At 35.9% G+C, this 144,179-nt stretch overlaps 2 protein-coding genes and 2 long non-coding RNA genes across 8 annotated transcripts; 2 read left to right on the top strand and 2 right to left on the bottom strand.

Moving 5' to 3' along the window:
- Nucleotides 1-6,366: 6,366 nt before the first annotated feature.
- On the top strand, nt 6,367-66,553 carry LOC123552004 (uncharacterized). 3 transcript variants are annotated; one of them, XR_008370654.1, is made up of 8 exons: nt 6,367-6,458; nt 10,662-10,831; nt 33,395-33,499; nt 47,401-47,589; nt 48,818-48,913; nt 54,701-54,844; nt 64,552-64,654; nt 66,340-66,553. It is a non-coding gene; the product is annotated as an uncharacterized LOC123552004 (long non-coding RNA). The 3 variants fall into 3 exon arrangements; XR_008370652.1 differs by lacking the exon at nt 66,340-66,553 and having other exon boundaries at nt 64,552-65,637; XR_008370653.1 differs by lacking the exons at nt 48,818-48,913; nt 66,340-66,553 and having other exon boundaries at nt 64,552-65,637.
- Nucleotides 14,552-15,482, bottom strand: LOC128556428 (uncharacterized). The gene is made up of 2 exons (XR_008370655.1): nt 14,955-15,482; nt 14,552-14,684 (listed from the first exon to the last, which is right to left on the bottom strand). It is a non-coding gene; the product is annotated as an uncharacterized LOC128556428 (long non-coding RNA).
- Nucleotides 66,554-83,227: 16,674 nt separating the features above from the next.
- On the bottom strand, nt 83,228-98,897 carry LOC123552003 (nucleoporin Nup43-like). Its single transcript, XM_045341352.2, has 8 exons — nt 98,739-98,897; nt 95,580-95,720; nt 94,238-94,315; nt 90,561-90,729; nt 88,231-88,366; nt 85,917-86,068; nt 85,519-85,632; nt 83,228-83,968 (listed from the first exon to the last, which is right to left on the bottom strand). Exons 1-8 carry the CDS (start codon nt 98,862-98,864, stop codon nt 83,733-83,735), a joined length of 1,152 nt encoding a protein of 383 aa, XP_045197287.2. The 5' UTR covers nt 98,865-98,897; the 3' UTR covers nt 83,228-83,732.
- Nucleotides 93,195-143,049, top strand: LOC123552001 (synaptic vesicle glycoprotein 2C-like). 3 transcript variants are annotated; one of them, XM_045341347.2, is made up of 13 exons: nt 103,546-103,595; nt 109,585-109,879; nt 113,370-113,417; nt 114,743-114,904; nt 118,119-118,281; nt 118,835-118,956; nt 124,198-124,358; nt 125,958-126,032; nt 127,284-127,376; nt 129,020-129,108; nt 129,821-130,056; nt 134,454-134,613; nt 139,355-143,049. In XM_045341347.2, the coding sequence occupies exons 2-13, from the start codon at nt 109,792-109,794 to the stop codon at nt 139,536-139,538; spliced, it is 1,581 nt and encodes a 526-aa protein (XP_045197282.2). In that variant the 5' UTR covers nt 103,546-103,595; nt 109,585-109,791; the 3' UTR covers nt 139,539-143,049. The 3 variants fall into 3 exon arrangements, with proteins under 3 accessions (XP_045197285.2, XP_045197282.2, XP_045197284.2); XM_045341350.2 differs by lacking the exons at nt 103,546-103,595; nt 109,585-109,879 and adding an exon at nt 93,195-93,931; XM_045341349.2 differs by lacking the exons at nt 103,546-103,595; nt 109,585-109,879 and adding an exon at nt 111,490-111,663.
- Nucleotides 143,050-144,179: the final 1,130 nt, after the last annotated feature.

Below are 144,179 nucleotides of genomic sequence, written 5' to 3'. Positions count from 1 at the left end.
GAGTATTTTTTGTAAAGGTAGACTAGCTTCTAGGGTCTTATTGATAGAATTTCAGACTCCTGTGCTCTATGAAAACGATTATATCGCAGATACACGTAAAGAGATAACAATACAATACAATACAATACAATACAATACAATAAGTTTTATTTCAAGTCGGCAAGACACAAACATATGAAACATAAGCTCTGATGAGCTTTTTAACCGGACCATTAACAAATATATATGGGGTCAACAAGAATATAAATAGATCCCCGGAAAAGGAACTCTTTTCTCCGCTAATCGACCCTCAGATCATCATAAGCTTATTCCTTTTTTATGACGCTTTTAGATCTATGTAAGATCACAGTTCACACAGTATTAATTTTTGCTTTTATGTTGCTGAGTTCTTATGCTCTTAGAAAATAGTTCTTTCATTAGACAGATAGGCTAATTGTGATATAGTAATATGTTTTAGTGTGTGTATACTGATATTATTACAGTAACTATTAACTCTTCATATTCTAGTATTGTCTAACCTTTTAAAATTGTCATACATGCCACGTAATCTGTTGATGCAAGCTTTTTATGTTTATTTCATTTGCAAGTCGGCTTTAAAAGCTCTTCAGAGATTGTGTTTTCTGTGTACTATGTACCAGTGTTATTTATCCCCGACTTTTATAAATAAATATTACTTGACTTGACTTGACTTGAACGCACAGCCCACATAATCCTATGTTGTGCCTGATATTGAAATTTCAACACAAGGTATCCACGAACTTCTCAACAACCTTAACCCCCATAAAGCTGCAGGGCCCGGCCAAATAAGAAGGGTCGTACTTAAGAATATTAGCCGAGAGATCTCCCCCATCCTTACAAAACTCTTTCAAAAATCCATGCAGTCCAGCACTCTGCCAGATATGTGGAAAATGGCAAATATTGCTCCCATCTTTAAGAAAGGCTCTAGGTCATACCCAGCCAACTATCGCCCGATCTCTCTTACCAGTAGGTTATTTTGTGTCAAACCCTGAAACATATTGTATACTCTAGCATAACAAAACACTTCACAAAGAACGATATGTTCTATGAATTACAGCATGGTTTCCGAGAAGAGAGGTCTTGTCAAACTCAGTTACTAATGTTAGTAGAAGATATCCTTCTTCGTACACTTAGTACAATAAGAAGGGCATGTACACATTAATAATAAAAATACTAAAAACAGAATGTTAGATCTAAGTGCAAAAAAATATCTATGTTCAACATTTGATTCATCAAATGCTAATTTTAAGCCATCATTTCATCATTTTCTCCCTTCTATTTTGTATAATTATGCGCAGTGTCGTTCATGAGTTTATGTAAAGCAACCAACGTTTTGTGAGGTAAATCAATGACTGCAAGTGATTTCTTCCTCTCAGTGAATGTATCTTTGAATGATAGATCTATATATTGTATTATCGCAAAACAAAAATTTGATGAACACAAATACCGTCATGTTTATACGATATATAATGCCGCGCGACCAACTGTCCATGCAGTATGTGACCAAAAAGTTTGAGTCATACTTACGCTATGATGCAAACGTAATCACACTTACGCTATGATGCAAACGTAATCTACGGTGTTCCGTTTGGACAATCGTGACATTTTATTGAATCCTAAACCGCGATGTACGATGGTACGATGACGAAAACGCGATGGTGCGATGGCACGATGATGAAACAACGATGGTACGATAGTGAAAACGCGACGACACGATGGTGAAATCGCGATGGTACGATGGTGAAATGTCGATGTAATGCACCTGTCAATATATTTTGCCCGCCCAGGGGGGCGGCGGGCTGACCCAGGGGATTTTGACACTTCAAAAAAATTGTTGTCTAAATCTCCACCCTAGAGACAACCTTTTTTGTCTAAATCCCACCCTAGAGCCTTGTTGGTACATCAAATGTTTGTCTAATTCCCGCCTGTCGGGAATAGCCTTCTGTCTAAAGTCCCGTGTATGCCCGCTGCTCCCCCGGGCGGGCAAAATATTGACAGGTGCATAATATCGCGTTTTCATCATCGTACCATCGCGTTTTCACCATCGTATCACCGTACCATCGCGTTTTCATCATCGTGCCATCGCGTTTTCATCATCGTACCATCGCATTATCACCATCGTACCATCGCGTTTTCATCATCGTACCATCGCGTTATCACCATCGTACCATCGCGTTATCACCATCGTACCATCGCCTTCCTGTGGTCATGCGCAGTGGTACAGTATATGTGTCAGTAATACAGGCTTGATAAATCTCATTTTCACATTACACTATGTACCTTCTACATGTACATCCTAACAAGAATAACTATAACACCCAGCTTTTTATTTACTTTCATGCATACATAAAATACAAAGGACGTGGCCTGGAAGATTTTACACAGTTTTAATGAGTTGAGTACTGAACATTTTGAAAAACATTTTGCAAAAGAGCAGAATCTAAATGGTAAATTTCTTCTCACAAAATAAATTGAGATATATTCATCTATTGTTGACAAAAATTCAAGTGCACGGAACTGCCCATTTCTAACCGGAAGGTGAAACCGCGATGGTACGATGGTGATAACGCGATGGCACGATGGTGAAAACGCGAAGGTACGATGGTGATAACGCGATGGTACGATGGTGATAACGCAATGGCACGATGGTGAAAACACGATGGTACGATGATGAAAACGCGATGGCACGATGGTACGATGATGAAAACGCGATGGCACGATGGTGCGATGGTGAAAACGCGATGTTACATCGACATTTCACCATCTTACCATCGCGATTTCATCATCGTGCCATCGCGTTTTCACCATCGTACCATCGTTGTTTCATCATCGTGCCATCGCGTTTTCGTCATCGTACCATCGTGCATCGCGGTTTAGTATTAAATAAAAAGTCACGATTGTCCAAACGGAACACCGTAGTAATCAGTGGCCTTTTTACACAAAAATGTTACCATTTTTATCAAAATTCTACAAAATCAGAAGTCTCTCATCAAATTGTACAGAAGTGTTTACATTATTGACAAGGAATAGCACTAAACAAGTGTTTGTGGCTGGAAGAGAACATAAGTGGGCTCCTGTCTCAGTGAGTCACTTTTTGTTTCCAGCCAAAAGTGACAAAAATAAGATAAACCCTTCAGAAAACTAACCGATGACCACGGAAATACACTCACCTGGCCATATTAATCCACGTTTCTGGAACAACCGCTTCTGCGAAAGCTATGGCCACTGTGCCTTTGGTTACTTGAATGTTTTATTCGACAGAATGATTTAAGGTTTTAATGTAATTGTTATCGCAAGCAATTTTATAAAATTTTATTAATTATTGCAATACGATGATGATACTTTTGATGCTAAAAATGAGGTGCGCGTTTTCTTCTCACCTTCGGTCAATTATATTGATAGAATACTGTTTTATTGTTTACCGTAGTTTTCATATTCATTTGTATTTTCCATCATATATAATCAATTGACCAGATTCACATGTTTCATTTTTCTTCGTATTTTTGTTTCTTAAAAAAGTAAATAATAAGTTGTAAATGCTTACATTGTCTGAAAAAAATAATCAAAGATTGACAGACTCCAGTAGTCACGTTGCTTTGGCGGGATCCGGACAAACTCCCCTTGACACAGGAAGCACGTTTTTCCTTTGCTTGTTTTGTTTTATTGGGTTTAACGTCGTATATACCGACACATTTATAGGTCATAAGGCGACTTGCAAGCTTTGATGGTGGAGGAAGACCTCAGGAGCCCCTCCGTGCATTATTTCATCAACGGACACATTGGTTCCGTAAGCCAGCTGGATGGCTTCCTCACATGGAGAATTCAACATCCCAAGTGAGGCTCAAACCCACATCTGTGAGTGGAAAGTGACTCGAAGTCAGTGACCTTAACCACTCGGCCGCAGAGCCCCAGTGTGTTTCCTTTGTGAAGGACTTTTGATGATCCGTGCAGGAATATACATTACTTGACACTTAAATTTGAAACTTGTACATGTCTTTTAATTATTGAAAGCACAATGCCAAAATTGTACATTCTTTAAGAACTCATGGAAATCGAAGTTTCACTGTTTGAACTTTCTGTAAAATCGAATTTCATTATTTGGAAACTACAATCTGACTTAAGTACTTGATATACTTTAGTCAGATTGTGGAAACTATAATATACAACGAACCATGCATATACGTAAGAATCTTACACCAAATTAGTGAGTTACTGTATTGTAAAAATTCGGCGATATAATATGACCTTTTTGTGTCGGTTCGCCGTAAAACCCAACTCATTCATTCATTATCGTAAAAATGAAATATTTATGTCACTATTTTCTCATAAATGGTCTTCAATGTATTTAGAAAAGATCACTGTGGTAAAAAAAATGACCGCATTATTAGATTTAATTGTAATTTTATTAAATCTAATTGACAAGAATATTCATGTAGTTCTTTTTAAAAGTATTCCAAACAAGTTTGATAATATTCCCTACGGCACTCGTTCACTGCGTGGTGTGTTTCTACAATAGAAGGATTAACGGCTATATTGCGTTCAACAAACCTGATCTACATGTGTAGAGAAAATCACCTTTAAAATCATCCACATACTATTATCTGCTACGTGTGTTACTGTATGATCCGTATGTCTACACTCAATGTAAATACAAATTTAGAAATACAAATTACCACCCCCCCCCCCCTCTCTCTCTCTCCTCCCCCCCCCCCCCCCACACACTCTCTCTCTCTCTCTCTCTCTCTCTCTCTCTCTCTCATCTCTCTCTCTCTCACTCACCGTCTGTTTCAGTCATTATCGCTCGATTGTAAAATAGTAACACGTTTGACTGTCAATTCATAGGTCCGGGATTCGAAAGGTCCGGGGTTTTGAATCCCGGTACAGAAACTGGAAATTTCCGAGATGCTCTTGAGCGTCTCCCACCTAACTAAGAGGCAAGTACTGGTTCTTCTAGGAAGGACGACTTTGCGTGTATCGGTGCTTCACATCGGACACGTTAACGAACCATCCGGGCAGGCCTGTATCTAAAAGGAATTGTCTCTCTCTTTCGATTCTGGGGGCTTTGTCTCATTCTGCCCCTCTGGTCAGATCTTTTCTGTATTTGTACTAGTAGAGGATGAATTCGGCACCCCGAGTGACTGTCTTTGCGCTATATAAAGCGCCTTTGTTTTGAACGTGTTTATCATGCATGAAAAGGAAAGCCATATTATAAATTCGGTGTAATAAAATATATGTAACCCGTCTTTTTTTCTTTCGATACACCTGTCTTTTTATCATTATACATGTATATCTTTTGATCGAACATATCCCGTCAGTGTTTCCTGGATTCTATACCAGATATCAACTTGTTTTCCACAAGTAACTGTCAATTTTCTACATGAGTCGGACGTAGAGGACGAATGGTTTCAGAAACATTGTCTTTTATCAAACCATCACGGTGAGTGTACAAACTCCTCACCATGAATCGAACTCACGACCCAGCTAATAAAATGGACCGGGGGTCGTGAGTTCAATTATGTTGATAAATGACATCATGTCTGGAACCATCGTCTTCCACACCTGTTTCTTCATCATAACCAGTAATAATCAATAACTCGTGTCCCTTTTTTATTAATTATAATCGTTTGTTCCATCATTATATCTGCCGCAGGAGTTCCATCATTTCACCCATATATATGAGAGCGTTCTTTTGACGAGCAGAAATGTTCTGTTTGTTGTAGATCAATAATGTAGTTTATGCCAAGACCCGCGGTCGAAAAATGGTCAGTAACTGGGTGAAGTCCGTACATATAAGAATTTAAAATCCAGTTGTAAGCTATGTCGCGCTTCTTAATAACAGTTGAGAATTTTTGTTCCATTTTCTTTATCATCTATCTTCCGTAGACGTCAAACCCCTTGCGGGAACGTAGACGTTTTGCGCGTCAAAATCATATAGTGAAAAAATTAGAGTGGAAGAAACTAAAAAAATAATTTTGGTGATAAAACAAATTTTTAAAACTTGAGTTTGAAGGATAACTAGGGCGAGGCGTCGGACTAGAGTCTGGTAAGCAATGGTCGGTTTGACCTTGAAGAAAGAGGGCCAAGACTAACCTAGGAAGTTTGATTTTTTAGTCATGGAATTCCATATCGGACAATGTTGTAATACTCTTTCAAAACTAGTCATAGCAAAAATCTGAGTTGTGGTGCAGAAAAAAATTATCAGTGTTCAAGAAAATATTCTATTCCATAGAACTGCATGTATCACTGTAAAACACTGCACGTTCGGTCGAATTGTTATCCTAGTGTACGTAGCAGGTAACGGCTAGTGAAAGTGTAGTTTATTCTAAGAGCGAATCACGTGACATATGTTGGGCGTGAACTCGTGTTCATTCAGTAGGCTGTCAGTAAAGCACGAGGAAGGACGCATATCGAAGCAGCGAGGAAGGACACAAAGCAGAAAGGTAAATATATTAAAAAGAATGTTTATTACATTTCGCTTGTTAGATTTTATTTGATATTCAGATTGTTTTTTTTTTTTGTGTTGTTTTAAAAATAGCATCACTTTTCAGATTTTCTCGAGAGTGATTTGGCGGGAAGAATTTTTTTCTGATGATATGTTGATTTACATATGATATGTATAAATAAAGGTCAGTTGTAACTTTCAGTCATTTCTGTTGACTTTGATTTTTCTTAAGGTGATGTCACTTTTTGAATTTCCGGTGAATAACAAAAAACCAAAGAATAGTTCCTTCCAAAAACCGTTATATTGTGATTCAACCAAATAGTTTCCTTTGTCTACCAGAAAGGAACAATTCTTATATCTTAATATTGAGATTTGGTACCTTTATAACAGACAATAGACTAAAACAATAGACATTCATATGTGACGTTGGTGAGCTCAACAAAGCAATTTCAAGCACAAATATTAATGTGGAAAGTAAAGTAAGTTACACACTACAATATCCGTCCAAGATACTTTCAAAAACGATGCATTTGCAGAATAGAGAGATAAAAATAATTTTGACAGCTGGTGAAAACTAATGGCAAATTTTGACAGGTATATGATGACTCATGACCTATTTTTTTTTTTCTGTTATTTCTAACTTCCAGTTTGATTTTCAAAAAATGGGTATTCTTTATTGTAGCTTGACTCATGACCTATTTTTTTTTTCTGTTATTTCTAACTTCCAGTTTGATTTTCAAAAAATGGGTATTCTTTATTGTAGCTTACAACTCGTACATTAAAACAATAAAAGAATATATTGTTACCTCACTGTCGTTTTGTCTATCCATCTCTCGTACGAATTCCTATTGTTTCAGTCATTTGTCAGTAATTAGAGCAACTCAGTGTTGCAATCATACAAAAAACATTCCTTATTTTTACATAGATATTGAGGATTTATCTAATGAGCACATGTATTGGAAACACAATTTCAATACCGACTGTATATTGTAATAATGCTAAACTATCGCAGCCGTGACGTGTCCTTAAAATGCTAAAAACTCAGTCAACAAAAATGGTTGAAACCCACAAATGACCTTAATTTATGCATGCTGTCAATAAACCAATTAATTCCAAGCTGGGATTTGAGAATAAATGTAATTTCATCAGTTTTCATACACACAATCTGTAAATTTAGAGATTGAAAAATCCGTAAATTTATAGATTGTCTGTAAATTTAGATAATCTGTAAATATTCCACTTTCTTAGACCTGATATTGTCCACCAGCTTGCAGATACTAGTCAATTTTCCTTATTCTGCTTATATCCATGTGTTTGGTACTCCTGAACCGAATTAGCTGCACCTAAATATGTATATGCTAGCATATGTGTGCATCGTGTGTAAGTCGATCATTGGTTAGCAAGTGGTAAAACATTGTCTAGTGTCTCAGTACCTCAATGTAAGTGCAAAAGTCCTCGGTGTACTTGTGAATTTAGTTCCTTCTTACTTCCATAAAATCCGTATTCTGTAAATGTTTCAGTACTTCGTATTACCCTGATATGCCTAGTGCAAATGCATAGTGTTTGTTCTTATAGTGTTCTAGCGAATTTAGTAATTTATTTTCACAATTTTTGTAGTTTGAAAATACATATACATATAGCAACAAGCTGGTAACATTGCCCGATCGGGCTTTCGCCATAAAAACTAATATTTCTTGAAAATAATGAAGATATTTCTTTCAAACTTGGTCCATTTAACATAAGATACAAATTAAATGTCATACTTTGGGGATCAGAGGGACTACAGCATGTCCAAACTGTAACATTGACATACATGGAGCAGTCTTCATATTATTTCTCATAAATACTTACTGAAAGTCAAGGTCATATTTAGGAGTCAAAAGTAATTGTAAAATATTGTCAGGGCCATAACTTATAGTATGGAGCATTTTTTAGCTTGACCTTTCAAAGAAAAAGTAGAGCTGCACTCGCTCCGGTGTCAACGTCTGTGCCAGAGGCATTGCCGTTGGTTAAAGTGTTGATAAAGTCAAATATCTCTGTTACTATCCCAAAAATATTGACTTGAAACTTAAAATAGTTATTTACTATCAAAGTCTACACCAGGAGAAACAATTTCCATAACTCTGATTTGAATTTTGATGGGAGTTCTGCCCCTTTTTAACTTAGAATTTTCGGTTTTAAAAGGTTTTTGATAGTCAGATATCTGTAAATATCAAAGCTATTGACTTGAAACTTTGAAATAGTTTAACTACTATCAAAGGCTAGACCAGGTGAAACAATCTACATAACTCTGATTTGAATTTTGATGGAGTTATGCCCCTTTTGGACTTAGATTCTTTTGTTAAAATTCAGATAAGAATCAAAAATCTCTGTTACTATCAAAAGTATACTGAAATGAAACTTAAAATAATTATTAACTATCAACAGTGTACACTTGGAGAAACAGTCCCCATAACTTTGTTTGAAAGTTGTCAGAGTTATGCCACTTTTTAACTTAGAATGTTTGTTTAAAGTTTTTACTGGCAAAGCTCTAATTTTGAGTCAAGCACTGAGAAAAGTTTAGCACGCTGACTTTTGGACAGCTCTTGTTAGCTTAACTGCTCAAAGAAGAGTCTTAGTTTATCTACTCGCCGCCTCGGTAGCCTAGTGGTAGAGCGTCCACTTTGAGTGTGGGAGGTCGTGGGTTCTATCCCCGGCTGCGTCATACCAAAGACGTAAAAAAATGGTACTAGCAGCTTCCACGCTTTGCGCTCAGCATTAAGGGGATAGTGCTAAGACTGGTCAGCCCAGTGTCAGTATAATGTGACTGGGTGGGGTATCATGCCACGTGTCTACGGCGTGATATTTCAGTGAGGCAGCACTATAATGTTTTTGGCATTGTGCTCATTGCTACAAGTAGACATGTCGTTTATATGACTGGAAAATTGTTGAAAAGGATGTTAAACCTGAACACACATATTCTACTCACCCTGGCATTGGTGTAAGTGTCTTACCTTGGTTAACTGCATGTAAGTACATATGGCTATCATTTAAAGGCATATTTTTGTACTTTTTTTACTTATTTTTTCCTTTCTATGTCAATTACCAACCTCCGTATATAAGGTCATGGTCTCATAAAACTGATGTTATTTGGCCAAATTATGCCCCCTTTTGGACTTAAAAAAATCCTGGTTAAAGGTTTACATGCATGTTACTATCTCCAAAACTAATTGAAACTCTACAGGTGTCTTCTGGGTTATAAAACTTAGTGATAGCATCAAGTCCAATAACTCTGACCTGCATTTTGATCAAATTATGCCCCCTTTAATACTCCTGATTAAAGTTGAAGAATATCTAACTATCAACAATAATAGCATACAAAGCTTTGAAACTTTTTTTTTACTTTTTCTAGTTCAGTTTCCAACCATACTGGGTCAAGTCACATACCTCTATTGTATTTTGGGCAAATTTTGTCCACATTTGGAGATAGAAAGTCCTGCAAATTTAACTGTCTCCAAACTGATGCAGACATTGAATTGAAATTTCACATGTCTTAAAGGGTTTAAAAGTAGGTGACAGCATCAAGTCCTGTTAAGTCTGACTTGCATTTTGGCCAAATTATGCACACTTACTATCCACAACTATAATGCAGATATTGGTTTAAAAGTCTAGATATCTCAGCTTTTCAGGATAATATTCCTGCTTCTGGGACAACAATCAAATAGTCGAGCATTGGCTGTCTTACGTACATGTGCTCTTGTTTAAGATTTTCTTAAGTTCCATGTATTTGGTGCTGCAGATAGTTCTACCAATCAAGTCAAATTGATAGATATTTAATCCCCAGTTATAACTTGCTTATTACTGGAGGAACATAATTATGTCAATGCAAAAAAGTTGTCAAATACATGCATATTGTATGATGTAAGAAAATGTTTTGATTGTAATAAAATAAATTAGATTCTCTTTTTAAGCTGAAATTAAGATACATGTATAATGTTATTTGTACCATATCGCACATTGTATATAAAACCAAGAAAAAAACTCTTTAGTATTTACTTTGAAAATATACAATAGAATGAAATGACTTAACACTAACTAAACTAACTAAAAAGGTATTTCATTGTTCCTCGTACAGGTGTGTACATATTTGCCAAGTAGGATTATTTGTGTTAGCTAGTACTATATCTAAGCAATGTCAAGAACAATAAACAATTTATTTCAGGCTGATGAGTCTGTGATTGGTGATCTGCACCTTCTTTGCAACCCAAGTTTGTTCTGATGTCTGCCATCATTCCAGCTGACTCTCACAGTGGTGAACTTTAAAACAGCTGTCAGAATGGGAACCAGAACTATTACCTGATCAGTGAAAGCCAAGACATTTTCCTTGTTCAAGTGAGTACATGTAGAGAAGTTTATACAGAATCTGTATGCTTTTCTAGAGATGGTTTGTAAACAAGTTAAATGAATGTCTTTACATTTTTTCAGTCTAAAATGATGCTAAGTTTAAACAACCTAAATGCACCAATTTCCTAGATATATTTTGTTCTGCTGCTATTTGATATTTAAAAAATGAGCTAAGAATCTACAAAAATGGCAGCTCCTGTATTTGTACAATAGTACTAAATAGGTAATCAAGCAGCAGTTTCATGCAGGTTGGAAAATGGCGGAAAGAGAATCCAAATTTTATAGCTCAACTATACAGAGTATAAGGAGAACTATCCTACTCGCCCGTTGTTGATGTCAGCATCTTTCCAAGTCCCCACCTTGGTTAAAGTTTTTTACACTTTCTATTTTTTTCACCTTAACTCTCTTATTACTGGATGGATTTGCTTTAAATTTAAAATAGATATGCCTCACCATCACCCACATCATCTGACATATGGGCCGTAACACTCACACCAATATTTTATGATTTATTCCCCCTTTTTACTTAGAATTTCAGGTGAAAGTTTTGGTGCACTTTCACACTCTCCGAGTTATTACTCTACAGATTTGATTCAAAATTAAAATAGTTGTTCCACATCATCATCCACGTCATATGACACAAGGTGCAAAAGTCTGGCATCAGTTTTTAGAATTATGCCCCCTTTTTAAATGAAATGTCTGGTTAAAAGTTTTGGTGCACTTTCACTCTATCTCAGTTATGACTGCATAGATTTGATTCAGACTTAAAATATTTCTTCCACATCATCAACCACGTCATATGACTCAAGGTTCATAACTTTGGCACAAATTGTTCATGAATTATGCCCCTTTTTTCATAGAATTTCAGGTGAAAGTTTTGGTGCACTTTTACTCTATCTTTATTACTGTATGTATTTGATTCAAACTTGAAACATTTGTTCAACATCATCACCCAATCATATGGCACAAAGGCCATAACTCCTGCACCAATTTTTCATGAATTATTCCCCCTTTTGACTTAGAGTTTCAGATTAAAGTTTTGATGCACTTTCACTCTAGCTCAGTTGTTATTAAATGGATTTGATTCAGTCTTAAAATAGTTGTTCCACCTTATCACCCACATCATATGACACAAGGTCCATAACTCCTGCACCAATTTTTAGCTCAACTATTCAAAGAATAGTAGAGCTATTGGACTCACCTGTGTGCGGCATCTGCATCCCAATTTGGTCAAGTTTTTGTATGTAAGCTGGTATCGCAGTAATGCTTGTGGGAATGGATTGAAACTTCACACACTTATTTACTGTGATAAACTGACTTACATTGCACAGGTTCCATAATGCTATTTTGCTTCTTTACAAAATTATGCCCCTTTTTAGCTCGACTATTCGAAGAATAAGTAGAGCTATCCTACTCACCACGGCGTCGGCGTCACACCTTGGTTAAGTTTTTCGTACCAGTCCACATTTTGACAAAGTCTTTTGAGATAAAGCTTTGAAACTTTCAACACTTGTTTACCATCACCATGGCCAGTTATAGGCAAGAGTACATAACTCCATCAAGGATTTTGACTGAATTATGGCTCCTTTTGACTTAGAAATCATGGTTAAGTTTTTCGTACCAGTTCATATTTTGACAAAGTCTTTAAAGATAAAGCTTTGAAACTTTCAACACTTGTTTACCATCATCATGGCCAGTTATAGGCAAGAGCACATAACTCCATCAAGGATTTTGGCTGAATTATGGCCCCTTTTGACTTAGAAATCATGGTTAAGTTTTTCATACCAGTTCATATTTTGACAAAGTCTTTTAAGATAAAGCTTTGAAACTTTCAATACTTGTTTACCATCACCATGGCCAGTTATAGGCAAGAGTACATAACTCCATCAGGGATTTTGGCTGAATTATGGCCCCTTTCGACTTAGAAATCTTGGTTAAGTTTTTCGTACCAGTTCATATTTTTAGCTCGACTATTCGAAGAATAAGTAGAGCTATCCTACTCACCATGGCGTCGGCGTCACACCTTGGTTAAGTTTTTTGTACCAGTCCACATTTTGACAAAGTCTTTTGAGATAAAGCTTTGAAACTTTCAACACTTGTTTACCATCATCATGGCCAGTTATAGGCAAGAGCACATAACTCCATCAAGGATTTTGGCTGAATTATGGCCCCTTTCGACTTAGAAATCATGGTTAAGTTTTTCGTACCAGTTCATATTTTGACAAAGTCTTTTAAGATAAAGCTTTGAAACTTTCAACACTTGTTTACCATCATCATGCCCAGTTATAGGCAAGAGCACATAACTCCATCAAGGATTTTGGCTGAATTATGGCCCCTTTGACTTAGAAATCATGGTTAAGTTTTTCGTACCAGTTCATATTTTGACAAAGTCTTTTAAGATAAAGCTTTGAAACTTTCAACACTTGTTTACCATCATCATGCCCAGTTATAGGCAAGAGCACATAACTCCATCAAGGATTTTGGCTGAATTATGGCCCCTTTTGACTTAGAAATCATGGTTAAGTTTTTCGTACCAGTTCATATTTTGACAAAGTCTTTTAAGATAAAGCTTTGAAACTTTCAACACCTGTTTACCATCACCATGTCCAGTTATAGGCAAGAGTACATAACTCCATCAAGGATTTTGGCTGAAATATGGCCCCTTTTGACTTAGAAATCTTGGTTTAGTTTTTCGTACCAGTTTATATTTTTTGTAAAGTGTTTGACATATGGCTTTGAAACTTTTATCACTTGTTTAGTATAATAGTCTCTATCTGTAGGAAAGAGAAAATAACTCTGTCATCTATTTTGGCTGAATTATGGCCCTTTTTGGACTTTGAAATTGGTTCTGTTTTCATACAAGTCCATGTTTTGTCAAAACTATTTGACATATGGCTTTTAAACTTTGAACACTTGTTTATCATTGTGATTTCCATCTGTAGGCAAGAGTACATAACTATTTTGACTGAATTATGGCCCTTATTGGACTTTGAAATTGCCTCATATATTGCCATTTAGTGCAAGACTTATCGAAATCATTGTAATACAGGAACATTTGTCTAATCTATTTATTTCTTTTGTCTGAATATCCGTAGAAATATTTTGACCCCATTCTTCAATCAATTCTTCGAATAGTCGAGCGCGCTGTCATCAGACAGCTCTTGTTTGTAAAGTGTTTGATGTATGGCTTTGAAACTTTTTATCACTTGTTTAGTATAATAGTCTCTATCTGTAGGAAAGAGAAAATAACTCTGTCTTCTATTTTTGGCTGAATTATGGCCCGTTGTGGACTTTGAAATTGGTTCTGTTTTTATACAAGTCCATGTTTTGTTAAAACTATTTGACATATGGCTTTTAAACTTCGAACACTTGTTTATCATTATGATTTCCATCTGTAGGCAAGAGTACATAACTATTTTGACTGAATTATGGCCCTTTTTGGACTTTGAAATTGCCTCATATATTGCCATTTAGTGAAAGACTTATCCCAGTAGGCATTTGACGTCGGTTAGACGTCGTATAGACGTCGGACCCCGACGTCGGATTAACGTTGGATTGTGGTTGGATTTGCAAACCGTTTAGACGTCGGATCCTGACGTTGGCTAGACGTCGCAATCCGACCATTTTCCAACCTAAATCTAACCACTTTTCAACCAAAATCTGACCAAATTTTCAACGTAATTTGCAATTAAACAAGTAATCAACACATGTATTTTATCATCTTTATTTCATATTATGGCGACGTAAGTCTAATACAGTAAGTCCAAAAAGTAATGCAGTAATTGAAACTTTCAAGTTTCGTCATTTTTGTATGATTCTTCAACTCCGCCAACATTTCCACCTGAAATGTATAAAATTTGACAGTTTCATTATTTAACATATACAAATATACTAGTGCTATTACTAAGAGCATAATTAATACGTGCCAAACAAATATGTAATATTTGAAATTCAATGAAAAAATTATTCTATAACTTCGTAAAATGTAATTAAAATGAAATTGCTGTTTAAAGTAACAAACAAAAATAAGTAAATTTTTTTTAAAAAAATACGGAATATAAATCAGTATAACTTTTAAAATAAGTATAATTTTTAAAAATCTGTTACTCACGTTGCGGATCCTTCCCTTTGTGTAAAGTATTTATAAACTTGCTCTATCTTATCCCAATAAATATCAAATTACAGGAAGATTGTGTAAACCGATGCAGGCTTATCTCGCGAATGTGTAACTAATAGACAACATGTGTAGAAGAGAAGATCTATGTGAATTTAGAATAATTTATACATGTGTATAGAATGCATTTTTATATTGAACAGTTTAAAGTTCGTGAAAAAATCCGTCTCCGAAAATAGGCAATCTCATGCGATATTGTAACATAATTATTATAATGTTTGTTGTGAGAATGAACTATTATTAATAAGCGCATGTTCAGGCCTTTATGAAAACAAGTAAATATCTTTAAACTATACTAGCAAAATTATACCAGTTAGTTTTATAACTAAAAACATTTATCAGACTTTCTATCTAACCTAATTCCAACGTCTTCTAGACGTCTAAGTCTGACGTCTATTAGACGTCATGGATATGACGTTGGTTAGACGTTGGATTCAGGTCGCCGACGTCGCGACCAAAATCCAACGTCTAACCAACGTCGGTACAACGTCAGGTGTTTACTGGGATCGAAATCAAAGTAAAACAGGAACATTGCTTGTCTAATCTATTTATTTCTTTTGTCTGAATATCCGTAGAAATATTTTGACCCCATTCTTCAATCAATTCTTCGAATTTCATGATTTTTGCCTGTCATTTTTTTTTTAATTGGTCAGTTTTCCTTAGAGTTGTTGCCCTTTAAATGTTTAAAGATCTGCAGATGTGTACATAACAAACCAACCAATTGGTAGAATTTCATTGAACTTCTTTCATTCTTTTCTATGAACATTTATTAGAAACATGTGAATTTAAGTTACAGTGAAACACCGCTCGCTGGAGGTCGCAAGGGGATGAGCAAAATGCTCGAGTTATCCATGGTTTCGAGCGACCCAAACATTGACCAACATACGAAGAAAATTGAAGTTTGGTTTACCAATTGTCATCGAGACCATTTGCAGAGGAAACGGTGATTCGTAATAATAACACACTCGTGACATTTAAAAAAAAACATATTACAAACGTTATTTATGATAGATCGTAAATTGCACATGTGAAGAAACAGCTAAGACATTTTTTTTACTTGAAATACTGTAATCGAATTCGAAATTTTCTTCTCCAAATTAAGATCTCATAATTATCGTCTCAATTTTATGAAAAGGCTTTATTTGCATGCAAACAACTGTTGATTAAAATATTAAGATCTCATAATTATCTTCTCGATCCCGCAGACAAAAGTAATAATTAATAACAATTTTGATCAATAAAATTTTTCTTCCACCTTCATCAATAATTAATCTCATTATCAGATAAAATATACCGACAAACAAACATTTAAGACAGTGGGGGAATAGACCATGCAATTCTAACGGCGTGTGAAAATTTTAAATTAACCGATACATTCTGACCGCCGAAGGTGTGAAAATTTTGACACCTCTGCTCGAGTTTGCCATAACCAACAAAGAGTAAATTAATACACAGGGACCAGGTGTCATGCTCGAGCGATCGAGTTATCGACGCTCGACCCAGCCATGGTAATTTCACATAGAAAATAGAAGGAAATCGGCCGGGACCACATGAATTGCTCGAGTGAGCCCGGGTGCTCGAGTCATCGATGCTCGAGCGAGCGGTGTTTCACTGTATGTACCCACACCTGGTCACCACTTTGCCTTGGTCACACACCCTCCCCCTCTCCCCTCACAAAAAATCTTATTCTTTTTAAGTATTTCTTTTCAAACCTTTCAATGAAAACTTATCAACATGCAAAGTTGTACCATTCCCCCACCTTAATCCTCCACCCAGTCATGCCCACCACCCCAATCATGCATCACCCTGCCCCCTCCACCCCCCACAACCCCAACCCCACCACCAGTTTTTTTAATTTTTAATTTTCCGTCAGTATTTATAATCAACATGTGATATTTTGTACCCTGCCACCCCAACCAAAAAATAGCATTCATTTTGTGTTTAATTGATTTTGACTAATGAAATTATTTGCTTCTTAGTAACATCCTTAACCTTTTGTCGGATATATTTTTAGCTCACCAGAGCACAAAGTGCTCAAGTTGAGCTATTGTGACCAGTCATAGTCTGTCCGGCGTGCGTCTTGCGGCGTCCGTCGTGCGTCAGCATTTGCCATTTTGCCTTGTGAACATTCTGGAGGCCACATTTGTGACCCAATCTTTATGAAACTTGGTCAGAATGTTAGTCTTGATGATCTTTAGGCCAAGTTCGAAACATGTTGGGTTAAAAACTAGGTCAGTAGGCCAGATCAAAGGGAAAGCTTGTGAACACTCTATAGGCCACATTTGTGACCCAATCTTTATGAAACTTGGTCAGAATGCTTGTCTTGATGATTTCTAGGAAAAGTTGGAATCTTGGTCATGTGGGGTCAAAAACTAGGTCACCCAGTCCAATCAAAGGAAACCCTTGTGAATACTTTAGAGGCCACAGTTTTGACTCGATCTTTTTGAATCTAGGTCAGAATGTTTGTCTTAATGATTTCTATAGCATTTGAAACTGGGTCATGTGGGGTCAAAATCTAGGTCACTAGGCCAGATAAAAGGAAAATCTTGTCAATACTCTAGAGACCACAGTTGTGACCCTATCTTTATGAAATATGGGCAGGTTGTTTGTCTTGATGATCTCTAGGTCAAGTTTTAATCTGGGTCATTAAGGGTCAAAAACTAGGTCACATGGTCGAATCAAAGGCAAAGTTTGTGAACACTCTAAAGGCGACAATTATGACTCAATCTTTATGAAACTTGGTCAGAATGTTTGTCTTAATGATTTCTAGGTTAAATTCGAAGCTGGCTCCTTTGGGGTAAAACACAAGGTCAGTAGGCCAGATTAACTCTTGTGAGCAATATATAGGGCCATCATGGCCTTCTTGTTTGCCATTCCTCACCACAAACCCTTTTGGCGGGGGGTACCAATTCAGCGAATTTGCTTGTTCACTGTCTTGATATGGCATGCAGTGTAAAGGTTCAATAACTCTACTTTGCATTTTTACAAAATTGTGCTTTTCTTAGCTCACCTGTCACATACAGGGTGAGCTTTTGTGATCGCCTGTCATCCGTCAGTCTGTTCACAATTACTTGTGAACACAATAGAGACTACGTTTTGCAAGCAATTTTGATCAAACTTGTACAAAACGTATTGGCATGATATCTCAGTTCCTTAAGAAAACTGGCCAGATCCCATCATGGGTTCTTGAGTTATTGCCTCTTAAAGGATGAGAATTTACGTGCTTGCGTCAACAATTTCTTGTCTGCACGATATTGGTTTCATTTATGATTTTATTTTAACCAAACATGCTCACTAGAAATATATCACTAGAAAGGTTCCAGAGTTATGGCCCCTGAAAGGCCAAAAATTAGCTATTTTGACCATGTCTGCACAATAGCAGTTTCATTTATGATTTGATTTTAACCAAACTTGCACACAAATTGTATCACTATAAGATCTTGGTTCTTTCCTTGAACTGGCCAGATTCCAATATGGGTTGAAGAGTTATGGCCCCTGATAGGGCCAGAATGAGCTATTTTGACCTTGTCTGCACAGTAGCAGCTTCATTTGTGATTTGACTTTAACCAAACTTGCACACAAGTTGTATCACTATAAGATCTGTATACTTTTTTATACGCCCAAAGGGATGTACTATGTTATGGCCACAGTGTCCGTCTGTCTGTCAGTCTGTTGGTCAGCAATTTCCCTTCCGCTCTTTAACTCTTGAACCCCTTGAAGAATTTCAAAGAAACCTGACACAAATGTTCACCTCATTGAAAAGAGGTACAGAGTGGATGTTTCGGATGGCTCACTTCAAGGTTGAGGTCACACTTTGTGGTCAAAGATCAAATGACTTTGTTTTGTGTGTATATTGCTCTGCATTTGCATTGTATTGCAGTGCTCTTGTTTTTAGCTCGACTATTCGAAGAATAGTCTAGCTATTCTACTCACCCTGGCGTCGGCGTCGGCGTCACACCTTGGTTAAGTTTTTGCATGCAAGTAATACAGCCATCAATTAAAGGCAATAGCTTGAAAATTTACTTTTTCTTTTTCTAGGTCAATTACCAACCTCTGGGTCAAGTCCCATAACTCTGACATGTATTTTGAGCAAATTAGCCCCCTTTTGGACTTAAAAATTTTTGGGTTTTTAAAGTTTTACAGCAAGTTACATGAAAGGGTTACTATCTCCAAAACTAATGCAGATATTGATTTGAAACTTCACATGTGTCTTCGGGGTTATAAAACTAGTTGATAGCAGCAAGTCCCATAACTTGACTTTCATTTTGGCCAAAATTATGCCCCCTTTGAATTAGAAATTCTGGTTAAAGTTTTGCGTGCAAGTACATACAGCTATTTCTAAAAGGCATATAGATTTAAAAACTTATTTTTTCTTTTTCTAGATCAATTACCAACCTCACTGGGTCAAGCCCCATAACTTGACATGTATTTTGAGCAAATTATGCACCCTTTTAGACTTAAAAAATTTTGTTTAAATTTTTTACATGCAAGTTACTATCTCCAAAATAATGCAGAAAATTGATTTGAAACTTCACATGTGTCTTCGGGGTTTAAATCTAGTTGATAGCAGCAAGTCCATAACTCTGACTTTCATTTTGGCCAAATTTACCCCCTTTTGGACTTAGCAAATTCTGGTTAAAGTTTTGCGTGCAAGTACATACAGCTTTTTCTAAAAGGCATATAGATTTGAAACTTATTTTTTCTTTTTCTAGATCAATTACCAACCTCACTGGGTCAAGTCCCATAACTTGACAGGTTTTTTGAGCAAATTATGCCCCCTTTTAGATTAGAAAATTTGGTTTTTAAAGTTTTTACATGCAAGTTATTATCCCCCAAAACTAATGCAGATATGATTTGAAACTTCACATGTGTCTTCGGGGTTATAAAACTAGTTGATAGCACAAGTCCAATAACTCGACCTCATTTTGGCGAAATTATGCCCCCTTTTGGAACTTAGCAAATTTGGTTAAAGTTTTGCGTTGCAAGTAAATAAAGCTATTTCTAAAAGGCATATAGATTTGAAACTTATTTTTTTTTTTCTAGACCCAATTACCAACCTCACTGGGTCAATCCCATAACTCTGGCATGTATTTGGGCAAATTATGCCCCCTTTGGGCTTTGAAAATTCTGGTTAAATTTTTACATGCAAGTTTCTATCTTCAAAACTAATGCAGATATTGAATTGAAACTTCACATGTGCCTTCGGGGTTATAAAACTAGTTGATAGCAAGTCCCTTAACTGATAATTATGCATTTTGGTCAAATTATTCCCCCTTTTTAACTTAAAACTCTTTTGATATTTAACCTTTTTGGGTAATATTTTCCTGCTTCTGGGACAATATTTCGAATAGTCGTGCTTGTCTGTCTTACGGACAGCTCTTGTTATTTGGAAGATCCTTTTTTTGTTCATTTACAGTAATTTTTTTTTAATGACTTCCCTTTTATGTTGCTATAAATAGCTTTTTAGCTAACCTGTCACTTCATGACAAGGTGAGCTATTGTGACCGCTTGATGTCCGTCGTCCGTCGTCTTAGTCTATCGTTCGTCAGCAATTTCTAAAAAATCCTTCTTCTTGAAAACCACTGGGCAGAATTACACCAAACTTTACAGGAATAATCCTTAGGTGGCCTTCTATCAAAATTGTTTAAAGAATTGAATTCCTTGCCAGAACTCTGGTTGCCGTGGCAACGAATGGAAAAAAAAAATTTAAAATCTTCTCGTCCAAAACCACAGGGCCTAGGGGTTTGATATTGGTGTGTAGCATATCTAGTGGTCCTCTGCCAAAAAATTTTTTAAAATTTTTAAATTATCCCCCTAGGGTCAAATATGGCCCTTGCCCCAGGGGTCACATGGTTAAATAGACTTATAGGGAAAACTTTGAAAATCTTCTTGTACAAAACCACATGGCCTAGGCTTGATATTTGGGATGTAGCATCATCTAATGGTCCTCTACCAAGATTGTTCAAGTTATCCCCCTAGGATCAAATATGGCCCCGCCCCAGGGGTCCCAACCTTTACATAGACTTATATAGGAAAAAAAGTTTAAAAATCTTCTTGTCTGAAACCACAACTCTTAGACCGTTGATATTTGGTTTGTAAACATGTCTTATGGTCCTCAGCCAAAAAAGTTCAAATTGTACCCTTTGGTGAAAAGAGGCCCTGCCCTGGGGGGCCAAGTTTTATATAGAAATTATTAGGAAAAGCTTTAAAAATCTTCTTGTCTGAAACCCTACAATCAGTAGGTCAGATAATGGAAAAGCTTGTGAACACTCTAGAGACCACATTTTTGGCCCAATCTTTATGAAACATAGTTAGAAAGTTAATCTTGATGATCTCTAGGTCAAGTTCGAAAACTGGGTCATTGGGGTCAAAACTAGGTCAGTAGGTCAGATCAATGGAAAAGCTTTTGAACACTCTTTTTAAAACCTACTTTTGACCCAATCTTTATGAAACATGGTCAGAACTTAGTCTTGGTGATCTCTAGGTCAAGTTTGAAACTAGGTCATATGGGGTCAAAAATTAGGTCACCTGATCAAATCAAAGGAAAAAACTTTATGAAAACTTTAGAGGCCACAATTGTAAAATCAGTCTTGAAGCAACTGGATCAGAATGTTTGTCTTCATTATGCATTTCTAGGTCAAGTATGAATCTGGGTCATATGGGGTCAAAAACTAGGTCACCTGATCAAATCAAAGGAAAAGCTTGTGAACACTTTAGAGGCCACAGTTGTAACTCAATCTTTATGCAGATGGATCAGAATATTTGTCTTCATCATTTCTAGGTCAAGTATGAATCTGGGTCATGTGGGATCAAAACCTAGGTCACAAGGTTAGATCAAAGGAAATACTTTTCAACACTCTAGAGACCACAATTTAAGTTTGAAATCATGAGAATTAGTCAGAATGTTTGTTTGGATAATCTATAGGTCAAGTTCAAATCGCGGTCATATGGGGTCAAAAACTAGGTCACCGGCCAAATCAAAGGAAAAACTTGTGAACACTTTAGAGGCCACAGTTGTAACCAAATCTTTATGAAATTTAGACAGAATGCAGAGTTACAGGTAAGCTGCGTATTTGCATAAATACTCAATTAAAATTTGCAAAATACCCAATAGGTTTATTTTTAATGATTATCAGAACTCAAACAAAAACCCAAAATACCCAATTCCCATCCAGATGCGTGTGTATCTTTGAAATACTAAATTATTCGTCCGCATATGTCTACTGTTCGAATGTTACTTTTGTCAACTGTATCTGTCTCGGGCACTCTATAACAACAATGCAGCTAAATAAAATGGAGTTGGAAAAAAATCCAGAGGAATTAAAGCAGTCTAGTGTGATAACCAACTTTTTAATCCCCCGCCGTGGCGGAGGGATTATAGGAATGGTCTGCGTCCGTCCTTCCGTCCGTCTGTCCGTCCTTCCGTCCGTAACAAAATCGTGTCCAGTCCATATCTCCTAAACCCCTTGAAGGATTTTCATGAAACTTGGGTCAAATGATCACCTCATCAAGACGATGTGCAGAACCCATGAGTTAGCATTGTTGGTTCAAGGCCAAGGTCACAACTCAAGGTCAAAGGTTTGAGCCTGCCATTTTGTGTCCGCTCTATATCTCCTAAACCCCTTGAAGGAATTTTATAAAACTTGGGTCAAATGATCACCTGATCAAGACGATGTGCAGAACCCATGAGTCAGCCATGCCGGCTCAAGGTCAAGGTCACAACTCCAGGTCAAAGGTTTGAGCCTTCCATTTTGTGTCCGCTCTATATCTCTTAAACCCCTTGAAGGAATTTTATAAAACTTGGGTCAAATGATCACCTCATCAAGACGATGTGCAGAACCCATGAGTCAGTCATGCCGGCTCAAGGTCAAGGTCACAACTTAGGGTCAAAGGTTTGAGCCTTCCATTTTGTGTCCGCTCTATATCTCCTAAACCCCTTGAAGGATTTTCATCAAACTTGGGTCAAACGATCACCTCATCAAGTCGATGTGCAGAACTTATGAGTCAGCCATGTTGGCTCAAGGTCAAGGTCACAACTGAAGGTCAAATGTTTGAGCCTTCCATTTCGTGTCCGCTCTATATCTCCTAAACCCCTAGAAGGAATTTTATAAAACTTGGGTCAAATGATTACCTCATCAGAACGATGTGCAGAAATTATGAGTCAACCATGCCAGCTCAAGGTCAAGGTCACAACTAAGGGTCGAAGGTTTAAGCCTTCCATTTGGTGTCCACTCTGTATCTCCTTAACCCCTTAAAGGATTTTCATCAAACTTGGGTCAAATGATCACCTCATCAAGAACTCATGAGTCAGCCATGTCAACTTAAGGTCAAGGTCACAACTGAAGGTCAAAGGTTTCAGCTCTGTATCTCCTAAACCCCTTGAAGGATTTTCATGAAACTTTGGTCAAATGATCACCTCATCAAGACGTTGTGCAGAATTCATGAGTCAGCGATGTCAGTTCAAGGTCAAGGTCACAGCTAAAATCAAAGGTTTACCCTTTCACTATCCATAGCAGTGGCGGGGGATTTAGCTGTCTTTCAGACTGCCTTGTCCTGTTGGAATCAGATAGGGAGAAGTTTGTTTTACGTATATTAAATGATAATATTTGTAGTTGTATAAGTTAATTACCTGTAAATAAAATAGTGAGTGATCTACTGGGCCAACTACTGTGTTAAGCGCAGTAAACAATAATTCTTATAAAAAAATTACACATTCTGGCAATCGTGTAAAAAAACAAAAAAAAACTTGGAGTGAATGGAAAACCAAGCATAATGGCTGCTGATTAAAGGCGAGTTAAACGAAATGACCCAATAGAAGTGAACATTGCGGGGTAATATGTGTTAGAATACCCTATTGACTTTAGGCAATACCCAATTAAAACCAGAATGATGGGGTATTCCCAATTCATTCTGAAAGCTTATCTGTTGCTATGAGAATGTTTGCCTTGATGATGTTTAGATCAAGTTCAACTCTTGGTCATGCGGGGCTAAAAATTTGGTCAGTAGGCCAGATCAACTCTGGTAAGCGATGTATAGGGCCATCATGGCCCTCTTGTTTAGATGTACGATGGTATCTTAGTACCAAATAAAGGAAATGGATTATAACTTTACACACTTGTCCAGTCATAAGCTGATAAGCACTGTGCAGGTTCGATAACCCTGTCTTGCATTTTTACAACAAATGCCCTTTTTAAGCTCAACTTTTCGTCGAAGAAAAAATAGAACTATTGCACTCGTCCTGGCATCTGTATTGGCGTTGGCGTCTCCGTTGCCGTTGGTTAAAGTTTTTGATAAAGTCAAATATCCCTGTTACTATCAAAGCTATTGACTTGGAACTTGAAATATACTCAGCATCACTGAAAGTTACCGCCTTAATGGCCCTTATATTTTAAAAATCACACTGGACTGTGTTAAAAGCATAACACGGCTACAGTTTTGATGCAACTGAGACATCACTGGTGTAAAGATTTGTCAACTTCAATTAATCCACTTGAGGCACGGGCTGCACATGCAAAATGACTTTTTTAAGCAATGTCGACATGACTGTACGAAATGTCTATTGCAAATCATTCATCGCACTTGAAAGTTAGTTGACAGACTAAAAGGAATATGTAAAAAAATCCAGAATATCCTTGCTAAGAATGCTCGTTTAAGGCACAATCAACACCATAAGGCCATTGACATGGTTGACGCCAAACTTTCATGTTGTGGAATTGCACGTTGTATGAGCTGTTCTCACATAACAGTCATGAATGGGTTAGGAGACATGATCAGACAGGGTCTATGAGTAATAGACCGCACACAGGCCATGAAAAAGTGACATAGATATTGTATAAACAAGTAAAGAGGTATATATTAAGTGGTAACTTTTCAATGACGCCAAGTATACTTGTTATGTCTCCCCCCCCACCCTGCCACCCACCTCCCTCTGGGGGAGACATATTGTTTTTGCCCTGTCCATCCATATGTACGTCACATTTCATTTCCGAGCAGTAACTGGAGAACTGTTTGCCCTAGAATCTTCAAACTTCATATGGTTGCAGGGCTGCTAGAGTAGACGACCCCTATAGATTTTGGGGTCACTCCGTTAAAGGTCAAGGTCACAGGGGCCTGAACATTGAAAACCATTTCCGATCAATAACTTGAGTACCACTTGACCCAGGATGTTGAAACTTCATAGGATGATTTTACATGCAAAGTAGAGGACCCCTATTGATTTTGGGGTCAGTCTATTATAGGTTAAGGTCACAGGGGCCTAAACACTGAAAACCACTTCCGGTCAGTAACTTGAGAATCACTTGACCCAGAATGTTGAAACTTAATAGGATGATTGGTCATGCAGAGTAGGTGACCCCTAACGATTTTGGGGTCACTCTGTTAAAGGTCAAGGTCACGGGCCTGAACATGGAAAACCGTTTCCCATCAATAATTTGAGAACTTCTGGACCCAGAATGTTGAAACTTCATGGGATAATTGTTCATGCAGAGTAAATGACCCCTATTGTTTTTGGGGTCACTCCGTTAAAGGTCAAGGTCACAGGGGCCCTGAACATTGATAATAATTTCCGATCAATAACTGAGAACCTCTTGATCCAGACATGTTGAAAAACTTCATAGGATGAATGGACATGCAGAGTAGATGACCCTATCGATTTGGGGTCACTCTGTTAAGAGTCAAGGTCACAGGAGCCTGACATGGAAAACAATTTCCGATCAGTAACTTGAGAACCACTTGACCCAGAATGTTGAAACTTCACTGGATTATTGAACATGCAGAGTAGATGACCCCTAACGATTTTGGGGTCAGTGTATTAAAAATCAAGGTCACAGGGCCCTGGTCATCTAATATCATTTCCGGAAAATAACCATTTAGGGCTGCTAGAGTACACGACCCCTATTGTTTTTGGGGTCACTCCGTCAAAGGTCAAGGTCACAGGGGCCTGAACATTGAAAACCATACCAAAGTAGATGACCCCTATTGATTTTGGGGTCAGTCTATTATAGGTCAAGGTCACAGGGGCCTAAACATTGAAAACCATTTCCGATCAATAACTAGAGAACCACTTGACCTAGAATGTTGAAACTTAATAGGATGATTGGACATGCAGAGTAGATGAACCTATTTTATTTTGAGGTCACTTGATGAAAGGTCAAGATCACAGGAGCCTGAACAGTGACTTGAGAACCACTAGGCCAAGAGTGTTGAAATTTAGCGGGATGACTGGACATGCCAAGTAGATGATCCCTATTGCAGCCAACCATCAGTGTCTCTTTGACTGTCACTCATGACCCCTATTGGCTTCTTGCCTATAGGACTTTGCATTGGTGGAGACATGCACTTTTTACAAAAGCAATTTCTAGTTAACCTTCAAAGTCTGTACCAGTAGAAACAATCCCCATAACTCTGATTGAATTTTGACAGAATTATGCCCTGTTTTAGCTCCACTACTCAGAGAATAGCGGGGATATACTACTCGCCCCGGCATCAGCGTGACACTTCTTGGTTAAAGTTTTTCGGCAACTTTTGTTTTTCTGTCATATCTTTGTTGCTATTGCTTATATCTTACTGTAACTTCATATAAACATTGTCCAGTATACAAACAAAGTATGTGTATGGGCTGAGCCCATTATGCCCAAGGTCAAGTTCACCAAGGTGTTATACTTCGGTTATTTTTAAGGTTAAAGTTTTTTGGCAACCTTTGTTAGCTCACCTGTCACAAAGTGACAAGGTGAGCTTTTGTGATCGCGCGGTGTCCGTCGTCCGTCCGTGCGTCCGTAAACTTTTGCTTGTGACCACTCTAGAGGTCACATTTTTCATGGGATCTTTATGAAAGTTGGTCAGAATGTTCATCTTGATGATATCTAGGTCAAGTTCGAAACTGGGTCACGTGCCGTCAAAAACTAGGTCAGTAGGTCTAAAAATAGAAAAACCTTGTGACCTCTCTAGAGGACATATATTTCACGAGATCTTCATGAAAATTGGTCAGAATGTTCACCTTGATGATATCTAAGTCAAGTTCGAAACTGGGTCACGTGGGGTCAAAAACTAGGTCAGTAGGTCTAAAAATAGAAAATCCTTGTGACCTCTCTAGAGGCCATATTTTTCATGAGATCTTCATGAATATTGGTCAGAATGTTTACCTAGATGATATCTAGGTCAAGTTTGAAACTGGGTCACGTAGGGTCAAAAACTAGGTCATTAGGTCTAAAAATAGAAAAACCTTGTGACCTGTCTAGAGGCCATATTTCCCAATGGATCTTCATGAAAATTGGTCAGAATGTTCACCTTGATGATATCTAGGTCAAGTTCGAAACTGGGTCACGTGGGATTAAAAACTAGGTCAGTAGATCTAAAAATAGAAAAACCTTGTGACCTCTGTAGAGGCCATATTTTTGATGAGATCTTCATGAATATTGGTCAGAATGTTCACCTTGATGATATCTAGGTCAAGGTCGAAACTGGGTCACGTGGGATTAAAAACTAGGTCAGTAGATCTAAAAATAGAAAAACCTTGTGACCTCTGTAGAGGCCATATTTTTGATGAGATCTTCATGAATATTGGTCAGAATGTTCACCTTGATGATATCTAGGTCAAGTTCGAAACTGGGTCATGTGGGGTCAAAAACTAGGTCAGTAGGTCTTAAAATAGAAAAACCTTGTGACCTCTCTAGAGGCCATATTTCTCAATGGATCTTCATGAAAGTTGGTCAGAATGTTCACCTTGATGATATCTAGGTCAATTTCGAAACTGGGTCACGTGCCATCAAAAACTAGGTCAGTAGGTCTAAAAATAAGAAAACCTTGTGACCTCTCTAGAGGCGATATTTTTCAATGGATCTTCATGAAAATTGGTCAGAATGTTTACCTTGAAGATATCTAGGTCAAGTTCGAAACTGGGTCACGTGGGGTTAAAAACTAGGTCAGTAGATCTAAAAATAGAAAAACCTTGTGACCTCTCTAGAGGCCATATTTTTCACGAGATCTTCATGAATATTGGTCAGAATGTTCATCTTGATGATATCTAAGTCAAATTCGAAACTGGGTCACGTGGGGTCAAAAACTAGGTCAGTAGGTCTAAAAATAGAAAAAACCTTGTGACCTCTCTAGAGGCCATATTTCTCAATGGATCTTCATGAAAATTGGTGAGAATGTTCAGCTTGATGATATCTAGGTCAGGTTCGTAACTGGGTCATGTGCGGTCAAAAACTAGGTCAGTAGGTCGAAAAATAGAAAAACCTTGTGACCTCTCTAGAGGCCATATTTTTCACGAGATCTTCATGAAAATTGGTCAGAATGTTCACCTTGATGATATCTAGGTCAAGTTTAAAAGTGGGTCACGTGCCTTCAAAAACTAGGTCATTAGGTCAAATAATAGAAAAACCTTGTGACCTCTCTAGAGGCCATATTTTTCAATGGATCTTCATGAAAATTGGTCAGAATTTTTTATCTTGATGATATCTAGGTCACATGTGCTCAAAAACTAGGTCACTATGTCAAATAATAGAAATAACGACGTCATACTCAGTTGAACACTGGGTCATGTGGGGATAGGTGAGCGATTCAGGACCATCATGGTCCTCTTGTTTTTCTGTCATCTCTTTGTTACTTTTGCTTATATCTTACTGTTACTTCACATAAACACTGTCCAGTATACAAACAAAGTATGTGTAGGGGCTGAGCCCATTATGCTCAAGGTCAAGGTCACCAAGGTGTTATACTTTGGTTATTTTTAAGGTTAAAGTTTTTCGGCAACCTTTGTTTTTCTATCATATCTTTGTTACTTTTGCTTATATCATACTGTAAGTTCACATAAACATTGTCCAGCATACAAACAAAGTATGTGTAGGGGCTTGGCCCATTATACACAAGGTTAAGGTCACCAAGGAGTTACACTTGAATTATTTTCATGTTAAATTTTTTTGAAAGCTTGGTTTATAAGACATATCTTTGGTACTTTAAAAGATAATGGCTTGAAATTAAAAGTATTTGTTTATAATCATCTGCATGTGTGGCTACATACCCCATGACTCTAATTGTGTCTTTGATAGAATTATGCCCCTTTTGTACTTAAACTTTTTTGCAAATCTTCGCTTTCTGGATACTACTTTAATGCAATATAAGATAAAGACTTGAAACTTAAAATGTATCTTTATCATCATCATCTGCATATGTGGTAACAATCCCCATAACTCTGATTTGTATTTTTGACCAAATTATGCCCCTTCTATACTTACATTTTTTACAAACATCATTTTCTGGACATAACTTTGGTACTATATAAGATAATGACTTGAAATTCTTGATATCTTTATCGTCATCATCTGCATGTGTTGTAACAATCCTAATAACTCAAATTTGTGTATTTGATGGAATTATGCCCCTTGATGTATCTTCCTTTTAAAGTAAAGGTCTCTTATTCAGACATATATTCATTTTACTGTCAAATCCTAGAATAGTGGAGCTCGCTGTCTTACGGACAGCTCTTGTTAACTTAGAATTTTTGGTTAAAATTTTTGATAAAGTCAAATATCTCTGTTACTATTAAAGCTTTTGACTTGAAACTTAAAATAGTTATTTACCTACACCAGGAAAAACAGTTTCCATTACTTTGATTTGAATTTTGACAGAATTATGTCCCTTTTTAACTTGGATTTTTTTTACTGGCAAAGCTCTATTCAGAGTCAAGCACTGAGAAAAGTTGAGTGCGCTGTCAAGATGGCTCTTGTTGACTTTTGTATTCATTCAATTGACAAGGCTGTGGAATAGTGGAGCATTGCTGTCCTCCAGTAGCTCTTGTTAATGAATTATGTCCCCTTTTACTTTGAATTAAGGGTAATTTTGATGCATTTTCACTATATTATAGTTATTACTAAATGGATTTAATTAATCCCCCACAACAAGTGGTGGGGGGGTTATAAGAATGGTCTCTGTCCTTCCGTCCGTCTGTCGTAACACTTTCCCGTCCGCTCCATATCTCCTAAACCCCTTGAAGGATTTTCATGAAACTTGGGTCAAATGATCACCTCATCAAGATAATGTGCAGAATCCACGAGTCAGCCATGCCAGCTCAAGATGAGGGCCACAACTGAAGGTCAAAGGTTTGAGCCTTCCATTTTGTGTCCCCTCTATATCTCCTAAACCCCTTGAAGAAATTTTATAAAACTTGGGTCAAATGATCACCTCATCAAGACAATGTGCAGAACCCATGAGTCAGCCATGCCAGCTCAAGGTCAAGGTCACAACTGAAGGTCAAAGGTTTGAGCCTTCCATTCTGTGTCTGCTCTATATCTCCTAAACCCATTGAAGGATTTTCATCAAACTTGGGTCAAATGATCACCTCATCAAGGTGATGTGCAAAACTCATGACTCAGCCATGCCGGCTCAAGGTCACAACTCAAGATCAAAGGTTTTAGTCTTCCATTTCGTGACTGCTCTATATCTCCTAAACCCATTTCAAGGAATTTTATAAAACTTGGGTGAAATGATCACTTTATCAAATTGGTGTGCAGAACTTACGAGTCAGCCATGCTGGCTCAAGCTCAAGGTCACAGCTTAGGGTCAAAGGTTTGAGCCTTCCATTTTGTGTCCACTCTGCATCTCCTAAACCCCTTGAAGGATTTTCATCAAACTTGGGTCAATTGATCATCTCAAGAGCTCATGAGTCAACCATGTCAACTGAAGGTCAAGGTCACAACTCAAGGTCAAAGGTTTGAGCTCTGTATTTCCTAAACCCCTTGAAGGATTTTCATAAAACTTGGGTCAAATGATCACCTTATCAAGATGTTGTGCAGAATTCATGAGTCAGCCATATCAGTTCAAGTTCAAGGTCACAGCTAAAGGTCAAAGGTTTGCCCTTTCACTATCCATAACAGTGGCGGGGGATTTAGCTGTCTTTCATACTGCCTTGTTCAGACTTGTTTCACATCATCACCCACACTATATGGCACAAGGTGCATAACTCTTGCCTCAATATTTTATGAATTAACGACTGTTACAGCTCTCAGGCTTCTAATTTTGTATAGCACATACTCACGGGTACTAAACAGTGCCTGCGGCACTGCCTGTGCCGACGAGGATTGAAGGCACCTTGCTTCCTGTACCGCAGGTACTTCGTCAATGTTTACAAAACGAGCGAGATCTGTGAGTGATTTTTGTCATTTTTATCATTTTGTAACTGCATGAAGCATTTTTTCAAAAATCGGGGAATGTAGCGGGGTGTAAATGTATCTTATCTACATATCCATGCTTAAATTTGTGGCAAAAGATCAATTTCCTAGAAACGTAAGGACAAATAAGTTTGGAATGAAACGTGATTTTTTTCACATCAGTGACTGTTTAGACTCATTTCTTTTCGCTGACCAATACGATGCCGTCTCTGCCGTCGTAAGTCATATTTATAAATGACATGTGATCTGCTAAAACATAAAACGTGTCCAGAAAATTCCGAATTTGAACGTTATGCCAATTTTGAAAAAGTGCCGCAGGCATTTCGACGATGCCGCAGCCCCTTCGAGGTGCCGCAGGCACTTCGAAAAGTTTCATAAATTTGGTCCATAACTAACCAAATCTCAAATAACTCGCATTCGTACGATTTATATTTTATATTCACAAATATAAAAAGTATAGCAATCGGTTTATCTTTGCGGGTAATCTTAAACTCTAGTACGCGATTGTTCCGGTCAGTTTATTTCCCAAATATTATGCTTTTTGAAAATTGCCTTCTCTGTCCATCCTATGCTGCCCGATATGTTATTCTTTTTTTTTTAAAGTTTTGTTTGCAGGAAACGAATAGGTTTTTACGTACATGTAAAAATTCTCCCGTTTGATCGTTTATGAGCTATACTTATTAAGTTCTCCATTTTTCTGAAAACATTTTTACAATATAGGGCTATATTTTTTTTTTTGTAGATATACTTAATATTTCCAGGAAACGTTAGGCTATTAAAATAACTACAGAAAATTTCAACATCAATATAGTTTCTGATTTTATACCGAAATACAATGTAACTGTCTAGCTAGTAAATGTTAGCTGTCCACAATGGGCTCTTACACAAATGGTATCGAGATTGTAATGTGAATCATCGCAATAATATTTACAGGAAACTTCTGACTATTGAGACTCTTATTAGAAAACTTCGCTTTATCACGATAATTTCTTGAAGTATCGCGACAGCTTATATATTGTAACCTGCCTTTCTCATGGCAGAGGTTATAATGCTGTAATTCGGTCAAAAATGTGCTTCCGTGGTGTAGTCGAAAGAAGTCTCTAGTAAATAGATCCTAATTTTTCCATTTTTTTGCGCAATTGTGCGTAAATCGGGAGCCAAATGAGCATTTTTTCACTCGTGGAATGAATTTTAAATAAAATAGGACACTTTTCATGCTAATACTCGCATGTTTTCGAGTTGTTTTACGTGAAAACAAAGTAGGGTTTTATTCTGCTGACCGCTTTCTGAAATGCGGCAATATGAGGGTACCTGACTTCAGTTGACTTGCATTTCACTGCATACTATTAAACATCCCTTTTTCTTTTCGTTTTCTTGCAGGAAATGTACGGGTATCTTGTGGAAAATAGGTCTACGACGGAGTGAAAATCTAGAAACTGTAACAAAATTGTTCTGAAGTAGCTGAATTTTATCTGAAAATTTTTATTGGTATATAGCCTAAACCTTCATAATGGATTGATATTTAAAGCGTTACAAGGTTTGGTCCCTTTTATTTTACAACTATAAAGTCAATTTACTACAGTATCATGGGGGCATTTAGTTTCCGCCCTTCTGTTTCTCTGTTCTTCCACTTGTCTAGCTTCGGCCAAATTTATGTCCCGATACTTTTTGAAAGTGCCTGCGGCACCTCGAAGGGCTGCGGCATCGTCGAAATGCCTGCGGCACTTTTTCAAAATTGGCATAACGTTCAAATTCGGAATTTTCTGGACACATTTTATGTTTTAGCAGATCACATGTCATTTATAAATATAATTTACGACGGCAGAGACGACATCGTTTGGGTCAGCGAAAAGAAATCGAGTGTAAACAGTCACTGATGTGAAAAAACACATTTCATTCCCAACTTATTTGTCCTTACGTTTCTAGGAAATTGATCTTTTGCCACAAATTTTAGCACGGATATGTAGATAAGATACATCTACACCCCGCTACATTCCCCGATTTTTGAAAAAATGCTTCATGCAGTAACAAGATGACAAAAATGACAAAAATCACTCACCAATCTCGCTCGTTTTGTAAACATTGACGAAGTACCTGCGGTACAGGAAGCGAAGTGCCTTCAATCCTCGTCGGCACAGTCAGTACCGCAGGCACTGTTTAGTACCCGTGATACTGTAAATTTATTTACTACTCTATACCTTTATTCTACAGCTAACCAATGCTAATCATGTGATGCTTGTGGTTGTTGAGAGTGCATGTTCATTCAGCACACAGTTGGTAAAGGACAAAAAAAAGAGCACAGAGCATGGAAGGAAGGTAAAATAATTTTAAAAAAGAATGTTTAAATAGAGTTTTGCTTTTTAGCTCATCTGATTTTTTGAAAAAAAATGATGAGTTATTGTCATCACTTGAGCGGTTGTCGGCGTCGGCGTCGGCGTTGCCTGGTTAAGTTTTATGTTTAGGTCAGCTTTTCTCCTAAACTATCAAAGCTATTGCTTTGAAACTTGGAATACTTGTTCACCATCATAAGCTGACCCTGTATAGCAAGAAACATAACTCCATCTTGCTTTTTGCAAGATTTATGGCCCCTTTTGTACTTAGAAAATATCAGATTTCTTGGTTAAGTTTTATGTTTAGGTCAACTTTTCTCCTAAACTATCAAAGCTATTGCTTTGAAACTTGGAATACTTGTTTACCATCATAAGCAGACCCTGTACATCAAGAAACATAACTCCATCTTGCTTTTTGCAAGATTTATTGCCCCTTTTGGACTTAGAAAATCAGTTTTCTTGGTTAAGTTTTATGTTTAGGTCAGCTTTTATCCTAAACTATCAAAGCTATTGCTTTAAAACTTGCAACACTTGTTCACCATCATAAGTTGACCCTGTATAGCAAGAAACATAACTCCGTCCTGCTTTTTGCAAGATTTATGGCCCCCTTTTTGGGCTTAGAAAATATCAGATTTCTTGGTTAAGTTTTATGTTTAGGTCAACTTTTTCTCTTAAACTATCAAAGCTATTGCTTTGAAACTTGCAACACTTGTTCACCATCATAAGCTGACCCTGTACAGCAAGCAACATAACTCCATCCTGCTTTTTGCAATAATTATTGCCCCTTTTGGACTTAGAAAATCATTTTCTTGGTTGAGTATTATGTTTAAGTCAACTTTTCTCATAAACTATCAAAGCTATTGCTTTAAAACTTGCAACAGTTTTTCACCATCATAAGTGGACACTGTACATCAAGAAACATAACTCTATCCTGCTTTTTGCAAGAATGATGGCCCTTTTTAGACTTAGAAAATCATGGGTAGGACAATATTTCTATTACACAAAAAAAATCAGATGAGCGTCAGCACCCGCAAGGCGGTGCTCTTGTTTAGACTTGTATTGGTTGATCAGATTGTTGAGTGATTAGGCGATAAGTATTTTTTTCTGATAAAGCGCAGAGGTCATGTTGTGTTAGGCTTGAACCAGTTTTCTGTAAAATCCATGGTTATTTGCTTAAGGTCTTATGTCTATCTAATTTCATGTGGGTGATATCTTTGACATGCATAAGCAGTATTTTTTATATTTGCCAGTTTTATTTGCCTATAGAGCACAAGCTGCAGTCTGCTAATTCAAAGGTTATGGTCACACTTAAGGGTATCAAAGGGAATACAGCATGTCCAAACTGCAACATTGACATGCATGGATCAGTCTTCATATTATTTCTTGAAGGTCAAGGTCACATTTAGGGGTTAAAGTTCATGTAAGGTCTTGTCAGGGCCATAACTGTTTGCCACAGTGAAATAGTGTTTGGAGTAAGATGCAGGTTTCTATCTCAAAGGTCAAGGTTTCATTAATAAAGAGGTCAAAGGTCATGTTAGATCTTTTCTGAGCTGTAACTTTGACATGCAAGGAGCAGTCTTCTCTGTTAATTGGTAATATAATTGGTATAATATATATTTTTGTCTTAACAAATAAATATTGTGCCCTTTTGGCTTGAAAATTCTAGTTTCATCCTAGATACCAATACTTATATCAAATAATTGTATGAATTCAATAAGAATTCATAAAAAATATAAGGGGAGAAGATTAACTTGTAAATAATCAATTCAGAGTTATGGTTCTTGCATATTGCATTTCTTCTCATTGCCATCTGTCAATATATTCAGTGTAATTGAGTTCTGTTTATTACATTAAAATTGCCATCACACAAAGGGGAGATGAAACTGTATATATCCTAAAATTCAGTTATGGTTCAAGGTCTTTGCTCTATGGACCATAATTCTATTTGTCACATACAAAAGGTAAAATAATTGATTTGTATGGTTTTTGCTGTTTTAATATTTCAATGTACAAGTAGTAGTTTATGTAGGCTATATATTTTGAAGATTTTCAAGAAATTTAATACATGAAACAGTTTGGTTTACTAATAATATTTATATATTTGGATACAGTTACCATTAGAAGGGCCATAACTCAATTATTTTTACATAGCACATGTATATGCTGATTATATGCTCAAGTTTGTTGATAAATAATTTTTGATTTGTTTGGGTCAGGTCATTCAAAAACTATGAAATGGGTTATCTGGAAAGCAAATTGCAAAATTGTAATCTGTCAGAGAAATAAACCAGTATCCTCACAATAAATTAATTGGGGAAAATGTATCAGTGCTTTAAACTAGTGTACCCAGTGTATTCACAATTATTATAGTCGTTGTCTTGATTTGCAATAGATCTGAACCAGTGTGCTCTGAAATATTAATTTTGGAAAAACATTTGAATGTTGTGAACAAATATCTTAATAGATTTAGATATTATTTTGATTTGCACTAGATCTGAACTAGTATCCTCAAAAACTTAATTGGGAAAACCACATCAGGTCTAAACCAGTATTTTCTCAGTATTCAACTTGGTTTACAATAGATTTGAACCAGTATCCTCTAAAAGTTAATTGGGAAAACCATGTCAGGTCTCAACCACTGCTGTTAGTCAACTTGGTTTACGATAGATGTGAACCAGTATCCTTTAAAAGTTAATTGAGGAAAACCATGTCAGGTCTCAACCACTGCTGTTAGTCAACTTGGTTTACGATAGATGTGAACCAGTATCCTTTAAAAGTTAATTGAGGAAAACCATGTCAGGTCTTGACCAATGTCCTCTCAATATTCAAGTTGGTTTACACTATATTTGAACAAGTATCCTCTAAAAGTTAATTGGGAAAACATACCAGGTCTAAACCAGTATGCTCTCAATAGTCAACTTGGTTTACAATAGATTTGAATCGGTATCCCCTAAAAGTTAATTGGGAAAACCATGTCAAGTCTCAACCACTATTCTCTCATTAGACAACTTGCTTTACAATAGATATGAACCACTGTCTTTTAAACGTTAATTGGGAAAACCATGTCAGGTCTTAACCGATGCCCTCTCAATAGTCAAGTTGGTTTACACTATATTTGCTAAGTTAATTAGGAAAAGTATGTCAGGCTCTGAGCTAACCAATATCACTACTTAAAATCATTTACTTGCATATGGTAGGGCTCTGCACAAGTTAATTTCCTTTGAACAATATTGTCTTAACTGGGAACAGATTTAGGAGTTCCAAATCTAAAAAGCCATTGTCATAATTTGAAACAGATTGATTGGTTCTCTGCAACCATTTACTATGATCCTGTTTTGGCACTTATCTTTCTGTATTTCTGTATTAAGTCTAAATAATTAGATTTTGCAAATTGGTTACACTTTATAGCACATTTAAGCCTAATTAAATTGCTCTTAATCTGTTTAGCTTAAATAAAAATATTTTGTGAAAAGTTCAACAACTTAGTAAAATTGGAGGCAGGCTTTTTGCATAATCATACATCTGCTGTTACATTATCTTTTTATGGTTCCACAATTTTCTAAGTTCATTATACTACAATTTTGACCTGGGACTTTATGTTCTTCCTTCCCTTTGCATCCTTCCCTTGCACTGTTCTCCTGCATTGTTCAGCATCCCAGCATGCACCTTGCACTATTCTTGCCACTTCCTCATAAAGTTCCAAGTCAAATTTAGTGTAATGTACCGTCAGATTTTGACTATTTTCATGTTCTCATATAATCGCACTGTTAGTTTCTCCAAAACATCTAGTGTAATTTAAATGAAATGTTCAGCTTGATGTTATGTAATGGAAAACAGTCAGTCTGAGGTCAGTACATCAGATGTCAAGGTCACCAGTATTACACATTAAATGTACTGTAATACTTATTTTGTGTCTCAACAATATTTAAACTTTTAAACTATTCAATGGATTCCATTGAAACCTTTATCAAAAGTCAAGCATAATGAGAAGGTATGTAGAGAGTCAGTTCTGTCTCTCAAAGATTAGGTGACAGACAATGGCACTTTTCCTCCAGATTGTTCATTCAGAAATAACTTTTAAGATTTCAAGGGATTTCAATGAATCATCACAAGGCCCAATTTTGAAAATCCTGGTTACCAAGTTTGGGCTGACAAGCATGGTCAATCTTGGTTGTAGTTCAAATTGATGTTTATTCACTAAATTCATGTTCAGCCCTAGCTTGGGATTGTATTGAGGCAGTTGGTCACTGTATACAGTTTTCTGCCAATGTGGTAACTGAATTTGGTTAGGTTAACCACATCAAATGCGCTTTCAGGTCAATAATTTAGTTGTCACCCAAACATGGTGTGTAGCAAGTTTGAAATTATGAAATAGATATTGCAATGAAACTTGATAGAAAGCTTTTGAAGAGAAGGCTTAAGACTGGGGGTCTCCAGGCCAAATTAGGTCAAGGTCACCATTACTAAAACAGCATATTGTCACCAAACTTAGTGTATAGCAAGTTTATAAGCTTCTACAGTTTTTAGCTCAACTATTCATAGAATAGTAGAGCTATTGGACTCGCCCATGCGTCGGCGTCCGCGTCCCGATTTGGTTAAGGTTTTGTATGTAAGCTGGTATCTCAGTAACCACTTGTGGGAATGGATTGAAACTTCACACACTTATTCACTGTGATAAACTGACCTACACTGCACAGATTCCATAACTCTATTTTGCTTTTTTACAAAATTATGCTGCTTTTTCGTCTTAGAAATTTTTGGTTAAGGTTTTGTATGTAAGCTGGTGTCTCAGTACTTACTAATGGGAATGGATTGAAACTTCACATACTTGTTCACTGTCATGATCTGACATGCACTAAGCAAGTCCCATAACTCTGCTCTTTTTTTTTTCAAAATTATGCCCCTTTTTCGACTTAGAAATTTTTAGTTAAGGTTTTGTATGTAAGCTGGTATCTCAGTACTTAATAATGGGAATGGATTGAAACTTCACATACTTGTTCACTGTCATGATCTGACATGCACTAAGCAAGTCCCATAACTCTACTCTTTTTTTTTCAAAATTATGCCCCTTTTTCGATTTAGCAGCTTTTGGTTAAATTTTTGTATGTAATCTGATATCTCAGTATCCACTAATTGGAATGGATTGAAACTTCACACACTTGTTCACTGTCATGATCTAACATGCACTGTGAAGGTCCCATAACTCTACTTTGCATTTTTACAAAATTATGCCCCTTTTTTTAGCTCACCTGTCACAAAGTGACAAGGTGAGCTTTTGTGATCGCGCGGTGTCCGTCGTCCGTGCGTCCGTAAACTTTTGCTTGTGACCACTCTAGAGGTCACATTTTTTGTGGGATCTTTATGAAAATTGGTCAGAATGTTCATCTTGATGATATCTAGGTCAAGTTCAAAACTGGGTCACGTGCCATCAAAAACTAGGTCAGTAGGTCTAAAAATAGAAAAACCTTGTGACCTCTCTAGAGGCCATATATTCCATAAGATCTTCATGAAAATTGTTCAGAATGTTCATCTTGATGATATCTAGGTCAAATTTGAAACTGGGTCACGTGCCTTCAAAAACTAGGTCAGTAGGTCTAAAAATAGAAAAACCTTGTGACATCTCTAGAGGCCATATATTTCATAAGATCTTCATGAAAATTGGTCAGAACGTTCACCTTGATGATATCTAGGTCAAGTTCGAAACTGGGTCACGTTCCTTCAAAAACTAGGTCTGTAGGTAAAACAATAGAAAAACCTTGTGACCTCTCTAAAGGCCATATTTTTCATGGGATCTGTATGAAAGTTGATCTGAATGTTCATCTTGATAATATCTAGGTCAAGTTTGAAACTGGGTCACGTGCGGTCAAAAACTAGGTCAGTAGGTCTAAAAATAGAAAAACCTTGTGACCTCTCTAGAGGCCATATATTTCATAAGATCTTCATGAAAATTGGTCAGAATGTTCACCTTGATGATATCTAGGTCAAGTTCGAAAGTGGGTCATGTGCCTTCAAAAACTAGGTCAGTAGGTCAAATAATAGAAAAACCTTGTGACCTCTCTAGAGGCCATATTTTTCATGGGATCTGTATGAAAGTTGGTCTGAATGTTCATCTTGATGATACCTAGATCAAGTTCGAAAGTGGGTCACGTGCCATCAAAAACTAGGTCAGTAGATCAAATAATAGAAAAACCTTATGACCTCCTAGAGGCCATGTTTTTCATGGGATCTGTATGAAAGTTGGTCTGAATGTTCAGCTTGATGATATCTAGGTCAAGTTCGAAACAGGGTCATGTGCGGTCAAAAACTAGGTCAGTAGGTCTAAAAATTGGAAAACCATGTGACCTCTCTAGAGGCCATACTTGTGAAAGGATCTCCATAAAAATTGGTCAGAATGTTTATCTTGATGATATCTAGGTCAAGTTTGAAAGTGGGTCACATGCCTTCAAAAAGTAGGTCAGTAGGTCAAATAATGAAAAAATGTTGTGACCTCTCTAGAGGCCACATTTTTCATGGGATCTGTATGAAAGTCGATCTGAATGTTGATCTTGATGATATATAGGTCAAGTTTGAAACTGGGTCAGTAGGTCTAAAATTAGGTCAGTAGGTCTAAAATTAGAAAAATCTTTTGACCTCCCTAGAGGCCATATTTTTCAATGGATCTTCATAAAAATTGATCTGAATGTTCAACTTGATGATATCTAGGTCAGTTTAGAAACTGGGTCACGTGCAGTCAAAAACTAGGCCAGTATGTATAAAAATAGAAAAACCTTGTGACCTCTCTAGAGGCCATATTTTTCATGAGATCTTCATGAAAATTAGTGAGAATTTTCACTTTGATGATATCTAGGTAAAGTTCAAAACAGGGTCACGTACCTTTGAAAACTAGGTCAATAGGTCAAATAATAGAAAAACCTTGTGATCTCTCTAGAGACCATATTTTTCAATGGATCTTTATGGAAATTGGTCAGCATTTTTATCTTGATAATATCTAGGTCAAGTTCAAAACTGGGTCACATGAGCTCAAAAACTAGGTCACTGTGTCAAAAACTGGGTCATGTGGGAAGAGGTGAGCGATTCAGGACCATCATGGTCCTCTTGTTGACTTAGCAGTTTTTGGTTAAGTTTTTGTATGTAAGCTGGTATCTCAGTATCCACACATTGGAAAGGATCGAAACTTCACACACATGTTAACTGTCATGATATGACATGCAATACAGAGGTTCAATACATTTACTTTGCATTTTACCAAATTATGCCCCTTTTTCAACTTTTGTATTAATTCAATTGACAAGGCTGTTGTATAGTCCAGCGTTGCTGTCCTCCGACAGCTCTTGTTATTAAAGGCTACTGAAATTGGGTCACTGGTACTAAAAGTAGAAAACAGCTTCTCGTCAATAATTACCCATGATAAACTGGTAAAGAGGTACTGGTTAAAGATTTATGAATAAACCAAAGTGTTAGAATCATTTATTTTTGGCTTCAAGTTACAAGAATATCATTTAAAAGGGATTGGATTCTTCAAATAGCATGAAATGAAAGGGCTCTAGTGATACTAGACTATTAAATACTTTTTGTCAAATTTCTTTAATACATACAATACATCAGTAGCGGGGGAAGTGCTTCTGATTCAGGTTTAAATTGCATTTACGGACAATGTCATTCATTTTGGAGGCATTTGTAATCTTTCAACTGCTTTTATAGCTGATCTGGGAAAATTGTAAAGAAACATGTGTATGTTAGGTAATGTATTTTTTGTTTTCAATATTAGATGATTAACTAGAAAATCAATACACTTTTGACCTAAATGCCACCAATCTTTCAAAAACACTGAAAAAAGTCATTGAAAAGGGAAATAGGTGGAATGTCTGCTGGTTCATGTAACTGCATTTAAAGACACCATTCTTTTCTAGGTCAGTATGTGAACTGTATTACTGGTCATTTTTCAGCTGATAAACACAATTTAAAAAAGTTAAATTTCTCCTGAATTGAGTCAAACATTCTCATAGTGTTGATCATCTTTCAAAAATACTTGCAGCTGGCTATGGATTAATGTCAGAACAGTTTCAGTGTCAAACAATTTTGACGTGAATCTTAGCTGTTTGTGATATCATAGGACTGGGTTAAGAAATATTGGCTGCTGACTAATATTGAACTACTGTATTTCAGGATTTAGAGATTGGTCTGTTTACCATTGGCCTACCAACCCTATTTACCACATACAAATGTATTCAAAATTTGTTCAAGATAGTTTTCATACAACTTAGAAAAAAATCTGTCCTATCTGCCTTATACTTGTATGTTATTAGATATTCAGGAAGTAATAGATTAAATTTTAGGATGTATACAGATTTTTTTAAAGTTTTATGCAAAGGGGATAATAAGGGGAAAAGGCATATTTTTGTTAATGTTTGCTTTAAGAACTTACTTTATTTTGAATGGGATTTCTTTCACAGACATTGCATGATTCTTAAATTTGTAGGTCATGAATACTTTTCTTTAGAACTACTTTTTGATAATTTAACAGATATATAAAATAAATTGGTACAATTACACCTTTCTTTCATGATTTTTATTTTTATGAAATTCAAAGCATAAAATTAAAGAAATTCAAAGCATATATTATTTGTAAGACAGATTCCTTTCAGCAACAACTGAAGGATTTTTTAATATAGAACAGTTTTGATAGAGCATTTCTGTATTTGCAGTGAAAGTGTTAACTTTGTTTGAAAGTTTTTGAAAAATTAAAATCTTAACATTTTTTGAAAACTTAAAATACATTGAGCAAAATTATAGCTGAGTCCAGCACTGACATAAGCAAAGCAAATGTTCAGGTCTTCACTTCCCTAAATGTTACATCTTAGTCTGCTAACTTCGGCAATATTCATCAATGTGGTTCAGTTTGTACTATGAAATAGAGACCAACATTTAACTAATTTGTGCTTGTAAATTTAGAGCTAAAAATAAAAGTATGACTTTCAATAAAATTCTAGGATTGGCTTTGCTCATAAATTTTTGTCATAATGATTGGGGAATGTTTTTTAAGTCCTATCAATTCAAGGTCAAGGTAACTACATTGTGGTATGGTGAGATCAAAGGCCGCACAGGCACCATTTTACTATGTGTGCTGTTTTTTCTTTTTTTCCAATTTGAAAATTTTTCAAGAAATTGACACACAGTTTACCAAAGTAATGTTGGTGCAGCATTAGATATCTTTATATAGCTTAGCAAAATTGTTTGCGTTCTGCACCAGTCAAGTTTGTTCATTTTGGGGTCAAGTTTACACTTTGAAAGGTCAAGGTAAAGGTCATATAGGCAGTATTTCAGGTCAAATTTGAAGTTTTATGGAAATATTTTCAAATAACTTGGGAGACATGCATATTTCATAAGTTACAGAATTTGCAGTTCAAATGTAATGAAAAGTGTATGTGGTGAAAACTCACAGGAAAAGATTGAATTTAGCTTAAACATTACAGTTTGTCTTGATACAAGATAATATTATGATATGAGAATAACCATTTTAGTGCAGATTTAAATACTTTACAACATAAAGAAAATACATAAGAGGTCAACTTTGTATCAAACTTTGACAGCTCAAGTATATGCTTAAAAATTGGAAAAAATGTATATGAACATCCTGTGGAAACCTACTAGCATACTTGGTACAAATGAGATAAGTTTTGAGAGGTAATGAAATGTGCTATACCTCTCATGCACCCTTAGCATTAGCATAAGCACTGGTTACTGTAAGTAGTTTTTCATATATTTTGTCGAATTTGAGTGAAATATCTATTGATTGATCACATGAATTATTGATTGTGCTATTTTGAAAAAAGCTCTGTATTTAAAGACTGAAAGATAAGATCAATTTTCTTTATTCCACTCTATTGCTTTTCTATCAATGCAGCTTGTTCGCTGTGCTTGTATCTGCATTTAGCTAACTTTCCCATCTAACTTCTTTTCCTATCTTATTTCACTATGATATACACCTTTCTAGCTAGCTATCCCATGGTGTTCCCCCATGATGCTACTAGGGTATATATTTCTTCCTGCTAACATTTAGCTAACTTTCCCATCTAACTTCTTTTCCTATCTTATTTCACTATGATATACACCTTTCTAGCTAGCTATCCCATGGCGTTCCCCCATGATGCTACTAGGGTATACATTTCTTCCTGCTAACATTTAGCTAACTTTCCCATCTAACTCCTTTTCCTATCTTATTTCACTATGATATACACCTAACTCTAGCCAGCTATCCCATGGTGCTGTCTCCATGATGCTACTAGGGTATATGTCTTCAAGCTAACTATAATATCCACAACTATTATATCCACATAACTCTAGCTAGCTATCCCATGGTGTCCCTCCATGATGTTAATATGGTATATGTTTCTTCCTTGTAACTACCATTAGGACCCATATTATATCCATTTAAGCTCTCACATGTGCTGCCAGGTTGTATATTTCATCCACCAAGCTAGCCGAAGCTGCTACCGAGAGAGATGCTGCATACTGCCAGCCAGCCCATGTTTCTTCTAGGGAGCATTTAACATTCTTTGCTTCTTATAGCCTACCCTATATGTTCCTATAAGCTCATCTATCCAATAGGGTCTTATTGGTAGTTCTTTACATTACATCTAACTAGCTTTCTTGTGTGCTACCAGGCTGTATATTTCATCCATCAGACTAGCCAAAGCTGCTACCTTAATATGTATGGTTGTATACAGCAAGCTAGCTTTCATTTCTTCTTACAGGCTGTATAACCTCCAGTCATCTACCTGTTGCTCTTGACCGAAGTCTTTCAGTCTTTCAGTATTTAGCAACTTCTGATTGCAAAAATGTTTAAACTAGAAGATTATAAGTTAATCATTTTGGAAATATTGGACCTATCAAGTTAATATTAAAGTAACACATACAATTTAGGCCTACCACAGAAAGTAATTCAAAACAATTAAGCTTGTATGATTTTTCCATGTTTGATAGAATCCTTTTTTTTTAGTAAATGTAAGAAAACAAAACTTGAAGAATTTAAAATCTGCATCATAATGGTTGTTTTCTAAAACTTGTTTGAGAGCATTATTTTCAGTTATTTAAAAATGAAACTTTACAAGTGATTATATTATAGGGTTATAAAAATAGATGATAGCATCAAATCCCGTAACGCTGACATTCATTTTAGCCAAATTGCCAAATTACGCTTCCCCACTCTCTTTTTGGACTAAGTAAATCCTGGTTAAAGTTTTGCATTCAACTCTGTAGGTATTTTAAAAATTAGGGTAATATTCCTGATTCAAATAGTAGAGCATTAATGTCTTAGGGACATCTCTTGTTCTTTGATCTCGTGCATACCGGATATTTCTAGGTCATTTCTGATAATTTGCTAGTCATGACCAGTTTTCTAGAGTAATTGCCCTTGAAAAAATCAAAATTGCAAAATTTAAATCTATTTAGAAGAGTATTATATAGAAAATATAGATTAATTTGAAGGGTATATATTGTGACTTCTACACTACTGTTATCTCTGGCTTTGTTTGACAAGGTTCACTTAAGTGAAGTGTTGGTTGCTATTTCTTAGTATTTGTACTATACTCTCAATGGCTGATGTTTAAAAGCAAGCAAGGTATGAACTTCAGTTGATTCATTTTGGTTAATGGTGCATTTCATTTAAACAGGGTTCATTAATACTGACTAGGTTACCGGGTTACTAGGCCAAGAAAAAAATTAAGAAGAAAGTTTCTGTATGAATTAAGGCTTTAATTGGTAATAGTTTACTTTATGAATCAAATTTACTGAAATGAATTATGTTTTTAAATTCATTGGCATTTGCAATGCCTGTTTGAGGAATATTTTTTTTTAAGGTAAATTGGCAAGGTCTAAAGTTGATATAATATGGAAAGTTAAGTGGCAAGGTGAATGAGAAGAATGGATCCAAGAGTTGATCTTAACTTTCTTCAACATTTAATCCTATGGGCAACTTTTTGGAAAGCCAATTAAAATTTTAAGATATTTGTAATTAGAGTATTTTGTTCAAAGTTGTTAAAAAACTCACCAGGGTTACATATTACATATCCTAGAATGTTTGTGATAAGATTTTTGGCAACATCATTTTTGTAAAAGAGTTATGGACCTTGTACAATCTTACAGAACATAATACACTGAGTACAAATTGTTGCAAGACAGTAATTGGCAAGATTGATTCAATAACCCGTAAGTCATTGGCTCTTGAGTAATGTCTTAATAGTGTAATTTCATATTGTTTTCCTGTCCTATTAATAGGAAACCAAATCAAATGATATTTTTAAAGAATCAGATACAGAGTGCAGTGTATTACTTTGTCACCCAAGCTATAATCTAGGCCAATCGTAAAAAAAATCCATGTTAGCACCATAGAGGAAACATCTACCTATCTTGCAGAAAGCCTGTCAGAAATGAAGTCAATATACAAGCTTGGTTATCTTGGGTAAAAAAAAAAAATACTTAAAAATGGTATTGGATAGAAATCCCATGTAAATGCAATAGTAGAGATATTTTCTACCGGTCTAAAGGTCAAAATAGAAACTTGGTTATTTTTGGAATTGAATTAAATTTATGTTCATCTTGGTCATCTTGTGTTTAAAGTCACCAGGTATTATGTAAAGTGGAAGGTTCAGTTGGAAACTAAACCATTTGAGGTCAAAAACTAGATCACAGAAAAACCTTGGTTACACTCTAGTTATATTACCTTCTAGATGTAAAGCATGGTCAGGCAATCTAGCACTATTGTGACCTACTTAGGTTTTATAAATTTAATCAGAAGTTTTAAACAATTTTGGTGTAAGTTTCAGTTTGAATACTTCTAAACTTGATGTTGCATTTAGTTATGGTTTGATAGGGTATGGACTTTTTTTTTTTTACTTTTAAGACGGTAGGAGTGAGCTTTTTTCCTTTTGTTTTATTTTTCTGCCAATCTTCCAGACTGCTGAGGAGGAGATGCTGCTTCAAAAGATTGGCAAAGTTGCATTTTGTTACAGCTGCCAAGGCCTGACAGATCCCTTTACTATTGATCAAGACATACTAGCGTGACCATCGAGGACAATCCGGTGCCTATATGTCCGCAAGATTTTTACGTTGGAGTAGCTTGTTCTACAATTCTGTACCGGCAGTGTTTAGATGAAGGTTATTCCTTTGTTTTGAGAGATGGGAATCGGGGATTGTGAGGATTTTAAATTCTTTCAGGTACACAGCCTGCCAGTGACAACTGACTGTGTGTCCCGTCCATACATACAGTGGGCAGGATTTTCTTTCAGTGTCAAGACCTGCCTAGGACAACCTTTATGAGGTGGGCAGGATTTCATCTTTTCCAGATCCAAGGTCTGCCTAAGACTGCAGAAGATACAGAAGCAGCAGAATATTTCTTTCAGGTTTTAAGGCCTTGAAGATCCCTTAACTGTTGATCAAGACTGCTATCGTGACTATCGAGGACCCGGTGCCTATATGTCCGCAAGATATAAGCGTGTGGGGGTGACTGATCTGCAATCCTTGCCGATGGGTTGCTAGATGATAGTTGTTCCTTTGTTGAGTGAGACGGAAATCAGGGATTGCAAGGATTTCTTATTCATTTCAGGTCAATACCCTGCCTATGTCTTCTAATGCATGTTTTACTTGGACGGAACATACATTGGGCAGGTTTTGTATTTTTTTCAGGTTCAAGGCCTGCCAGGACCGGGCAGGATTTTTTCTCTTTCAGATTTCTGTGAATGTTTGCCTTCCTCTACCAGGACAGGCCAGTCTGTCAGAATTGTTTTCATGTAGCTCACTTCTGCAATATTGAATTCTTTCCTTATTTAAGCAAACATAACATAAAATAATTTTGCATTTTTTTTCCTGTTTTGGCTTACTTAATTTCAGGCTTGAGAGCTAAGACTTTCATTATTTCCATGCATGGAAACTGAAAAGATGAGGGTCATTGTGTAGAGATCCAGGCACTTTATTCCCAAGATGATGTGAAATGGTGCAAAGTGTTGTGTATGTCTTTTGCCTTCACTCTCTACTAGACCACTACTGCATGGATCTTCAGATCTTCAATTAGTACTGCTGGTAAGTATATTTTCTTTAAATTTACTGAATTCAACAATTTCCTTAAATGGATTTGTGGGGCCTCCGTGGTTGAGTGATTAAGGTTGCTGACTTCAAATCACTTGCCCCTCATCGATGTGGGTTCGAGCCTCACTCGGGGCGCTGAATTCTTCATGTGAGGAAGCCATCCAGCTGGCTTACGGAAGGTTGGTGGTTCTTTGTTTGTTTTGGGTTTAACGCCGTTTTTCAACAGTATTTCAGTCATGTAATGGCGGGCAGTTAACCTAACCAGTGTTCCTGGATTCTGTACCAGTACAAACCTGTTCTCCGCAAGTAACTGCCAACTTTCCCACATTATCAGAGGTGGAGGACGAATGATTTCAGACACGATGTCTTTTATCAAATCGTCATGGAGAACATACTCCCCGCCCAGGGATCGAACTCGCGACCCCATGATCCATAGACCAACACTCTCCCTACTGAGCTAAGCAGGCGGACCGTTGGTGGTTCTACCCGGGTGCCCGCTTGTGATGAAATAATGCATGGAGGGGCACCTGGGGTCTTCCTCCATGATCAAAGCTAGAAAGTCGCCATTATGATCTATAATTGTGTCGGTGCGATGTTAAACCAAAAAAAAAAAAAGTAACGGATTTGTCCGTTATTCAGTTTGAGCAATACCATTTATTAGTCCCCTGCAGGTTGAAAACCACGGAGGCCCCACAAATCCATTTAAGGAAATTTAATTTTGAGGTGTATTTTGACCTATCTCTACCTCAGGTAAGGATTTTTGTGGGGACTATAGGACTGCACTTTTCCATCCGTCATTTCGTCCATCCGCAATTTCTTGTCCGGTCCTTTAAACTCTCATCCATGAGGGGATTTTAATATTACTTGCCACAAATGTTTCCCCTGATGAGACAATCTGTCATGCGCAAACCCTGGACCCTTAGCTGAAAGGTCAAAGTCACAATTGGAGGTCAAAGGTCAACAGGGCTTTTTTCCTGTCCGGTCCATAACTCTGCCATCCATGAAGGGTTTTTAATATTATTTGGTACCAGTATACCTCATAATAAGATTATGTGTCATGCACAACTTTCAGACCCTTAGCTCAAAGGTCAAGATCACACTTGGCAGTCGGATGTTAACTTGGCACAATTGTACACCATCATGAGTGTCATACACAGGTCCCTTCATTAGAATTACTTCCCTTTGTTGTTACTATAAATAGCTTATATTGTAACTTTTTCAGTTCTAGTCATCGGGAAAAATCGAGACCACTTTTCTGTTGTACAACATGTATGTTACATCCAATTTTGAGGTGTATTTTGACCTATCTCTACCTCAGGTAAGGATTTTTGTGTGGACTTAGAATTTTTATTTGATTTTTAGCTCACCTGGGCACAAAGTGCTTAAGGTGAGCTTTTGTGATCACCCTGTGTCCGTCATCATCCGTCGTCAGTTGTCCGTCCGTCGTCATCAACAATTTGACTGTTAACACTCTAGAGGTCACAATTTTGGCCCAATCTTAATGAAACTTGGTCAGAATGTTACCCTAAATAAAATCTTGGACAAGTTTGATATTGGGTCATCTCGGGTTAAAAACTAGGTCACCAGGTCAAATAAAAGGAAAAGCTTGTTAACACCCTAAAGGTCACATATTTGGTTCAATCTTAATGAAACTTGGTCAGAATGTTACCCTCAATAAAATCTTGGACGAATTTAATATCGGGTTATCTGGGGCCAAAAACTAGGTCACCAGGTCAAATCAAAAGAAAGGCTTGTTAACACCCCAGAGGTCACAATTTGGGCCCAATCTTGATAAACTTGGTCAGAATGTTACTGTCAACAAAGTCTTGGAAAAATTTGATATTTTGTCATCCGGGATCAAAAACTAGGTCACCAGGTCAAATCAAAAGAAAAACTTGTTAACACTGTAGAAGGCCACATTTAAGACTGTATCTTCATGAAACTTGGTCAGAATGTTAATCTTGATTATCTCTAGGTCAAGTTCAAATCTGGGTCAGATGGGGTCAATAACAAGGTCACTAGGTTATTTCAAAGGAAAAGCTTGTTAACACTCTAGAAGCCACATTTGTAACTGTATCTTCATGAAACTTAGTCAGAATGTTAATCTTGATGATCTTTAGGTCAAGTTCGAATACTGGTCATGTTGGATCAAAAACTAGGTCACAAGGTCAAATCAAAGGAAAAGCTAGTATGTCTCCCCCAGGAGACATATTGTTTTTGTCCTGTCCATCCGTCCGTCCGTCCCACTTCATTTCCGAGCAATAACTGGAGAACCATTTGACCTAGAACCTTCAAACTTCATACGGTTGTAGGGCTGCTGGAGTAGACGACCCCTATTGATTTTTGGGTCACTCTGTCAAAGGTCAAGGTCACAGGGGCCTGAACATTGAAAATCATTTCCGATCAATAACTAGAGAACCACTTGACCCAGAATGTTGAAACTTCATAGGATGATTGGTCATGAAGAGTAGATGACCCCTATTGATTTTGGAGTCACTCCGTCAAAGGTCAAGGTCACAGGGGCCTGAACATTGAAAACCATTTCTGATCAATAACTAGAGAAGCACTTGACCCAGAGTGTTGAAACTTCATAGGATGATTGTACATGCAAAGTAGATGACCTCTATCGATTTTGGGGTCACTCCATTAAAGGTCAAGGTTACAGGGGCCTGAACCATGGTTCCCACAGGCCATGAAAAGTCCTTGAATTTGACGCCTACTCCTTGAAAACTACTTGAATTTTGTAACAGTCAGAAACTACTTGAAAACTACTTGAATTTAGGAAAAAACGTACAAAAGATGGCAAATAGTCCTTAAATTCGTCGGATGCGAAGTGAAAACGGACAAACATTATAAACGGACCAAAATAAACTAAAAAAACGACGAAAAAAAACAACCGTTACCGCCATTAGGGCCTGCCACGGAGTCGGCGATGGTACGGTACATTACTGTACTTTACGGGTTTTATGCTATTTCAAGTTATTTTCGCACTGTGTAATTTATCCGCGATGCGAGGTCATTTTTCCAGGAAGAAAAACATGAGTTCTAAAAAGTACAATTGTGTCTTTTCGCAGAAGTGGCTTACTGATGACAATTATAAACATTGGCTACGGGAATTCAAAGGCGAAAAACGAAAATGCCTTTGTGTTTTTTGTGACAAGATAATCGACATCGCTGCTATGGGAGAAAGTGCATTAAATTTTAAAATCACATTCCAAAAGCGAAAAACATAAAAACAGCTCTGCCATGAGAAGTTGACTGAAACAATTGATGCCTTCGCTCCTAAGCATGTAAGAGAGTCAACACAGGATATAAATAGTAACGACTTGACAATACCGCCCCCGCCCCCACCTACTGTGAAAACTGTGCCAAAATCGTTTAATTTTGTCCTAAATTGGATTTAAATTGGATTTTTCATGTCTCAGCAACAGTGACATTGCGCCCATTTTAGTCCTTGAAAATGGAGGAAAACTACTTGAAAACTCCTTGAAAACTACTTGAATTTTTTTTGGGAATGTCTGTATGAACCATGTGAACATTGAAAACCATTTCCGGTCAGTAACTTGAGAACAACTTGACCCACAATGTTGAAACTTAATAGGATGATTGGTCATAAAGAGTAAATGACCCCTAACGATTTTGGGGTCACTCTGTGAAAGGTCAAGGTCACAGGGGCCCGCACATTGAAAATTATTTCCAGTCAGTAACTTGAGAACCACTTGACCCAGAATGATGAAACTTCGTAGGATGATTGGTCATGCAGAGTAGATGAACCCTAACGATTTTAGGGTCACTCTGTTAAAGGTCAAGGCCACAGGGGCCTGAACATGGAAAACCATTTCCAATCAATAACTTAAGAACCTCTCGACCCAGAATGTTGAAACTTCGTAGGATGATTGTTCATGCAGAGTAAATGACCCTTATTGTTTTTGGGGTCACTCCGTTAAAGGTCAAGGTCACAGGGGCCTGAACATTGATAACCAGTTCCGATCAATAACTTGAGAACCACTTGACCCAGAATGTTGAAACTTCATAGGATGATTGAACATGCAGAGTAGATGACCCCTATTGATTTTGGAGTCAGTCTATTAAAGGTCAAGGTCACAGTGGCCTGTTCATGTAAAATCATTTTTTGGAAATAACTTGAGAACCACTTGACCTACAATGTTGAAACTTAATAGGATGATTGGACATGCAGAGTACATGACCCCTATTTATTTTGAGGTCACTTGATCAAAGGTCAGGGTCACAGGAGCCTGAACAGTGACTTGAGAACCACTAGGCCACGAGTGTTGAAATTTAGCGGGATGACTGGACATGCCAAGTAGATGATCCCTATTGCAGCCAGCCATCAGTGTCTCTTTGACTTTCGCTCCTGACCCCTATTGACTTCTTGCCTATAGGACTTTGCATTGGGGGAGACATGCGCTTTTTTACAAAAGCATTTTCTAGTTTACACTGTAGAGGCCACATTTATGACCGTATCTTAATGAAACTTGGTCAGGATGTTAAGCTTGATTACCTATAGGTCAAGTTCAAATCTGGGTCAGGTGGGGTCGAAAACTAGGTCACTGTCATTCAAAGGAAAAGCTTGTTAACATTCTAGAGGTCACATTTATGACTGTATCTTCATGAAACTTGGTCAGAATGTTAATCTTGGTGATCTTTAGGTCAAGTTCGAATCTTGGTCATGTGGGTCAAAAATTAGGTCACAGAGTCAAATCAAAGGAATAGCTATTTAACACTTTAGAGGCCACATTTATGACCATATCTTAATGAAACATGGTCAGAATGTTAATTTTGATGATCTTTAGGTCAATAGGTCAGGTGAGCGATACAGGGTCTTCATGGCCCTCTTGTTTTTAGATTTACGTTCCTTTGTTGTTACTTTAAATGACTTATATTGTAACTTTTTGCAGTCTCTTTTTAGCTCACATGTCACAAAGTGACAAGGTGAGCTTTTGTGATTGCTCAGCGTCCGTCGTCCGTCCGTGCGTCCGTAAACTTTTGCTTGTTACTACTCTAGGTCACATTTTTCATGGGATCTTTATGAAAGTTAGTCAGAATGTTCATCTTGATGATATCTAGGTCAAGTTCAAAACTAGGTCAGTAGGTCTAAAAATAGAAAAACCTTGTGACCTCTCTAGAGGCCATACTTTTCAATGGATCTTCATGAAATTTAGTCAGAATATTTACCTTGATGATATCTAGGTCAGGTTTGAAACTGGGTCACATGCCTTCAAAAACTAGGTCAGTAGGTCAAATAATAAAAAAAACCTTATGACCTCGCTAGAGGCCATGTTTTTCATGGGATCTGTATGAAAGTTGGTCTGAATGTTCATCTTGATGATATCTAGGTCAAGTTTGAAACTGGGTCAACTGCAGACAAAAACTAGGTCAGTAGGTCTAAAAATAGAGAAACCTTGTGACCTCTCTAGAGGCCATACTTTTGAATGGATCTTCATGAAAATTGGTCAGAATGTTCACCTTGATAATATCTAGGTCAAGTTCAAAACTGGGTCACGTGCCTTCAATAACTAGGTCAGTAGGTCAAATAATAAAAAACCTTGTGACCTCTCTAGAGGCCATATTTTTCATGGGATCTTATGAAAGTTGGTCTGAATGTTCATCTTGATGATATCTAGGTCAAATTCCAAACTGGGTCAACTGTGGTCAAAAACTAGGTCAGTAGGTCTAAAAATAGAAAAACCTTTTGACATCTCTAGAGGCCATATTTTTCAATGGATCTTCATGAAAATTGGTGAGAATGTTCATCTTGATGATATCTAGGTAAAGTTTGAAACTGGGTCATGTGCGGTCAAAAACTAGGTGAGTAGATATAAAAATAGAAAAACCTTGTGACCTCTCTAGAGGCCATATTTTTCATAAGATTTTCATGAAAATTGGTGAGAATGTTCATCTTGATGATATCTAGGTCAGGTTGAAACTGGGTCACGTGCCTTCAAAAACTAGGTCATTAGGTCAAATAATAGAAAAACCTTGTGACTTCTCTAGAGGCCATATTTTTCAATGGATCTTCATGAAATTTGGTCAGAATTTTTATCTTGATGATATCTAGGTCAAGTTTAAAACTGGGTCACATGAGCTCAAAAACTAGGTCACTATGTCAAATAATAGAAAAAACGACGTCATACTCAGTTCAAAATTGGGTCATGTGGGGACAGGTGAGCGATTCAGGACCATCATGGTCCTCTTGTTTTATTTGGCATAAATGTGAGTGTCATGTACAACTCCCAGTCCTTTTGACAGCTGGAGGGCTTGACATATTGCCCGTGGGTATCTAGTTTTTAAGATTAACTTTCCTTAAGTTGTCACTATAAATAAGTTATATTGTAACTTTTTTTATAATTGACCATTGGGAAAAAACAAGATCACTTTTCTGTGGTACAACATAATGTTACTTTCAAATTTTAGGTGTATTTTAAGGTGTCTCTGCCTGGTAAGGAGTTTTTTGTGGATTCAGAAAAACAAAAGAATTACAATAATTACTACACAACCACAGAATTAAAATTTGCAAATAGAGGTGCTAGTATAAAGAAATTTGCTATGACGGGCGTACATTCTGACATTCTGGCACTCTTGTTTTTTTTGTTTTGTTTTTTTTACTATAAATAACGTATATGATAGATCTACCTTTTTGATAATTGGCCAAACTATATGTTTTTATACATACAAATTTTAATCCAAGTGTTTTGTTATAACATATTGTATATATAGTACAATACTGTTTATACATTATTGACAGATATCAGTTCATTATGTTATACATGTACTGCAGTAGAGAAAATTAGTTGCCTTCCAGTAGGGGACTTTGTATTGCATGGCAATACTTCATTCGCTTGTTAACTGAAAATTAACTGACTGAATAGTGAACAGTGCAGACCTTGATCAAACTGTGAGGATGTGTAGGCTGATCTTGGTCTGCACTAGCTGCAAAGGCACTATCACTTGCTGCCAGCAGGCTAAAGGTTAAGGTTATATGTGTATTTGTTGTTTGATTTTGAAATTAGATAATATTACTTATATTAAATTCTTTTATTGTATCTGAGGTTAAATGATTCTTCTTGTTTGATGTATCTTGTAGGAACTGTGATGACACTGAGGAAATATTCTGCAGTCTTCAACATGGTTACGCACATAGCAATTGCTGTACAGTGTAATGCCAGCTTGTATGTTTTTCTAAGAAAGTGACAAGGTGTGTCACGGTGGAAGCTGTGCATCTGGACAGGTAAGGTTCTTTTTTAGAAAATTATTACTTTGGCTTGATTTTTTATATTTACAATACAGATTCTCAAAAACAGTTTGATACTTTTTTTCAGCTTCAGTGGCAACCATTAAAATTTAAAAATGATGCCTTTGTTTTTGCAATACTTTAATTCTTGCCAGTTTATCTGTAGGCATCCTGTGAATTTGTTATTATTACATTTAATAGTGTATAATCTTAAGCAGCCTTTAGGAACTTTGTGTCAACTTCCAGCAAAATCTTAAGCAAAAGTATAGCTGTTTGGAAATTTTGACAAAGTCCTGCCATATTATCACATAGAAATTTTAGTGAAGGTTTTATATGGGACTTTGAAGCAGGTTTGTCACTTTCAGCTATTATTGTACTGAATGACATGTGATTTTCTTAAAATTGAATGTGAATAGGAGTCAGTAAAAGGATAGGGTTATTTATCTTTGCTATGGCAATACACGATAGGATTCTCTGTAAAATGCAAGGATTTTCGGAGTTATTGCCCTTGAATTACTAAATGTTTAGAAAATTGTGTAGGCACTTAATACAACTTTGGTATATTTTCTTTGATATTGGTCTTACTAAAGTCTTATTTCTGCAAAAATGTAGGTCAGAAGATTGATAAAAATGCCAGTTTAGGAAAGTTACTTCAGAGTTATGTCCCTTGAATTTATAAACAATATAACTCCAGAGCAGATCTCTGAGTTATGCATTGATCAGCAGTGTTGATAAATTAATACAAAGTCCAAATTAATGTGCTATATGTTGTTACTGGCACTATGTTACTGAATGTACAGATATGATCTGGTTAGGCCTTGAGAATATAATCATGGAGAATTCCATCTTGGTAACTCCAGAAAGGTCTATATTATCTTTCACCAAGTACTGAATCCAAGCTTGTTTTGCTTAATCTACAAACTTTTATTTTTGAGCTTTTCTTTCATAAATGCTTTAAAAACATTTTTGCAGTCATTTATTTCTCTGATCTTTGACAAGGAACATTCATTTGAGAAGGTGGCATGCATTCCTCCCTTGCACTGTACACCTCCTTCCCTTGCACTGCACTTTGCATGTTTGCTGCTTTCTCAGTAGAAATTTCAAGTTGAAGTGTTGGAGAAATAAGTGTGCCTAAATTGGGAGGGCAGATTTGTCTAGTTTCTCATAATTATTTAAATTAAGTAAACAAGCAGAGTTTTAGTATGTGGTGTTTATCAATCCATTATCTGCAATCTGGAGGCCGGCGCCCGTTATACTGATGTCACTGGGCTCTAACCAGTAGTCCTTAGGAAAGCATCACACACTTAGCCACTAGGTCATCATCCGCCATTCATTTCATTTAAGATCATCATGAAGGTAATCTTACTTCCTCTTATTTAATGTAGAACAAACAAAATGGAAAATTCCATAAAATTCATATATTTAATGCTCAAAACTGCCATTCAGTATTCTGGTTACTTGTTATTTGTAATTATAATGGCAGAATAAGGCAAAGAGATCAATAAACTGACTCCTCTTCCATTGTAAAATACCCACCATCAGTGCAGGTAAATGTATGACTGCATTAAGAAGTAAAGGAATTCCTATCCATTGTGTTACAAATTGGAATACTGGAATTATATTATTGTCAAATGGAAATTTTTTTCATTATATTTTTAGCTAGAATTAATGGCTCTGTTTTTCAAGATGATTAATCATTGGTTAGGCATTTTTATAATGAATAATTTAATAAATTCATGCCTGATCCAAATATACTGGCTGCTCTTTTTCAAATACTTGAATGATTAAGGTACTGGCTATTCATAATTGTTAAATGTTTTTATGACTTACTAAGGCAGAAAAAGAAATGTAGGAATATTACCAAATAAGCTTACCCTTTAATGTTATCGACTTTGTCATTGGGTACTGGCAACATTTTATAAGAATTAATTTTATAAAAATTAACTAAATGGTTACTCTTTATCTTTATTGTTATGAACTTAAATTGTTAATAGGTACTGGCTACATTTTATAACTATTAATGGTTACCCTTTATTGTTATGAACTTTGTCATTAGGTACTCGGCTACATTTTTAGCTCATCTGATTTTTTGAAAAAAAATGATGAGTTATTGTCATCACTTCAGCGGTTGTCGGCGTCTGCGTCGGTGTTGCCTGGTTAAGTTTTATGTTTAGGTCAGCTTTTCTCCTAAACTATCAAAGCTATTGCTTTGAAACTTGGAATACTTGTTCACCATCATAAGTTGACCCTGTATAGCAAGAAACATAACTCCATCTTGCTTTTTGCAAGATTTATGGCCCCTTTTGTACTTAGAAAATATCAGATTTCTTGGTTAAGTTTTATGTTTAGGTCAACTTTTCTCCTAAACTATCAAAGCTATTGCTTTGAAACTTGGAATACTTGTTCACCATCATAAGCAGACCCTGTACATCAAGAAACATAACTCCATCTTGCTTTTTGCAAGGTTTATTGCCCCTTTTGGACTTAGAAAATCAGTTTTCTTGGTTAAGTTTTATGTTTAGGTCAGCTTTTATCCTAAACTATCAAAGCTATTGCTTTAAAACTTGCAACACTTGTTCACCATCATAAGTTGACCCTGTATAGCAAGAAACATAACTCCATCCTGCTTTTTGCAAGATTTATGGCCCCTTTTGGACTTAGAAAATATCAGATTTCTTGGTTAAGTTTTATGTTTAGGTCAACTTTTTCTCTTAAACTATCAAAGCTATTGCTTTGAAACTTGCAACACTTGTTAACTCTATCCTGCTTTTTGCGCAAGAATGATGGCCCTTTTTAGACTTAGAAAATCGTGGGTAGGACAATATTTCTATTACACAAAAAAAATCAGATGAGCGTCAGCACCCGCAAGGCGATGCTCTTGTTAGCTCATCTGATTTTTTGAAAAAAAATGATGAGTTATTGTCATCACTTGAGCGATTGTCGGCGTCGGCGTCGGCGTTGCCTGGTTAAGTTTTATGTTTAGGTCAGCTTTTCTCCTAAACTATCAAAGCTATTGCTTTGAAACTTGGAATACTTGTTCACCATCATAAGCTGACCCTGTATAGCAAGAAACATAACTCCATCTTGCCTTTTGCAAGATTTATGGCCCCTTTTGTACTTAGAAAATATCAGATTTCTTGGTTAAGTTTTATGTTTAGGTCAACTTTTCTCCTAAACTATCAAAGCTAATACTTGTTCACCATCATAAGCAGACCCTGTACATCAAGAACCATAACTCCATCTTGCTTTTTGCAAGAATTATTGCCCCTTTTGGACTTAGAAAATCATTTTCTTGGTTGAGTATTATGTTTAAGTCGACTTTTCTCATAAACTATCAAAGCTATTGCTTTAAAACTTGCAACAGTTTTTCACCATCATAAGTGGACACTGTACATCAAGAAACATAATTCTATCCTGCTTTTTGCAAGAATGATGGCCCTTTTTAGACTTAGAAAATCGTGGGTAGGACAATATTTCTATTACACAAAAAAAATCAGATGAGCGTCAGCACCCGCAAGGCGGTGCTCTTGTTTTTATTTAAGTATTAACTTGATGGTTACCTTTTATTGTAACAAACTTTGTCATTAAGTACTGGCTACATTTATAAGTATCAATTTGATGGTTACCTTTTATTGTTATAAACTTTGTCATTATTAAGTACTGGCTCCATTTTATAAGAATTAACTTAATTATTATTGCAGAAATGTTACTGAACTTCTATTATGCAGGTTGAGTTTCATGCTCATATTTCATGAAGTACATTTATTTTCAACCAATGGGTTCAATACTGGATGTAATTTTCATATTACACTAGTTAATCAATAACCACATAAAGAAAACAATATTTTAAGAAAAGTTACAACCACTGTAATATTTTTAGCAAGTAAATTCATATTTTTGAAGTGTCGGACACTGTTAGGAGGAAGATGCCAGCCATTGCGTTAGGGAAGGTCAAATTTAAGTCACTGTTGACTATAGTTGTTATATCGTATCACCACATTAATTAAGTTAGAGCTGGATATGTTGAATAAAGCATATAATGTTAATTAAATGCAGGCATTGATAATGTTCTAGATTAAATGCAGTAATCATAGTAGTGTTTTAGGAAAGGTGTCTGCCAATATGCTTTATGCCCCACAATTTAATACAGTTTAAGATACTACCTTATCATTTATTTTGTCAACTCTTATAGATAGCCAGGCCGGTTTAAACAAAATCAAGCGGAGGCTAGGTAATATAACTGACTACAATTAAGTCAGAAAAGAAAAACTTTCTACATTTAAAAATAATCTGATAGAGATATGGTAGGATAAGACAAAGGCATACTGGCTAAAGGTTTCTAGAAACTACCATATCACTGCATCTTAATTGTTGTATTTTTGGACTAAATTTCAGCAGATAGGGATGATAAGGTAGAATTAGCTGTTTTTCTGCCACTGTTGGTATGAAAGTACTACTGTATGCTGGTGTTTAAGTCAGCCCTCAAAATAACAAGGTAATAGGTACTACCATATCATACAGTGTGTGTATCAGTTGTAGCCAGGCCATTTACTTGGTTTAGTGAAAATCCACACATTAAAATCTGAGGGTTGCTGGTCATATCTTTTTTTTTTTTTGCATTTGTAGGATATTTTTTTTTTGCCATCAATTTTTTATTTGTATATGATTTCAGTGTTCTGTCTGAACATTCATATAACTCACTAATCACAGTGTGTTTTTTGGATTATTAAATGCCTTTGTTGGTGTATTAGGCAATAATTCAAAATTGTAGGTTACTATAAGTTTATATTTCTGATCAGCAGTATTATAAACAATGGGATGTATCCAAACTTGGTCCAAAGTTAAGATAATCATACATCACAGAATCTCGGGGAGAACATTGAATTTCATTGTTAGGACTATGGTACTGGTGACAAAAGCCAAAAGAAAAACTGGCTTCTGGTTAAAATTTAAACTAAACTACTACTTGCATATTTGATAATTTCTTAATGATTAAATCCTGTAGCTGTTAGGGATATGGTAGAATAAGGCAAAGGTTCAATTCTGGCTACTGGTTTTGTATGAAAACTGCCATATCAACACATTGTAAGGGCAATGTAAAATTGGCCATCATATATTTTTGGACAAAATTTCAGTGAATAGGGATGATATGGTAGAATGTAGGAAGATCATCAGCCATTCACTTCTTTCTGAAGCTGCATTAATAATGAACACATTGTTTTTTTCTTAGCATTACACCCGTACTCAAATGGCTTTACCTATACATTTAAAAAAAGATGGGAGACCTGTTCTAAAGATTGATAAAGGGAGCTTAACCTTAAAACTACTTCTGTCGACAGAGTATTTTAACAGTATTTACTGGTACAGAAATTAGGCATCGGGTTAATGGCTGGATTCACTTCTAAAATATTACTTTGAAAAAATAGAGAGGTCAGTAATTGTCCATAATTTCATAGTTCAAAGGTTTTATTTATGATTATTAGTTATTATTTGTATAGAATAATTCTACTACCAAGGAAATCTGAACATTTCTCTTTTGAATTAGGTATTACTAACTGACTCATTGATTTAAATTGTTGAAAGAACTGAGGGATGGAATCAAGTCTGTTTTACATAGAATAAATGTCAAAATCACTTCTACTAACTTGCTTTCTCTGTCCTCATGGCTATTTGCTCAAAAGCAGTTGTCGAGTTCTGTTGTCAGGGTGGATATTCAACCATGGTAGCTGTCCCATACTTCTCCCAAAAATAGCTGTCCAATTCTTCTAAGAGTGGAAAATCAGACCAGTTGGCTTTGGACAAAACTGCTGCCTTGTAGAATTCAACCAACCCAGCTCTCTCTTGGCTGCCGAGGACTATATTCCACAAGCCAGCAAACCTCCATACACCTGTCCTTTACTGTCCAATAAAGTCCTATATTTCTGTGCAAATAAGCTGTCGAGACAACTTCAGAAGGAGGAATTCTACCATGCGAGCTGTCCCATCCAGCTATTGCGGGAGGAATTCTACCAAGCCCTCTATGTCCTGTACTTCTTCCCAAATTAGCTGTCGAGACGACATCAAAAGGAGGAATTCTACCAAGCCAGCTGTTCCTATCCAGCTATTGCAGGAGAAATTCCACCAAGCCACCTAATTATTTCCTATATTTATGTCAAAATTAGTTGTCAAGACAGCTTCAAAAGGAGGATTCTACCAAGCCAACTGTCCCATCCATCCAGCTTTTGCAGGAAAAATTCCACCAAGCCACTTGCCCCAACCTGCTATTGGTGAGAAAGTCTTTCAGACCAGCTGTTTTGAAGGAATTCCGCCCAGCCATCTAATGTCCTATACTTACAGCCATGTAGACTGTCAAAACAGCTTCTAAAGGTCCCACCAGCGGTTGAGAAGGAATTCCACCAAGACATCTGTCCTGTACAACTATTTGGAAGGATTCTAGTAATCCGTCTGTCCGGTACAGCTATTGAGGAGGAATTCCACTAAGCCAGCTTGCCATTACTGTTGCCATGAGGATAGATTAACAGTGGTAGATGGGAGAAAAATATTTTGCTCAACTTGTGTTTAGATTTGATACTTCATGTAATATCAAGGGCCAATCAGCAAGGAATTCATTTTTGGTTTTCTAAGATGGAGTTGTTAAAAGAAATTGAAATAATTACATGTTACTAAACAAAGTAAAGTTTCAATTTAGAGTCAGTTAGTCAATACATTGAATTAATGTCTAGTTGTAGAAGCACAACAAAAGAACATTTTCATCAGCAGGTCAGTTTAGTACATTTTTAGGTCTGCATAGTGATTGGCATAATAACTTAATTTAGTGACTATTGTTCTGGAAAAAATATATAGATTTGTAGATACCAAGTCATCATTTCATTGAAACGGAAAAGATTGAGGTGTTTGTATAGTTTAAGGTATCCAGCAACCTGTTGCCTAAATGACAAATTTACTTGAAATATTTGGGCCTGTAATAATTTTCATCATTTTCACAATGTGTATAATAGTGTATCAAAAATTGGTTGTACTGTGTCTTCAAATATAATATATTACAATAGAATGCATTTAAGCTTTAGTTTAGTTCAAAATTCTCCATGTGCTAGACACTGCTCCAAGATTTTTCCTCCACATACTGCCTGCACATCTGTTTAGGAATGGCAGCATTTTGGCAACTGAGTTTAGGTATAGGTAGTAAGATATTATTAAATTTTAGAGTTGAAGGTAAAGTACAAAATTGTTTGGTTGTGGTCTTCCTACAGACATTTTTTATTCATTTTTGTGTGTGTTTGAGCTGTATGATTGCATTGCTTATCATTCTGACTGCTAAGGAGATACTTCTGTGAGGTTTACTTATCTCCTGGACTGTACTGCGGACTGTACTGTTATATAGCTGCTGTCAAACTTGACAGTCCAGACACAAAATAATGTTGGGCAATGTTATGCTTTTGTGCATTGAATGACTGTCAAAGAATTACATGGTATAATGCAGTGTAAGAAAGTGCAGTGAATGAATGTTTAATGAATTATATTGTAAAATTGTGCGAGTGAATATCAAAATCAAAATGTTTAAAGTAAATTGTATTTTAAAACAAAATGACCAGACAGTAAAATTAGTGATTTTGTAAAGCAGTGGCAGAGTTAGGTTATTCTGTTAGAGACAATGGCATGGCATATTAGTAATTTTATGTTTTGTAAAGTGGTAAGAACTTTTGAGTTTATCTATCTTGTAAAACACAGTGCAAGGTTTAACGTTGATTTAATTTTTGTATCATTCTGGCAAAGTATTTTTAAAAAGGATTTAATTTCTAATAGTTTTCAAGTTACAGTGGAAAATGCACAAACTCAAGTAAGTTTGCATTTTTATCTTTGAATAGATTGCCACTCAAAGGTAAAATAGGATTTAGTATTATTCAAGAAAATCAGTGGCAAAAACCTTGTATTATATCTAGTAGAAAATGGTTGTACAGAAGCCAATTTTTTCTGCAGAAGTGAAAGTTTGGTTACTCTGTTCAGCTGATTTCAAGTCACTCACATAATCAGCCTCAGTTTTACTACAAAGTAAGTTTTTTTTATTGAGATACAAGTAAACGTTTAGATAAGAATATTTTGAAATAAATTACATGTAGCCAGTATCAACTTTTGGATTTATCTTTCAAACGTTAATTTTTCAAAACATTGGCAAAGTAGCAAATAGCTGGTTAGCTTTTTTTATTCAGTTTAATATTGGTTTTGTATCTGATGAGGCTTGGCCATCTTTCATTTTTGCTAAGTTTTCTTTTAAACAGTCGTCTTTGCAGTTTTTATCCAGGTGAAGGTTAAAAAGTAGGAAGCTGAAATGATAGCAGTGCATGATGTAGTGCCAGTAGATTTAAGATAGTCATGAGTTTGCTACACCTTGGAGATTTTTAAACATGTCTTTGAATTATTATAATTTTTGCTTTATTAAATTTTGTTATGGTCTTTAAGATTTAGCAGTAAATTATTATTGTTAACTTCAGTAAATAAAGTTCTAATGTGATAGGTTTCCATTGGTGCTGTCTTCTGGCTGTGGCCAAGTTTTTTTTTTCCATTTTTTACCGATGTCGAGGCCTGACAGATCCCTTTACTGTTGATCCACACAGCTATCGATGCCATTTAGGATCCCGGTGACAATATATCCGCAGCATGGAATCGTGTTGGAGATACTGGTCTACAATATTGGGCCGGCAGTGTTTAGATGAAGGTTTCTCCAGTGTTGAGAGAGATGGGAATCGGAAATTGTCAGGTTCTTTGCGCCTTTCATTTTCAGCATTTGTTTCTTTTCCATATTTCAAGGTCTGTCTGTGATAAATTCTTTGATCCCTTTTACTGCCAATCATGACTACTAACGGTACCATTGAGGATTCTGGTGACAATATATCTGCAATGTGGAGTTGTTTGGGAGCAACAAATCTACATTTCTGGGCCAGCGGTTTGCTTGACGACTGTTGTTCCTGTGTTGAGAGAGGTGGAATCAAGGATTTTCAAGATTTGTCTCTGTACTCTGTGCCAGTATTATTGCTGATATCTGTTTAACTTTTTTGCAATAAACACCGGACAGAACTTATTTTTCAAGGACTTTCCAAAATGTATTTTTCATAGGCAAAATATGACAGAATTGTTTTGTAAGCCATCTGAATTTTTACCAAGTACTGTCAAATATTTTTTTTATTTTTTGTATTCAATCTAATTTCTTTTAAGAAGTATTATAATGTAAGCACTTATAAGTTTATTGGACATAAGGCCTTGGTGTAGCTGCTCATGCAGAACAAGTTCACATGCACCTTCAGAATTATAAAAATACTTATGACCAAGGGTTCAGTTTTGTTGTACTCTCCTCTTGAATATGATTCTTTATACCAACACCTGGGTCAAATAGTTTAAATTAGATCAATGAAATGGTCAAAATTGTGACAGTTAATAGCATCTGTTCAATAACTAAAAGCATTTTCTTTGAAATAAGCCAGTATCACAGTAGAAATTATCTAAACTTTTGTTTCTTTATTTAATAGCCAGTTCCTAACAGTGTCTTTACCCTATGCTAATTCTGTGAAAATTGATATTTTCTCTATTTAAATATAAAACTTTTGACAGTATCTCTTGATAACTTGATGTCTACTAAATTCAAATATTTTAAGCCATGTTTCTTCCATTCTTTTGGCAGCTTTTTCTTTTCTTTTTATTAATAATTTCAGGATGAGAGTGGTTGCATTCCAATGGCTGTAAGCATGAAATCACCTGGCCTTGTGTGAAAGATGCGTATGAACGGATCAACCAGATGTATACCTCCAATTTAAAGTGAGTATTGTGTTACATGTCGTATAATGACTTTATGAATTCATTATACTTATTTAGATAAGCATATTTTATCATCTTGTTTTTCGGTCAGTTATAAGTCATCGGTCAGTTAATAGTCACACACAAAGAATTTCGGAATGCTACTTTAAATAACTTCAGCGTTTGTTTACATCTGGAAAATGACAGGTTAAGATATCTCGTCCAGGTTAATTACCCTCTGGCCACGTTATTGGCTGCGTCATGATTGTTGTTTTGTTTCTAACTAATTGTTATGACAGATGACTAAATGAACTTACGCCCTGCCGGCGGATCCTAGCACGGATCTGTGGAAATATTATCAATTCTTACGCAGCTCGACTATGATTGCTGAGGACAAGATTATCATTAATATTCATGTTCCCCTAATCGATTTTAATAGTCGCTTTGATGTGTATCGTATTCATAATTTCGAACTTCCCTACAGTAACATTAATCGATCATCGATACCACAGTCATCTAAAGTACATCTTGTCGCTAAGTACGATTTAGAATTTTCAGCTCTACTTTTTAATCGAGAATGCACAAAATTCGCTGTCATTCTGCCCAGTGAATTAGAATCTTGCAAAAGTAGCTTTACGCAATTTTGTCAAGTCAGATCCCCATTTTATCAAGCAAGCATGTCTGAACTATGCGTTACGGCTTTATTTCTACGAAACCCAGCTAAAGTTACGCAAAACTGTAACATTATTATAAAACCTAACACCAAGTTACCTTACGCCGAAAATATAGATAACAGTCTCTGGGCAGTCACCACTTTAATTGATTTAAGATTCGTCATCGTGTGCCAATCTGACACTAAATCTAACCATGAATTAGTTGTTAAAGCCCCTCTCAGTTTAGTTCAACTTGAGATGAACTGTCAGGCCTTTAATGAACATTTGAACTTAAGTCCCTGGTACTCTCAAATTTCTAAGAAAACACATCACCTTGATTATAACCCTCTATTTCCCCCCTAATATTTCTACAAATCACCTAGGGAAAAACGATTTCACTACAAACTTGAGAATTTTACAAATGTCAAGCTGCCCCACGAATTAAAAACTATTAAGCAAATTCCGCTTGACATTCTCATTAACAAATTAGAGAATCTAAGACACTCTAAACTAATTGATGATTCAATTTTCCCCACCTGGATTATAGTACTTATAGCTGCTGGTTGCTCAATTACTCTAGGAATTGGGATTTTTATTTATTGTAAATGTAAATTACGAAATTCTAAGCACCGATCTGCCATAAAGTCACGAAATACGGGTTCAGAAGTTATTCGCTACAAATTTGTCTCTGGAAACGACGAAATAATTACTCCTGCTGTCAAATCCGGACCATTTCAAGCTACTGCACCGATCAAGGAGGATAACAGCGTTGCCGAAGGCAGTATACTCTCTGCTTTGTATCCGAAACTTTAAGTCTAAGTGCACATCAATGTCGAAAATGTCTATTGTTCTGAGTTATGACTGTATATATTTTTTTTGACTGTTCGTAATTTGGGTGACGGATACATCTACTATATAAACAACTTAAAATGGCTTGAGCGGTCCACTCGTTCACAGAGAATTGAGATCTGTTTACTTACAAATTTTACTTGTGTTTAATACGTAAAATCTAAATATCACTATGGAATGTATGAGAAAATTCACTATTGCCAGGATCTTTATATCCTTCACGCTGGAGTACTTAGTCTGTAAGATTTGGCACTTGATCCAAGACCAGGCGAAGGCAGGCTGTGATGAATGCTGGGGGAAAGATGACCAGTGTTCCCACAACTTTAGGGCCACCGACGTCATCCAACGTTTTGACAGTGTGTATACGGCCGTGGTAAAAACACTGGCCGACGACCAGTTAGCCAGGCACATTTTCATTCGAAGGGCGGAGCGTCGAGTACTGGACCTTTCCAGAACCAGACACAAGTACGTCTGCCAACATTGCATACGTACTGAATTAAATGACTCAGCGCTTCAGTCTACAATGGAGGACTGTGCAAACTACGAGGCGGTGTTTCGGGCGGTCCTTCAAAAGGTTCCGAAGTCGGCATCGTCACATCTTTTACCAATCTGGCCGTACCAGCTACCGTGCGGAGAGACGCCTGCAGCCGATCTCAATGACGTCGACTGATTGTGTCGTTCCTTAGTATTTTATATTTATATTTTTATTATATTATTCAATTATTCGACGTAAAACTTATTTAGAAAAAAAAAAAAAATACGGAATTTATATAATCGCACATACTCGCATTTTAATTGTGTTTTTGTTATATCTATGATATCCTTAAAAAAAAAAAATTTATATATATATATATATCAGTAAAATACATATTAAGTAATGATTTTATTTAAATATTTAAGTAATGATTTTTTTTTAGTTATTGTTCTATATCTATCCTTAAGAAAAGTAGATCATTAAACACTTATCACTATGTATACCAATTTTATGTTTTACAATTTTTTTTTTCCTCACAGAAATACTGTTGCAGCCAAGATCAACCACAATTTTTCTAGTAATTTTTATCCAAACAGTTCTTAAAGATTTTACACTAAGAATGTGAATACATTAAGCTTACTTGTTGTTCTTCTTCCATAATTCCTGTTATGATGATAAATTAAAAATCGATGTTTATTTATTGTAACTTTTAGCAGAAATTATCAGTCTTAATTAACAAATTCAGAGAGTAAAATTTATATTTTTCTTATGTCATTTCTTACTAATTGCCAGTTTATCCTTTCAGATTGCGGAAATTCCAGTAACTTATATTTTAATTACCGTACTTAAAACCATTACTTGTCATGATGATTAAAGCATTGTTCTTATTCTTTCTATTTCAGTCACACTCTTGAAGGCAAAACCCCTCTGGGCAAGGGAGGAAAAATGGACTTTTAATTACGGAATTTATTGTGAAATTGTGTTCCGCTAGTAATTCTCAGTGTTTTATTAAGATTTAGAGTAATTAAATGGGGTTTTGACTTCAAAACGCAAGAAAAAACAATCTAGGACTGAAACAAAAATGAAAACAAATTGAATATTCTAGGACTAAATCAAATCGTGAAAATTGTGAAAATTAAATCTACGAATTTCATGTGATTTCCTATTCATTGATTATGTATATTATATCATGTGTTGAAACTATATATTCTTGATTTTGTATTCTGTTGTATTCTATCCTTCTCAAATCATTAATCTTCAGAAGTACGGCTAAAAACATTTAAAATAAAATCTACGTATTACTTATAAAAATCAGCTGGTTTTATGCATTGCCTTATGTTAAATTGTTAATTGCCTCGCTTGAATTTTAATTTTTGTTTTATTTTTTTATTTTTCTTATAGATAATTAAAAAAAGAAACTCACAAGTAAGAGACGAGTGTCATATAATGACTATGAATTCATTATACTTATTTAGAAAAGCATATTTTATCATCTTGTTTTTCGGTCAGTTATAAGTCATCGGTCAGTTAATAGTCACACACAAAGAATTTCGGAATGCTACTTTAAATAACTTCAGCGTTTGTTTACATCTGGAAAATGACAGGTTAAGATATCTCATCCAGGTTAATTACCCTCTGGCCACGTTATTGGCTGCGTCATGATTGTTGTTTTGTTTCTAACTAATTTTTATGACAGATGACTAAATGAAATAATGACATGTTTTTATTATTATGGTCAAAATGCGTGCCCTTTTGGAGAAAAACAATTTAGTCATCCCTACGAAGTTTTCCTTAAATACCGCTAAATTCTAGATAGAACTTCAGTATCAATTTTGCCCGTGCGAATGATAGTAACGTATGCCGATACTCCATACGATTTAAGATAGTTTAGAGCCGGGGCAATTAACAATGAATTATTATTGTAAGAGTTAGACATTAATGAAATAATAGAGATTATGTTAGGGAGTTGTGAAGAAAGACATTGTTGTATATATATTAACTTAGAACATAGTACTATATTAAACAGTAGTTATTATAGAGAACAGAGTTGTTGTTGTAGTTAGAATAGTGAACTGACCCTGTTACACCACATACAGAACTTGATTAGACGGAGGGTTTAGCTAAATCAGTTGTCAGATTTAGACACATGGCTTTCACCTTATTAGTCCCCTACTGGTTGAAAACCAGTTTCGGGGACTATAGGAATGCACTTTTCCGTCTGTCCGTCCGTCCGTCCGCAATTTCTTGTCCGGTCCATAACTCTGTCATCCATGAAGGGATTTTAATATTACTTGGCACAAATGTTCCCCATGATGAGATGACGTGTCATGCGCAAAACCCGGACCCCTAGCTCAAAGGTCAAGGTCACAAATGGAGGTCAAAGGTCAACAGGGCATTTTTCCTGTCCAGTCCACAACTCTCCCATCCTTGAAGGGATTTTAGTATTACTTGGCACAAATGTTCCCCATGATGAGATGATGTGTCATACGCAAATCCCGGACCCCTAGCTCAAAGGTCAAGGTCACAATTGGAGGTCAAAGGTCAACAGGGCTTTTTTCCTGTCCGGTCCATAACTCTCCCATCCATGAAGAGATTTTAATATTACTTGGCACAAATGTTCCCCATGAGGAGACGACGTGTCGTGCGCAAAACCTGGACCCCTAGCTTAAAGGTCAAGGTCACAATTGGAGGTTAAAGGCCAACAAGGCTTTTTTCCTATCCGGTCCATAACTCTCCCATCTATGAAGGGATTTTAATATTACTTGGCACAAATGTACCTCATAATAAGACGATGTGTCATGCACAACTTTCAGACCCCTAGCTCAAAGGTCAAGGTCACACTTAGCAGTCAAATGTTAACATAGCATGAACAGGGTCTGTTTCGTGTCCGGTCCATAACTCTGACATTCATTAAGGGATTTTAATATCACTTAGCACAAGTGTTCCCCATGATGAGATGACGTGTCATGCGCAAATCCCGGACCCCTAGCTCAAAGGTCAAGGTCACAATTGGGGGTCAAAGGTCAACAGAGTTTTTTTCCTGTCCCGTCCATAACTCTGCCATCCATGTAGGGATTTTAATATTACTTGGCACAAATGTTTCCCATGATGAGACGATGTGTCATGCGCAACACCCAGTACCCTAGCTTAAAGGTCAAGGTCACACTTTGAGATCAAAGGTCAAGTGGATTTTTTTCCTGTCCGGTCTATAACTTTGTCATGCAAAGCAGGATTTAGATATCAGTTGGCACAAATATTCCCCTGGATGAGACAACATGTCATGCGCAAGAATCAGGTCCCTAGGTCTAAGGTCAAGGTCATATTTAGAGGTCAAAGTTCAAATTCAAGAATGACTTTGTACGGAACATTTCTTCTTCATGCATGGAGGGATTTTGATGTAACTTGGACCAAATGTTCACCACCATGAGGCACCCTTGTTTTTAGAATTACGTCCCTTTGTTTTTACTATAAATAGATTTTATTGTAACTTTTTTATTACTGGCGGTAGAGAAAAATCGAGACCAATTTTTCATGTTACATCCAGTTTTTAGGTGTATTTTGACCTATCTCTACCTGGTAAAGAGTTTCTTGTGGACTCGTATTATATAGATTTTTTTTTTTTTTTTTTTTTTTTTTTTTTTTTTTTTTTTTAAGATTAATTTCCCTTTGTTGTTACTATAAATAACTTACATGATAACATTTTTATAATCAGCCAAAAAAAATTCAATATGAAAACAACTGTGGGTTTTTATATATGCACATTTTAATCCAAGTGTGTTGTTATAACATATTGTATATGTAGTACAATATTGTTTATACAACATTGACAGAATGATATCAGTTCATTATGTTATACTGCAGTAGAGAAAATTAGGTGCCTTCCAGTAGGGGACTTTGTATTGCATGGCAATACTTCATTCACTTGTTATAACTGTTACAGGAACAAATAGGAAATATTTCTTGGCAAAAAGGCTCATGCAGCAAGCGAAATTGACAATATGGAAATAAAATGTACCGGTATTCTCTGTAGCCGATTCACTGTTGTACTGCACTTTAGACTGCCTTTGCAATAGACTTCTGATATGGTATAGGCCAAAAATCCAGTGTGTTGCCCTTTCAGTGTTGAAGATATTAAACTCAACTAGAGCTACTTTTGAGAAAAGTGCATGTCTCCCACAACTGCCTAATCCTTTAGTGATTCAAAGTGGTGTGGGTGTGGATGAATGGTTTTGATCAGTAATGTACTGGAGGTCTGGATGGTTTGGATGAGTGGTTCCTATCATTGATGTCTAGTTTGTCTGGATGGTTCAGATGAATGTTTCCCATCAGTAATTAAATGGCCATAATTTAAATACCTGGGCAGATTTGGCTAGTTATCGCACTTGGCCGAGGTCTTATGGTAAAACACATTTTGTTCAAGTTCGGTGAAGATTGGATGAGAAATGTTCGGCTTAGAATGTGTACAAGATTTGTGAGACAGACAGACACACACACACACACAATGACTGGAGTAATGTGTATGGTGAGAGACTATGATAAGGTGTCGGCCACTCAATCCAGGGATCGTGGGCTCGAGCCTCACTGGGGTCACAACCATGACCTCGTTTTACACCAGTACTGGTTTTTATGCCCCCGGTATCTACTGATGCGGGAGGCATATAGTGATCGTCCTGTCCGTCCGTTTGTCTGTCCGTACGAGATTAACCAAATGGGACCGTTTCGTCTAGCATCAATACCCCTTACTAGAATGATCTGATACTAATGCAGATGAGAAAACCAACATATTGCATTTGCCACCAGCATGGATCCAGACGAGCCTGTGTATCTGCGCAGTCTTGTCAGGATCAATGCTGTTTGCTAATGGTTTCTCTAATTGCAATAGGCTTTGAAAGCAAACAGCACGGATCCTGACCAGACTGTGTGGATGCACAGGCTGGTCTGGATCCATGCCGGTCGCAAACGCTCTGTTGGTTTTCTCATGGCGCAGCTCAAACAAATAAGCTTTCAAACAAGCTTTAGTATTTATAGTCAGGCATATATCAGCTAATTACGCAGAAATACTTTAAAAAAGCACGTATTATTATGAATAATTTGTAACTCTGACATGTGTCAAATTTCATAAAGATGAAATAACATAATCACATTTTGTGCATTTGTAAAGAGACCCAACAATGAAAATGAAGATCACAATTTGACACAAAAGATGTTGAGTTCCATGTCATACATGGAGTGATCAGCACAATCAGATAGTAAAAAATAACTTCTTGTAATTGCTAATTCCTATTTAATAGTTTTAATCTTTAGCCTGCTAAATTTTTATAATGAACTGGTCCATCATTCAATTACGGCAGTACTGTTTATGATTTGAAGGGGTGTTTACTGAAAATTTACTGACTGAATAGCGAACAGTGTAGACCATGATCAGACTGCAAAGGCAGAATCACTTGCCGCCAGCAGGCTAAAGGTTAAGGTACGCAGCCTATCTTCATGCATATTGACTTCAAATTTTAGGTGTTAATCAAAAAAATCTCCTTGAGCATTTTGTTAGCTCACCTGTCATGTAGTGACAAGATGAGCTTTGTGACCGCTTGATGTCCATCGTCCATTGTGTCAACAATTTGTAAAAAAATCTTCAGAACCGCAGGCAGATTTACACCATACTTCACAGGAATGATCCTTGGGTGACCAACTTTCGAAATTGACTGAAGAGTTTAATTCCATGCAGAAAGGAGAAACTTTGAAAATGGTCTTGTTAGAAACTGTTAACCGGATTTCAAAAAACATTTTGTAGAAATGATCTCTAGGTGACCCTCTACCAAAATTGCCTACGCCATTCTGTGTCCGTAAAAAACATGGCTGCCAGTGGGGTGGGGCTTATTTTTTATCCCCCCACCAAAGGTGAAGGGGATATTAGAAATGCTCTCCGTCCGTGCGTCCGTCCGTGCGTCCGCAACGATATTTGTCCGGAGCATAACTCCAAAAGTACTTGAGGGATTTTCTTCAAACTTCATACACTGATAGAACACATTGGGAGGAAGTGCAGTGTGCAAGAACAATAACTCTACCTTGCCTATTTTTTGAGTTATTCCCCTTTATCTTATTTTCTTAAAAAAATTTGTCCGGAGCATAACTCCAAAAGTACTGGAGGGATTTTCTTCAAACTTCATACACTGATAGAACACATTGGGAGGAAGTGCAGTGTGCAAGAACAATAACTCTACCTTGCCTATTCTTTGAGTTATTCCCCTTTATCTTATTTTCTTAAAAAAATTTGTCCGGAGCATAACTCCAAAAGTACTGGAGGGATTTTCTTCAAACTTCATACACTGATAGAACACATTGGGAGGAAGTGCAGTGTGCAAGAACAATAACTCTACCTTGCCTATTTTTTGAGTTATTCCCCTTTATCATATTTTCTTAAAGAAATTTGTCCGGAGCATATCTTCTTCATGCATGGAGGGATTTTGATATATCTTGGCACAAATGTTTACCACCACGATGCGGAGTGTCATACGCAAGAACTAGGTCCCTAGGTCTAAGGTCAAGGTCACACTTAGAGGTCAAAGGATACAAGAATAAAAACCTTGTCCGGAGCATTTCTTCTTCATGCATGGAGGGATTTTGATATATCTTGGCACAAATGTTTACCACCACGATGCGGAGTGTCATACGCAAGAACTAGGTCCCTAGGTCTAAGGTCAAGGTCACACTTAGAGGTCAAAGGATACAAGAATAAAAACCTTGTCCGGAGCATTTCTTCTTCATGCATTGAGGGATTTTGATATAACTTGGCACAAATGTTAACCACCACGAGACGGAGTGTCATGCGCAAGATCCAGGTCACTAGGCCTAAGGTCAAGGTCACACTTAGAGGCCAAAGGTCAGATACAAGAATGACTTTGTCCGAAGCATTTCTTCTTCATGCATGGAGGGATTTTGATGTAACTTGGCACAATTATACACCATCATGAGACGAAGTGTCATGCGCAGTTCCTTTCTTTAGAATTACTTCCCTTTGTTGTTACTTTAAATAGCTTTTATTGTAACTTTTTCATTACTAGTCGTAGGGAAAAATCGAGACCACTTTTCTGTAGTACAACAAACATGCTAAATCCAATTTTGAGGTGTATTTTGACCAGTCTCTTCCTGATAAAGATTTTTGTGTGGACTTGCAATTTTTTTTTTTTTTTTTAGAAGATTCACTTCCCTTAGTTGTTACTATAAATAACTTATATTGTAACATTTTTATAATTGACCCTAGGGAAAAAACAAGACCACTTTTCTGTGGTACAGCATAGATGTTACTCTCCAGTTTTAGGTGTATTTTATTAATTTTATTATATATAAGGTATCTCTACCTAGTAAGGAGTTTTTTTGTGGACTTTAAAAAACAAAAGACTTACAATGATTACTAAACAACCACAAAATTAGCATTCCATTTGCAAATACAGCTGCTAGAGTAAAGAAATTTGCTTTGACGGGCATATATTGTGACATTCTGGCACTCTTGTTCCCTGTTAGCTTTCCATTCCTTCTTTTTACAGTAGCCATATAGAAAAACATCATAGTTATACTCTTCATGAAAATTAATAAAATTTAGCAGTAAACCACCTCACTACTGACTTATTCTTTCTTCCACATCTTAAAACCCCTGATGCGGACCACATCCTTCAATTATGATATGCCCGGTGGGGGGATTAGCCATGTCTGACATGGCTCTTGTCCCTATATGGCTACATTGTGAATTTCAAAAATCTTCTTCAAAACCACTGGGCAGATTTACACTAAACTTACAGAAATGATCCTTGGGTGCCACCGATCGAAATTGCCCAAAGAATTGAAATCCATGCAGAACTCTGGTTGCCATGGCAACCAAAAAGAAAAACTTGTCCAAAGCCACAGAAGCTAAGGCTTTGATATTTGGTATGTGGCCTCATCTAATGGTCCTCTAACAAGTTAGTTCAAATTATCCCCCTCTCAATAAAATCTTAGGTGAGTACGATATAGGGTCATCCGGGGTCAAAGTCTAGGTCACCAGGTCAAATCATAGGAATAGCTTGTTAAGACATTTATGACTGTATCTTCATGAAACTTGGTCAAAATGTTAATCATGATGATCTTAAAGCCCTGCTCCTGTCCTACCTTTTAACCTTGAATTGTCACTGAAAAAGCGTGAAAATCCTGACTATGAACAGTGGCGCCTGTCGAAATAGTCTATTCTATATTAAATTCTATATGAAATACCTGTGGTTATGCCTGCTAAAGTGTGGCATGTGGCCGTTAACTGTTTCCTATTGTAGTCATGAGTTGCATACACACAAAAGAATTTGAATAGCAGCGGAGCAGGGCTTGAAGGTCCAGTTTGAATGTGGGTCATGTAGGATCAAAAACTAGGTCACCAGGTCAAATCAAAGGAAAAGCAAGTTAACACTTTAGAGGCCACATTTATGACCATATCTTAATGAAACTTGGTCAGAATGTTAATCTTGATGATCTTCAGGTCTGTAGGTCAGGTGAGCCATACAGGGCCTTCATGGCCCGCTTGTTTAAGATACAGCCCTTAAATTTGTGTGACATGTACAATTTTGCACACTGATCGTAAAACTGACTTTCAATAAGACCTACTGACCTAGTTTCTAAATATTTTAGCATCAGTTTGACATTTGATATATGTAGCTCAAATTACTCAGGTGAGCGATCCAGGGTCATAATGACCCTTTTATTATTCATGGTGTCTGAAATCATTTGTCCTCCACCTCTGATTCATATAAGGAAGTTGGTAGTTACTTGTGGTTTGTGCTGGTACAGAATTTAGAAACTCTGGTTAGGTTAAATGCCCACAGCTACATAACTGAAATAATGTTGAAAAACCCGAAAAAACAAGCAAATCCTCCAACAATCGGCCACCTGCCCACTTCCCTCGGCCCAGAAGCAAATAATTTTCTTCTTATTCCTTTAGGGCTAGAAACTGTTTCGGGATCTAATCAGAACAATTCCTCCCCCCTCCCCACCCATCACTCCCACATTTCCCTACTGCCCGCTAATGCAAAACAGAGTTTCCCATGTCCCTCCATCTGTAATTCATGTTAGTTCCATATCTTCCTTACTGCTTGGAAGATTTTCACAAAACTAACATCAGTTTTCACTATGTCAAAGATCAAGGTCACTGTTTAAGGTAAAAGGTCAAGTAGCTTAACTTCATGTCTGCTCCATATCTTCTGAACTGTTGGGAAGATTTTTATAAAAGTAGCATCAGTTATTTGCCTCATCAAGATATCTTGCATAGCACACAACCAAGGTTACTAGTTCCAAGGTCAAGGTCACAGAACTCAAATGATCATATATCTTAAACTTGTGTCCAGTCAGTATTTTGAAACCACTAGAATAAACTTCATTCAATTTTTAACATCATCCAGATGACATGCAAAGTGCATAATCCAGGTTACTAAGTCCTGGGTGAAGATCTCATTTCACTGTATCTGTAGCTGTGTCTGAGTGTATAAAATTCCTTTAGCGATAGCTCCAGTTTAAAATATATTTGTCAGTATGAAAGGGGCATAATTCTGTCAAAAATACAACTAGACTTAAGGGGATTATAACCACACATGCAGAATGATGATGATCGATAATAAAGAAATATTTTTAATTTCAAGTCTTTATCTTGGAAATACCAAAGATATGTCTATAAACGAAGCTTTCAAAAAATTAACATGAAAATAATTCCAAGTTTAACACCTTGGTGACCTTGACTTTGGGTATAATGGGTCCAGCCCCTGCACATACTTTATTTGTATCCTGGACAATGTTTAATTGGAGTTACAGTAAGATATAAGCAATATAGTAACAATTTTTAGATATGACAGAAAAACAAAGGTTGCCGAAACACTTTAACCTTAAAAATAACCTAAGTATAACAGCTTGGTAACCTTGACCTTGGGTATAATGGGCCGAGCCCCTACACATACTTTGTTTGTATGCTGGACAATGTTTATGTGAAGTTTCAGTAAGAATAAATGTTAGCAATTAAAAGTAACAAAAAAACAAAGGTTGCCAAAAAACGTTAACAAAGAAAGCTCACGCCGACGCCAAGTACTACAAATATTGACAAACGCTTAAACATATCTGGAGAATGTTTACCATTACTTTGCTTACAGAGTTTGCATGTGTATGGATCATCTTTATTGCTCAAGTTATTGACTTGAATTTCCTCCTTAGTAAGTTTCTCACAATTAAAGTGTATCCAATGTTGACCAGTGGTGCAAAAAGTACCCCTAGTTTTGCAGGTTCGTTTACAACGGAGACAAAGATCAGAGTCAGTACGCATAGGAGAACCTATAACGGTAGATCCACGTATCTTTTGAATTTTCAAAATTTCATTTTCAAGCAACCTATTCAAATGCCCAATATCAGTCTGTATTTCACCCCTTGCATGTAGAACATATTTCTGTATTTCAATGATGGACAAGTTCATGTCTTTGGTCTTGCCCAGTGGATATGTTCTAGACTCTGTTGGACCATACCTTGCTAACTACAAGAACAATGATGCCGGCATAACCAAGCACATTCTCTCTCTTCACAATGATCTTACTGACTGGTTCCAGGAGGGAGATGTATGCATTCTGGATCCGGTTTTCCGTGACGTTCTAGAAGTTTTTGAAGATCTCGGTCTAGAACCAAAGATGCCAGCATTTCTTAAAGCAGGTATTGCCCAGCACAGTTTGACAGACGCCAACCAGAATCGGTTAGTGACCAAGATCAGGTGGGCTGTCGAGGCATACCATGGTAGAATGAAAAAGTGGTTGTTTTTTGATCATGTGATTCTTCATGATTTTCAGGATATCCTTGGTTGCCTTAACAGGGTCTTGACAGCTGCCACAAATGCATACTGCCCATCACTCATACAGACAAATGAGGATGATGCTGAGCTTGCGAGAGAAATGCTCCGCAAAGCAGAAGCCTCTCAACATGAACTTTGTGAGAAGGTTGAGAGAGGTCATCTGTCAAGTCGTGGGCGATGGACATCTGTGGACGCTGAGGATGCTGTGCCAGACTTTCCCAAACTAACTCAACAGCAACTCCCAAGCTTTGACATTTGGCTGCTACCAGTTGAAGCAAGCCAGGAGTTATACATGTGAGCATCTTTCAGATGATGGAGAGTACAATATAGATGTACACTTGTTAGCTCCTGGCATGCTTCGATCTCGTTTCCAGTCCAGACATTCCAACGCACATAGCCAGTTTAATTTGGTACTTGGGATCAGTCAGACACACTGACAAAACGATAAACTTGGCCAAGAAAACGAACAGGAATGTTTTGGATGCAGAACAAATGTAGCATTCTGTTGAATAAACTTTAAACCAAACAAATATAAAATACAAAAAAAAATGATTTCCTCTATTCTGGTGGCGTGCACGTCGCAGGGAAGGCATACAGTAAGTTAATATATGTATTTTAAGAGTAAATATTTTAATGATATATCAGCTTACTGCAACTGACAACCAGAAGAATATCTTATATCATGCACGCATCATTTTTCAAATATTCTTCATTTCATAGAAACACTGGTTTCTAAATATTTTGACATTTTGTTCATATATATATATACTATAGTGTTTTCATGTTTGAACTATTTACAAAAACGAATAAAATATCAATATTTAAGGTTTAGAAAATGCATGCAATAATTGTCAAAAATATTTAATGTAACAATATTGTACTCACACCCTGTAGGTAGTTTTTTTCAATTTTGAACACTTTCCCACCTGTGACCAAGCACCATTTTTGCAACACACGTATATAATAATTATTTACAAGGCATGTAAAATATTTTGTTGCGTCACTGGGGGGAAAGATGTTTAAAACAGAAAACTGTTTGTTGTTCACATTTCAATAGAAATGAGAATGAGAAATGTCTACAAAGTCATCTTTTTTGTTCACAAACTTGTAAAATTTAGTCGAATATATCAAGAAATGATCTTTAACTACCTTTATCGCATAGTGCGGCAATTTTCCTTTGATCTTTGCAGCATGTTATAGTAACACACATTATTACTACAAAACTGTGCTGATATCTTACAAAACTGTTGCGATATAAATCAACACGGAAATCTCTATGGAGTTTCATAAGAAAAAAAGTGTTCCGATATATATCAGCACAGTAAAACTGTTCCGATATATATCGGAACACTTTTTCTCTGTTGAGGTCCTATCAAGGGAGTATAATTTTTCCCTTTCAAAGAAAAGATGATTTTAGCTCCAATTTACAGTTCACAGAGAAAGAATTGTCACAAACACCTACATTTATAAAGTAAAAGAATAAATAAACAAGAATATTTCAAAAACTTGATAGTTATTGCCAAATTCAGAAATACATGAAATATATGAAATTCTGAGATTTCTCAAATGTTTCTTTTTCTTTGATTTTTTTTACAAACAAAACAACAAGTTTTACAATATGTCTGGCCAATGAAATGCAAAGATTTAAAACCAATGCAGAAATTTGTTGGGTACTAAGTGGGGAACACATTTTCTAAAACAGAAGTTTTAGTGTTTCTCGTTATTTTTCTCTTCACATATCTGTCTCGGCCTACCGGCCTCGACGATATGTGCAGAGAGAAATACCCTTGATGTACCCCTAGCTCTGATATAGCCTGGTAACACACTCTCACACATACTATAACTATTACATATCAGAGCTAGGGGTACATCTCGTTATTTTTCTCTTCACATATCTGTCTCGGCCTACCGGCCTCGACGATATGTGCAGAGAAAAATACCCTCGATGTACCCCTAGCTCTGATATATCCTGGTAACACACTCTCACACATACTATAACTATTACTTATTATGCTATTTCAGAAGTCTAGCCCTTGGTCAGTTTTTACTTAATTGGATAGGCAATATGAACAGGAAAGTGTCCGAGGTCCTTCGAACTTTCCCTAGAAATTATCAAGACAAACATTCTGATCAAGTTTCATAAAGATTGGGTCACAATCGTTTCCTTTGATTTGACATAGTGACCTAGTTTTTGACCCCACATGACCCAGTTTCGAACTTACTTAGAGATCATCAAGACAAACATTCTGACCAAGATTCATACAGAATGGGTCACAACTGTGGCCTCTAGAGTATTCACAAGGCAAATGTTGACGGATGCCGGACAATGACCGGTCACAATGTCTCACCTTGAGCACTCTGTGCTCAGGTGAGCTAAAAACTCAAGACATTCCCGCGCACTTCATGGAAATTTAATGACATTAAGGAACAAGTATTTGTTGTTTTTTACGCATTTTATGCTAGAATAGCGTTAACGCATGTTCATTTCATGTTATAACATCTTCAGAATCCCTCGGGATAAGTTGATACCCTCGCACTACAAGGCTCGGACACCAACCAATCCCTCGGGATTCTGGAGATGTTACAACAGGAAAAGAAAATGCGTTATCTCTACAATGAGACATTTTCGATGCCTCTTAGCAAGAATGACAGGCATATATGTTACATGAACATGTCAGGCGGGTTACAGTGTATATTGACCCTTCTTAATTAGAACACCTACAATTGATGGTGGTGTATTCATTGTTGTAAGTAAAGGAGAAGGCTGCTAACTGCTAGACTGATGATGACTCTCGCCACATGCGAACCATATGGACAAGTCCTTGTGCCGAAACACTGATTATGTTGTTGCGTCGTTTCTAGTTCTAAGTTGAATTTCTGCGCTGTTATTGTTCTACGTCGTTATGTTTTAAGTTAAATGGTTGTCCCGCGGCATAGTTGTTTGACTTCCGACTACTGATACTCCTCATAAAATAAACACATGGACAGTTCCAAACTGAAGGGGATCCATTCTAAACAAGAGTGCCGCCAAGCGGGGCAATATACGCCCGAAGGCTTACATCATAGGATAGGAGCAAAATTTTAAGAACTTGACTGTTGAAGCCCCAAAGGACTGGAACAACAAAAGGAAAACTTCAAAAAACAAATCTAAGTCCACAAAAAAAAATTCAAAGTCTACAAAAAAATCTTTATCAGGTACAGGTATGTAAAAATACACCTTAAAATTGGAGGTACCATCCATGTTGTACCTCAGAAAAGTGGTCTCGGTTTTTCCCTACGGCCAATAATAAAAAAGTTTCAAAATAAGCTATTTATAGTAACATAAAAGGGAAGTAATTCAAAAAAAAATTATTGTAAGTACAAAAAAAGAGATCTGCCAAATAAAAACAAGAGCACTGCAATGCAGAGCAATATACACAAAGCAAAGTCATATATGACCTTTGACCCTTAAGTGTGACCTTGACCTTGTAGCGAGTCATCCGGAACATGCGCTCTGCACATCGTTGCAATGTGGTGAACATTTCTGCCAAGTTCCTTCCAGCAGTTCAAGAGTTACAGAGCGGACATGAAACAAACTGATATGACTTTTGACCCCTAAGTGTGACCTTGACCTTGAAGCAAGTCATCCGGAACATGTGCTCTGCACGTCGTCTTGGTGTGGTGAACATTTGTGTCAAGTTTCTTTGAAATCCTTCAAGGGGTTCAAGAGTTACAGAGCGGACACGAAACAAACTGATATGACCTTTGACTCCTAAGTGTGACCTTGACCTTGAAGCGAGACATCCAGAACATGCGCTCTGCACGTCGTCTTGGTATGGTGAACATTTGTGTCAAGTTTCTTTGAAATCCTTCAAGGGGTTCAAGAGTTACAGAGCGGACACGAAACAAACTGATATGACCTTTGACTCCTAAGTGTGACCTTGACCTTGAAGCGAGACATCCGGAACATGCGCTCTGCACGTCGTCTGGGTGTGGTGAACATTTGTGTCAAGTTTCCTTGAAATCCTGCAAGGGGTTCAAGAGTTACAGAGCGGACACGAAATTGCTAACGGACAGACGGACAGACGGACACCAGCGTCATAACATAATACGTCCCTTCGGGCGTATAAAAATGACAAAATACAATATATATCGCATATCCATAGCCCTGACCAACCTATAAACCGGGCCAGTCTATTTTATAAGTACAACAACACTGTTGACCCATTTAAACAAGAGGTGGTTTCTACATGTACTCGTTTGTTTGTATATGTTTATTTATAATCGCTGCCAGTACCTAGTGGGAGGATAGTGTACGATACAGAAAACGCTCAAATTCCAGAACCTTCCCTGGTTCTTTAGCGTGCCAGGTGAACCTGCACCCATACACAGGACTCATATCCAAATGTTAGTAATTTTTAGTTGGAGAAGCGGGGGCTCAAACTCATGAACCCTGGTTTTGTTGTCAAACAGTGTTACCACTGCGTCCGCTCTATAGTTTCTACATTTTATTGCTAATAAAACGTCTGATCATCTGGGCCCAGTTGTTTGAAACTTTATCCGGCTGTTAAATGGCTGGTTACTATTAGTATTGGTGGGAACCACCAGTGTGGTATTTTGATTTTACAGTAAAGACTTTAGTGTTCACAATCTTTAACTCGTACATTTGTTTTCCTATATCAACTGAAATGTTGAAAAGTAACCCTAAAGGTTAATCAACTGTTAGCTTAATCGCCTGTTAAAGTTTCGAACAACTGGGCCCTGGTCTGCATCCTGTCAATGTGGCTGTAGAAGGCCTCCCGCCGGACGTCCATGTAGCCAGCCATCTTTCCTTTATGTGCCCCTTTTGAATTTTGGGGTGCTGACATCCTCTTTGTTGTCGATAAACCAGCTTAGGTAAGGTGGAATTAGGAAACCCTCAGAGATGTTGATCTGGTATCCGATGATGCCAGGAGATTAGTCCACTAAGCCCACGGCGAGGTTCCAGTACAAGAACACTCGATGAGAATCCGACCAGATGATGTATCGGCAAGATGCAACGATAGATATCCCCTTTTTACGGCCACTCGCATTCGACATTAACTAGGCCAGACGTTGACCTAGTCAGGGCGCTGACCCTATAAGTACTATAAATGCCCTCTCCACGATGTGTAAAATCCCTCCATGCATGATAAAGAAGTACTCAGGTCAAAGTTTGGGGATGTAACCCCCCCACCCCCCGCAGCACTCCTGAACAGCACTATTTGAAGTATATAATTGGTCGAGTGTTGGTCTTTCAGGAACTTGCCAGTAATTTTGCATTAAATACTCATATCCTTAACAAAATTCTCAACTCTTGACATTAGTTTCCTTATTCTGATTACTATTACACTCTTGTCTTATTTTGAAACTATGTCAATTTGTATGTCTGATGCAGTCTGCACGAAACTCAAGGATTTCACACCAGATGTCCAAAGTTATGATTTGTGGAGATTGTGACAAAAGGAAAACGAAGTACTTGTCCGAATTCTTGATTTTGTCAGACTCAAGAGGCTCAGAATACCGTTAAAGCCAGAAACTTTGCGGATCTAGTCGAATAGTCCCATATATATTCTATTTAAATTCTGCCAGGATTGCCTATAACATAGCTCTAAATTAGGTCTCTGATGATTTAACATTAAATTTTGATGAACAGACCAAATCTGATCAAGAAAGCTATACCTTAAGCAGGTTTTGAGGATGTCTGTTTAAAACGTAATCTGATTATGGAAAGTCTAGCTTAGAAAAAATTCTCCACTGGCTTCGATAACAAAACAACCAACCTGATATTCAATCTTGTATTTACATCAACAATATACAACAATATTGAAAAATATTTTTTAAGGAATGAAATGACTTCTTTTTAGACTCCCAAACAATTTAATTTTAAAATTACTTAAAAATAATTCATTAACTGCTGCCAATCCTTCCTGATCTGTTCTTCTGTGCGACTGACAAACCAAATCCACAAAATTCATTGCCATTTCTTGTATATCAACTTCCCTTAATATTGACACATACCACATATGTTTTGGTCTTTGGTCTATTTTCACTCACAAAATAATTACACATAACACTATGTATCTGCTTTCTTTCACTCAAAAATCAATTACACCACTGATCACGTGTCTAATCTTAAATTTCAAAAGCATCCTGTAATGGAGCTTGCACTCTTCAGAATTTTTTTCTCTCTCATGTTTGTGCAATTTTTTCCTATTAAAATTTTTCTATTATGACTTTTATAAATTACAAATGTAGAACTTTTGCTGCACCAAACTGTTTGCTGTGCTATCTTATGCCAGGTATATCCATAGCATAAATCGCCTCCTCATCCGAGCCACACAGTAAAATCTGTGACACTATGTCTATTGTATTTAATGGCAATGTCAGGCTTAATTTTGATTTCACATCAAGTTTCTGTCTGCCGGAGTCCAGTACGAGCCAGGGACTGGTTATACTCATGTTGCCAGCACCGCCAGTTGGTGTATTCTGTGAGAATAGGGAACCTCCTCCAGAGCCTGCTCCTGTAAGTGGAATCAGTGAATATTTTGGTTTTATACACCTTTGTGAATCACATGAAACAGGCATTCATGTATAATATCAGTCTTTTAAACCTACTAACTAAATGTGAATGCATTTGAATGACAACTTCCCACATAAATAAATCAAATGAAACTAAAACTGAAGTGGAAGATGTCAAACATCTTTTTAACTGATAAGAAGGTTTAAGCAATTTAAATGTATGCAACAGGCTGTACAGTGTCTATCAGAAATAACCAGCTTTCAAATTAATTAACCTAGGTTGCTCACTAGTTCAAGACATTATTCCACATGGATTCAAATCCTGTCAGCAGTATCTTGAAGACTTCACAGCCTCAACATTTAAATCAGCACTAATTAGCAACCAAGGAAGCAGAATCTGACTGTCTTGTTTTGTTAGGCTTGAGTCAATTCACGGCTTTTTCCCCCTATAAATCTACCTCCCTTAAAAGGAGGTAATCCCAATGCAAAAAAGTATTTTTCCCAAAGTTGAATTTAAAATTCCCAAATGATTACACCTTTTAGGGTTTTTGCTGTTTTAAGGTAGTTTTGCTAATTTGTATGTATATTTAGGTAAATTATAATACTGTACAACAATTACTGAAATGCAATTCATTAATATTTCACACAAAAACACATTTATGTAGATTTTGGTAATTTGCAAATTGTCCCAATTAAGACAATTTTCAAGAGCATTTTCCCAATTCCACGGGTGTCGGTGGCATTCCCAAATTGATGAAAAATAGGCCTGCAATTCAACACAATTTTTAGTCATATGGTGACCAGGTACCTTAGATAAACCAGCTGGATACTTCTGCATATGAAAGAACTCTACATCCCGAACAATTCTAAACCCACAGCAGTAAGGAAAGTAAATCGAAGGCAGCTGCCTTAAACACAAGGCCGTGGATGTCCATGAAGCAGATTAAAGGCAGGCCAGGGGCTTAGCTTAAAATTAGATGCCTGAAAACCCATTTTTCAAAGTGAAAAATATCTTTTCCTAAAGAGTTATTCAGTGAAAATTTGGCAAGGAAAAGCCAAAAATCAAAACCACTTTTGGAAAATGCAAGTACTGCAAGAGCCAAATACTTGCTTGTTTAATAAAGTTATGTTTGGATGGAAAATGTATCTATCCAGCTTCTTTGAAGGGTTCTGTTCTACTTAGTACTGGCTTTCTTTTGCAACATTTGAGGTGGAGAACAAACTCATATATACAGTCTTCATGCAGACATTTTTCTTGCTCTGGGATTGAACTAGTGACCTCTCAATCAAAGACTTTATCTATTCATGTCAGAGCAGAACTATACAGTCTTGTTTGGCCATAAAATGAGTATTTAGTCAAACCTTTGTAAATGATACCTCTGCCCAGAAAATACTTCTCTATCAAGGTAAGATACTCTTTCTCAGTGGACCATTTTTCTTAGACAATCACACCCTCCAGAGTAACAACCTTTGTACAATAAACACATTTAGGTCTTCACTATAATGTTGCCTACAGTATCAGAGCTTGCACTGTATAAAATCTCACACTTACCAGTTCCTGTGACTAATGATGCTACTGATGAGGCATTCCAGTGCCAGACGGAGCCGTCCTCGGAACATGTGAACAAATGGTCAGGATTGTTCGGGTGGAACTTCACCTCCCAAACTGAAACACATTTTAACCATACTTAACTTGTGGTTAGACGATCATTTATAGCTCCTGTTACAGCACAGACAAAAAACATGGTAGCATCAAGACTTAATTGTTACAGGACAGCTCAGTATAAACAAGATACGTATGTGAAAGCTGACCCTTACTGTAAACTGGCAGTGCTTTTTTTGCCTTACATAGTACGGATCCTTCACAAGCATATTCCCCATAGCAAATGTTGTAATGGCTACATATGTACATATTTTTTTTAGATTTAAACTTATGAACTGTTGACTTACTTGCTGCAGAATGAGCCTCTAGAGGTGTGACTGGGAATTTTTCCTGCCTGAGGTCCCACACAGATAACACACCATCGTACGCCCCTGTAGCAACTATATGATATTGGGTAGGATGTCTTGCTACACACTGCAGAGGTGTCTGTTCACCAGATCTACAAAAGGTCCATACAGAACAAAATACAAAACTTCTTTCAATATTTTTCGAGGATTTCTTGCAAAATTGGGCCAATTGTTTTCATTGATCTATTGTGCTGTATGTTTCGTGTTTAGCAACACATTTATGTGTTAAACACTTAATAAGCAAAAAACCTAGGTAAACTAAAATGTATTTGCCATGCAGTGCTTGTTATTCTAAGGATGTACACCTAGAATTTTGTTGAATGACAAAAATATCTGCTTCTGTAGGGTGATGTTAGGAGAGGTTATACTAAATGAAATATTTTCGCCTTACTGGTACGAAAACTTGGGGCTCACCAAAGCTAGTATTACAGTACTCGTTTATCAAGAGTTCTTTGAAACAAGAGCTGTCTGATGACAGCGCACTCGACTATTCGAAGAATTGATTGAAGAATGGGGTCAAAATATTTCCACGGATATTCAGACAAAAGGAATAAATAGATTAGACAAACAATGTTCCTGTATTACTTTGATTTCGATAAGTCTTGCACTAAATGGCAATATATGAGCCAATTTCAAAGTCCAAAAAGGGCCATAATTCAGTCAAAATAGTTATGTACTCTTGCCTACAGATGGAAATCATAATGATAAACAAGTGTTCAAAGTTTAAAGGCCATATGTCAAATAGTTTTAACAAAACATGGACTTGTATGAAAACAGAACCAATTTCAAAATCCAAAAAGGACCATAATTAAGCCAAAATAGATGACAGAGTTATGTTCTCTTTCCTACAGATAGAGACTATTATACTAAACAAGTGATAAAAGTTTCAAAGCCATATGTCAAACACTTTATAAAAAATATGAACTGGTACGAAAAACTTAACAAAGATTTCTTAGTCAAAATGGGCCATAATTCAGCCAAAATCCTTGATGGCGTTATGTACTCTTGCCTATAACTGGACATGGTGATGGTAAACAGGTGTTGAAAGTTTCAAAGCTTTATCTCAAAAGACTTTGTCAAAATATGAACTGGTACGAAATATTAACCCAGATTTCTGAGTCAAAAAGGGCCATAATTCAGCCAAAATCCTTGATGGAGTTATGTACTCTTGCCTATAACTGGACATGGTGATGGTAAACAATTATTGAAAGTTTCAAAGCTTTATCTCAAAAGACTTTGTCAAAATATGAACTGGTACGAAAAACTTAACCATGATTTCTAAGACAAAAGGGGCCATAATTCAGCCAAAATCCTTGATGGAGTTATGTACTCTTGCCTATAACTGGACATGGTGATGGTAAACAGGTGTTGAAAGTTTCAAAGCTTTATCTCAAAAGACTGTCAAAATATGAACTGGTACGAAATATTAACCCAGATTTCTAAGTCAAAAAGGGCCATAATTCAGCCCAAATCCTTGATGGAGTTATGTGCTCTTACCTATAACTGGAAATGGTGATGGTAAACAAATATTGAAAGTTTCAAAGCTTTATCTCAAAAGACTTTGTCAAAATATGAACTGGTACGAAAAACTTAACCATGATTTCTAAGTCAAAAGGGGCCATAATTCAGCCAAAATCCTTGACTGAGTAATGTGCTCTTGCCTATAACTGGCCATGATGATGGTAAACAAGTGTTGAAAGTTTCAAAGCTTTATCTCAAAAGACTTTGTCAAAATGTGGACTGGTACGAAAAACTTAACCCAAGGTGTGACGCCGACGCCGACGCCGTGGTGAGTAGGATAGCTCTACTTATTCTTCGAATAGTCGAGCTAAAAACTGCTCTGAATCATCAGATAAACAGTCATATTGACAGGTTTCCACTTCTTTAAGGCAGAATATATATTTGCAACCAATATTTGAAACAGCTGCTTTAACAGAAAGTATGGAATGGTCTTTTAATTATATTTTTTCAAATGATCTAAGTTTACCTAAAGGTAGTTCCGCATTTTTAGATCTATTTCTTTTTCTACAACGTACAATCTTATCAAACCTTTTTTTCTTTGCCACCCAGATAAATGACCCATGTCAAGTTCATCTAAAGTGTAGAAATACCTCCAACAGCCGAGTCCTCTTACCCGGTCATGCCAATGTCCTGTTTTTACAACTGATTACCCATTAACTACCATTAATTTTGCATGCTAGATATGTTCCTTTTCTTTGGTATGCATGTCTGAACAACAAATAAATACACTTACAGTGCAAAAGTTCTGACCGGGTCACCAGATGCTTGTCGGAGATCAAACACTTTCAGCTGCCCACTGGAATCTACAGAAATCACTTCTAACTGCTTTAAAAATGTGATCCCATTTATAGTGCAACTGTTGGCTTTATCTGGAATAGGAGAAGTAGAACACTGATGCAAATGAAATTCTGTAAGTGTATTACAACTAGCTCTGCTAAGGAAAACTTACACTGTACACTTGGTATTATTAATTAATTTGTCTTAATTTTTCTATTATTTGTGAATAAAGCAATCTGACGACTTCTAAATATTCTTGGATATCAATCAGCACCCATGTCCTAGAATGCAAAAACTCATGTTTTGCAAATTCTTAGTGCAGCAAATGAGGCTCCTAAACAAGAAATCACAAATGAACCTTAAGCCTGCTGGTGGCAAGTGATTCTGCCTTTGCAACCAGTGAAGACCAAGATCAGCCTGCACAGACTTGCACTATTCAGTCAGTAAATTTTCAGTGAACACCCGTTTGAATAATAAATGGTACTGCTCAAATTGAATGATAGACCAGTCCATTTTAGAAATTTAGCAGGGTAAAGATTAAAGCCTACATGAAAACTTCAACAGTAGTAAAAGTTTTCAGTATCAATGCCCAATGTTTTGTCTACTAAAGTCAGTATTTACCCATTTGAAACTGTATAATTTGGGGCATATATAGGCTCCGTATCAACAAGTTATATTTACTAAAGTATCTTTGTGCTGGGTTTCATTATTACATTTTTTCAACAGTAGCCTAGGTTAACATGGTTAAGGCTCCCACATTAAAATTTTACAGATTTTTGTAAACGTTTTAATACACAATCTTTCAAACATGAAACCGTTTAAATGGCAAACAATTATCCCGTGATATTGTCTTCAGTCATGACTCTGGCCAGCTTTTCCCTTCTAAAACAGGGGCCCATTATCGTATATGCACTATTTTCCCATAATCGTATATGCACTATTTTCTCAAATTAAACAGGACAAAATATCATAAATTCACGATAATGTTTGGTAACATTTTTGCATGTTTAGGCTGTGTTGACGTCGTGCTATGTTTTCAGGTTTTTTTCCAGCTTATTTGGGAACATAGCCTATACCCCCAAAATTGGGAATTTTGACACGTAAATGTTCCAAATTGGGAAATATTTAGTCCCACAGGATATAGTAAGGATGTGTTTAAGCACTTTCTCATACACTTGTTTCACATTGTACAACCTCTTTAACATACTTCCATTACAAAATTGTCCATAATTTGGTCAATTTTTGTGCAATTTTGATGAAAGTTTTTTCAGAATGTAGATTGGGAATTTTTGCACTCATTTTCGGAAAAATATGTACTTTCTGGCATTGGGAATATAGCCGAATAATGGCTATAAAAATGGCCAAAAAAACCCCTGGTTTTGAACTGTTTGATGCAATTCCATGCAAAATGGAACAATTTATTTTAATCAAATAGGATAACAGAATTTATCTTGCCACCTACAAGTTTCTTGCATTTCTACTGGTCAATAGACATCACGTGGAGACAGCATATATTCCATATCCTGCTAGTATATTTCAGATATGAATTTTGATTAAATCAAAATGGCTGCCACACTGCCGGCTTAATTGAATCAAGCCAGATTCAGTGTGCGACATTAACTTTTTAACAACGTAGCCAATGGGGCTACGGACTTCCAATTTTTTGAAATCTTGTTTTGGAAGTTAAATAGTTAAATCATCATGAAATAAAGGAATTGACATATTTGTTACTCAGCAGTTTGTTGTAGGATCATTTAATCTATGTACAGGATAAATGATTTAACAGGAAACGGGATGAAAGCCGAAGTATCAAGACATTTATGACATCGTGATATCTGGTAACTTTCGAAGGGATGGAACAAGAAGTTTTTTAGTGTTTGCACTGTAAGTAGCTTTGTTAATATACAAAATGTATTGATTATAGCATGTAAGTAAAGGGTAGTCGGCAAGATAAAATTGTTACACTGCTTGTTGGTGACAGGATACGGGATATATGCTTCGCTCTCGCCTGATATAGATTTCCTCGACAGCGTATATCCCGTATCCTGTCACCAACAAGCAGTGTAACAAATTATATCACTTGTTAAACAAGTGCGCAAAATAGCGGCTTACTGTTCATCGAAAAAGAGACATATAATATCATTAACAGGCAGTAAACACTTGTTTCATTCAGTTTTATGAACAGGGAAAAACTTTGATGGTTGGAAGGGTGATCGTTTCGTTTAACCGGGTACTTCAACCGGCATACATGTATATTCTGATTTAGTCACATTTGGCGATAATTACCTATCACTCTGACAGGTTTTCTGTATGCAACATTTAGAACATTTATGCGACCATCTTCTCCTGCTGATACAACCATATCTTCACCCTGAGTTGTTAAACAAGTACAAGGGCATCCTTTATCTCCTGGGTCCTTGTGTATACCTTCCCAACTCATTGAAGCACCAAGTGTCTGAAATGATCATTCTCTTTTAAAAAAATTGTAGTGTTTTTTTTTCTTCAGTGGAGAGGAGGAGAAGGAATGTAAATATTTTTGCTTCAAAATTCCCACCTTACACAATAAGTACTTCCTCTTTATAGCTGGAATAAAGTCTTATTATACATATACGTAGACGGTAATACATACAAGAGCAAGACATAACATCTTGTGCTAAAATACACTGGTGAGTAAGGATTTTTAATCTACAAAACAAAACAGCATGACTTGAATATTCAAAAGCCTGTCACTTAAAAAGTTAAATAATGAAAACAGATCCATATAAACAAGAATTAAAACGGCACCAATTTCAAGTCGTGGAACTTTCCCCTCTTATGTTGCTTCATGAGATAACAGATTAAACCCAAAATATTGCTATGTTAAACAAGTGGCGTATCTAAAACAAAAGGGTCATCAGCGTTCGACACTAACTTTTTTGCCAGGTATCTCGAAGGAATACCTGCTGGGAAATTTAGGAATCCCTGCTGAAAATTAGGAGTCCCTGATAACAAAATGTGGTTAGAACATGAAAAAACTAAAATCTAACAAACACAACTGTTTACAGTACTACATGTATTTTATTTTCACTTTATTTCCATTTTACATCAATGACAACAATAGCTTGTATGACTTTTGCTGTAAAAGAATAATGTCATTTCTGCCCAAGTCCTCTTCCCCCTCATCTTCACTACCATCGCACTCCTCTGCGATTTGTTGTAGTTCATCTAAATGTATGCCGCCTAGTTCATTCCCCCTTATAACCCCCTTATTTGTAATCATTTTTTTGACATAAAAAAAAATTCCAAAAAGTCTCCCTTAAATAAAAAAAAAAATTCAAAAAAAAAAAAAAATGTTCCGACCTACCTACCCTAATTTTTTTAGCATGTTACCAGATACAAAGATTTTTTAGGCCTTATTAATGCAACTCCAACAGACTTTATCTAAAACTAGTACATTGGTCATAACAGATTTTCTTAAACATTTCATATTTTAGTTGTTTTATTTTGCACATTGCCTAAAAGTGGGTGGGGTTTAGTGTTTGCATGCTTTTATTATCAGCAAATTCTTCTAAATAAGAGCTGCTTTGGCAACAGTGATCATATTTTTCGTAAATGCAGACGTTTTATTGGCTTTTATTTTAGTTTGTACTAGAAAAATCTTGTAAGAAATGATAAAAATGTTCGAAAATGTCGGTCTAGAAAACGAGTAACGAAAAACAAAAGTAACAGTTAAAGTTCTTGAAAAGATAACTGTTTTAACTTTATTTTCTCATCATACCACGTATAATTTCTGCTTATTTAATTTGTTTTGCCCAAACAAAGCCTCGGCAATGATAATAAATTTGTTATAGACCGTAACGGCCGACCGGCTCATGTAATCGTATCGAGCACACAAAATAATGGTACAAACACGATAATCTAAGGCTGCATTGTTTATCAATTAACTTGTAAACATTGATCAATAAACACCTTTGATAATGACAAGGCATATTGTACTAAATACAAACCGCGAGATAAGCACGTGTCATTTGGCGCGTGGCGTGACTGACATCTGTCGGTAGCTAATTAACATACGACGCTCCGCCTACTGCCATATTTCCGCTTGTGCCGGCGAACAATATTGAAATTCACTGGGATTTTGATTGACAGGGGGCAGAACTATCGAACTTGGAACGCATCTAAGTAAATTTCCGCGAGTCAAGCCGACGCGCGTGCCGTAATTTATGCGGGTAAAATACGAGTTTTTCTCGATTTTCGCGGGTCAAAACCCGGGACCTCGGGTCAACTGAAGCAAAAGACCGATGTTTGAGCGAACAAGACTGGGGAATTTCATTTTTTTTAGAATCATATTTTATTTGAAAATCAAGAGTCCCGACGGAACACCGAAATTGTGAACTTTAGGATCCCTTGCGGATTTTTGGTGTCCTCGGGATCCCGGGACACCGTTAGTGTCGAACGCTGGTCATTGACACTAAAGCGCTCACCAGTGTTCAAGGCTTCAAGTGTGTTTGTATAAGTACAGAGTTAGGTTTCTTCTATGTTAGCCTATATTATATATATATCACACACACTTTTGAACCTAGGGCAATAATTTGAACAATTATGGCAGACATTACAAATATGATATCACACGCCAAATATCAAGGCTCTAGCTATTACTGATTCAGAGAAGAAAAGTGACCACGCCCCATGAGGGCGATGTTTTTTGATGAATCAAAATAATTTGAACAATCTTAGTAGAGGGTCACACAAGGACCATTTGTGTAAAATTAGTCTAAAATCGGGCCAGCAGTTTCATACAAGAAGATTTTTAATGTTTCCACTATATACATATATAGGAAAAGTGACCACACCCTCTAGCGGCCATTTTTTTGACGAATCGGTATAATTTGAACAATCATGGTAGAGGGTGACACAAGGACTATTTGTGTGAAATTATTTCAAAATCGGACCATCGGTTTAGGAGGAGTTGTTGTTTGAAGTATCAAGGCTCTAGCTATTATTGATTCAGAGAAGAAAAGTGACCACGCCCCATGGGGGCTATGTTTTTTGATGAATCAAAATAATTTGAACAATCTTAGTAGAGGGTCACACAAGGACCATTTGTGTAAAATTAGTCTAAAATCGGGCCAGCAGTTTCATACAAGAAGATTTTTAAAGTTTCCACTATATACATATAAGGAAAAGTGACCACACCCTCTAGCGGCCATGTTTTTTGACGAATCGGTATAATTTGAACAATCATAGTAGAGGGTGACACAAGGACTATTTGTGTGAAATTATTTCAAAATCGGACCATCGGTTTAGGAGGAGTTGTTGTTTGAAGTTTTTTTTATTTTTAGCTCTGGCAGCCCCTATGTGCAACCAAGCATCCATTTAGTGGTTTTGGAGATGTTGTTTAAACACAAATGTTGACGTTGGACGACTTGACACATGCAAGCACAGACGATGGACACAGCATGACCACAATACCTCACCAGGAGCACTTTGCTAAAAACAATCAGTTATGGATGGGATCTGTGTACTGCGTGTCAGATCATCACAGTGAACATAGTATAAACATAATATAATAAATATTATGTGAACGTGTAATCCATTCCCAGAAGCGGTTACTGAGATACCATCGTACATACAAAATTTACAAGAACTGAGAACAGGATGTGGACATCGACAAATGGGTGAGTGCAATAGCTCTAATTCTTTCTGGAAATTCACCAGTTGGGATAACAATACATGTTTCGGAGGTGTTTTTCTTACTCTCTTTAGCTGGTTAGCAATAATAGTAGTATAGAACAATATATATATATACACAACTAGCTCTACTTAGGAATGGACACACATTTTTCCTCAATGCTTGTATTCACTGACCTTATAGTGTTATTTTGCCAGCTGTAATTTAAAAGAAGTATCACACGTAAATTGTGACGTAGTACGGTACCTGTGAGTTTGTGTGATGTCTGTAGAGTGTAATGTATCACACCTACCTGTGAGTTTGTGTGATGTCTGTAGAGTGTAACTGTTCCAGTAGATGATGAGGACACAACATGATCTGCACTGATAAACTACAATTGAAATATACTTCTGTATTACACAAAACATTATAAATACAATAAATTATATACATTTCTAACATACCCAAAATGTGTTTTACTGCCTAACACACCTGGTAAAAATTTATTCAGTCTCACAAAACAAAACTGAAAGTTTTACAAGAGAGAAGAATAAAATTCTGTATGTTATGAAATTAGGATAGCCATTTTGAATTCTTTATAATTCTCATGTATCATATTTTAATATTAAGAAAGTTGACTCCATTTATTTTGTTTGTTTTACATTAATTTAGTGTTGTTTTTCAGCAGTAATTTAGGTATGTTACTGCAGGCAGTAAATCTAAACAGTTTTTCTCGATCCGGTACTAATATGTTCTGCACAAGTAACTGTCAACTTCTCCACATTAATCAGAGGTAGAAGACAAAATGACTTCTGACACAGTATCTTTTATCAAATCGTCACACCGAAAATATATAGTTAAAACTGTTTATACTGATTTATTTTAGGTCGATTGTGAAACAAGTTCTACAACTTATATTAACCACTTTCGACACCTCATTCCTGATGGTATCCATCGCCACGAGGGTATGAGAAAATATATCTCGCCCTGGGATCAAACTCATGACCCCGTGATCCATAGATCTGCACTCTCCTTATAGAGCTAAGCCAGTACACCCGATAAGTCAACTTAATAAAATACCTCAGACATACCCCTACACTAAGTAACAGACTTGAACTCGGGACTTTGTTAAACTTCTAAAAAGTCCTTGTAAGGTTAGACAATTGCCAAGCTTCAATGTTAGGGTCATGCTTTCATGTCCCCATCCCTACCCTCCACCAGAAACTTGGGAAGACTTGTTAAAATTGCTACTGATCACTTGTGTTAAGTTTCATTAAATTGTGTGCATGGGTTCAGGAGATTAGGCGCACACAAGATTGCATATGCAGACTCTATGTATATAGTATAGTAACAAAAATAAGTTACTTTAAGTTCATAAGTTCATAACTTTGCAATTTTTTTTTTGAAAGAACCTAACATGCACCAAGCACAACTACTGTTGTTACTGACCACTTGTGTGAAGTTTCATTAAATTGTGTCAAGGGTATGAGGAGAGTTGGTGCGCAAAAGATTGTCTGCAGACAGACAGACGGATGAACAAAAAGACAACCTGAAACCAGTATACCCCCCTTACAACTTCGTTGTTTGCCATTGGTGGGTAAAATGAAGAGTAACTGCTATTCTATTTCTACATGGTCTGTAAACTTGTATCATACCTCAAGATCTGTAACATCTCCTGTATGTGGCACCTCACAGAGAAGATTTGGCTCTCTAACAGCTGGATCATAGCCTCCAGCCTCCATGTCCATGACCTCTTGTTCCATAGATGGCAGTTTCCATAAACATACCTTTCCAGCCTGTGAACATGGTTAAGTGTGAAAAAGCCAATTGTTTTGGGCTATTCATTATTATCAACAAGAAGCTACCAGGTTTATAGGCCACTTCCAACAGCCTTGTTGCGTTAACTCATAAATAGCTTTAAGTGTCTGCCTACGGATCAAAAGTTCCACTGCTTCGAGTCACAGTAGGGACCTCAGTATTTTCTCTCGCAGGGTTTACTTTACTCCTTAATTAGTAGTCCTTGGTGCCTCCTTAGTAGAGTTAATTTACTGACCAGTTAAGAGAGTGTATTTTTGTTCTCGCTCGCATCAACATTTATAAATCTAACTTTAAGCGAAGGTTTAGAAACATCTGATTTTGAGCCAGTTTAATGATTACATTGTGTTTATGCTTTTAAATTTAAATATCTGAACAGCGTGCATGCAAAGAAGTCGAACATTTATGGCATTATTATGAAAAACATCAGCAAGTTCATTATAATTTCTGAAGAAGTCTTAGAAAATTTGGAGAAAACACATGAAACGTCTTCTACATCTACATCTTTCACCCAACCGTCGATTTCCGATTATAACTGGGCGGCGCTGTCAGAGAAACAGTTGTTAAAGAAATGATATGTTACAATGTTAAAAGAATAAAAGCTAAAAAAAAGACAGTATGCTACAGTTAAAACTGGACAGAGGCAATAGAATTACATATTGACCACCGCCAGCCTTTCTCTAAAGATACTGAGACTGAGGCTAGATTTGACATAAGTTGGTAAGGAGTTCCAGAGTCGGATGGTCCTTGGGAAGTAGGAGTTAGAGAAGTATTGAGTGTGAGACATGGGGATTAAGTAATTTAGGTTTCTAGTTGGAATAAAATGAGATTGGTTGACTGCAACTGTCTGGGTCCTTATTTTATAAAACATTACTAAATTAGTAATGAATTGTGTAACCTTCTATATTGGAGTGTATTCCATTCTAATGTTTTCAACATTTGTGTAACACTACTGGTGTAACTGTAGTGACTGGTACATGACGTACTTAGCAGCTGAACATTTTCGACTTTGCTTGTAAGGGTTTTTTGCCAAGGATGCCAGACGCTTGAACAGTACTCCAGTTGAGGGCGGACATAGGTGTTATAGGCAGCAATTTTGACCTTTTTATTGTCAGTTTTGACATTTCGTTGTATGAAGCGAAGAGTGGAAGTTGCTTTGGAAGTAATATTGTCGATGTGTTTAGACCAGTTTAGATCCTTGGAAATGGTTATGCCTAGGTATTTAGCTGCCTCGCAAGTTTTTAACTCTATATTGTGAAGTTTGTAGGGGTAGACCACAGGATTTTTCTTTCTAAAGATTCTAAGGACTTCACACTTGTCCGGGTTGAACTCCACGGACCATGTCTTCTCCCAGGTTTCTAAGCTAATGAGGTCTTGTTGCAGAGATATACTATCTGAAATGGAGTTGATGGTAAGGTATATTATGGTGTCATCTGCAAACATTCTTGCGTTACATTTGACCGAGTCTGGTAAGTCACTGATATATACCAGGGAGAGACAAGGCCCAAGAACAGACCCCTGGGGAACTCCAGACAGTGCAGGAAGTTCACTGGAAAAATGACCATCAACAGCAACTTTCTGGGATCGGTTGGACAGGAAAGATTTGACCCATTTGGTAATTTGTGGATTGACACCAAGGCATTGTAGTTTATAAATTAATCTAATGTGATCGACCTTGTCAAACACCTTGGAAAAGTCTTAGTCTAAATAATGAGACCTTGGGTAGACCGATTTTACATTTTGATATTTTACGTTGTCTACCTAGAGGTCTCAACCAGAAACAATCAAAACTGTGGTGGAAACAGTGGTCGATTGAAATTACAATTTATCAGTAGTCACGATTTTTCTTTAGCCCTAACAGCTTACCTGTTGCAAAGAGCTATAAAAATAAATAGATTGGCAACTTGAAAGGCATATAGAGCAAATCTCGCCAACCTCCCGTGACAAAAAACGAGATCTCGTTTACCGGAAGTGGCGCTTTCTCCACGCGCCATTTTGTATGCGAAAGCAATTATTCATTGGTAAAATAATTATCACCGTATGACCACGCTTCTTTCGATGGCAAAAAAAAAAAACACGTGTACTTCGTGTCTTAAGACCATTTCAAATTAAACTAATTTTGTTTTAGGAGCTAACATGTATTTTAAATGTAGTTTTAAAGGTACAAATTGTAACTCCATGCTCGCCGATGTTTGTTTTTAGTAAGATAACGCCGAATCACGCTCTGACACGAGCTCACCCGAGATTACAGCCAGTTGCCATTCTGTGTATTTATACTTCTTTGCCTGTTGTTTTAAATCATAAATAGTAAATAAAAAACGTAAGAACAGGACATATTTATCAAGAATTTCTGTTGTAAAAAATTTAAACCTCTAACGTTTCAATTGTCTTCATGTAATGGCGGTCGGAGGCATGACCAATGAAAACGGTTCGTGTAATAATGTGTTTACCTGTATCGGCCATTTTCCAATATGTAGTACAAGCGATTTAAACCTCTGAATTATTTTAACTGCCATAGTTTGAAAGTTTTTTAAGGAATCTAGATAATACTGGAAAGGAAAAATTACAGGCTTTCTATGTATGTATTTCTTTTTTTGATACGTCACTTTATTATAACACAAAATTATTCCCACACACGGATTCCATTGGGTGTTATTTACACAAAGAAGGGAACAGTGCTATCACATTCTTTTCCTTTTCTGGTTTGTACTCGGAGGCGGATATCGACAAGTCAAAAAATATTAACGATATTCAACTCTCGTGTAAAATTATTTGGACTAGAAAAAAGTCCATGACAATAACATCTGTTTGTAATTGACTTGAACGTTATTTAAACTAAATAAGACAAATAAAGTAAATAGTTCATTTTAACAGATTGTCTATACTTATCTAATCAGCAAATAGATAAAACGAAAGTAAGATATTTCGGTGGTGTCCTACATAAAAATGAAGTACATAACTTTAGAAGAGGAAGAAGGTTACACTGAACTACAACAGACCTCGTCATCCCAGTTTCCTGTGGCGAAAACATCTGTTTCGTGTGAGTACTGATTTTGATTTGGTTTCCATCGGATTTTTGAAATTTTCTGTGATACAAATTTTACAATCGGTGGAGAGTCGTCCATTTTGAAATTTCACATGGCGCGTACATCCGGGTTAGTCTCAATGATAAAGCGCTTTACGGCCGAATTCAATATTGCGGGAGATTCGAAAAATAAAAAGACGCCAATCATTGAACGTCCTTGTCCAAACGACCTTAGTAAAGAAAAAGAAATGGGATGATTCAAATTATTTTTATATCAGATTTACATTATAACAAAGAGCTATAAAAATAAATTTACTTCTTTGATTATAACAAGATTTCCAGGTGTATTCTAAAAATCTATTTTAGGCCAAAATGTAATATGAAGTCAGATAAAGCCTGGGAGGTAGAGCACTTTCTTTAAAAATCTACTTGGTTATTGCAAAAAATATAGATCTAGTTCTTTGGTTCTAAGGTAAAAAATAAAATTAACATGAAAGTTTTTACACACATATATGTATATAGGGTTAGGGTTAGAGATTCTATTCAAAATGAAAGACATCTGGAAAAAAATCTCCGAATACCTTTAAAGAATTCTTTAAAATCATTTATTATTTAAATGGCATTGTCTCGTTTGTAAAGGCTGTCTATGTCCGCGAAAGGTGTTCAAAAGAAACAGGTAGACAGACATGTAGACATGCAAACAGAAAGACCTTGTTACGGATTTTTTGCCATTACTTGTCATGTGCGTACACGAATATTAACGAATATAGTTTCGGTAAATAAAAAGCAATGCACTGTGGTCATTTTTTTTTTCATTTCGACCTATGAACGAATAGAGTATATTTTTTTCGGCTGGGTTAATTTGGCATTGGATGGACATACCCAATGGCAAATAGTTTGTTTTTTTCTCAATTTTTGAAACTAGAATTCCCATACAAAGCTGGGAAAAAGGAATTATGAAAGCTTGACGCAAAATGGAGGTCTGAAAATAAATTCTTATTGCTATTTCTTGTTATAAAACAGTTTGAAAAAACAAACAAGGTAACACTGATAATAGTCCATTTGGTTATTAGATTCCGATGATCGGATGTTTAACGAGACGTTTTCTCCACATGCACCTGTAATCCCGAATCAGTGGGAAGAAACATTGCAGTAATTTTAGAATTTTAGACTTGAATTGAGAAAAATACACGAATTCTGCGGCGAAAACTTATCAAAAGCATTTGCAAGCGACTATAATTTGCACCTTAAGAGGACTTCAGACAATGGAGATAATTGTAATTCATGCAGATTTTGCAAAAAAATGACCCATATATTAATATATAGATTTTTCCGTTATTATGAGAGATTTTTGCAGATTTTATTAATTACTAAATGTTACCCTGTGAGCAGATGGATAATGAGTACACAAGGTAAACAAGAAATACTTGTTATGGCATCCTGACCACTAACTGTCAAAGCTTTTATATTTGATCACCCTCACATTATCAGTGATTAATAGTGGTTATTGATTCTAGAGGGCTTCAGTTAGTAAATAAAGCTAACAATGACAATACCATCGTTTTAAGATTTACATCTCTCAATTTATAATATGGTATACGTACAAAAAATATATGATAAGAGAGATGCAAGGTGTTTTTTTAAAATTTGATATTAATATTGTCAATTTCCTTCACCTAAATGGAAATGTAATTTATGCCACATCTTGTTTATATTTCACAGCTCATAATATTTGCCAGTAGTCAGTCTGTAACATTGCTATTACAAAAAAGCTTCTTCAGCAGGGCTACCGTTATCATAAACTTCGTTAATCGTATTTCGAAATTAGTGATTAAATCAAAAAGTAAGTTTTTCTTTTTAAAAAAAGTTCCGGACATAGCCATTTCCAAACATAATTAATTGAACTTATCTTACGTTTTATTGCAAGAGAAGGCTATGATCATATTGTTCTGAGGCACATTGAACGTTTAGTGTTCAGTCCTTTTACAGCTGGTCACTACACTTTCCTCTTTGATTTTGCGATGACTGGGCAGGTTTGGGACTCCATGGTATCTAGCTCTTAATTCCCCGTCTTGGGACGGACTCGTTTGATATTCGTCCCTTGCATTATTTTCCGTGCCCTCTAATGGTGTTTTGTTAGTGATCTGGCTTCTGCAAAGTCATCGGGTACATATGTTTACAGTTCCATAGGTTTTGATTTATATGTCTTTATATTAGCATATTTTGTGTTTTACAATGTTTTTCTGTGGTTATTACTGTTTCGTGTGTTAGGGATTCACTTGTTGTGTGTGTGTGTGTGTGGGGGGGGGGGGGGGGGGGGGGGGTAATTTTATTTACACTGTCTTGCCATTATAGAAACATGGTAGAGCTTAGAGAGTGAGGTTTGTATTACTTATACATGTGCTCAGCCAATGTGTGCGTGTAGACAGTAGCACCAACCCATATTTTTATATGAAGTATTGTATGTAGAAATGTGTTCGATGAATAATTTTCAGCACACATTAAATGATGTAGTAGTGGTGTATTTCAGTAGGTATTACGGTAAACACAACCGTGTTATAGACTTTTCCATTTATTTGACAGTGTACCAGTATAGAACAGATAAAGAAAAACTTAAAATATCTAACAGTAAAACTGATTATCAGGAACATGAAAAAATACGAGTTTTAATACAATGATCGATAGCAAACGCGGAAATACGCAGATTTCAAAAAATACATCTCCCGCGGTTATTACTAAAAGAACAAATGCCAAATAAAATAGCTTTGCTGATACGTCTATAAATTGTACACTTAAATATAATGAAAAGTAAGTTGTCCAAATGTATGGACTGTTTACGAAAAAGTAGTTCTAAAGGAACTTTGGTTCATTTGTAAAATGATTCTAAAGAACGTAGAGGACCGTGCAAATGTTAGTTCGCGCCAAAAAATGTTATTCGTGCAGAAAGCATAACTGACCAATCAAAACGTATTGTATCTTACAAAACCAGTTCATATGCACGGGTGGGCATATGACTGGACACAGTAAGACACTCAACGAATCAAATTTTTATTTCACAAAAATGAAATCAATATCAGTCAAAAGATAATTCCAATGAGAGTAGGAAATTACTTACACCTAAGCTTTCATATCAATGGTTTTATACAAAAATTGCTTATAAGAAACGCATGTATGAGATTTTTACACACTTTATATGGAAAATAGAAGGGAAAAAATGACGAAATGATGGCATTAAATATCATTTTGGGAACGAATAAAAGATAAAGATAAAATTTTATTTAAAAATACCGTGTGATGAATCAAATGTTGAACTTTGGTAATATTTTTGCACCTAAGGTTTCTTATTTTTAGTAATTTTGTTATTAAGTAAAATGTGTACATGTCCTTCTTATTTCTATATAGAAAATCTGACCGCTATCGATTATTGGCCGGTGGAAATGAAAGTACAACACAATACAACGGAACACAGAGTACAGACATGATACAACAGATTACGGAGTACTGATACGACCGGGGACATATATACACACAAACATAATGATTAAATTATTTCAAAAAATTCTGAATTGGTGTTCTCTAACCTATAATGTCGAGGCTGATCAAATCAGATTTAGCCTATACATGTACACAGGTCTAATCACAAGTAGTCTAAATACAGGAGGGGGTCTAGAACAAAGAAGAATAAATGCGTCTTTGATTATGTTGTATAAAATATCACACAACCTCGTCTCTGTAGATCATAACCACCTGACAACCTTTAGAAACTTGAATTTTATCATTCCATCTTCGAGAACACAATATCGTAAGAACTTCTTTTCCCCCGCACGAACAGACTCTGGAACGCTTTACCTTATAGTGAACCTTCAGTGCTTCACATCTGATCTAGACTCGTATATGTACTAATGTCATATCATCCTGTTTTTATTCTTAACAAGCTGTATATATTACTGCTCTTACTCTCTTAACAACATGAATATCATGTATCATGTAACATAGCAACATGCTTTTAAACAACTGCCCGACCTCCCAGTTATGATCAGAAATTGATTGTTGCGAGTATCTCCGTAGATGTAGATGTAATTTGGTAGCTAAGTCGTTCCAGCTAAGAAGTTTTAAACTTCCTTCCTTTCCTCTGGCAAGTTATCAATAGTATCGTGTTTTCTTTTACTCTTATGTGTTTCAGTATGTATATGTAGCATTCTGTCGAAGTCGACATATTGAACCAGTATTTATAAAAACAATGCTAAGTGCACAAAACAACAATGCAGTTAACTGTATATCTAAAAACAGAGCTATATATCATGTTACTGTTTCTAGAAGTTACACATGTGCATCCAACTATTAGATCAGTGTATTTTATTTAGAATGAAATTATTCAAACTGAGACAAAATGATCTTACAAAATAATGCCAGTTTAGTAAGTTTTGTCTTAATGTTGCAATTCATAAGATCTAGTAAAAATGGCGGCGTAAGAACATAAACATTGAAAGAAGCGAACAGGAGTAAATTCAGAGTGTTGTAGTTAACGAAGTGTAACTTTCTTATATAAATGTTAACACCTCCTTTTCTTATTATTTTCCTATGGTATCGATATGGTTTTATGGGAATATAAGTCTCTCAAAATCCGATTTTGTAGAAATTGTCGAAATAAGTGGATTTCATATGAAAAAAAGATCTGCCAGATAACCCTAGTGGTGTTCAACCTCAAACACACCATAGTGGTCTAAGGCCTGATCTGGATCACGTTGACGCATAAGGAGCAGAGTAGTTTGTTGGTTTGTTGTTGGCCTAAACCTAAAAAAATAATCAGATTTCAACTAACTTTAATTAGGTTTTTGTAACTAAAAATATTTGAAAAATATACATGTTGACAACAATATTTCTACCAACCACATACAGCATTCATTTAATTATGTACTGTAGACAGTTTGTCACAGACAGCTCTGGTATCTGTCAAGTGGAAAAGTTTTGTGTTATCCAAATAAATACAGACAAAACTGTTTATTTATAATAGTACCTGTAGGATGATTTTGGGCTCTGGTGGAAGGGTGTAAAACCCTTTTTAAGCCCCTCTTCTTATGGAATTGCTGCTGTACAGCTCAATTTGTTTCTTCACAGTTTATTCATGAAAATGGGGACAGATCTAATTATATTGTCATTATCACTGTAAAATCAATTTACAGCCCAGTGTTTTAGTGTCTTAATTTGTATGGAGTTTCTCCCTGCCAGTGCTTATCTAATCTGATTTTGAAGTCAATTACTGTTTTAGCATCTACAACATACTGTGGTAATTCATTCCATGGTTTGATAACACGACGATCAGAAAACTGGTTCAGGCAAAACGTTGTTCTAGAACATGGCAGTTCAAGTTTTAGGTTATGGCCTCTTGTTGAAGAAGAGTACTTGAGATATCTCTCAAAAGGACAGTCATCAATTCCTTTAACGATTTTAAAAACTTGTATCAAGTCACCTCTTAATCTGTGATGGTGAAGACTGGGTAATTTTAATTTTTTCAACCGGTCTGTATATGTAAAGTCTTGTTGTATATGTAAAGATTTGTTGCTCTCTTTTGAAGTCTTTCTAGACTGTCTATGTCCTTAAGTAAATATGGGTGCCAGACAACATTTGCAAATTCAATATGAGGGCGAATCAATGCAGTGTACAGCTTCATGAAAGTGTATTCATCAATAAATTCAAAACTCTTGCTGATAAGTGCCAATATGCTGTTTGCTTTGTTGATTTTTGTCGAGATATGCTTACTGAACTTCATGTCTCTTTCAAACATACCGGTAACACCAAGATCACATTCTTCCAGTGCCACTTTAAGACTGTTGTTACTCATTTTATACCCGTTTTGAGGATTTGCATGCCCGTAATGGATAACTTAACACTTATCAACATTAAATTTCAATTCCCATGTTTCAGCCCATTTCATGACAGAATTAAGGTCATCTTGGAGTATATCAGAATCACTTGCTGGTGCTTAAATCTTAGTGTCATCAGCAAAAATTTTAATGCTGGATTTTACATTCTCAGTGACGTCATTTACGTATATAATAAAAAGCACTGGTCGTAGCACACTGCCCTGGGGCACCCCACTACAAACTTTTTTCCTGGTTGATGTACTCCCTTTAACTGATACACATTGTCTTCTATAGCATAAAAAGTCTTGAATCCATTTAAGAACATTCCCCTTAATCCCAAAAGACGAGATCTTATTTGCTAACCTTACATGTGGGACCTTATCAAAAGCTTTTGCTAAGTCAAGATACACTGAGTCCCAGCTTTGGTGATTTTCAATATAGTCAGTCCATTCTTCCATCACATTGAGAAGCTGCAAAGCACATGATCTGTTAGTTCGAAACCTGTATTGATCATCTGACAATAAATTGTTCTCGTCAATATGTTTCATAATATGTTTGCGAATAATTTTTTCCAAAGTTTTACACACAACTGAGGTTAAGCTAACTGGTCTAAAGTTACTTGGATCAGTTTTTTGCCCTTTTTTAAATATTGGTGAAATTCTAGCATCCTTCCATGCTTTGGGGAGAGTCCCAGTTTTGATCGAATGTCTAAATATTAAAGTGAGTGGTTTAACAAATATATAAGTGTCCATGACTTCCACCACATATTCAGTTATAGGAGTGGACTTTAAGAAAGTTTTGTCTATAGTTGTCTATGTTCTGCTGCTTAGGTAAAAGAGTAAAAAACACAGAAATTTATGTGATTACGGTACATATAAAAATAAGCCTGGACTTGACACTTAGGGGAACAGTAACTGGACTTGGAATTTAGATGCCGGTAATCAATGTACACAATTTATACAATTATAAGTTATAATTTATGTAAGTTATATAACTTAAATTGTGCATATTGTACCTTCATGAGAAAAATAAATAATGAGTAGTTAAATGGTCGAAGACAACGAGTAGTATTAAATAGACATAAATCAAATTGGAACTCAGTAGTATCTGGTATTCCTCAGGGATCCATATTAGGGCCAATTTTGTTTATTATTTTTGTGAATGATCTGCCAGATGTAGTTGGTTCTGTATGCAAGATGTTCACAGATGACTAAATTATATCGTAACATCACGTCAAGGCAAGATCAGCTAGACCTGCAAGAAATTAGATGATATCGCACATTTATGTGACTGGAGTAAGGACTGGTTGTTAAAGTTCAATATACAAAAATGTAAAGTTGTTTCATACGGAAATGAAAAAATCCGAAAAGACTGTACTATGCCTGATGCAACTGGAGTAGAGCATAAACTGACTTGTAAGAGATAACTCGGAGAAGGATTTGGGAGTATTGTTTACTAGTAAACTGAACTTTGACCAACATAATAAGCAGTTTAGTGAATTAAGGGAATAAAATACTTGGTCTTTTGAAAAGGATTGAAAATCATTGTTTTTGACATTGTATAAGGCATTAGTTCGCTCCCATATTGCTTATGGTAACTTAGTGTATTATCCAGTTAGAAAAAATGTAACAGCTGGTTGAAAATCTACAAAGACGGGCAACAGCACTAGTTCCAGAAATTAGACATCTTTCTTATTGTGAGAGGTTAAAGGAATTAAATCTTCCTTCTTTAGACTATCGTAGAAATAGATATGATATGATCCAGGTATTAAAAATAATACACAAGATAGATGATGTAAACATGAACACTTTCTTCAGTTTTGCTGGAAATAGCGGTACAAGAGGTCATAATTTGAAACTCTACAAACCAAAAGCCAAAAAATCATTACGGTTAAACGCCTTTGGACATCGCACTATAACAGTATGGAATAACTTACCAGAGGAATTAGTCAACAGTGACACTGTAACTTCATTCAAATCAAAACTGGACAAATACTGGATATCTAAATGATATGATGTTTCTCAAGCAATGTTGGGCGGTTAAAACCGCCCCCAGTTTTAACCAGCGGTTTTAACCGGTTAAAACCGCCCCGGTGAATACTCCCTGAAGTGGTCAATACTGGTCAATACTGGTCGATTGGTCAATACTGGTCAATTAGCCAATACTGACTGTTAAGATATTTTGCAGACTTTATGAACAATTTAAATAATGACTGTTAAGAGTGTTTGGGGCTTGATGAAGGCATTTGCATGCATTATATTTAGTTCAAGCAACCAAATTAATACTCCCAAATTAGTCAGAAGGGTCAATTTGTCAGCACTGGTTGATACTGGTCATTAGACTGCTAATTTAACTGAACTTCATTTGTAGAAAGTATTTCAAAAACTATAGCAGTTAAATCTTACTGGTATTTAATTCAATGAAAAATTGCTGCCTACAACTGGACCCTTTCATTGAAGTGGTTTAATTGTGTTTTGATAGCAAGTGTCACATTGCCTAATTGACACCATGTCTTACAATATACAACAGATTATATGTTGCAGGCCTGTCTATCTAGTCACTAATTAGCTGTCATGATCATTAGTCCCACTGTATTAATGAGGTGCTTTATCTAAAAAAACTGAGTTATGCAATCAAAGTATTCAAATGACCAGTATTGACCAATATATGTGTCAATCAGGGATACTGTGTAGGACCAAAATTTGAATTGACCAGTACTGTCCATTTCAATGAGTGTAATTTACAGTAATATTTTTTTTGATTAATTCAAAATAAAGGCTATACTTTAAGGTGAAAAAAGCATTTAATAAACTAGTATTGGCCACTGACCAGTCCAAGTATAATGTCCAGAACTGAGCCTGACCAGGACATATTTCCAAGGACCAAAACTGAATCGACCAGTATTGACCACTAATCCACTATACTTTTTAACAAACAAAATTTTATATTATTCAGACTGCTTTATAATTTTTACATTACTGATACAGCTTGTTCTAATCTGTGAATGTGCATTATGTAAAAGTGTTGAATAAACCAGTATTGACCACCCAAGAGTGACCAAAGTATTGAATCACCCAGTATTGACCGGTTTTAACCAGTATTGACTGCCGGCCCGGTCAGTACTCATATTGACCGGCTTTTTGCCAACATTGTTCTCAAGTATATTAGGTTTAGACTAGACCGAAGGCAGAGAACAGTTTTTATGAGGTATTTCAAGGGGGCTTATTTTAGCTAAAGGGCTATGGAGTGTCCCCAGAAGACAAAAGGTAGACAGAAGGTAGTTGTCTTAAGTATATTAGGTTTAGACTAGACCAGAGGCGGAGAACAGTTTTTATGAGGTATTTCAAGGGGGCTTATTTTAGCTAAAGGGCTATGGAGTGTCCCCAGAAGACAAAAGGTAGACAGAAGGTAGTTGTCTTAAGTATATTAGGTTTAGACTAGACCAGAGGCGGAGAACAGTTTTTATGAGGTATTTCAAGGGGGCTTATTTTAGCTAAAGGGCTATGGAGTGTCCCCAGAAGACAAAAGGTAGACAAAAGGTAGTTGTCTTAAAGTTGCTGTCATTACATAATTATGTTCTTTTGTAAATATTTTTGTTTTTAATAGCTGTCACTAGGAGTTGCAGACATATATAGAATAACAGGGATTTCGGTTAGTCACCATTATTTACTCAAACAATAAAACAAAATATAACAATTCTTCAGCACAATTCAAGTCGAAAATATTTACGAAAAGTGTAAGTTTGTTTTTTAAATTTAATCCTTAGAAAAATATGAATTTGATAAAAGCTTCCATTATGGCAAACAAATTGCAATTAACTATTTATTGAAACTGCAATTGGCCTTGCAATTGTGATTTTCTCGAGGTTAAATACATAGAACTGTTTCCTATCACTTGCAGTATATCTAAAACCGCAAAAAAATAAGAGAGCTGAAGGGGATGGTGATGTCTGTAGCCACTGCCTTTATTCATTGATATCTACATAGTTTGCTAAAAATGACATCAAAATAGACTTCCATTATGAAAACTTGTGTGAGACAATCTAGTGAAAAATCAAGCAAATGACCCTGTCTTTAATAGTATTTGCTGAATTTTCTAAGTACATTTTGAAGTTTTGAAAAAGAGGGATTTAATTCAAATTCTACATTGTAGAAAATATTGATCTCAACATGCAAAACTACCTTGATAATTGGATAACAATTTAACTTTTCTTCTTGTCAGATAATTACTGAATGAGTTTTAAGAAGAAAATTGAGGTAAATAAGTGGATATGTGGTTGGCAGAAATATTTTCAGCATCTATTTTTACCTCAACTATATGAAGGATATGGAGAGCTATCCTACTCGCCCTGGTGTCGGCATCTTTCCGTGTCCCCACCTTGGTTAAAGTTTTTTTTACACTTCCTCTTTTTTCTCCTTATCTCTGTAATTACCTGATCGATTTGCTTTAAACTTTAAATAGTTATTCCTCATCATCATATGACACAAGTCCACAACTCTCACACCAATATTTCATGAATTATCCACCTTTTTACTTAGAATTTCAGGTTAAAGTTGTGATGCACTTTCACTCTATCTCAGTTATTCCTAAATGGATTTGATTCAAACTGAAAGTAACTGTTGTTCCACATCATCTCCCACATCGTATGACACAAGGCTCATAACTCTGGTACCAATATTTAATGAATGATCCCCCCTTTTACTTAAAATTTCAGGTTAAAGTTTTGATGCACTTTCACTATCTCTCCAGTATAACTAAATTGATTTAATCCAAACTTAAAATAGTTGTTCAGCATCATCACTCACATCATATGACACAATGGCCATAACTCTTGCACCAATATTTCATGAACAATACCCCCTTTTTACTGAGAAATTCAGTTTAAAGTTTTGATACACTTTCACTTATCTCAGTTATTGAATGAATAATAAAGTTTTTAAATGTGGCTATTTTTAGGCCAAAAACACATTATGCCTAAAATTTCTACAAAAGGAACACTTACTTAAAAGTGTGATATAAACCGGTAATGGGAAAAAATGAAATCTTTGCATTATGAAGGATGACAAACTGACTCTAGTGAGGACTATGATTCTGTGCATAAATATGTAACACATAAATATATTGGTGACAACTGTGTCTTGGAATATCTGAATATTTGACACAATGACAGCAGAAAGAAGGCAGTTTACAATGGATTCCGACTTCAGAGAGGTGGATGAGAGGGAGCATCTACTGACTGAAGATAATATAGGTACTGAACATTCAAGTTTACGGTCTAAAGATAGTATAGGTACTGAACATTCAAGTTTACGGTCTAAAGATAGTATAGGTACTGAACATTCAAGTTTACGGTCTAAAGATAGTATAGGTACTGAACATTCAAGTTTACGGTCTAAAGATAGTATAGGTACTGAACATTCAATTTTACGGTCTAAAGATAGTATAGGTACTGAACATTCAAGTTTACGGTCTAAAGATAGTATAGGTACTGAACATTCAATTTTACGGTCTAAAGATAATATAGGTACTGAACATTCAAGTTTACGGTCTAAAGATAGTATAGGTACTGAACATTCAAGTTTACTGTCTAAAGATAGTATAGGTACTGAACATTCAAGTTTACTGTCTAAAGATAGTATTGATTCTATTCTTTCATCTTTACGGTCTGAAGATTATAAAGGTACTGCACTTTCAGATTTACAGTCTGAAAATAATATAGGTACTAAAGTTATATCTTTACTGTCTGAAGATAATAAAGGTACAACACTTTAGAATTTATTATCTGAAGATAATGTAGTTACTACACTTTCACATTTACTTTCTGAAGATAACATTGGTACTGAACTGTCTCATTTACTGTCTGAAGATTATATTGGAACTAAACTATCATCTTTACTGTCTGAAGATTATAAAGGTACTTTACTTTCGCGTTTACTCTCTGAAGAAAATATATTTTTTTTTACAAAACTTTTAACTTTCTGAAGATAATACAGGTACTAAACTTTCATTGCTACCATCTAAAGATAATACAGGTACTAAACTTTCATTGCTACCATCTAAAGATAATACAGGTACAAAACTTTCATTGCTACCATCTAAAGATAATATAGGTACTAAACTTTCATTGCTACCATCTAAAGATAATACAGGTACAAAACTTTCATTGCTACCATCTAAAGATAATAGGTACTAAACTTTCATTGCTACCATCTAAAGATAATATAGGTACTAAACTTTCATTGCTACCATTTAAAGATAATACAGGTACTAAACTTTCATTGCTACCATCTAAAGATAATATAGGTACTAAACTTACACCTTTACTGTTGGAAGATAATATAGGTACAAAACTTTTAACATCTTCAGTCTGAAGATATTATACGTACTAAAATCCCACCATTACTGTCTGAAAATAATGTAGATAAGTACTAAACTTTCACCGTTACAGTAGAAAAACATGAAGCAATATGTCATGTGGTATTTCATAATCTAGAAATATGCATTTTGATGTACAGTTTTCAGAATAGTTCTCTTATGATAAATAAATGCCTTTATAACAGTGTACTCTTCAATAACTGAGTCAGTTTAAAAATGAGAGGTTTTATCTTTCTTCTATAATATTGCTATCAAAAGCCTATCAGTTCATTCACACTAAGTACATACTTAAAATGAGTTGTTTTATGTGTTATATGTACTCTAATGGTCATCTGATTACATATAAACAGTGTTAGTCAGAGATTCTACAAAATAACAATTAAAGTAAACACTTCTTTAAGTAGTGGTAGTTTTCCTTCATTATTGGTGAGGGTTCAAGTGTTAGAACACTGTTTGATAACACACACTACAAAATGTTGTGACACTGAATTAATAACTTTAATAAGTAAAATATTGGGTTATTAGGTATGTCAGAATAAAATGTATGTCAAAGAGTTCAGTTGGGTATTTTGATGTTTGTTCATTTTATTTTTTGGGAAAAAATGGATAATTTTCCAAAGGAGACTGATCCTTTGCTGTTTTATGACATTAAGAAAAAAGGTTTGTGTAAATAAACAGAATTTCTTGAATCTTTTTATTTGACACAAAAGTTATTGTAATTTTATGGAATGACTTGCCCAGATGAAATGAATATAATGCTACATACTTCATAAACATAATTTATTATTTGTCTTACTTTTCTGTTAAAAATCATTTAGAAATTAAGTATTTGTACAATAATGTTTGCAATGCAGGCTTTTCTCCAGTTCATGTTGCATGCTTCAAAAGTATTGTAGGGCTATACATTTGTTAAACTTAGGAAAAGAACTGGAACCGATGTGGGTTTGATCCTTATTTAGGGCGTAAAATTCTTAATATGAGGAAGCCATAATTTAACTGGCATATGGAATGTTGGTTTTCTACCAGGTGCCCATCTGTGAAGAATTAATGCCCGAAGGGACACTTGAATACTTCCTTTACCATCAAAAGCTGGAAAGTCGCCATATGACCTGTAATTTTGTGAACATCGGGCATGAAGTTAAACAGAGTTTGTCTAATGTTCGCATTTAGAATATTTTTAGTATAAGACTGTGTATGAGTGCACAAAGACATACAGTGAAGGTTTTCTTATTATCATTTATGTGAGATAAAAGAGAAGATTTATTGAATGTTTACTCAATGTATATACAAGTGTACTGTCGCCTCAGCCCTCCCTTTTCCCCACCACACACAAAAAAACCCAGCAAAAACACTGCAATAAAAAGAAATTTAAGAAAAATGTTAGTAGTTAATACAGATAAAAACACACATAATGTATAGTGAAATGCTAAGCCTTGTTAAATTCCATTCTATTCATTAATACTCTTTGGTAACAGTGAATTGTTGCACTGCTTTATACAAGTTTTTTTTAAAGCAATATTCCCACAGAGATAGACTTATGCAAAAGAGTCTTTTGCCCTTTCTTTCATTTTAAATCCGTTTGGCCAATCCACGTGACTTTTCAGTATCGTTCACATGGAGGACATCGCTCAATTCATTAACATTTTTGTTTGTACTTTCTTAGTTATGTGATAGATTTTAATAGAATAAAAAGCATCAAAGACAGAAAAACCAGTGCTTTCCTCTGCAAAAAATGTCTGTCAGACTTAATCAATACTGCATCCGCGCAGTCTGGTCAGGATCCATGCTGTTCGCTTTCATAGTCTATTGCAATTAGCGAAACCATTAGCGAACAGCTTGGATCCTGACCAGACTGCGCGGATGCGCAAAGCCACTATGTTGGTTTTCTCATGGTGCGGCTCATATAATGTCAGAAGCATTAGCATCACATAGCGGTTAATTGTTTCTTTTAAATTAATGCAATAAATCAATGTTTATGATTAGATGATAATATATCATTTTGAAAACTGTGAAATGTAATGAAATGAAGTGATATTTGTCACGTTTGTACTAGATGCTATTTAATAGTCGTATTGCATAAAGAGTACAGTGCATATCCACAAAAATATGCAGATAATTTTGGTTTATAAAATATCAGGGCATAAAGTACAATATGCTCCTCTTTATATGTCAGTACAGTTACCCACGATGCTGATAAAAGCTTTACATTTTATTGTATACCAGGAAGAGTCCAGATGTCATGTATGAGTTCTTATAAATCAATATGGTTTTTTTGTACATATTTAAACAAGCAGAGAGATTAACATTCTAGTCAGTAAAACATTAGCATGTAAATTTAACAATGAAGTTTTTTTGTGTATTTTCAGATAGTGGTGAAGAGCCAGTACCCTATGAGGCAGCACTGAAATCTATAGGTAGGCATCTTTTTAATTTGAAATGTTATTTGAATTGTTATATATATTTATTAATGTAAATGCTTTTATAATATCTTTTTACTGAAAATCAAAAAAAGCCAGATGTTTATATGTATAAACAAATTGCCTATTTGGTGAACAAGAATCTGCAATCTGTTTAACCCTTACCCTGCTAAATTTCTATAATGAACTTGTCCATCTTTCAATTTGAACAGTACCATTAACTGTTAAAAGGGGTGCTTACCAAAAAAATACTGACTGAATGGCGAACAGTGCAGATCTTGATCAGACTGCACAGATATGTGTTGATCTACACTGGTCGCAAAGGCAGAATCAGTTGTGTCCAGCATGGTAAGGGTTAAGACAAGCAACATAGCAACTTTATAATGCCATACGAAACGGCAATGTTAAGCAGGTTTAGCAAAGTTTTAAATTCTGCAAGAACTGGTTGATTCCAATATTAAAAAAAGGAGAAAATTTTCTGGAAAGAGTAGACGAGTGCAGATGTTTTGCACATTATTATTGAGGACTTTTTGGTAGGCCATTTTCAGACTCCCATTCAGTCATTTATTGGACAGAAAGAAGATAAATATATAGGCTTCAGGACTGTTTGCTTAGTTTTGGCTCAGAGGCAAAATGTCCCAATTTGTTCACCTTAGAAATATGTCTTGTATTATCTTATTTAAATGTAGGTTTTGGAACACAAACTTTTGAGTCAAAATGGTCTAAATTGTTCATCAATTGAAACCTTTACTGTATTACCTTATTTGATGAAAACAAGTTAAATATAGGTTTCAGGACACTACATTTTGAGGTAAAAGTGGCCCAAATTGTTCTCCTATTGAAACCTGCTCTATATATTGCCTGTAAATGATTGAGCCTAAGTACATATATAATATATTTTTTATTATTGTTTGGTGTTAGACAGAAATAGGTATCACATAACTGTTCTCTAACTGAATCTACATGAATGAATGTTTCAGGTTTTACTCTTTTTGATCATTTTTGACCCATTGTCTCTAAGAAGCCAGGAAATTTGATTTATGTATTCATTAATTGTACCCCAAAATTGCTCTTTTGTAGGATTCCTTAGTATACATAAATAATCAGTTGAGTAATAATGTCTATAAAATGCATCTAATTTTATGTAGAAAATGGATCAGGCAAAAGGTAAGAAACTGTCCCTTACCCACTAATAGATTAATATGATATTTTCAATGTCTGAAAGATGGGTTTCACTGTAAAAATTATATATCCAAACAACAGATTAAGTATGTTATCAGTTGACTGTAACAACAGAAGTCTTACGACTGTTGCATTTTCAGGTTATGGAAGGTTTCACATCATCCTGCTGGCGCTGTGTGGCTGGGCAGTATCCAGTGATGCTATTGAAGTCCTGTCTGTGTCTTTCATGTTGCCATCAGCTCAGTGTGATTTGAAACTGAGCTCACAGGATAAAGGATGGCTCAATGCAATCATATTTGTAGGTGGGTAGTAGTTTTAGTTAGCTTCATGCTGAAGATAAAGAAAATGAAATTTTTATTTGGTTGACTGTTCGAAGAACAGGTATAGCTATTGGATTTGCTTATTATTCTGCGTTGGTGTCTATGACAGTGTTCTGCTTTGGTTAAGTTTTTAGCTCGACTATTCGAAGAATAAGTAGAGCTATCCTACTCACCACGGCGTCGGTGTCGGCATCGGCGTCGGCGTCGGCGTCACACCTTGGGTTAAGTTTTTCGTACCAGTCCACATTTTGACAAAGTCTTTTGAGATAAAGCTTTGAAACTTTCAACACTTGTTTCCCATCATCATGGCCAGTTATAGGCAAGAGCACATAACTCAATCAAGGATTTTGGCTGAATTATGGCCCCTTTTGACTTAGAAATCATGGTTAAGTTTTTCGTACCAGTTCATATTTTGACAAAGTCTTTTGAGATAAAGCTTTGAAACTTTCAATACTTGTTTACCATCACCATGTCTAGTTATAGGCAAGAGCACATAACTCCGTCAAGGATTTTGACTGAATTATGGCCCTTTTTGACTTAGAAATCTTGGTTAATATTTCATACCAGTTCATATTTTGACAGTCTTTTGAGATAAAGCTTTGAAACTTTCAACACCTGTTTACCATCATCATGTCCAGTTATAGGCAAGAGTACATAACTCCATCAAGGATTTTAGCTGAATTATGGCCCCTTTTGACTTAGAAATCATGGTTAAGTTTTTCGTACCAGTTCATATTTTGACAAAGTCTCTTGAGGTAAAGCTTTGAAACTTTCAATACTTGTTTACCATCACCATGTCCAGTTATAGGCAAGAGCACATAACTCCATCAAGGATTTTGGCTGAATTAATGGCCCTTTTTGACTTAGAAATCTGGGTTAATATTTCGTACCAGTTCATATTTTGACAAAGTCTTTTGAGATAAAGCTTTGAAAACTTTCAACACCTGTTTACCATCACATGTCCAGTTTATAGGCAAGAGTACATAACTCCATCAAGGATTTTGGCTGAATTATGGCCCCTTTTGACTTAGAAATCTTGGTTGAGTTTTTCGTACCAGTTCATATTTTTTGTAAAGTGTTTGACATATGGCTTTGAAACTTTTATCACTTGTTTAGTATAATAGTCTCTATCTGTAGGAAAGAGAACATAACTCTGTCATCTATTTTGGCTGAATATGGTCCTTTTTTGGATTTTGAAATTGGTTCTGTTTTCATACAAGTCCATGTTTTGTCAAAACTATTTGACATATGGCTTTTAAACTTCGAACACTTGTTTATCATTATGATTTCCATCTGTAGGCAAGAGTACATAACTATTTTGACTGAATAATGGCCCTTTTTGGACTTTGAAATTGGCTCATATATTGCCATTTAGTGCAAGACTTACCCAAATCAAAGTAATACAGGAACATTGTTTGTCTAATCTATTTATTTCTTTTGTCTGAATATCCGTGGAAATATTTTGACCCCATTCTTCAGTCAATTCTTCGAATAGTCGAGCGCGCTGTCATCAGACAGCTCTTGTTGTACGTAAGCAGGTATCTCAGTAACCACTTATGGGAATGGATTGAAACTTCATACACTTCACTGTGATAAATTGATTTACATTGCACAGGTTCCATAACTCTGTTTTTGCTTTTTTACAAAATTCTGCCCCTTTTTGTGACATAGCAACTTTTTGTTAAGTTTTTGTATCTTATCTAGTATCTCAGTACTCACTATTGGGAATGGATTGAAAATTCACACACTTGCTCAGTGTGATGACCAGGCATGCTTTGTACTGGATCCATAACTCTACTTTGCATTTTTAGCTCATCTGATTTTTTGAAAAAAAATGATGAGTTATTGTCATCACTTGAGCGGTTGTCGGCGTCGGCGTCGGCGTCGCCTGGTTAAGTTTTATGTTTAGGTCAGCTTTTCTCCTAAACTATCAAAGCTATTGCTTTGAAACTTGGAATACTTGTTCACCATCATAAGCTGACCCTGTATAGCAAGAAACATAACTCCATCTTGCTTTTTGCAAGATTTATGGCCCCTTTTGTACTTAGAAAATATCAGATTTCTTGGTTAAGTTTTATGTTTAGGTCAACTTTTCTCCTAAACTATCAAAGCTTTTGCTTTGAAACTTGGAATACTTGTTCACCATCATAAGCAGACCCTGTACATCAAGAAACATAACTCCATCTTGCTTTTTGCAAGAATTATTGCCCCTTTTGGACTTAGAAAATCAGTTTTCTTGGTTAATTTTTATGTTTAGGTCAGCTTTTATCCTAAACTATCAAAGCTATTCCTTTAAAACTTGCAACACTTGTTCACCATCATAAGCTGACCCTGTACAGCAAGAAAAATAACTCCATCCTGCTTTTTGCAAGATTTATGGCCCCTTTTGGACTTAGAAAATATCAGATTTCTTGGTTAAGTTTTATGTTTAGGTCAACTTTTTCTCTTAAACTATCAAAGCTATTGCTTTAAAACTTGCAACTCTTGTTCACCATCATAAGCTGACCCTGTACAGCAAGCAACATAACTCCATCCTGCTTTTTGCAATAATTATTGCCCCTTTTGGACTTAGAAATATCATTTTCTTAGTTGAATATTATGTTTAAGTAAACTTTTCTCATAAACTATCGAAGCTATTGCTTTAAAACTTGCAACAGTTTTTCACCATCATAAGTGGACACTGTACATCAAGAAACATAACTCTATCCTGCTTTTTGCAAGAATGATGGCCCTTTTTAGACTTAGAAAATCATGGGTAGGACAATATTTCTATTATACAAAAAAAATCAGATGAGCGTCAGCACCCGCAAGGCGGTGCTCTTGTTTACAGAATCATGCCCCTTCTTCTTCGACTTTTATATTCATTCAGTTGACAAGGCTGTTGAATAGTCAAGTGTTGCTGTATGAAATACATTCAGTTATCTTCAGCGCAGTATGAAGTATGAAGAAAAAATGTTCTAATGAAAGTGTGAGAGAATGTGAAATTGATACCTTTTAGTGATTTTCAGAATTAGAAAACAACTCATTGACTGCCAGCTTAAAGTGTCAAGGCCAACATTTCTTTAAATTTACATTGAATATGGTTAAATATGAGCTGACTTATAATGCTTTGAAATATTTACTTATCACTTCATTGTTTTTTACACAAATAATAATTTCATACTGTATTTACATAACAGTTATGTTCAATATTTAGGGATGATGGTTGGTGGGTATTTTTGGGGCTCGATGGCAGATAAGTTTGGACGTCGGTCTGTGCTGATGGGTTCGCTGACGGTGAATGGTCTTGGAGGTTTGGTGTCGAGTACATCCCAAGTGTTTTGGTTGTTTCTTATCATGAGGTTTATAAGTGGTGTAGGGTAAGTTTGTGTTTACTAAAATGTTCCTATTATAGTGTTTCCCCCCCCCCCCCAAATATTTCAATGTTTATGAAGTTCTTTTAATTGATGAAAACACTTGAAATTAAAAAGAAAAATGCTATTAACTGTCCTATAAATATAGTTGAAAATTTCCCCAAACAAATCCCTGTGGACCTAAATCCTGTGTTAATTCCATGGGTAATTTATTACCTTAAGTTTGCTTTTTTCAGGCAAACTTTCAGATGGCAAAAAGTTTCAAATGCATTTTATACTAAGGTTTTGTTGGGTTTAATATAATTTTTTAACAGTTTTTCAGTTATATTTGGTGATTTAAAATTTCTTAACCGGTGTTCCTGGATTCCTTATCCAGTATCAACAAGTTCTGTGCAAGTAACTCACAACTTCCCACCATGAATAAGAGATGAAGGACAGAATGAATTTAGACACCTTGCTGGACATTCTAACTTCTAACCTCTAGATTGAACATAAAGTGATCTATTGAGCTAAGTGGACAGGCACAGATTTAAGAAAATTGTTATGTTTTATGTTTCAGTGTTGGTGGCAGCATACCTGTGATATTTTCATATTTTACTGAATTTCTGCCAAAAGATCGTCGTGGTACCATGATAAGTGCCTTAGCTACATTTTGGATGATGGGAAATATAATTGCTGCAGGTGTGAAAACATTTCTTTACTATAATATAAGCATTTGAGATAAATGAAATTTCTCAATAATTTACTTTTTTACTGAAGAGAATATTGATTTACATGTATAAGAAACACTTGAAAAATACTTAAGAATCCTATTGTTTATGCTCAGCTGTTGTTTTATTGATACTTTTATACTACATGTAATTGATACTTTTATACTACAATGTACATGTAAATGCTATTTCCTACATAAGTTTGTATTGTGAGTAATTTGTGACCAACTGTTTCAAAGTTTACAAACTGACAATCTGTAATGTGTTTTCCTTACAGCAGCTGCATGGAAGTCAAGTCTTGTTTAGATGAAATTTTGAGCCTGCCCACTTAGCTCAGTAGGGAGAGCACAGATCTAGAGAATGTGGGGTTTTGATTTTAAGCCCCAGGCAAGGGGTATGTTCTTTGTAACGATTGATAAAAGACATTGTGTCTGAAATCATTTACTCTCTACCTCTGATTAATGTGGGGAAGTTGACAGTTACTTGCAGAGAACAGGTTAGTACTGGTTCAGAATCCAGGAAAACTGGTTGGTTAACTGCCTGCGGTTACAACTACTGTTGAAAGTGGCGTTAAACCCAAAACAAATAAACAAATTATATAAAAGTTTCTTAATGTTATACATCAAACTAATTTATAAATTTTAAGGACTGTGGTTCTACAAGGACGCACTTTTTCCCAGTGCATGTAATTGTCTCATTATTATAAGATAATACAGTCAGACCTTTGTAAAGCAGCCAGCCAGTGCCACAATGTTGATGCTTCATGCAGTTGGCTGCTTAAGACAAGTTGAAATAAGAACAAAAACTCCATTTTGGAAGTTATTTGAAACAAATGACTGTTTAATACAGGTAAGGCAGGTTCATTGATACTTAGAATGACTTTGAGCATTTACTTCACATTTTTGTACCTGTGATACTATGATGTTATATATTTGCAGTATAACATAAATTACCTATAGGAGGTATCATTAAATAACAAGAAGCAAAATGTTCTTGATATTTGACGTTTTTCATGCAGGTTCCTGTTGCAAGAAACATTAAAAATGTGGGATAAAAAATCAAGTTTTAAATTTAGAGGCTTTAGTGGCCAAATGAATAAGCCTGTTTACTTTGAATCAATCTTCTCTTGCTGTGTAGGTTCAAAACCCCATAGCCCGCCTGCGTAGCTCAATAGGGAGATTGCAGATATAACGATCATGGGGTGGTGAGTTTGATCCCCGGGCAAGGTGTAAACTATGTCCTTTGTGACTATTTGATAAAAGACACTGTGTCTGAAATCATTTGTCTTCCACCCCTGAATTATGTGGGAAAGCTTTGTACTGGTACAGCATCCAGGAACAGGTTACATAACTGAAATACTGTTGAAAAACAGCATTAAATCCAAAACAAATAAATATTAAAACCCCACATGGGATGTAGAAATTTTCAGTGTGTAATAGCTGTCCAGTAATCTTCGCCTCAGTCACAATCAAATGCATACTTTTTAGGTGCTCTATGTTATACACCCAAATTTAAAAGTGCATGACTGTTTATATATTCTGTCTTCAGCACTTCAGGAGTTACATATCACTACCCAGTTGCAGGTAAAACTACTATCAGGTAGCTGATGTACATATAAAACGAACGCCATGCTGTCCAATTACAGAAAAAAGGCCAAAATTCAGCGTTATATTGTTTCACCTTAAAAAATGTGCTTTTTGTCTTTTCAGTTTAATTAAAACCTGAACCAGCAAGACCTTTTTGTGCTGTTTGGTTTACAGGAAAATTCGTCTTCTTTCAGCTGCAAGTTATTTCAACTGTCTATGTCACCCACAACAGAAGATATGTACTGAAGACTGACATGACCGTTTTGTTATATATTTTGCCTTTTTGCTCTTCCCCATATCAGATAATGTGATTTCATTATGAAATAATTCTTTTTTTACTGTCTTATTTGTCTCTGTGTGTACTTCAGTCTACCTTCTTCTGAAAATAATAGCATTCTTTCAGGTGGAAGTTTCTTATCTCCTCAAATTTGACTCTGAAAAGACAATGATAAATGCGCCAATTTTTTTGTCCTGTCCGTAGACACCTATTTTCTTTGTGAAGGATACAGTATTAGAGTTTGATCACTGTTGGTATGAAAGCTGCTAGGATAGTGTCTAAGTTGATAAACATTGGATGGAATTAAACTGGGTTATATAGATATAAATAGTTGTTGAATTGCAAAATGTCTTGTCCGTAGACACATGTCTTGTCCGTAGACACTAAAGAAACAAAGGTTTTTTGACAAATATAATTTATAAAATCATACTGGAGCTATTTATCGAGTTTCAATGATACACCACACTTAATGTTTATACAAAATATAGAATAAATATATTTCTAATGAAACTTACTTCTTCCAAATGCAAAATGTTACCCATTTATTCTTGTGTGTACAATCTGAATCTGAGAAGTACAATGGATATAGAATATGTTTTAATCTTATACATGACTTATATAAATGTTAAAAACTATCAAAAAAGGAATAATACATTTCTTTCTAACCCTCCCTTTGTTATGGCAAAAACAAGGCATGCAATGAGGGTGTCTACGGACAAGACATTGCACAAATACTATTCAATATATTTTCTGCTTTCAAAAAAACCAGCACTGGACCTTAGAAATATATCAAGAGTTCTTTGAAATAAATCAAGAGACTCTGAAATGCAAAAAACCCCCAATCTTTTACAAGTTAGTAGTAAAACAGAAAGAATGAGAAGATAGAAGCAAAATCACTTGACATTTGGTCATATTCTAGTGGAGTATGGATCTATTGTTAGACATGGTGTGGGCTGTCCGCTTTCAACTTAAACATTTTGTTATAATCCACTCAAGATGGCATATTTCTGTGCTCTTTAGGGCCAAGATAACATGGTGATTGGTTTTCAAGATTTCATTCTATTCATTTGCCTATCAACTTTTATTCTGTAACTGACTGAAATCACATAAAATTGAAGCAGTTTAAATCATCTTAAAAAAGAAATTACAAGCAATTTACTACGTGATTACCTGATTACCGCAGTCTCCTTGCAGCTTTCTCCCTTTCAAAAATGAGAGCTATTTAGATTTGTTTGTTTTTGGGGGGTTTAATGCCCTTTTTCAACAGAATTTCAGTTTTGTAACTTAACAATTGTTAATTGATTCTGTACTGTACAAACATGTTCTCTGCAAGTAACTGCCAACTTCTCCACATGCATCAGAGGCAGAGGTCTAGAATTTTGAAATCATAGTTTGATTTACGATTGGAGTTACTAACATTTGTTCCAGTATTTTTCCAAGAAAATAATATTAATATAGGTGATAAAATGAAAAAAAGAAGTAAATGTGATAAAAAGATAGTTAAAAAACTTTGTCTCCGGTCATACTATCTTATATAATGGAAAAAGGTCAATATCAATCAAAAATATTACTGGCTAGAAAAAGAGAATGTATCTTGGGAATTTTAAGAAAAAAGCATAATATGTAAGTCATTAGCTGACTCAAAACTAAGTGATAAAAGCTTATATCACAGTGAACATTTAATTATTCAGTAAACAGGTTAAAATTCACAGGAATTTTATTTTGCAGGACTACTTAAAATATTAGTATGAGTTATGGATCTCACAGAATAAATGTCATATGAGTATTTTACAACATACAGCTATTTAAGCAGTCAGCAAGGGAGTTTGTTTCATTAGTTTTCCATTTAAGACACAGTTGTAATCTTTTTAAGATGTTGTTCTCAGCTATAAGTTTAACAAGTTCTTCCTACTTTTTTATGTTTCTACTTTAATGATCATGTTTAGAGAAACTCATAGAGTTCTTCATGTTAAACTTTGTGTTTATACTTTTTTACCATTTCTTGACTGATATGGTTGATAACAGCATGTAAATAATTTGCCTCAACAAAGTCTAGTCAGGTGGTTTCTTCCACCATCCAATTTCAGGAAGATTGTGGTTTATTTTGTTTAGTTAAGGTTAAAAGTTATTACAGATAAATAAACATAGTCTAAAATGGTGTACATAACAGGCTGCAAGGTCAGTTCTTAAGCCCATTAAATGCATGAGCATTGATCAGAAACATTATTACTCTATCTGTCTTTTAGACAGAAATTATGGTCAAATGTCTTGTCCGTAGACACCAAGCTTAAGGAGATTTTTAACAGCCTATTTCAGTGAGGATCCTTCCAAGTATCATTATTTTTAGTATATAGTGAAATATGAAAACAACTAGTCCTAATTTATGTAAGCAATAGCACAGAACTTGTCACAAAATGACATTTTGATTTAATCACAGTTGTTCAAATCCTTCAATTATTCGAAGACACATTCCGAAGAACTTCTTTTCTTAAATTTGTTTGTTACTTACTTGTTCTTGGTCATTTTAAACATAAAAAGTTCAACAGAACTAAAAGACTGTCTTCTAAAACCTATGTAGAAAGCACTTGGCGATGATTTCTTGTCCGTAGACTTTTTGGGTAAATTTCGGCTTTCATTTTAAAATTGCGATATCTCTGCCAAACATAGTCGTAACCACAAAAATGAGACCATTATTTAAAGAGAAATGACTGAAATTTTAGAAAATAACATGTTTGAGTTGAATAAATGCATTTCAAAAGGTATGCAAAAACTGAAAGCAAGTAGAAAACAAAAATTTATAGAATTTTGAACTTCAAAAGAAGATAATAACTACAAATCTTTTTGTAATTTATTAGTTTTTTGGGTTTTCTACATTAATTTTATGTACCTTATCATGTGGTAACAATTTTGTTGGGTCTCAAAGAGTTATTTGAATAAAACAGTCCTTTAAAAATGGTCATGTCTGTTTTATTTTTTCCCTGAAGATTCATCTTTATATCGAAAAAAAAATATTGTCGAACTATCAGACAGCGACAACTACCATTGTTTTTGTAGAACCAAGGTATATGGTAAATTAACATTTCAAAATAAAAGAGTTTTACAAACTTTTATTTTTGACCCCAAGTGAAACAAAAAAATGCATTTGATTGTGACTGAGGTGCTTGTATAAAGTCAGTGGTTCTGCATTGTTCCTGCCCATTCTTGATATAATGTACGGAGGGGCACCTTAGACCTTATTTCTACAGATAAAGCTGGAAAGCTTCTATACAACCTTTATTGTGCCAGTGTGTCTATGTCTTAATACCAAATAAAGACAAATCTTAATAATTAATATGTTTTTCATTTGCAGGGCTGGCCTGGGCAGTAATACCACATCCAAACTTGGGATATTTTTCTGAGAAGTTCACATATAACAGTTGGAGAATATTTGTGGCAATATGCACTATACCAAGCTTGACATCTGCTGCAATGTTTGTGTTCATGCCAGAGAGTCCAAAATATTTTTTGACAGTAAGTTAATGAGTACCTTAACAAGTCTGTAAGTCCACCCGACTGCCAGCTTTAAACTTTACAAGTTCACACCAAACATTTGGTACAATTTAGTCTTGGACAAGTGTGTATGTGCATATTAATAGTCATCATCAGTTGTTCATATTTGCAACTCATTTAGAAGATTGCCCAATAAATTAGGGTTTTGAGGATTAAGTAGTATAAGACGAAATACATGATCAGTTTCCAGAAGCCTCCCATAATGCTTAGTCATTTAACCTGCTTTTGTGTAAAGCATGCATTTGACTGGGCAAAGGATCTTGATTTAGATCACATCTGAAAGACCGTTAGTTATTTTAGTTCAGTAATGGTGGAGCTGTTTGTTATCATACACTTGGATATGTATACTGTTGTTAGTTTCAGACTGTTTGATTTATATCACATCTGTTGCTCAAATTCAAATAGTACCATGTGCATGCTAAGTAATTATGTCTCCCCCCTCCCCTCTTTGGGAGACATATTGTTTTTGCCCTGTCTGTCTGTCCATCCGTCAAACTTCATTTCCGATCAATAACTGGAGAACTATTTGTCCCAGAACCTTTAAACTTCATAGCTGAGTAGATGACCCCTATTGTTTTTTTGGGGTCACTCAGTCAAAGGTCAGTGTCACAGGGGCCTGAACATGGAAAGCTGTTTCTGATCAATGACTTGAGAACCATTTGACCTAGAATTTTGAAAGTTCATAGGATGATTTTAAGATCTCTCGATTGAAGATCAAGGTCACAGGGACCAGAACATAGAAATCCCTTTCTGATCAATAACTTGAGAACCATTTGACCCAGAACCTTTAAACTTCATAGGGTGATAGGACTTACAAAGAAGATGACCCCTTGGTTTTTTGGGTTACTTGATCGAAGCTCAAGGTCACAGGTGCCAGAACATGGAAAACTGTCTCTGAGGTGCCAGAACATGGAAAATCGTTCCTGATCCATCACTTGAGAACCACTTGACATAGAATGTTGAAACTTCATTGGATGATTGGACATGCCTAGAAGATGACCCCGATTGATCTTTTGGCCATTTTTTTTAGAGGTCAAGGTCACAGGGGCCAGAACATGGAAAACCGTTTCCAATCCATAACTTGAGAACCACTTGACACAGAACGTTGAAACTTCATGGGATGATTGGAGATGCCGAGTAGATCCCTATTGCATTTCAGTCACTAAGCCAACCATCAGTGTCCCTTTGACTTTCGCTTCTGTCCCCTATTGACTTCTTTCCTATTCCTACTATGCTTTGGGGGAGACATGCACTTTTCTACAAAAGCATCTTCTAGTTAGATTATCTAATTTAAATGAAAAACTTAGTGGTCGGTGCCAAATAAGGTAGTTTGTGGGACATGACCCTTTAGAACAGTATTTGTTTGAGGAGAAACATATAGATTGGATGTGGATTGACGGAAATACAAAATTGTTGAAAAGTTTTCATAAACAATATTTATTATATTACTGTACCCATTTGCTTTGTTTCAGTTTATATTTTGTCCATTCTATTTTCCTGAAAGTATGTTGTTTTAAATAATAGGTTTTTTTAAATTCATACTTTTGTGTCTTATTTCAGATGGGTAAAGAAAAGAAAGCTTTAGACAGTTTGAGGACTGTGAGTAGAATCAATGGCAGGGATAGGCCATTTCAGGTAATGTCTCATTATTATAAACAACTTGCCTCTTAAGAAATTAAGATTCGTAATCTATTGTCCAGATTTTAAGGTTTATCCTCACCTGTGTAATACATGGATATTATAGTTAACTAAAGAGTCATTCTGTTTTCTCACTTCAGTTGGATCATTTTGGGGTAGTCCTATTATTTTATTCAAGTTACTGGTTAATGCAACCTACCACAGCATTTTGCAATTCAGTGTCTGTCAAACTGGCCATGTTCCTGAATTTCTGTCTAGTGGTTGTTATCAACATTTTATAGACCTCGTCCTTCTATAAAACATGTAAGTAATGAATGACTGTAGATTGCAGATCCTGTAGAATTATTGTAGATTTAGAATGATATACCTATGGTATGAAAGTAGCTCTTTAATAATTAGCAAAGACTGTATGTAGGGGCTGTAGACAGCCTTGAAGGGTTATCTAGTTACATGTAGTTAGTTTGTTGGGTTTAAGGTCACACCGGCACAGTTATATATAATATGGCAACTTTGCAGCTTTTCGTGGTGAAGGAAGGCCCCAGGTGCCCCTCTAGGCATTATTTTGTTATAGGCGGGCACCTGGGTAGAACCAGCAACCTTCCAGAAGCAAGCTTGATTGCTTCCTCACATGAATAATTCTACGTTCAAAGTGAGGCTCGAACCCACATCAGTGAGGGACAAGTGATTACAAATCAGCGACCTTAACTCTGTCATGGAGGTCCCCAAAGATTATATAGAGCTGTGACATTAAGTCTGATGTTAACAGAGATTTAAATTGTTATGATGCAGCTAGAAATATAATAGTTTAAAGGTCAAGGCTGCACGAAAGTTGAAATTTAATGAAAAATTTTAGGCTTGTAGTTATCAAACTTCACCTGGTGCCTATTAGGCCAGTAGATAAAACTCTGGGTCACAGTGTCTGAGGCTGAAAATGCTTTTTGACCACCAACTTTTGAATGCTAGGTTGGATATTTCTAGATGTCAAACTTTTCACTGTTGCTGTTTTTGTACAGTGGACAGGCCTTTTCTAGAACAATATAGTAGTGTCTGGATAGTGAATACAATGTTCGGCAGTTTATAGTATATCAGAAGAGTGATGCTGTAACACTAATTTTTCAATAGATAGTGACTGATAGGCCATTAGGAGAGACAACTATGTTGTAAATTCATCTTTCATAAGGTTTTGTGTACTAGGATTGAAATTAACACATTTAAGGTAAATATAATAATGTTATAATACTGTTGCAGATATCCAGGTTGATACTGACTAAAGACAGAGATGGTATAATACACCTTGACGATGATGAGGAGAAGACAAATTTCAAAGAAAGTGCTAAACATGTAAGAGACAAAATTGGTGATATGATTGAATTGTTCTGTGATATACATTCTGGTAGCAACTCATGCTGCGGAGCATTTTTACTCTAGAACAAGTAGTGTGGTCTGTCTATGGTTACTTACACTCGACTGAACGCCGCTGGTTTGGACTATAGTTCAGACCACTGCTATTCCAGTAAAATCCAGTGGATCACAGCTGTCAAGGGACATCAGACATCAGTGGATTATACTGATACCTTTCTTGCTTTATACATGTATTTATTTTATGCTTTTCAGTGAAATACTGGAATAGATATCAGTGAAATAGAGTGCTCAATACAGTGCTCAAGGTGAGCTTTTGTGATCGCCCTGTGTCTGTCGTCCGTCGTCGTCAGTCGTCTGTGACTCTAGAGGTCACAATTTTGGCCTAATCTTAATGAAACTTGGTCAGAATGTTACCCTCAGAAAAATCTTGGACGAGTTCAATATTGGGTCATCTGGGGTCAAAAACTAGGTCACCAGGTCAAAGGAAAAGCTTGTTAACACTCTGTAGGTCACAATTTTGGCCCAATCTTAATGAATGTTGGTCAGAATGTTACTCATGATGATTTCAAAGTCCAGTTTGAATCTGGGTCATGTAGGGTCAAGAACTGGGTCACAAGGTCAAATGAAAGGAAAAGCTAGTTAACACTCTAGAGGCCACATTTATGACTATATCTTAATGAAACTATCTTGATGATCTTTAGGTCAATAGGTAAGGTGAGTGATACAGGGCCTTCATGGACCTCTTGTTTATTTTTCATTGTTAAGGAACTACATTAAGAATGCAAAAGAATATGAATTATACAAATCTGAAATTCTTTGCAAAATATGCTTCAGTGAAATATAGATGAATATATTAAATACCTTCACAAACACAAAGATATACCCTCCATCATAAAAAGAACCTTCCATCTTAATAAGATCATAATAATTTAAAATAAGTCTTTTAAACTTCATAGAACTATTTGACAGTTTTTCAGCTTAGATATCATGACGTCATGATGCATTGCATGCGCCACTGGTAGAAATATTGCATAAGTTATTCACTCAGTGAAATATTTTTATGGCCCCAGCATCTACTGATGCGGGAGGCATATAGTGATTGTTCGTTGGTTGGTTCGTTCGTCCGTCCGTACGAGGTTAACCAAATGGGAACGTTTCGTCTGGCATCAATACCCCTTACAAGAATGAATTGATACTAATACAGATGTAACCTGTGACCATTCCTCATCTTCAAACATCACCTGACCTCAGTTTGACTTTGACCTAGTTTTGGACTTGGGTTCCTTTGTATCGACAAGGATGCCACCAGGGACATCAAGCGTTCATTGAACGCATCTCCTTGTTTGATCTTACATTGAAACAAACAAATATCCTCTATTCAGTATAAACCAAATTTAACCAAACTACTAGTATTGAACCAAGTGAAATCTGATCGACTTGTATTTAGTTTAAAGTTTTTCATTTGAGGAAACCCTTGTGCTGGTTTAGGAAGGTTAAGGGAAATCCGATTGTGTTTCCAAGATACCTGCTTCTTTCTGAAGTAATGTCCATAGGTGATATTTGTACATATGTTACACACAGATTATTTACTTTGAATGACATGTATATTAACTTTCCTCTAGCTACTGCATCAAACTCAGGAACTGTTTGGGAAAACTTTATTGAGGACCACTACCATAATGATCATCATAAATTTCACACTGAGTTTTGGGTAAGTTATTCTCCATTATCATTATATAGAATCTAGCTTACTATAAATAGTAACAAAATTGCTTAGGACAAAATCCTTTAACGGGAAGTGGACACAGACAAGAAGTTGGCATAATAAGTGATTTGAACTGCTGGGGATGTGTAATGCCATTTTAGACATCACTTTAACCTGTGCTGTTGCAATAAAAAGTACATAAACACAAATTTTTTAGGATTAACTAATTTAACAAATTAAGCACTGGTATTACATGTATTTAAGAAACTACTCATTAAACCACACTGTTATTTCTAACGCAGCTATTAGCACTCCTTTATTGGAACTCTGGCTGTGTGCCCTTGTGGAAATACAGCTTAAGTCGTGGTAATAGCTAGGCCGGCTGTTGCTTTTAAGTCTATAGTAGTATTTTCTTAAATTAAGTCACCTGCCCACTATGATAGGGTGTGGTGTTTGCACACTCATTTTCTTACATTATGAATGAGATAACGAGAACATAAGGTCTCATTGATGCAAAAAATTCATTTTTTCATACAAATCTTAAGCTTTTATCCGGATTAAGTCTGCAGTAATTTAATGATTTGTATCTCTTTGAAAACAGCTTTTTGTTTTAAAATCATAAAACTTGTGAAAGCAGCCGTTTAAAGGAAGTTTTGAAGTTTCTAACAAGATATTTCAGGCCCAAATTTTACATACGTATCCTCTTGCTATATTTTAGTTACTACGGGTTATGGATGTGGTTTCCAGAAATATTTTCTCGAGTGGAGAAATATGGTGGGTCCGTTTGTAGTCACCCACATATAAATGAGACAGCATCCAATACAACAGAACCATGCAATGGCATCCCGGAGGAGTGGGTGTTCTTTGAAGGATTTATGACAGCTCTGTCAAACCTACCAGGAAATATACTGACTATACTGATTATGGACAAAGTTGGTAGAAAACCATTATTATGTGAGTGGCTATGCTTCTTCATTCTGAATCCGACATTGTGTCTAAAATCATATCTCCTCCACCTCTGATCATTCATGTGGGGAAGTTGGCAGTTACTTGCGGAGAACAGGTTTGTACTGGTACAGAATCCAGGAACACTTGTTAGGTTAACTGCCCGCCGTTACATGACTGAAATACTGTTGAAAAACGGCGTTAAACCCAAAACAAACAAACAAATCATTCTGAATCTGTTAAAACATTATATTCCTTCTATGTTTAAATTGAATGAGGCATAGTTGTAACGTAAGCATATCCCTTATCCCTACATTTTCATGGGTATAAAGAAATGATGATGCAAAAACTATGATGTACCTAAAGTGCAGCACAGAGCATAGCAAACAAAGAACATTAAATTTTGCCCTCTAGATTTGAACAGGGTTTGCTGTTGTTGGTATAAGATGATGTCTTGCATCAAGCATATGGCATATTCAGTTTAAATGGATTTTCACTAGATGTTTTCAGTAGCCTCCAGTCATTTCTTAGAACAGTTATAACTTACTATTATTATTATTATTATTATTATACCAGATTCATATAGTGCCCTTTTCATGATAAACACATTTAAAGGCGCATTACATATAGCAAACAGCCACACAGGGCGTGAAATTCATCCTCTACTAGTACAGACACAGAGCAATCTGACCAGAGGGACAGAGTGAGATAAAGCCCCCCTGTCTGGCTAATTTAGCCTAGCTCTTTGTGAATAGACAGTCTGGTTCTTTAATGTGCCCGTTGTACAGCACCAAAGCGTGTGAAGCCGTCTTTCCTGGGAAGAACCATTTCAATTCTCTTAGTTAGGTGGGAGACACTCTAGAGTATCTCAGATATTTCTAGTGCCTTGACAGGGATTCAAACCCCCAGACCTCTGGATTGACAGTCAAGCGTGTTACCACTAGACCACCAGCCCACTAGCATGATTTATAGATTTGCCGATCATATACTGTGGTTCATGTCGCATGAACTCTGAAAAAAACAAAACATTTCATTTCTTTTATGTTTTTGGTGAAAATGGTTGTTTCTTGACATCTGCCAGTTCAAATATTTTAAATGTAAAGCAAATGGGAATTATACTTGTTGGTTAGGATATTTGCATGGATTGATACAACTGTAGAAAAAAGCATGAAAATTAGTCGCTTATCAATATTAATGCTATTAGAATATTGCTCTTTACTCAAGTTAATGTATAGCATTGTAAACTGATCTGCAGGAACATTTCACTGATAAAAGTTTTATTACAAGCTGTATTTTTAGCTTGACTATATGAAGTATGGAGAGCTGTCCTACTCGACCCGGCGCATCCGCACCTTGATTAAAGTTTTGATGCACTTTCTCTTTGTTTCAAACTTCAATTGTTATTCCTCATCGTCACCCACATTGTATGGCACAAGGGCCATAACTCTTGCATCAATATTTTATTAATTATCTGCCCTTTTTACTTAGAATTTCAGGTTAAAGTTTTGCACTTTCACTCTATATCAGTTATTACTAAATGGATTTGATTCAAACTGAAAGTAGATGTTCCACATCATCTCCCACATCATATGGCACAAGGTCCATAACTCTGATACCAATATTTTAATGAATTATCCCTCCCCACTTTTACTTAGAATTTCAGGTTAAAGTTTTGATGCACCTTCACTCTATCTCAGTTATTATACGCCCGAAGGGACGTATTATGTTATGACGCTGGTGTCCGTCTGTCCGTCTGTCCGTCCGTCTGTCCGTCCGTCCGTCCGTCCATCTGTCCGTTAGCAATTTCGTGTCCGCTCTGTAACTCTTGAACCCCTTGAAGGATTTCAAGGAAACTTTACACAAATGTTCACCACACCCAGACGATGTGCAGAGCGCATGTTTTGGATGTCTCGCTTCAAGGTCAAGGTCACACTTAGGAGTCAAAGGTCATATCAGTTTGTTTCGTGTCCGCTCTGTAACTCTTGAACCCCTTCAAGGATTTCAAAGAAACTTGACACAAATGTTCACCACACCAAGACGACGTGCAGAGCGCATTATTCCGGGTGACTTGCTTCAAGGTCAAGGTCACACTTAGGGGTCAAAAGTCATATCAGTTTGTTTCGTGTCCGCTCTGTAACTCTTGAACTGCTGGAAGGATTTCAAAGAAACTTGGCAGAAATGTTCACCACATTGCAACGATGTGCAGAGCGCATGTTCCGGATGACTCGCTTCAAGGTCAAGGTCACACTTACGGGTCAAAGGTCATATATGACTTTGCTTTGTATATATTGCTCTGCATTGCAGTGCTCTTGTTTTTATTTGGCAGATCTCTTTAACAATATTTTTTTTTAATTACTTCCCTTTTATGTTACTATAAATAGCTTATTTTGAAACTTTTTTATTATTGGCCCTAGGGAAAAACCGAGACCACTTTTCTGTGGTACAACATGGATGGTACCTCCAATTTTAAGGTGTATTTTTACATTCCTGTACCTGATAAGGATTATTTTGTTATTATTTTGTAGACTTTGAATATTTTTTTTGTGGACTGTTTTTTGAAGTTTTCCTTTTGTTGTTCCAGTCCTTTGGGGCTACAACAGTCAAGTTCTTAAAATTTTGCTCCCATCCTATGATGTAAGCCTTCGGGCGTATATTGCCCCGCTTGGCGGCGCTCTTGTTAGTAAATGGATTTGATTCACACTCAGAATAGTTGTTCAACATCATCAATCACATCATACAATAAAAGGACCTCTTGCATCAATATTTTATTAATTTTCTGCCCTTTTACTTAGAATTTCAGTTTAAAATTTTGATGCACTTTCACTCTATCTCAGTTATTACTAAATGGATTTGATTCAAACTTAAAATAGTTGTTTCACTTTATCACCCACATCATATGACACAAGGTGCATAACACTGGCACCAATTTTTCATGAATTATGCCCCAGTTTATTTAGAATTTAAACCCCCAACTGCCATATAAAAGCCACAAGATGGTGCTGGGGCAGGTTTTTATAAAAATTATGCATGTTTTACATCAGAGAGCCCTTTTTCAAAATTTTAAATAAACTACTGAATAAAAAGTTATGAAAAATTGCATAAATACACATTGAAACATTCTTTAGCAATTGGTGTTTTTATTTTCTAAAACAAAAAATTGTGAAGTATAGTTTCAAAAAATTATTTAAACCTAACTGCCAAAAATTTGAATTTGCCGGGAGGAGCTAATGAGGTCATGAACCCTAGAAGAACAGAGAATGTAAACTATTCCCATGTGGTTAATTTTATCAACAAACAGGCTTCATATGTATCAATGGAATTAACACCTAGAGTGCATTGCAAAACTTTTCCAGAAAAGTAATTTTGAATTTTTAAACCAAATAGAATATCATAATCATTTCTACAGTTACATTTTTATATGTTATTTAAAAAATGTTTTAAAGAAATAGGGAACTACTAATTACAGACATATAGTGATAAATTATTTCAAATAGCTTATCATTTTTATTAGTCCTTATCACAGCAGCACTTGCTAATTTGTGTGTATTGTTCTGCATCCCAGACTTAAATAGTTTATTATTTCTGCATTTATTGCTAGATTATCTCAATTAATGGACCTGCCAGCAATGACAGAAAAGTTAAATGAATGTTTGATTTTGAGTTTCACTGTTAAATTCACATTAAGAAGTTTAAAAATCAGGAATGCTAGTCTCAACTCAATTTTTCATAGAATTGATACTGATATGGATGCACAATATGGATAATAATAGTTTTTAACCATCAAAACATGCAAACTAGTTCAAATTTCTTCTTCAACTGACCATTGTTTACATTTGCCTGTGAATCATTGAAAGTGAGCTATTTTTAGCTGACAGACAGCCTAGAGTAGCATTGTTATTTGATTAGCTCCTCCTACAAAACTTACTGCCAGGGTAGTAAAAGTTGGGGCTTTAAGGTTAGTTTTGATGCATTTCACTATTTTTCAAATATTACTAAATGGATTTGATTCAAACTGGAGGTAGTTGTTCCACTTTACCAACCACATACAATATAAGGTGCATAACTCTTGCACCAATACTTTATGAATTATGCCCCCATTTTGCTTAGAATTATACTTATTTAGTGTTTTGATACACTTTATCTCTCTTATTACTTAATATTTTTGACACAGACTCAAGCTATTGTGCAATATTTTCATCCACCATTGGCCTCATTAAACACTTCAATGACAGCTCCAGCTCCCTCAGGTGCGACTAGTTTTACTATCCAGCATCAAAATTGTCGAGTGCGCTGTCTCCTGTGACAGCTCTTGTTTTCAAACCCTACAGTGCTAAAACATAAATTGTATGAGTGTTGACATAATTAATTTCTTTTTTGTAATAACATGTAGTGCATGTATTTTTCAGCAACAAGTATGGTGTTAGCTGGTGTCACAGTATTTTTCCTGCCTATAGTACATAGCAAAGTTCATAATTTACTTATATCCTGTGCATTTGGTGCTGTGACCACTGTTGGCTGGAATTCCATAGATGTTCTGCAGGCAGAACTTTTTCCTACTGCTGTCAGGTGAGCATTTCTAACATTACATGAAATAACAGAAGTGGTGGTTTGGTGTTGGGTGTTCATCCTGGAAGTCGTGGGTTCAGTCACTACTTGATTACAGTCATACCTTTTGAAGTGCACTTATCCTAGTTTATCATGGAAGAAAACTGAAAATACAAAATGTAAATAAGCTTAAAGCTTGTCACCCTACAGTTGAAAAAATGAGTATGTTTTCAGCCAGTGGGGTAACAAGTGGACTCATTTATGTTAGAAAATGAATGCGATGGTTAGTAAGTTTTAATGTAAGTATTTGACTGGCGTTTTTCAGATGAAACTTATTTTCTAAACTAAACTTTTTAGCTCACCTGTCACGAAGTGACAAGGTGAGCTTTTGTGATCGCGCAGTGTCCGTCGTCCGTGCGTGCATCCTTCCGTCCATGCGTAAACTTTTCCTTGTGACATCTCTAGAGGTCACATTTTTCATGAGATCTTTATGAAAATGGGTCAGAATGTTCATGTTGGTAAATTCTAGGTCAAGTTTGAAACTGGGTCACGTGCCATCAAAAACTAGGTCAGTAGGTCTAAAAATAGAAAAACCTTGTGACCTCTCTAGAGGCCATAATTTTCAATGGATCTTCATGAAAATTGGTCAGAATGTTCAACTTGATGATATCTAGGTCAAGTTCGAAACTGGGTCACGTACCTTCAAAAACTAGGTCAGTAGGTCTAAAAATAGAAAAACCTTGTGACCTCTCTAGAGGCCATATATATCACAAGATCTTCATGAAAATTGGTCAGAACGTTCACCTTGATGATATGTAGGTCAAATTCGAAACTGGGTCACGTGCCATCAAAAACTAGGTCAGTAGGTCAAATAATAGAAAAACCTTGTGACCTCTCTAAAGGCGTTAATTTTTCATGGGATCTGTATGAAAGTTGGTCTGAATGTTCATCTTGATGATATCTAGGTCAAGTTCGAAACTGGGTCACGTGCGGTCAAAAATTAGGTCAGTAGGTCTAAAAATAGAAAAACCTTGTGACCTCTCTAGAGGCCATATATTTCATGAAATCTTCATGAAAATTGGTCAGAATGTTCACCTTGATGATATCTAGGTCAAATTCGAAAGTGGGTCACGTGCCCTCAAAAACTAGGTCAGTAGGTCAAATAATAGAAAAACCTTGTGACCTCTCTAGAGGCCATATTTTCCATGGGATCTGTATGAAAGTTGGTCTGAATGTTCATCTTGATGATATCTAGGTCAAGTTTGAAAGTGGGTCACGTGCCATCTAAAACTAGGTCAGTAGGTCAAATAATAGAAAAACCTTGTGACCTCTCTAAAGGCCATATTTTTCAATGGATCTTCATGAAAGTTGGTCTGAATGTTCATCTTGATGATATCTAGGTCAGTTTCGAAACAGGGTCATGTGCGATCAAAAACTAGGTCAATAGGTCTAAAAATAGAAAAACCTTGTGACCTCTCTAGAGGCCATACTTGTGAATGGATCTTCATAAAAATTGGTCAGAATGTTCATCTTGATGATATCTAGTTCAAGTTAGAAAGTGGGTCACGTGCCTTCAAAAAGTAGGTCAGTAGGTCAAATAATGAAAAAACGTTGTGACCTCTCTAGAGGCCACATTTTTCATGGGATCTGTATGAAAGTTGGTCTGAATGTTTATCTTGATGATATCTAGATCAAGTTTGAAACTGGGTCAACTGCGATCAAAAACTAGGTCAGTAGGTCTTGAAATAGAAAAACCTTGTGACCTCTCTAGAGGCCATACCCTTGAATGGATCTTCATGAAAATTGGTCAGAATGTTCACCTTGATGATATCTAGGTCAAGTTTGAAACTGGGTCACATGCCTTCAAAAACTAGGTCAATAGGTCAAATGATAGGAAAACGTTGTGACCTCTCTAGAGACCATATTTTTCATGGGATCTTCATGAAAATTGGTCAGAATTTTTATCTTGATAATATCTAGGTCAAGTTCAAAACTGGGTCACATGAGCTCAAAAACTAGGTCACTATGTCAAATAATAGAAAAAACGACATCATACTCAAAACTGGATCATGTGGGAAGAGGTGAGCGATTCAGGACCATCATGGTCCTCTTGTTTCTTGATGATGTGCCAGCTGCTGAATTTGACCTGTAAAAATAGTGCTTATTATTACATGGCTGGTCTATAGCTTGTGTTGTATGACCAGTCTATATTCAGCACATGTCTGCTAGGCTAAGAAGTAAAATCTGTGAAAATTTATTTATGAAGTCCTGTTTTAAAGCACTTATTGAATGGCTTACCTGACCTTTGGCAGTAGTTTTGACTTTTTGACTTTGATGGGTAGGTTTATAATATTCAGTCCATAAGATTATAATTTTTTAGCTTACCTGAGCTCATGGGGAGCTTTTGTGACCGCTCAATGTCCGTTGTGTGACGTGCGTTGTCCGTCCGTCAACATTTTCTAAAAAAATCTTCTACTTGAAAACCACTGAGCAGAATTACACCAAACTTCACAGGAATGATCATTGGGTGGTTCCCTTGCAAAATTGTTCAAAAAATTTCATTCCGTATAGAACTCTGGTTTCCATGGCAACCGAAAGGAAAAACTTTAAAAATCTTCTTGTCCAAAACTGCAAAGCGTAGAGCTGTGATATTTGGCATGTGACATCATCTTATGGTCCTCTATCAAGATTGTTCAACTTGCGCCCCAGGGGTGAAAAGAGGCCCTGCCCCAGGGGTCGCAAGTTTGACATAGACTTATATAGTAAAAAAAACTTTAAAATTCTTCTTGTCTTAAACTACAAGACCTAGGCCTTTGATATTTTGTATGTAGCATTGCCTAGTGGTCCTCTACCAAAATTGTTCAATTTATGCTCCTGGTATGAAAAGAGGCCCTGCCCCGGGGGGTCTCAAGTTTTACATAGACTTATATAGGAAAAAAACTTTAAAAATATTCTTTCCTGAAAATGCAAGGCCTAGGCTTTTGGTATTAAGTATGTTGCCTTTCCTTGTGTTTCTCTACTAAATTTATTCAAAGTTTGTCCCTAGGGTGAAAAGAGGCCCTGCCCTGGGGATACCAAATTTAACATAGACTTATATAGGAATAAAAAAAAGATCTTCTTGTCTGAAAGTTTGTGGCCTAGGCTTTGATATTTGGTATGTAGCATTGCCTGGTGGATCTCTAACAAGTTTGTTCAAATTATGCCCCTTGGGTAAAAAGAGGCTCTGCCCTGGGGGTCACTTGTTATAAGTATGAGTTATATAGGAAAAAAATACTTCAAAAATTATCAGATCATATTTCCTAGACTGTGAAATGATAATTTCCTGATGATCCCAGGTGATTAGGGATTACTTGATTGTGACCTTGACCTACTGACCTACTCTCTTGTTTTTAGCTCACATGTCACAAAGTGACAAGGTCAGCTTTTGTGATCGCGCAGCGTCCATTGTCCGTCCGTCCATGTGTCCGTCCGTCTGTAAACTTTTGCTTGTGACCACTCTAGAGGTCACATTTTTCATGGGATCTTTATGAAAGTTGGTCAGAATGTTCATCTTGATGAAGGTAAAGTTCGAAACTGCATCACATGCGTTCCAAAACTAGGTCAGTAGGTCTAAAAATAGAAAAACCTTGTGACCTCTCTAGAGGCCATACTTTTCAATGGATCTTCATGAAAGTTAGTCAGAATGTTCACCTTGATGATATCTAGGTCAAGTTCGAAACTGGGTCACATGCTATCAAAAACTAAGTCAGTAGGTCAAATAATAAAAAGACCTTGTGACCTCTTTAGAGGCCATATTTTTCATGGGATCTGTATGAAAGTTGGTCTGAATGTTCAACTTGATGATATCTAGGACAAGTTTGAAACTGGGTCACGTGCAGTCAAAAACTAGGTCAGTAGGTCTAAAAATAGAAAAACCTTGTGACCTCTCTAGAGGCCATATTTTTCAATGGATCTTCATGAAAATTGGTGAGAATGTTCACCTTGATGATATCTAGGTCAGGTTCAAAACTGGGTCACATGCCTTCAGAAACTAGGTCATTAGGTCAAATAATAGAAAAACCTTTTGACCTCTCTAGAGGCCATATTTTTCAATGGATGTTCATGAAAATTGGTCAGAATTTTTATCTTGATGATATCTAGGTCAGGTTCTAAACTGGGTCACATGAGCTCAAAAACTATGTCACTATGTCACATATTAGAAAGAACGACATCATACTCAGTTCAAAACTGGGTCATGTTGGGACAGGTGAGCGATTCAGGACCATCATGGTCCTCTTGTTAAAGATACAGCCTTAAAATTTGGATGAAATGTACAGTTTAGCACACCGATCTTAAAACTGACTTTCAGTTACCATGAATGTGACCTACTGATCTACCTTCTTAATATTTTAGCATCAGTTTGCCATTTGAAACATGTGGCTCATATTACTCAGGTGAGCGATCCAGGGTCATCATGACCCTCTTGTTTAAAAAATATTTTCTCAAAACATTTTTAAGTAAGGCAGCTAAGAATATTTGTGTTAGCAGCATCTAAACCTAAAATGAAATTGTAGTGCAAAACTTCTTTGATATCAGTAGTATTTAAGAGTTGATGTGCTGAATTCTTATTTGTGGATAATTTTTGTACTAATGTTTTATAAGTCATTTTGGTTAGTTATGTGTTTGTGTATTTTATATTTTGACTACATAGTTTTCTTGCAGAGAAATCTGCATAATTTGAAAGATAGTCCAACTACTAAGACATTTTGCTGTTTGTTTACAGGTCAACAGCATTTGGTGTACAGTCAGGTGTAGGTCGTATAGCAGCAATCCTTGGTAATGTTTCATTTGGAAGTCTAGTGGATGTACACTGTGCAGTTCCTATGATTATGGTGTCTGTGTTATTGACAATTGGAGGACTTTCTGCTATAAAGCTGCCAAATACAACGGGAAAAGATATCCACTGATATTCTAGTTGTCATACAGCTTTGGAACCAGTCTCAGAATGCACTTTTCTAATTGGTCAATTTCAAAACTGTGCTCAGAATCAACCAATCAGAAGCTAGAGTTTTGACACTGGTCTTCAAATTTAGTTTTATTCCTTTTGACCAAGGACAGCTATATCCAGGAGTTGTTTTGATTTCATACCCATGATTTTTATTCAGTATTATTATAACGTTTATAGGATTTTGGTTGTCTATTAATCTGAGCCTGTAGGACAGTCAGGGAAACTTGGCATGTAATTTTTTGAAACAGCAGGTCTGGCAATTTTAAATTGAATGGTAACATTTAGATAGCTTTATGAACAAGGTTCGCACAGACTTGAAAACTCCTTGAATTTCAAGCTGCTAGATGAAAAGTGCTTGAATTTGCAAAAACCTCCTTAAAACTCCTTGAATTCGTTTCTTGCCTTGAAAACTGCTTGAAAAGTGCTTGATTTTATGATAAAAGTCCTTGAATTTCCTTCTTCAGAAATTTTGGTCAGCTTAATAAAAATAGATCGTAAAAGACGCTTTGACGCATCGCCATGTTTTATGTCTACATAACCTATGTGTACCGTAAGATACGGGTTTTAAACAGACTGGGACTAGGAAAATTACGACATGTAAAAATTACGGACACCATTTCCGTTACCGATATTGAAGAAAATGTCGTGTATTTTCAACAAAAAGTGGCTTGTATCCTATCCATGGCTGGTCGAGCACGAAAACAAACGGAAAGCCATGTGCAAATATTGTAACAAAGTTATTGACATTAGTTCAATGGGTGAATCGGCGCTGAAATCGCACGTCAAGTCTGAGAAGCACAAGAAAAATGTACCTGATCGAGAGTCACCAACGGCCACTCTTGATGTGTTTACTATTCCACCTTCGCCCCCAGCAGCCAGAGGCACCTAAAACTTGATCTTATATGACATGATAAGTCGCTGTTGATGTAAGAAGTGTTGATCAATTGTTTGCCAGTCATTTTGTGTGTGATAAAGTGTTGATCAATTGCAAATTGGAACTCTATAGAAAAACTTATATCACGTGATAGTCATTTTGGATGTAAGAAGTGTTCACCAATTGTAAGCCAGTCATTTCGTGTGTAATAAGTGCTTGTTCAATTTTTTGCTTATCCTTGAAAACGTAATAAAAGTCCTTGAAAACTCCTTGAAAACCCCTTGAATTTTTTGTCAGTCTGGCTGTATGAACCCTGATGAAAATGCTACTGTGTCTTGCTATATAAAACGGGGTAATAGGGATTTTATAAAAAAAATATTTTTTACTAGATGTTGATTATATTTGAATTTTCTGTGATGTTAATAGAGGAAGCTTGAACAGTTACAACAGCTATATTGGTATGTATAGTATGTAACTTTCTGTGGAAAAGTAGTACATGTACTTGAATTTTAAGCAATAGTATGAAAATTACTGAAATTATGGAATAGTTTTCATTAACCTTTGAATAATTTGTTACATTTTGAATTAGAATGAAACAATGAGACTTCTGAGGGCAGATTTGAAATGAACTTCCACATTGTTTATAAACAGAACTGTATGGTGAATGTTTTTTCATAGCTGAATTAGGCAGTTTCTCTTAGAAAAATAGCTTTTTTTCTGAAACTTAATGAAAACTGAATGTGCAACAAAATGTTAACTGAATGTTTTAAGAATCGAATCATTCTTTATTTATGAAAGGAATCATTTACTCATATAAGTATGTGATGAATCAAGATAAGATCAATTGAAACTGTTCTTTTTCATGGTGTTTTAAACTTGAGTAGTGAATTTTTGCTAAACCTTAAATGAAAGTAGTGTTCTAAAGCATTGAACTACATTTAAAAAACCTGAATTGATGTTGGTTAATCTCATTTGCTGAAAATTTATTTATATTGTCTTGAACTGAAAATACATTTATAATCTCCTGTACTGTAGATTAATGTCTAATCTTAAAATTGGTTGTTAATTTCTTGCTCTGAAAGTAGATTAATAACTTCTTGCACTGAAAATTGATTTAGAATCTCTTGCACTGAAAATTTGTTATAATCTCTCTACTGAAAATTGATTTATAGTTATTTGCACTGAATATTGATTTATAATATCTTGCACTGAAAATTGATTTTTGATATCTTATTCTGAAAATTGATTTATAATCTCTTGCAGTGAAAATAGATTTATGATCACTTACATATCTGCTATAGATTATAATAAAAAGATTTGCAAATACGAAATGCAGCATCAGTTCTTTTTGTTCAGATCATTTAATGTTGTCATTTTAATCAGAATAATTTTATTTTTTTTCTCGTTTTGGATAGATAAGTTATTTCACATACAGAAAATATTATAAATAGATCACAAATTATGATGGATTCTCTAAGTATAACATTCAAATGTTTATCTTATGCATAACAATGAAACTGCTTCATTTTCCTTGGTTTTGGTTTAGGAGTTTTACATTCCTGACTTGGGAACAAAGTGAAATTTTTTATTTATATTTTAATATTGTGCACCAGTATTTGGTTGTATAAATGTATATGGATGTAGTGTTTATTCATTATGTACTGCTTTTATGAATGCATATATATTTTACAAAAATCCTGTTATTAAAAATGCATTTATAGCATTTTCTCAGGGAAGAATTCAAAGTGATTTTTTCATAAAAACCGTGGAGTTTGGAACATCACCAATCATTCAGGCATAGTAATGTGAAGAAAAGTTTTAATTTAAAAGAACATAGAAAATGTCAAAAATGATAAATATATTATTTTTATGCCCCCGAAGGTGGGCATATTAAAGTCGCACTGTCCATCAGTGTGTGTATGTGCGTGCGTGTGTCGGGATTCTTGTCTGGTTCAGAACTCTGCCATTCATCAAGGGATTTTGAAATTACTCGGCATAAGTGTTCCTCATAATGAGACGACGTGTCGTGCACAAAATCTAGACCCCTAGCTCTAAAGTCAAGGTCACACTTGGAGGTTAATGGTTAACCGGGTCTGTTTCATGTCCTGTTTATAACTGTGCCATTCATCAAGGGATTTTAAAATTACTTGGCGTAAGTGTTCCCCATAATGAGATGATGTGTTGTGCACAAGACCCAGACCCCTAGCCCCAAGGTCAAGATCACACTTAAAAATAAAAGGTTTACATGGTCTGTTTCTTGTCTGGTTCATAACCCTGCCTCTTATCAAGGGATTTGAAAATAATTTGACACAAATGTTAACCATATTGAGAAGTTGTGTTGCGCTTATGATCCGGATCTCTCAGGTCAAGGTTAAGGTCACAAAATTATTCAAACCTAAACTACTGTGGCATATCTTGCACAGACAACTGTAGCATTCATGGACATGCTTTGGGGGCATTTGTCACTAATAGTGACAGCTCTTGTTTAGAGATGTTTTACAAAAATTTGTAACTAAGTTAACTACTTAGATAATTGTTTTTTTGTTGTTATAACAATTTTATTTTTGACATACCTAATAAAATTTTATGAAATGTTTTCATATCTCTTTTGTGTGCCATCCAGGAGGGAGGTTAAGGAGCTGGGGAAAACATTAAGATTTACTATTGTCCGTATGTCTGTCTGTCCATTATACATTATGCCATTTTCTTATCCTCCAGGGCATCTAAGCTGGTATTTTAACTATTGCCAAGTTTGATCTAAGTAGCAATTAAGCTAACAAAATTACCAGAAGGAGGAAATCTTACAGTCATTGAACAGTCAAAGCTTTTACATGAGATCTAATTAACCCACATGTGCGTAAGAAGATACCCACATGTGTATGATATCACATTGTCATGACGTCTTATTTTTATTACATCCCTATTGAATATAATTATCTAAGCAATTTCCCTTTTAGGAATTTCGCAGAGATCTTAAGTGTCTATAGCCCTGCACATAAGGCATATTATCACATGTTTGATGTGGGAGTGAAATAAAGCTACTACATAAATGGTATCACACTAATGTAATAAAGCTTTAAGGTTTATGTCATCTTTTAAGTATAAGAAACATTGGTCAAATTGTTTTGGTCTGTAAAAGGTCAAGAAAGAAGACATTTTGATGATTCAGCAAGAAAAGCTTACATTATGATAAAAATCAAATTACTTTTGTGTCTTTCCACATTGAATTTATTAAACTTGTTGAATAAAATTGATGAAATGCTCAGCAGAGTCTCACATTTTTGCTTTATTCAACTTGTTTAATAAATTCAATGTGAAAAAAGTCATGCAATATCCCCTGTTGTAATTATGTGATTATGTGTTTGAAATATTATATTGTTTTGCACTGGATAATTTGTTTCTAGTAAAAGAGCGATTAATCCTAGAGCGATTAATCCTAGGCTGTTACTGTGTTGGTGCGCCGTAAAACCCAAATAAATAAATAAATAAATAATCCTAGGCCATAGGGGTTAAATGTAACAGCCGGGTATATTTTATGGTAGAGTCATTTATAGGTAAGTTGTTACCTATATATGTTTATATAGCAATTGATTGTATTGGAGGATAAAATTTTTAAGAATAGACCATGAGCAGTCACTTTTCTTTGTGTCCGATTAGATCATAAATTTTCATACTAATTTTAAATATGCCAATTATTTCCAAACATTTTAAGTTTCTACTTTGTTT

Source organism: Mercenaria mercenaria, chromosome 4 (assembly GCF_021730395.1).
Source record: "Mercenaria mercenaria strain notata chromosome 4, MADL_Memer_1, whole genome shotgun sequence".
Taxonomy (NCBI): Eukaryota; Metazoa; Mollusca; class Bivalvia; order Venerida; family Veneridae; genus Mercenaria; species Mercenaria mercenaria.
This window is presented reverse-complemented; position numbering and strand designations above follow the sequence as displayed.

Excerpts from the sequence above, each read along its gene's own strand:
- LOC123552001 (XM_045341347.2), top strand. The coding sequence starts at position 109,792 with ATGACAGCAGAAAGAAGGCAGTTTACAATGGATTCCGACTTCAGAGAG. Across the intron at positions 127,377-129,019 it reads TCAAAGAAAGTGCTAAACAT|CTACTGCATCAAACTCAGGA; the intron begins GTAAGAGACAAA and ends ACTTTCCTCTAG. Across the intron at positions 129,109-129,820 it reads AATTTCACACTGAGTTTTGG|TTACTACGGGTTATGGATGT; the intron begins GTAAGTTATTCT and ends GCTATATTTTAG.
- LOC123552003 (XM_045341352.2), bottom strand. The coding sequence starts at position 98,864 with ATGGACGACTCTCCACCGATTGTAAAATTTGTATCACAGAAAATTTCA. Across the intron at positions 95,721-98,738 it reads CAGGAAACTGGGATGACGAG|GCTGGAAAGGTATGTTTATG; the intron begins GTCTGTTGTAGT and ends CCATGTTCACAG. Across the intron at positions 94,316-95,579 it reads GAGATGTTACAGATCTTGAG|TTTATCAGTGCAGATCATGT; the intron begins GTATGATACAAG and ends TTTCAATTGTAG.